Below are 120,100 nucleotides of genomic sequence, written 5' to 3'. Positions count from 1 at the left end.
CGATTCAGCTTAGTGGGAAGTGGTCCAGACTTGTAGGCTGTGCTCTGTTCTTGTTATTACATGTCAAACTGCTTCTATACTTCTTGTCCTTAAAGTCTTCCCTTCACGTGTCTTCTTGGCTTCAATTAAAGTTAAAAGCAGTACAATATTTCTTATAAGTGTTCTAATGCTAAATTTAAATTCTAGAGAATCTCTTAATATTCCTGTATCTTTCCATCTTCTTGTGTAATTAGCTCCACTTTCTACATTTTTTTAATAGTTTGTTGTAGTTTTTATGTTCTATATCCCATTCAGCTTAGTGAGTGTCTTCTTGGCCTCAAATTAAAGTTAAAAGCAGTACAATATTTCTTATAAGAATTCTAATGCTTAATTTAAATTCTACAGAATCTCTTAATATTACTGTAGCTGACTTTCTTCTTGTGTAATTAGCTCCACTTTCTACTTTTTTATAGTTAGTTGTAGTTTTTGTGTTCTGTGTCCCATGACGATTCAGCTTAGTGGGATTCACTCTATTGAACATGATGTTGCAACAAGACATTCTGAGCTTTGTCTTCCAGTGTTTCTTTAAGTGGTGTGTGAAAACAAATGTAAAGTGATTATTCGATTGTTCTCTTTGAGCTTGGAAACACCAAGAACTGTGGATTGGAGGTGCAACTGAGATTCACGTTCATGTGGGGATATTTTTTAGCTGCCAAAGGAGGTCTAAGGGCAAGAAGTTGATACGTAGTAGCCAGTTTGGCTTGGTGCATATACTCAGGTGTTTAATGAAACAGTCAGCTCAACTCTGTGAAAGAAGTAATCACACACATGACTTTCTGTTTTGTTGTAGATGAATTGAAGCTTCATCTATATAATATAAAGTGCATGAATGCATATAGGTTCCCTTGGAGACACTTTTGTCTATATTAATCGTTTAATCAACACACTTATAGTAATATATGTTTCTTACCCTTAATTTCTCAGTAACATTTGCTGATGTGTTATACAGGAATGGTGTTCCACAGCTTTGGAACACAAATTGTATAAATAACTTACTATGTTTTTTAGTGGAAATGAATCGCCATGGACCACAGTGAATCTGTGAATAACCCTTAAATCCCACACTGTAACAAGAGCCAAAAGTGCATCAGAAATTAAATATGTGTGGTATGCTTTCAGCATCTTTTTAATAAGTCATTTGACTATTTAGGCCACGTGCTGCTGTAGGGAGAATACGCTGGAATTTGAACTAATGTTATCTTTTGACTTATATCATGACTTAGTTCACATATGAAGGTTTGTTGGTTTGTAATTTTGATTTTTTTCCTATTTTTTGTTTGTTCGAATTTTAATTTAGAATTTAGAATTTTTAACTTTTTAAATTTAGAATAGTTGTATTTTGGGAAATTTCTGTTAGTTTTGTAACACTTCATCTTTCATTTTTCTGGTCAGGCTGTTGTCCATACCCTGTTCCATTCTTGAGGACAATGGTATTCTCTACAAATCTTGAGATATAAGAGATAGAGGGGGCTGAGATCCCATTTAAATCCTCTATTTTGAAGCAGTTTACTGAGCATTTGATCTTGAAATTGGTTTCTTTACTACATAGTCATGCAAATGTCCAATTTCAGAATATTTGGGGGTACAGTGACAGCGTAATTGCAGCCCTGATTTAGATAATGGCTATAACAACACTTATTAAAACCTTGAAGGTTTTTTGCCAGAGCAAAGTTGTAATCTACTTAGAGTCAGTGCTCATTTCTTGTAGGCTTTCTGCAGAATTTAGATAGTTATGTTCATGTTAAAAAATGGAAATGGACAATCTCACAATGTAGGTCAGAACTTGAAGGTTTTTCCCAAATCTTTATAGATGAAAGGTTTTGTACTTTGAAGGTATAATTTTTAAGATAGATACAAGAGACAAATTGAATTCTGGGAAGATTTCTGCTTAGGCAGTTGCCTTCTCTTAAACACCAGCAGCCTTAAAATGAGTGCAGAAGTATGTGCAATATAATGCAGCACAGACTGGCTTTCTTTGGCACATATGAAATGGTAATGTTTAAGGTCTATGTGGATGTTGGGGTCAGGGAAATTTACATTATTTTTCTGCTCTCTCCTGAGTCTGCAAGTATCCTCTGGTTTATAGTGTTTTTCTTTGGGAACCCTGTTCTGCAGAGGGAAAACCCACACCTCTGAAGCCTAGAAGGGAAAATTGATGAAGACACCCTCTAAAATAGTGCTGTGTAGATTAGCTGGTGATATAGTAGAGAGAAGTAAACTGAATAGTAGCAGTTTATGAATTTTAATTGGTTTTTATTCACATATTGTTTTAGTGTATTTTTAGTTTTCCATATATAATGTATGCAAAGGACTGATTCAATCAGAAAACTCATTCTTAAATGTAAATCCACAGAATGAAACCAAATCACATTGCAGCAAATATGGCTAAGAGAAATATTGTTTATTCACAGAGTTTGGATGTGGATATGAGAAACTATGCTTTGGTTTGAAGTAGGTGTGAGACAGAAAAGCATTCTGAATATGTGTGTACCAGTTAACATACAAAGCTCCACTTAATACCAGCATTCACTAAACTCTGATGCTCTCAGGGGCCACAAGCATTTGCTATTCCTGGCTATCTCTGCTGAGCAGCTGCATGCAACTCAAAAGGAATTTTAGTAATCCTTGTAACCAACCTATCTAGCAGGGAATCTGCTATTCTTTTCTCTCCAGCAATAGGATCCTGGAGACCAGGGTGTGAAGAAGCTTAACTCAGGTTGTGGTGTCATGAGAATTTTTTGAGCCAATCTAACAACTCACTGGCACTGGGAAGAAAGAGACTTCCTTTTCTACCCCTGCTCCCAGCTGTTTGGGTCTGACACCATCCATGGCCTCTGTAACCACTGGGAACTCAGCTCACTGATCTGAGGACATTCACCATCAACACCAATTAAAAAAAATTCCTGAAGCAAAAGCCCTAAATTTTCTGTTCCATTTCTGGGTAGTAGCTGGGAGCAGGCAAAAGGTGAGCAAGCCTACTGGTTTTGGTGCCTGATACAAAGATTGCCTTTGAAGGCAACTGGATTTAGGGATCCATGCCTGAACCAGAGAGACTTCAGAGGGATACTCTTACTGTTTGCTTCTCAAGTATGAACAGTGGGCTTTGGAGTGAGGAAGAGAAGGGTCTATATATCACTCTCCTGTGAAGTGGGAGTCTGTAATCTTGGAGTTGGAATGGGAATCAGTCCTTGGAGCATATTGCCTGAGAGCTGCAGGGAAGAGGAAAGGGAACGTGTTCAGGAGAAGGCAAGCAGAACAGGAATGGGGCTGAAAGTATGAGCAGAGCTGACAAGGCTGGTGAAAGGAGAGGCGGTGGCTACTGGAGCCACACTGTGTTCTTCACTTACCACCCAACACTGGACTCTAGAGGCAAGGGGGGAGTCTGTGATGGGGTCCCAGCTGCTGGGGAGTTCCTGTGCCTGTGTATCCAGAAGTTGCTGTTCTTTATCCAGAGTAAGCCAAGTCTGCTGCAGTGTGTCAAAACCCTTTTTTCACCTTACTGAGAGTAGCAGGGAAGCTGCTGATTAGTGCTTACATATGTATCTTGTTCTGGTGGTTATTCCATCTGTCCATGTTTTCAAGATCATTGGATTCCAGTTTTCATTTGTGTGTCTTCCAGATAAATTCTTGCTAATTTTCAGTCTCTAGGGTGTTGTCCTTTATTTTAGCATTTCATAGTTTCCTGCTTTGCAGCTGGTCATGTTTTGAGTTGGTTCCAACAATAATTTGCTCAGCAACCATAAAACTTTAGTTACTTTATTCTTTATTACATTACTTTATTCTTTAAAGAAAAGAAAGCTAAATGGCTTTGATTCCTTGTAGGTGATGATTGAAGGGACTAAGTTTTGCAAGTGACTTGTGTCTATTTGGTGTGCAAGCCTACTGTGAGTTGAACCCTACCATTAACTTCCATCTACCTTCTATGGTTATAACATAGCTCAGATTTGCAGCCCTTTGCTTTCTGTTTACATCTTCCTGTTTCACTCTTGGTTCCTTTGCAGCAGCATGTCTTCTGAAGGACCATGTTCCTTGTTTGAGGATTACTGCTGTAACTGAAGTCCTGCAGGAGTCTCACAGGGAAGTGATGATTTTGTATGATAGGGGAGTCACCTGAAATTGTGACTGTGATTCTGCTTTCTACGCTTCATGATTACTTGTGTAACATTAGTGCAAATGAGATCACAATGAGATTGTGAATTTAGTGCTGTGTTTGTATGTAAGTGCATTTAAAAATTCAGAAAAAAACCCTTGAAATTTAAAATTGTCACTAAGGCAAGCATTAGTCTAAAATTACCTAGTTTAGGTAAATTAGTCTATATATAAAGCATCTGTCTTAAAAGATATATGTCCTCTCTTCATATTGTGCTAGAACATATCCATTAAGTCTAGAAGTGGAATAAAAATTTTAATTTTTCATTGTTTGTAAGCTTACATAATTAGTATACTCTCTTCCCCCCATTTTATTTGGGGAATATATAAATGAGTTGAATGGAAAATTAAAAATATACAGTAAGATCTTTATACGGTATTTGTGATGTAAATCTATTATCTAGCTTTATTCTTTAATGTGCATTAGCAGATCTTCTTCTATGGAACAAAGGGTGACTAATATATGGAATGAGATTATGTAGAGGATCTATTTTGAAAGTAACATATTTAATATAATTTTATTTTATAATCTCATATTTTCATGTAACAGACTGGCCAAACATACACTATAAGAAATGGTAAAGCTCACTCTTGTGGTATGTTAAGAGAAGTGCAGAAGCAACAGCTTTTATTCTTCAGTGATTTTTGTTTGCGTGTAATTAGAATGACCCCCCCTTCCTGCTTTCTGTAGATCTGGCTGTGATATTTTCATTCTTCGTGTCGTGCTGGTCATAGTTTCTTTTGTTCTGTTTTTCTTTCAGTGGTCTAAGGAGCTTTTCAGAATCGATGCAGTGCACTATCAGGCTGCTGGACAGGTATTAATGCTTACAGCACCACTAACCAAAGCTGCTTTACTAAAGCTCACTGGCTTTTCATCAATCATGAAGTTACGAATGCAGCCAATGAAGGAATTGCGTGTAGTCAGGCTTGATGTTAGCAGAGACTCTGGAAAAAGAAAATAAAAATAAATAAATAAATAAAAGTTTCGAGCTCATGATGGGCAAAATAATCAGTTTGGTGGCAGAACCTTTTAACTTTGGTACTAAGTGCAGCTCTTCTGAATCTTCTTTATTTAAAATGCCTGGCCTACTGCCAGTGTCCTAGAGGCCATTAAAGTACAGTTATGTGAAACTCTTGGTACTATATTATCAATAGACACACAATTTTGCATTTTTTGACAACTACATTTTCTTTTAAGTAACAGAGTAGATGAGTCCCAGTATCTGTTTTTGTAATTTAACATCACATGTATTGTAATATGTGTCTGATTTGTGAGTTTGCCTTCAGTTGGCTGTATCTGCATGGCATTGTTTAGTATTGTATCTTATATGTTGTTGTGAAGTTCTGTGTAAGAGTTTCCTGTGCCAGGCTGATAATAGCATTAGAGAGCCAATGTATGGCATTGCTTTAGTATTCTATAATTAATGGAGAAATAGAAGGCTCTATTATGAAGCAGAACAGTATTTGCAATTACCCCTTTATATTACCTCTCTGGGAAGAGTTCTGTCCTAATAAAATTCCAGTTTGGATTTAAAGAGTGAGCAGGCATCTGTGCATAGATTTTATTATTCCCTTTAGGCTCATTTTACCTCCTGGTAGCGTGGGATGGATGTGAACACCAGGCGCTCAAGCCAGTAATCCAAGATAAGCATTATAATGAATTTTGTAGTTAGAGCTGTTAATGATTGACATGCAAGGCTCAGAGAAATAATGCTGCATGTTTTCACTGAGAAATGTACGGGAGTTGACTTAAAAATTGGATCACGTAGTGTTGATTACAGTTTGTGTATGAACCCCAACAGAGTAGCTCTGTCTGTTGAATAAGGGAAGGAAATGTAGTAATCTTGGCCCATGCTACACAGATGGTCTGTGAGTCACAAATACACAGGAGCAGAAATCTGTCTAACAGAAACCCCTAGTATGAAAAAGAATCTCCATGTTTTATCTTGTGTTCAAAGATGCCATTGCTTGAAGAAGAGGAAAGAAGCCTACCAGCAACTAAACCTTGGGACTCCAATTACAGTGACAGCGAGCTTCCAATCCCATAAATAAATAAATCACTTCTTAAAAACCAGTAAGCCAACATGCGAAGGAAAAATAGAAAAAAAAGGAATTTTGTTTGTAGTTGGCAGACTTCTCTAGTGAATCCATACCTTGCCCTCCAGCAGCTGTGAATGTTTTAATTTCAATGAAGCAGCACATCTTTTTTCTTGAGAACTCAAGGCAGAACATTTATGATCAGCTCTTGAGCCTTTGAATTTTACCAGCTTGTTCACATATTTTGTTCTTTTTTTGAGATGAAAACTTAGTCTTTATGCTTTCTCTGGAAAAAGGGCTGAATGTGGTACATAATGTACCACAAAGATACCAAAAACGTACCTGGCACACCTCCAATAAACACCGGCTCCCTGTGGTCCATTGCCTTTGGATTTAGCGGCCCTACCACGTGGTTGACTTCAGAGTCTACATCCAACTGCACCACATTCGCGTCTCTAATAACTAAAAGGAGAAGGAACAGGGATGAGCAAGAAGTGTGACACGAGTCTTTTACGACAGACAGGAGTTATGTGTGTGGTGTGAGTAGTTGATTTAACGTATGCTAAATTGGGTGTGAGCCATCAGAGACAATTTGTGAGTGCATTCTGGCATAGAGCAGGACCGATGGTAGATACACTGGGAGGAAGGGTGCTTTTGAGTGGGGCTCTTGGTCACTGGTGGCAGTGTTTAGGCACTACAGGTTATGAGCATACAGTGGCTTGTGGCTTAAAAAACTGTTGTCCAATCACTCCCAATTGGGGATATATTAGAATGCAGTGAGGCTTTTCCCTTGCTTGTGTGCCTGGGTTTCCTTCAGAAGGGAAACAGAATGCTTGTGGAAAGGGTGCAGACTCAGATTGCTTCTGCAGTAATAGTGGAAGACATTCTAAGTCAGCATCTAGATAGGAAGATCAGGTGGTTCAAAGTACCCAGGAAGTGCTTTTTGACTTTCAAAACCAGGAAAGAAGGATGACTGTCTGGCACTGAAGCAAAATCTCAGCTGTAGACATCTCTCTATTGTGAGCAAAATGTTCCCCACATCTGTCTTGTTATTTGACTTTTAAGGGCAGCATATACTTGTACCTACTGCATTATATCAATTTATTTAACCTCTAATTGGGAAAGGAAGACTATAATCTGGTATATGCATTAGGAAAGGTAGCCAGAATTTCAGATAGGCCGCTTTCTGTTCTTTGAACAGGGAGCTTCCATCTTTGTTTGGTTTTCCTATCTTTGTAGGAACTTCTGCTTGTCGTGCCAGGAAGCCCTACAGTTCTATGTCTGAGGGATGAATAAGACCGTGTTTTCCATACAGAATTGGGTCTTGGCAGGTGAAAAAGAAGAACTGAAAATACTTCCGCATTTCCAATGCTCTAGCCCATGGAGATGGATATCTGGGGAGTAAGAGACGGGCTTTATTACCTTTGTTAGGGGACAATCACCTTTTACTGACCTGCAATTCGATGCCACCTGCCGTCGCAGAGACTCTGTTTCAGTGTCACTGAAGTTGAAAAATCCCTGATTCCATTATTCAGTTTCACAGTTACCTGGGAAAATAATGTAATCATCACTGTAAATCCCCTCCTTTTCTCTTTTTACCTTCTGTTGTGATAATGTTGTATTCCCCACTCAAAACATGTCAAGTATCCAAGAGAAAGGAAAACATGGCTTCATTAAATTCTTCAAAATAAAGTACCTTTTAAATCCATATTTTGGAGCTTTTTTTCTTTTTTTTTTTTAACTGTTCAGATTCAATAGCTCTGAGACATTCCTAATTATCTCAAGGAAGAGTTCAAGAAAAGATTTAAAAATAAGAGCTAATTTCACTCATTTACTAGTACCTCTACTCTATAATTTCCGGTATGATAAATTAGTGTTTAGAGGCATCAAATGATGTTTTTGGCATCTTGCTAGCCACTTAATAAGGAAAACAGTAGTGAAAACCCAAGTACAAACAAGTGGAAAAGATATGAGAAAGGAATAGATAGCAAAATTAAGATTACTTTTAAGTTACTTGTTCAAGCTTACCAGTAAGTCTCTGGCAGAGCTAGAAGGTAAACATAATTCTGAATTTTGCATCTCTGTTTTAGTTAATGGATTAATATACCTTTTCATGGAAATGTTACAGCAGCAACAAAACAAAAAAAAGTGTTGTGCCCCTTTTGTGGGACATGAGATTCCTGGTGGTGATTGCCAGAGAACTCCAAACTGTGAGCCCAACCACTCAGGCTTTTCAAATGTTGAAGTTGTTCCTGATTATGCTGACACTCAGTTGACTGAAAATCACAGAATCATAGAATGGTTTGGATTGGAAGGGGCCTTAAAAATCATCTTGTTCCAACCCCCCCACCATGGACAGGAGCATCTCTCATAAAATTGGGTTGCTCAGTCATATCCAACCTAGCCTTCAACATTTAATGGGATGGGGCATCCACAGGTTTTCCAGGTAACCTGTTCCAGCCTCACCACCCTCACAGCAAAGAATTTTCTCCTAATATCTAATCTAAATTTACTGCCAGTTTGAAGCCATTCCCCCTTGTCCTGTCACTGCATGCCCTTGTAAATAGTCTCTCACAAGGAAACAACTTATATTTTATTCTAGAGGGTTTTGATACAGTTGTAACCAAAAATTATTATTTTTTTCCAGAAGGGCAGCAGGAAACACAATTAAAATGATCCTCATGTTCTATTTTATTCACCCCTACATTTTATCCAGAATGTATAGATTGAAGCAAATAAAGAATCACAGGAGAAGGTGACTCCTTAATAAATCACCCAGACAAGCTGTACTGATAGAAATGCATACATTTGAAAAATGAACTATAGTTGCTGATCTTATTTGTTCAGCAAAATGCTTTTCACAAAACAGGTCTTTTGTAACGCATTCAAAGAGAGCAGATAGTTAATGCCAAAGACACACAGATTGTTGCTAAGAAGGTACTGAACTGCTCCAGTGACAAGCAGGGAAAAGCTGCTTTTGAAGGGTGAATTTTGTTTATGAGTTGCATATGCATTATACAGGGAGTGAGGTGTGAAGCAGTAAGTGAAGCAGCACCTTTTGTTAGACCAGTTGGTACAGTTGGGAAAACCACACAAATTATTGAACATGCAGAACTTTGGTTAGAATTTGACATAAGAAGTGCTATACTGGACAGGTTCTATACAGATTCAAATTTTAGGTGTGGCATGATACACATCAGCACAATGTACTTAAGAATTTCTCTATTAGTTCACTAGATACAGGGGTAAGAATGGGCTTCATCTTACCTAATCAGCTGTCAAAAGTTAGGTGCCTTACTGAAGCACCTGTTCTCTCTATAGCCAACATAGAAAAAGAAATTCTTTGAATAACAGCTCATTTAGTCACCTATTTAGACACCTGCTTTAGGACAGGATGAATCATAATGTTAAACTGTTTACTCAGTCAATCTTCTGTAGGTGTCTACTTTTGGAGAAGAGGTGAGTTTCCTCAGGTGTTGCATTTCTAACTGAGGCACAGCCAGCCCCACTTAAACACCCTTCCATTTTGATTGACAGGTGCATAGCAGTGATTGAAGAATATCCACACTGCTTAGTCTCTTGACTGTGCCCTGAGTTTCTCCTCTTCAGGAAAGACTCAAAAACTGACAAGATTTCCTATGCTCTAAATCTTTGCTTGTGTTGTTCACTTAAGACTGAAATTTATTACTGCATATGTGCAGTGTGTAGCATGAAGAGTTCCAGATTCTCTCAATGAACACAATAAAAAATAGCAATAGCAACAACTGTCTGGTGAGTTAATTTCAAACCTCTCTCCTTCATTTGAAATCCAGAGCCTGTAGAAACCAGGGCAACAGACAATCAGAACTTTTCCTTTCCCTCACTCATTTCATCACACATATATACAATAAAGAAAGAAGAGACTGAGTGTAACTCAGACTTATCTTATAAAAAATAAGAAAAAAAATGTATTGATAGTTACTTTACTTGTAACCATGATATATTTTTTATGTGTGGGTGAAAGAGCAGTGCCAAAGAGTCAGTGCTTTTGCTTCTTTTCAGCGGATAACAAAATATGTATGGCTTGTATTAGTAAAGTGATCTGAACTTGTCACATGTTTTTTTTAGTGTTTTAAAATAAATATTTGGTTTGGCTAATCTAATCGAAGTTGTATTATATTTAGACGAGAAATAAGAATTGGTTAATGGTAAATTTGTCAGACAAAATCTGCATGTAGCAAAGCCCAAGTAGGTGGAAGAGAAGCCAGTCAAGACATTGGAGAAGATGTGACCTTGTTTATACCTGTCCATTCCTCATGTGCATATTCAGGTACTCTCCATTCACACTGTGACCATGCAGTAGGATTCCTGAGCTGCTTCGGGGACGTATTTCAAAAACAACTTCAAATTTCAGGCCTAAACTGAAGGATTCATCTGTGAAGTAAAAAGAATAACCATTCTTTTTGTACTGAGTTAGTGATGAAATTGGACATTTATTCAAAGTCAAAGTAGAACATCAAAGGGTGGATTTTATTTATTCTTAAAACTGTTGAAATGTGAGATGTGCTGTCAATGACCCATTTCAACTTTTGTTTTGATTACATTTGCTTGGAGTACCAATAAAGGTTTATTTACTTTTCTCATTATTTAGAAAATGTCTTTTGTTTAAAACTTCTTACCAATGAAATGGACAACAGAAAGTAAATGATCTGTATTTTTTGGCGGTTTCTTATTGTGCAATTTCCTAGACACTCAGCAGTCATTACTGCCTGAGTGAGTGGGAGTTCACTTGAGCTTTGATGATTCAGTAGGAGAAACTCCCTTTTTCAAACTGGTGACAAGCCAGGGGAGCAAATTAGAAACACTTGTCTGATTCTTCTTGGTGCTGCCAGTGAATAGGGTTTTGCAGTTTCCTTTCTTGTTCAAATCAGAGCCTATGTGACTGAAACACCCTCCTAAAACTCTTCCTGGAACACAGCAGGCCCAAATGACAGAAAATATGTGTTCTGTCATGCTGTTCTGTATCAAGACATGCCGAAAGCCTTTCTGCAGGATTTTTAAATTATGTGTTGTTTTATTAATTAAAGAAATAAGGGATGACCATTTGATGGTGTACTTGGTCTTGGCCATGTTGACTTCTATGCTAATTTTTAACATATTATGGTCTGTTCCCTCATTAAAATTATTCCCTTGTTAAAAAGGTTCTTATTATTTGAACCACATACATACATACAGATGTGTTTATTTAACAATGTGTTAAGTTTCACAGTGACATTGTGACCTGTCAATATCATCTGCTTAGCACAATAGTGATCTGTTTCTAATAATCCTTACAGCTCACAGCCTTGGAAATTACCACACTCTTTAGAGAAAAATGTCATTCTGAAGCACAGTCCTGAATACCACAGTCTTATTTTGGGATACATTTGGTTAGGAGTATATTACCAAGGACGACATAGCCTCCTTCAGATGAAAAGTATGTTCCTGCTTCTGATGGGCCTTCAAAGCAAGGTGTTACACTAAATGTCTGTGAAGCTGAAGTAAGTGATCTTCCATTGAGCTGTAAGTTGCTGAGACAACCACTAAAGCTGTAGACAGAGTTAATCTGGGGGGGGTAAAAAAAGCCTTGATTAGTAAATAAACTGCTTATGGAAGGAAATAGATTCTTCTGTCCTTATTTTTACTTTTTTATAAGGCTGTGAGTATCTGGTGCATCAGTTTTGAACTAAAAAACAATTTCTAGAGAAGGGAAGCAGGAAAAATTATTCTCATAGCCTCTCATGTCTTTTTGATGACTTCAAGGTAATTCCAGCTTGTGTTGTTTCTCAGTCCTTACTGAACTGTGAGAAACAAAGCACAAGTAGGGCAAGGCAGTGCTATACATATACCTCATAGCCTCAAGGCAAGACAGGGGTCTACTTTTTCATAGTAGTTTATCAATCTTGTTAGGCACATAACACTAAAGATTACCTTGAAAGAGAATATTATGTTCATTTTTGGTTTAATACTCCTTTCTGTATACTTCAGTACCAAGCTGTAGAAAAGAATCCTGACCTATAGATATTGTCTTAAAACAGAGGTACTAGGTAAAGATCAAAATGTCTCCAAAAGGCATTTTGTATCTCAGACCTCAGGGTGAAATTGATCTTGCCTAACATTACTTGTCTCATCGAATTTTGGATGTTACTAGGATTTTTCTGTTCCTCATGGACCGTTGGTTTCCCAGCTGCTGCTGCAAGGCTGTGGAAGGCTAACCCAGCTACCACCAGCCCAGCCCTGTGGAAGCTTTGCTCTGTACATGAACTGAGCTGTCTGCTCTTTAACAGGATGAGGGTCAAGATCTTAATCAGATTTTGTCTGATCTCATCCCGATAGTCAGCTTCTGTATTAACTTTACACAGAGGTGTGGGGTCTGTACGCAGAGGTCTGCTTTACCTGGATGTTTTTTACAGCTTTTCCAGGAGCTACCCCTCCAATATAGAGTGGTCCAGTGACTTGCCAACTGTTCGTACTCCCATCAAAAGATTCTTCTAGTACGCGGAGGCCATCGATTATCAAGCGACCAATATTTTTGCCTCTAATAAATATCACCTAGGAAGGGAAGAAGAAAATGTGGAAGATTACTTTCATCTGTTAAGGGTGCTGTGCAGTGGAAGAAGGTGAGACATTTGAGAAGAAAGGTGCATGAGCGATACTCTACAAGCCTGTTTTGCTAACTGCCAGTATTCTTTGTTGGACAACCCTCATTTTTCACATTCATATGAAGGCTAGATGGTAAAACTGCTGCCTTTCTTACATATTGGTGTACAAGGCAGAGGTAACTAAGGTGTTATAAGATCTACTGAGATCTGCCTATCACTGTTAGCATTTTCACAGTCACCATTCATTTTATGGTATGGATTCATCCAACCTGCTTTAAATACTTAAATGCCCGAGTCAGTAGTTTCATAGCTGTAGACTTCCTCTGTAATTAATGAAGAGAGAGAGATATCTACGGAGGGAAATTCACCTTGACTCCTAAAATTGTCTTTTTATTTTCATAGACTACTCAGGTAGCCTAAGACAGCTGTGCTCATTTCTTAGGCACTTCAAAGACATTTACTGAACAAAATTACTCTAGTCTTTCCTTTAATAACTCATTTAACTCTTAATTGCCTTACTACTCTGCTTGTTTCCTTCATTTCTGTTCAGCTGTTAGTGTTGGGAATTGCTGAATTTTTATAACTGACTCACTTTCCTGTCCCTAGTTAATGACTTAATAAAATGCTGCGTGGAAGATCTAAAAATATTGATGGAAGTTTCTCAGCATATAGGCGTGTTTATGAATACATGAATGAAAACTCCCTGAGCTGTCACATGAGCAGTGTCTTTACTGCAGCCTTGACAGCATATGCCATCATGATTTATTTCTTTTACTTACATTGTGCCACAGACCATCATTGTATTTCTCTTGGCTCTTAATCCTTATCTTCTGGTGACCAGCATTAAACATAAAAATGAGCCGGCCATGAGCAACGAAAAGGGCCATGAAGTTGGTCTCTTTTTGATCCGAAACGTAGCAAATCATTCCATGAGATGAGTGAGTTTTCAGACTGATAGAGAACTGAGCTCTGGCACATAAAAACACAATATTAATGTTAAAGCAGACACTTTTGGTTTAAATCAAACATCAAGCAGAGGAAGACTGAGATTTTCCTTTCATCCAAAAAAAAATGAAACTGCTTTATGGAAGTGGTGTTTCTGAGAAATCTTCTGTGATGGTTTTTTGAGCAGAAGTCAAAGCTGGAGAAAAAGCTGCCTGGCAAGGAACTTTTTTTCAAAAATTATAGTCTCTAGAGTGAATAAGTTCAATGCAGACCACCAAAATCTGACAGTATATTTCCTTTTATGTTAAACAGCAGGGCTGGGGGAATTTTTAAGTGGGCTGGCAGACGCCTGATGTTATTCTGGACTTGATCAAAGCTTCTCCTTCCTTCTAGTTCCTTAGTGAAGTCCAAGACAGCATAGGAAGTCATACCATTATTGGTTTGACACTGTCACAGTGAAAATCTTTTCAGTGATTGCTATTATTACGTATGGTCTAAAACATGGCAAAGCTGTATTGATGTAGGAAAGGGCCAGAACTGATTCCTCCTTCTTCTGGTGTCAGGTCTAACCTGGTTTCCATTCTTCATGTTATCTCAAGCCTCTAGACATTCCCAATGGCATGAGTGTGTACATTCCACAGACATTCAGCCCCTTGCCAATATCAGTTGTTTTAAAATAACACAACTCATTACTTTTTAAAAATGAACATTACAAAAATGAAGCTTTAGTAACATTTGGCAAATAATTATGTGTTATAGGAATGAAGGTGGGATGAAGATATTAGAGTTTGGGTTTTCCTTCATATGGGTGCCATCAGACCTGCCCTAAGTTAAATGCATTGCATTAAAATTAACATAATGACTTTCTAATTTAAATCAGGAAAGGACACTCTTTTTTTCTGAGTTAGTGGTCTGGTATGCTTCCAGGAAGTGCTGTGTTGTTGAATTTATAGTCTTTAATGGAAAGTATTAAACCAAGATCCTTATTGGATTTTGAATATTGCATGACATGTTTTGTGGGAGCATGAATATTAAATTTCAACAGTGTCTGGACTCATTATTACTTGGATTTCCATTATGGTTTGAATTGGACCAGGTTTTCATAGTTTTATGTCTTACTGCACTGTGCACATTAAACTACTGACAAGGTCCACTCAGCATGTTACTGCTTCCTTTCTGCTTTAATGCCTTTACTTCTTGTGTAAAGAGACTGATTATTGTGCAGTGCTTGTATAGAACTACCATCCTCAAAAGCTTCACACAAATAGGCAAGGAGACACATTTTGTTAATATGCAATGCAGATGAAGATTCCACCACAAGAGGGATGTAACTAGAAACACAATCTATGTTTTTATTTTACTGAACTGAAGCACCTTTTAATATAACCTAACAACAGGCTCCACACAAGATTTAGCCTAAGATATAAAGCAAAAAAGCCAAGGTAACAGCAGAAATGTGTCCCTTTAAGAAAGCAATTGAAATACATCTTTCTCCTTTCAGCATATTTCATTTTTATTTGTAATGTCACCTTACCTTTGACTGAAATCCTTTGGTATGTGATCAAATTCTTGCCGGCTGTTTGCTGTTCCTCCAAATTGATAGGCGTGTTCAGTTGCCCTGGGATTCATGGGCAATTGGCACTGAGGCTCTCTTTGCAAATTCACTTGATACAGTTTTTTGAGGCCAGATGAAGGCTGTGAAATATTGTCTTTATCTCTTCCCACCTTCATAGAAAAAAGAAGTATTAACCAGAATTTTTAGCTAAGATTGGACATAATAAAATAACAGTATCATTTATATTTGAACTAGTAATATAGTGTTTCCCTACATAAATACCAGGGTTGTTTCCAAGTCAAATTTTCCTTGAACAGTTCTACTGTAAATGCTGATTTAGGACAGAACAAGGGCTAAACAAAATACTTGTGTAGCTAACATAATTACAGTTAATTTATTTTGCAGTTTTCCTAATTAAATATTTTTCTCTCTTCTTTTGGTGATATCAGCTATATTATAGGTATGAGAGTATATGCTTAGACTAAAAATTCTCCATGCTGGAGGAAGATTTTTCCCCATTTATATTAATGTGTGCGAATTGTACCCAGTAGAGAGCCATACAAAAGCAGATGAGAACAGAAGCAAGCTTTTTGCCTTTAGAATATAGAAGAAATCAGAAAGGCTTGTTTCTGAAGTACTGTTTTGAAGAAGTTAGGTATTTTATTTTATAATTCTAGTAGGAGAGAATGATGCAAGTGTAGGCCAGATAGATTGTGTCAGGGCAATAATTTCCAGTGATGGAATATGTAAAGGAACAGGATCCTATTCATATATGTGACATTGTCTTTATACATTTTAGATCCATAATTTGCAGAATTTTGAAAAATTCTAGAGTTGTACTGGAGCAATTTGTAGCACACCTTTTTGTTGCGGTTTCCTTTGGCTTTTGATGAGTTTTTTCCTTTCTTATGGAGAAGAGCAACTGGAGGAGATTCAACAGGGCATCCATACAAAGATGCCTGGACTTTCTCAGAGTACTTCTGGAAATCTTCCACTTCAACCTCTTGATCCAACCTGTGTTTCAAACAGGAGATGACAAGAACAGCCTTTTTTCTCAAGTGTCAGAATTTTATGCATAAAAATCTCAGAATTTTACATGTATAATTTAAATTATATTTGAATAGGTTTAAAATATAGTTAAATTGTATTTAAATATTGTATTAAATTGTATTTAAATTATATTTGAATGGCTCATTCTTGGATCATGGATGAAAGTATATATTGATCAGTCAATGTATGGGTAATGAGGACAGCCTACATATATATAGTGTGTATATGACAGTGTATATATGCTGGCATAAACAGAGAGTGTCAATCTGCAGCATCAAATTCAACTTTAAAATCTATATAAGAACATTTCATAAAGCAATTAAGATCAACACATTCTAACCATTTTTACATGACCAAAGTCCTAACCTCCTCAGCTTCTGCAAGATGCCTTAATATAATTTTGTTTCAGATGCAGACCTGAGAGCTATATAATATAAATGCAAATTACAGCTATGCAAATTATTCGTTGCACCAGCAGCATTAGCAGGTGCAGTACTGAAAGCTTATTTCGTCAAGTTATTCCCACCTTAACAATATCTTAACCTAGCAGATCTGTGCCAACAGATTCCATGGTAAATAAGGTAAGAATCTTATTCACACATGCTGTCTTGCCTCACAAAATGAGAGAGGAATTTTTATTGTGACAATAAATCACTTCTCATGAGCAACTATTCAAGCTGTCAGGCAGGGCAGTGACTGCCTGTTAATGTGTTTGGGAGGATGTTACTCACCTAGTGAAGTAGGCATTGCTTATGCAGCCAGTGAAGTTGGCTTGCTGTGTTCTGAGGGGAGAGCCACCAAAATAAAACTTGTTGGTGCTGTCTGGGCTTTTCCCTGCTCTGTCCTTTGCTGGGATCTTCTTGGTCTGTTTCTTGTCATCAACAGTCAGCTCATACCTGCAAAGGCAAAGCATCCATTTTACAGACTAGCTTTGGAAACGTCCGTGCCAGTGGTCAGACAGCACAATACATGCACCCAAAATGCTCCTCTCAGTGCATACATCACTCAGTGGTGCTGCTCAAAGGCATGAGAGGACCTTTTTGCTCTCAGCTGTCCAACAAGTAGCAGTGCACTGGCAAAACTGTGTACACAGGCCCATGGATTTAATATTACCCTGCAGTTAATTGTTAAGTCCAGAATTGTACGGTGAAGAAAGACAAACTAGGGGGTTGCTGACGAAGGGATGGAGCCACCTTTTGGGTAAAATAAGATCCAAGCACAGGCTAATAGTTTATGGCCCCATCCCTTTTTCCTTCTCTTTCATCACAGTGCATTGGTGTTTGAGCTTATACAATGCTTTTTACCTAATCTGATTTTGCAACCCACTAATTATTGCAGAAGCCAGGAATGATTCCCTGGTTTTATAAAGAAACTGAGTATACTAAAACATCAGACATTGATTTTGTTTTGCAAACTCAGGGAAACATGACAATCCCCAAGATTATTCCAAGGCACCTTTTCACACCTTCAGCTTTTCAAATTGTGATTCTTGGGTGTCAGAAGTCACAGCTACAAACCTTCATTTTCATTAGGAAAGTAAGAATGCCTGTATCTCATAGGTAAGATTCTTAAAGAAAGTTGCTTTGATTATGTGATCTTCTAAAAAAAAATTAAACATAAAAACAATAGTAAAACATAAACCAAAGCTTTTAAGACTTTCAATGAGCACAGAGAGAGACTTATTCCCTACTGCTGTATTTAGTCACATTTGTGGTTGCCAGTGCTAAAAATATTTTTAACATGTTTCACTTTGTACATCCCAGATGAATGCTTTCTGTGAAGATGCCTCAATTACTTTAGGGTAAACTGGGAATTGTTTTAACAAATTAGAAGAATCAATCCTGTTAAAAAAAAATCTCATGCTAGCCTTAAATGTTATTAACATTTAAACTGTTTTCTTACCTGAGAACAAAAAAGGACTAAGCTTTCAGAAAAACTATTATTTGCATTTTAATAAAAATTTCTATCATCTTGAGCTCAGGCCCAAGTTGGTCAGTTCTCAATCAATTTTAAAATCAGTCACTTAAAAAAAGCCCCACTCAAATATCACTTTAAAAGTGAATGTTAAATCATAATGTGCTTTACAAGAAATATTTAAAGGTAGGGAATAAAAGATACTGTGCAGCTTTACCTTTCTGGGGTGACAGAAGTAATGATGAAGTGCGTTTTTCCATCATTGTAATTTCGGTCTGGTGACTGAATTTTGGTTCCACTTGCATTTAAAACCACAGCACCTCTCTCCATAGAGATGGATAATACCTCTGACTGAAATACAGACAAAAACATCTTCATAAGCAAGTATTACACAGAAAAATTAGCAGTTCTGTGATTTTTCCTGTTGTATTTATTTTTCTTCTGTGTTCCACATTTTTGCTTAATTTGCAAAAAGATATACTCTGAGAAGCAAAACAAGAGAGGACATCATTAGAATTTATATTCTTGCCAGTTTTAAAGCTTCAGTTCCGGGAATTTTGCTGCTGATTATGTCTCATGTACCTGTCACATGAGCTCCTTCCATGTAGCACAAATATATGATGTTTACATTTCATTTGTGTTTCTGGTACCTTATCGAGCAGCTGCTACTGTGAGATTCCTGCTGCCATAAGACCAAGACTTTTTTTTTTTTCTATTTCTAATTCCCTCTGATAGGAATCACCCAAAATTATCTCAGAGATAAGATGTGCCATCTGGGTCAGGTGTATGGGATCACTGTGCCACTAGCAGAATACTCTCAGTTCTATTAGAGCAAGCACTGCCGCTGTGCACTGGTAGGGATCGTTCTGTCTCATTCTGCCAAGTGCTAAATAGCTGAACTTCTGCTTGCTAAGTAGGGCACTTGGCACCTCATAGGATTAGAGCTGTTGAGTTAAAAACCTGAAGTGGTGTGTGCGAGGCCTCATTTATGCAAACGGTGAGGGGAACTGACACGGTTACTGATTCCAATTTAAGGTAATACTCCAGGCTGCAACACGGGGAAGTTTAGAAGTGGTTATCGGTGTCACGCAGCCTCCTCTGCTGCCCTGCTGATGATATTCTGCAAGCATAGCAGAACAGACATTTGGGGGTGGATGCAAATGTTCTGTCATCTGAGCTCATGCTCGCTGCAGATGTCAGTCTGAGCCTGCAGCATCTTGGGACCGCTTTGTCTCACACAACATTTTGTGAGTGCAAGTCCATATTTCTGCCCGGGTCACACTTCTGAGGGGGTATTTAGAGCAGCCTGGCTTCCCATAGCTGCAAGGAGCCATTCTCAAGTGCAGCTTTTCCCAGTCACACATGGATGTCTGAGTGCCATCTGGGAATATAGGCAGCTTTGTGACTGATTTCTGTCAGCTCAGTAATGCTCAAAATGCCGTGCCACTAATTCAAACAAACTTTGCTTCTTGGTGATTGTCTGGATGGCAAATGTCAGATCCCTAATATTATTTGTACTTTGGTAGCACCTGCAGGTCCAAATAGGGATTGCAGTGCTGCTGAGCACAGCAAGATGCTCTGTGCATTTCTGCCCTAAGGACTTCAGCAATCACAAGTGGATGCATGTTAATTCTAGGCATATGATCCAGTTCTCTTCTCAGCATCAAAATAAAGTCGAAGCATTACTGGTTTTCATCTGTAGATCAAATGCAGACTGTAAAAATGAGGTCACCAGTAAATGCTTCTATACTGAAGGTTGCTTTATCTTGAAACCATAAAGTGAGAAATTGTATTATTCCCCTAGTATTTTCCTGGAAAAAATGAAAAGGTAAAATAAAACAAACAGGAAAAAAAATAGATACTTACTCCTTCAGAATAGTAAAACAACAGCCCACTGGGCTGCAATGTTCGGAAATTAAAGCCTCCTTCAAATTCAGTAAAGAGGGACACTTTTTGGCTTGATGCAATGAAGCTCTCACCATTGAAATATGCATTGCGGGACATCTGTGTATTAAATAAAACAAAATTAGAAGTACAGCTCAAAAAACATTCCAGTAATACAAAGAATGAGGCTATTTCTTTCTTTCTTTCTTTCTTTCTTTCAACAGTTGCAGCCAGTTCATTTCTAAAAAACAATTTTTCCTGCATATCTTACCCTAATTTATATAGGCTTTCTCTCCCATCATGGGAAAATCTTGAGAAAGTGTTGCAATTTTAGACTAAGTCAAGTTATTCCCAGCTTCCTGGGATCTTGGCCCCATCATAAGTCTGCTGTTGTTAAAGAGCACGGCAAGTAGAAGCAGAGGTGCTCATGCCCCTGTCTGGGCTGTGTGGCACTGAGTCACAGTTCCAACATGTGACATATTACTTTGTATGCTGTGCTGGCTACTGGGGTAGGGTGGTCTACAACCCTGTGAGTCTCACGAGCAAAACTAGGTCCAAAGCAGGCCAAATTGCAGAGAGCTTCCATGCTGACAGAGGGTGGGGTTGTGTGATGAGTTCTACAAGCAATCCTTCCTCTTCATAGTTTTGCAATGTGACTTTTGATAGACGTGGCCACAGGATGAAGACCCCAAACACTATCTGGATTTGCCAGCCTTGCACAGTAATGGACAAATGGTGAATGATAGAAAGGACCAGAAGCTAAATGGCAATTTTCTCAGAGCTAATGCTGGGGCTGTTGGTGTATGTGTAGGAGAGGAAGAGCTGATCTGGCTTAAAGGGAGAACTCATTTGAAGGGTGAATATTTTGCTGTCTTTTCAATTTCACACATCTGTATTAGGATGCATGTTAGGATGATTTTCCTTGTGTCTTTAAAAAAAATGAATTATATTGGAATATTTCCATTCAGAATACACTACAAAACTTATTTCAGATTGAGCTTTCACATTGCAATTTCACATAAGAGAAGAATTTTAAGTGAAACACCTTGTGCTATGGTTCAGAGTGAAAATTGGGTATTTGTAGGAGTGTGCCCCCTAATGACAGCGTGGCAAAACTAGCCTTTGTCCCCCAAAAAAGGAAAGAAGCCCAGAAGTTTCTCTCAACGACTAGGTGAAAAGCCACCTCATAGGACCTCAAGGATTTCACCAAAAACTTGAAGACATCTAATTGGATAGAAGCCAAAAAATCCCGCCTAGCCGATCAGATAGAAAAGAAGAGAACAAAAGAGCTAAAAGGCTTTTGTGAGGTGTTTTTACCAGGAGCAGACCTCTGCACCTGGCTCGAGTTTTTCTGTTTGTTATTTTGCCTTTTATTAAATCTTTTTATTTCTAACACTGCAGCAGAAGCCATCCTGCTTATTTTATGCCCCCAAAGTAATAGCTGAGGCTATCCTTGGGTGTATTATATTTCTTTTGAGGGCTTATGAGACCTGGCCCAAGAAAAAGAAACGTAATAGGTATTATGTCAGCAGACTTAACAGACACACACACAAACCCCCCCACCTCTGCCAGTCAATGAGTGCACAGTCATTTCCTTGGTGGAAGACTGTCTTTCCATTGTTTGGAGGAAAACTCAAGCTCCCAACTATATCCATTGTCAAAATTTGCTGTTATGTCACAAATGGTGTTATGCTTACCAGTGAGTCCTCTGGGCACCCATAGCTGATTCCCAGGGTTCCTGGTTCTTCCAACAAGTTGAAATCCTTCTTTTGGAACTGGAAACCCTTCATGCAGCCTTTAAAGCCGATACTCCCTGCCAGATGTGAGCTAATGCTGTTGGAGAGCAATGCCAAACAAACTGCAGTTAGATAGCCCTTGTCTTTCTGAACAGGATGTTGTTGCCAAGGTGTTCTAAAGAAGTTCTGGAAGAACTTCAGTCATTTACCTCACTAACGCCCAATTCTTGCATCTTTGTGTAAAACAACTAATAAGCCACATTCTATGTTTTGAAAAATCAAGATGCACCAATTGTAGTAAATATTATGTATTTATAACAACTTATGGTAAAAATAAATGGATTTTTATCTCAATTTTTTTAGCTTTGAAGAGAAGTTCTGATTTAGGTTTTCTGTCTTGCTTTTACTAGCAAGCTCCATTCTTGCCTTTGCAAACAAATGGGTTTCTATTTCTTATGGAAAATACTAATAGAGTTCAGTGAAGTAAGAGTAAATTCTACTTGCTGATGTGTAGGTTTACATAATTTTAAATGAGAGCAGTGGGTGGGGTTACAGGGTGCTTTTTATGTCAGATTTGAGATAGACAGCACAGCAGTGTATCCCAACTGCTCCTACTCATTACTCTCAGTTTTTCAACTCCACACCTTACCAAGATACCACAACACTACAGCACAGGGTGATTATAATTGAATTTATCCTCACAATTCTCAAGGTGCATGAAGAAGTAATTTGCATAAAATCACAGTGAGTCTGTGACAGGGGCAACGCAATTACATGGGAGCTGCTGTGTACTGGTCCAGGAGATAACTAGGGAGCAAACACACTGAAGGAGTGGGTGTGAAATCCAGAGTTCTGACCTGGCTGCCTGGAAGCAGCCTTTGTCCTTTAAGCAAGATGTGCCTTAGCAGTGGGACTCTCTTCACTTCAACATGATACTGTTGACATCTGCTACCTGCACTTGTTGTCTGTGAGTTATCTCATTGTAAGGCAGATTTTGGGAACATGGCAGAAGAATCAAGATCTGGAAATGCCTAATTTAGCATTGGCAAAACCAGATCATCAGGTGAAGTAGTATAGTTGTACATGTACACGTCTGAAATGCGGTGAGAGAAGGAGTGCTGTAGGGGCTTAATTTGCTCTGCAGTGAAATCAGCAGGAAGGCAAAACCAACAGGAAGGCTTCTGTCATCCTTACTGGGATTTGGACCAAAGTGTGGGGTATCAATTAACCACTATAATCTTTACTTTGACTCACCCTGAGGCTGGCTGGATGAAACAAATATGCCTTTCTGTTAAATGCCACAACATTTTCTAGAAACAAGCTATAAAAGAAAGGTTTTCACTTAAAGAAAGGCTTCTGAGTTAATTTCTTAATTCAGTTAAGGGTTAAGTTCCCAGTGCTCCTACCTACACTTAGCTTTCTGCTTTATGCAGTCAGTGAGATGGGAGCAAAATAACGTATGGTGGTACTTCCAGATTCATTTATTTGGAGAAAAAAGGCAATTGACAGAGAAAACTGCATTTGAAGAGAGTGAAAATTACGCTGCTTTAGAAGAATATTAGACTACTCTAAGACTAGAGCTAGCTTCCCCATGCTGCTGCTGCCCTGCAAAGTTGGTTAAATGTGAGTCTGTCTGCAAAGAGGAAGCATAAATATCAGTAGTAGACAGCAGCAGCAGTAGAGAGAGAGTAGTACATCATCAGTACTAACTTATGCTCCGCTCTTGATGAAAATAGAATGATGCCACCATGTTTGACCCATACTTTTTGCTATCTACTCTTGTCAAGAGAATGAAAGCTGAGTTTAATATCTGAGACAAAGTTGCACCTCTGCTTAAATAATTTCTGTATATATTTTTAACATTAGAATTGATAATATTCTAATGCCTATGGTCTTTTTTTTCTGATACAGCTTGTTAATTGAGATGCTATTTTTCTCGTTTTGACAGTACCTTCCAGGTGTTTTCCAGAATAACCACAATCTGCTTGGAAAACTGCAGGCATAATTCATGTGATTCGTCTTTTATCCTGTATTTGTGAACAAGTGTCATCTGCCATTGAGCTGCTCAATTGCCTAGATTTCTAGGTCCTTCTGGGCTTTTTCAGTGTTCTTTAGGCTTGATTAATGAAAGTAATTTTCACCATCCTCATGTACTTTCTTTCTAGATCATTAATGTATGTAATACCAGCCCTGAGAGAGATCCTTTCAGCATGTGCTGTAGATTTTTTATACTGTGAAAATTGAAAAGTTACTATTATGCCCTATTTTCTCTTTCCCAGCTGCTTTCCAATCCACTGTAGCATTTTCTCTCTCCACTCCACTAGCAATCTTAATAGCCCCTTATGAAAAGCCTCTGTAAAGAACTATTTGAAAGGACAGGTAAGTTATAGTCTATTTCTCTGTTGCCCACCACTTTGCCTGAATGTTCAAATAACTACATAAGATTGAAAGGCATAATTTTTCTTTACATGAAGTTTGTCACTGTCTTAAAAGCTTAAAGATTAGGCATTTTGTATCTCAGATGTTATTTTTCACGTCAAGTTAATTCTGCCAACAAAATAAAGAATAAAACTTCACGAGATTTACCACTAAGTCCCAGAAGTTGTTGCTCAACATTTGCTTTTTTTTTTTTTTAACATGGAGGGAATTCCTGTTAGCAGTTATGACACTTGAAACAGCAGCTGGAGCCCTTTTGAAAATTCTGGCCTTGCTGTGTGACCCTGGGAATGAATACTGCCTATCAGAAGAGCATTCTCTTCTTCAAGCAGCCAGTCTGCTCTCAGGGCATGACCCTGGGGTCCGGCAGATTCCTGCGGCAGGAAATGAGAGTTACACAGTCTACTGAGATTAGACTGCATTTCTGTCAAATGGTACAATAGGAAAATGAGACCTTTTCTTCCCACGCCTACACAGAGCTAGCTGGCTTAGATTCAAAGAGAACCTGAGATGAATCAGAACTGAAATGCTTAGTGGGAAAAAGATAATCTTTAGATTGAAAATGCAATTGGTAGAGGGTCTTGGCCACTTTTTGCAGAGCAAGAAGCAATACCAATTTTATATGTTAGCGTGTTCTTTGAAAATGCCTTTTTGTTTGAAGAACACAACTGGTCTGTTACCCTTACTAAAACTGGGCCAGTTTCAGTAGAATTTAACTTTGCTGGATCAAGCCTAGACTTGAGTACTTAAGAGCTCTGAGACACACTTAGAAGAGTGTCTGAAGCATTCTTTTATATAAGATGGATGCCAAAGAAATTGTTTTATTGTTGCCCCTTAAGGACAGGCCATACAACTTAATTTACATATGGTGATTAATTGAAAATACTGATTGAATCCCATTTGTAAACTAACCTGGAGTGCAAGATATCAGCAGGTGCTCCTCCAATATAAATATCTGTGAATGGCATTGCTGTTCTTTCATTGTCCACACTTTTTATATGTCTTCTGTCTACTACCAAGATCATCTTCTTGGAATTGTGATAGATAATAGAAATCTGAAAAGAAAAGCATGTGCTTAAAAATGTCATCTTTTGTAAACTGTTCTGGTGAACTTGCAAAATTGATTGCATCTTTATACCTTCTGTTTGAAAAATTCCTCCCATTTAACAGAGAATTGTAAATTGGGAGAGGTTGACAATGATCACTAGTAGGAAGTTTGTTTTGATGTCACTATTTTTCCAAGGACTGAATCCTCAGGATATTTCAATTAAGAATAAAGAAAATGTATTAAATTCTGCACTGCGGCAAACAGATAAGCTCTGTAAACTTCAGAATGCTTTCTTGATTTATCCAAAGTTAGGGCATGCTTTTAAAAAGACTTATTTCATTGTCAAAGCATAAAAAGTTTAATTGTTCTCTGCTTGAACATGAACAGATCTATAGCTGTAGTTTTGTTCACAAATCAGATTTGAATTAACATCAAGTAAAAGGCAGGAGAAGCAACTCACTACAGGGGGGATTTACTACTATCACAGTTACATTGGCTCACAGCAAATTCCCTGAAACTAAATACAAGTAGATATTTTACATCTGCCAAAGTTCCTAAAATACTGTTCATATATAAAAAGTTGCTACCAAATCAACTCTCTTTTCAAATGAAATGGGAAACACCATAATTCTTGTAATGCAATGCATAACAACTCAGGTGTTCCAGTTAATATAATGATGTGGTTTTACTTGAGGAAACTTTTGTATTTGATATAGAGAATTGTCCTTGACATAATTTCATACAGAATTAATTCTGTATGAAACTTTCTTTATAAACTTTCTCTCATGTGAATGGTCCTGTCCTTGGCTTGTAATACACATGATCTGTATACAAACACTGATTTATGAGGAGGCAGGGACAGCCTTTCCTTTCCTCTGCTTGGTAGTGGTAGGATGCATTCACTCTACTCTTCCACCTGTTCTACCATATCACCACCTGCCCCTCATCCTTTTGCACTTTTCATGGGCATTGGAGCATTATTTCTGCTTGGAGCCTCTGGGATATTGGGTCAAATAGCTGTGAGAGTAACCACATCTGTACCTCATGAAATTTAGCATCATTAATCCTAGCCTTCTTCAAAGAGTCCTCGAGAAGCACGGGGCCGTTGCTGAAACCAAAGTCATAGCGGAGGTACAAGAAACCATTGTGCATCTCTAGGCTGAAGAACATGCTCTGTGTAAAACAAAACAGCAGTCAGAAAAGACTATGTGGTGGCAATTAAAAAAAGTTTATAAACAGCATTGTGAGACTGACATTGAGAAAAGCATGCTGGGAAATAAACTTTTATTTGCGAAATTGTAACACATTTTCTATATTTTTATATTTGTAATATATGTTTATATATGCTCATATAATTGTTTTATAAGTGTCACTTTTTGGAAGACTTGGGACTGTTTCCTTATAGAAAGAATATTCGGTAGCACAGTGATGTCACTATTCTTGACCAGCAAGGTATTCCTGATGTAAACACACCTATTCACTGCTGAAATAATACCACATACCCTAAATGAAATATATTATACTGGTGAAAGCAACGTTGTGCTCAAATGGCCATGCCTGCATTAGCAGGTTCTATCACAATGTTTGTAATTGCTCAGGATTTTGTCTTTTAACAGCCCTGATCAGCACTGATGTATTTACTGAAATGACAGCAATAGCTAGAGTGTATTTACTATGTGTTTGGTTTCTAGAACTCCTGACTGTTCCTACTTTATGATTCAGTTTTCTGTGGCTGGGTGACCTAAATTTTACAAACAGGAGCTGTACTTTAGAAAATCTTTAGGGTGTGCTTGAAATGAAGATCTGCACCCTAGAATTAGTCTTGTTCCAAAACTAAACATAAAGAAACAGACACAAAAGTTTACAGCGAATGTGCATCTGGGCTAATACTTTCAATGCTAACGTTTTGTCTTCTTTCCTAGTGTTCACGGCTAATGGAAACATGGGAACAATAATTCTCAAATCACTACTGCAGGCTAAGAACTGCTGTCTTTGACATAAATGAGTCCACCTTCAGAAGTCACTATTAAAGAAGTGAGAGTAGGTTTTAATCTAGCACTTTTAAATGAAACTTCAGCTTGGGTTTGTTCTGAACAGCATAAACTTGAAAACAAAACAAGGATTACATTAAGAATATTTATGAGCTGCCTTTGCAGAACTGAATAATGGACCACCTTACACAGACTTTCTAAAAGTGCTTGTGAGCAGGCAGCTGATATCCAACTTGATTGCAATTTTCATTGACAAATACAAAGTGCATACATCTCCAAGAAACATCTAGGTGCTTTTGCTTTGAAGAAAAATAAGTGCAGTGCAGTAAAGGCTCTGAAACTTTCAACAGCAGCTGCTTAGTCAAAACCTCCTAAGAGTGAAGTTTAGTGGTAGCACACTATGCTGCAGAGCAGTTTGCTTCCCACGACCCTCCTCTGGAAGTTACTCTGAAGGCCAACACTAGAGAGTAGCTCTTCTAATAAGAGTGGGTTTTTTTTTCCTAAATGCTTAAAGCGCTGTTACATGTAGGTGTTGACACAAGTGTCTGTCTGTGGACTGCATCTGCCTAGAAAAATGAGAAAAATAAGTGCAGTGCAGTAAAGGCTCTGAAACTTTCAACAGCAGCTGCTTAGTCAAAACCTCCTAAGAGTGAAGTTTAGTGGTAGCACACTATGCTGCAGAGCAGTTTGCTTCCCACGACCCTCCTCTGGAAGTTACTCTGAAGGCCAACACTAGAGAGTAGTTCTTCTAATAAGAGTGTTTTTTTTTTTTCCCTAAATGCTTAAAGCACTGTTACATGTAGGTGTTGACACAAGTGTTTGTCTGTGGGCTGCATCTGCCTAGAAAAATAGAAACATCTAGGTGCTTTTGCTTTGAAGAAAAATAAGTGCACTGCAGTAAAGGCTCTGAAACTTTTAACAGCAGCTGGTTAGTCAAAACCTCCTAAGAGTGAAGGTTAGTGGTAGCACCCTATGCTGCAGAGCAGTTTGCTTCCCACGACCCTCCTCTGGAAGTTACTCTGAAGGCCAACACTAGAGAGTAGCTCTTCTAATAAGAGTGGGTTTTTTTTTCCTAAATGCTTAAAGCGCTGTTACATGTAGGTGTTGACACAAGTGTCTGTCTGTGGACTGCATCTGCCTAGAAAAATGTTTTCTGTGGCTTTTCTAGGTTGTAATCCACACATAACTCTTGAGCTTGATGTGGAAATGCCCAAAGACCAAAAAAAAAAATAAAATCCATGTTTGTCCTCAGAAGATATTTTCATGTCTTCAAACTCTTACAGAGGTTGCATCACTCTCACACTTCAGAAAAGCTCCTGACATTTGAATCAAGCCTTTTTATTTGGACTGCTTTCTATTTTTAGTAACTGAAATATTTAACTCTAGTACACCCTCAAGCACAGTTATAAAGTGGCAGCTACCACAAAGTGGCTGCATTTGGGAGTTACTTCACAGAAATTTCCTAAAGCTTTGATTGAGCATTCACATTTAAATAAAGGTACAATAACTGGGCTTAACTGGAGTCCCTCTCAAAGTATCATCACAAGCATATGACCAGTTTGAAGTCCTGACTGTGTCTGGATGAAAGCAACGTCCATCTCAGGGCCTTGGCTCCCTGAGGCCTTTGGAGAGCAAGTTGAAGTTCCCTCCTGATGTATACATGCACCAGACAAACACAAAGTATTTCCTCTTCCCAGAAGTTAAATGTGAGGACATAAACATTTTGGATTTTCCAAGATATTCTAGGTACTGGGGAACTTGTGGTGCCAATGGATAAAGGGTACAAGCAGGACTTGGTACTCACCCCATTAATCATCAGCAGGATCAATCCATTTTCTGTAGGTGTTCGAACTTCGATGTCAAATCGAGTCACCTGGCTGAATTTTCCCCTTCTCTCAATGTTTCTGGCCAAGGCATAGCCAGAGCCATCAAAGAAATAGCTCACAGCCCGGCTCTGAGTGAAAGCCAACTTATCTCTGTGGAAAAAAACAAGCAGGGAAGAATTAGTTGGCATATACTCATTTTAATTTAGAGGAACGTAAATGCCTTTACATACTTTATTGAAAGAATTGTTCTGAACTTCTGGTTCTGCCTGGCAATGGTGAGACTGATGACTTCCTTTCAGTTTTTTTCTGGGAATTTTTTTCCTGAGAAATAATGTGTAGCTTTGAAGGTGCATCTAACTCCTTTATCATTATATTGGGTTTTTATCCTGTGCTATATGTAGAGGACAGGAAAATTCTTTGCTCATACTTGTAAAGTGATAGGCCCACAGCACTTCCTCGTTACAAGTATACACAGATATGTCTATTAAGAACTTTCCCAGTTTGTGCAAAAATCCATTTGAGTTCTCCAAGAACTTTAGCTGGCTCTGGTATGCTCTGTTCTGGAGAGCAGTAGCTTGCACTCCCTGTGGGAATGGTGTGGGAAGCTCATTTTCTCTATCCCAACATTTCCTGCATTTCTTCCCAGTGCATGCTGCAAATTACTCTCCTTTTCTTTCCAGAGAGAGGTTCTGCTGTAGCTGCCTGTAGTGTGAGCAAAATGCCTGCTGTGTCTGTGCTAAACAAATGCTGCAGCTGATGTTCACTTCTACTTTAGGAGCTGCATTTCCCACTTTGCAAATGGCTTATCTAAGGAATAGCTGTGGTGGCTTTAAGTGTATGGCAGGAGGAAAGTTTTGTATAAGCTTTTCTAGCTGGGGGTGGGACTACACTCAAGGTTATCTGGCCTAGTAGACCTGACTGGCTGTGGCTGTATCACTTGAAGCAACGTGATTCCAGTCAGGAGAAGCTCTGTCCTAGGCAAGCAGTGGGGTAAGGAAGGAGCATGGAAGAAGCCCCAACTAATGCGGTACTTTCCTTTACGAAGACATGAACAAGATTGTGAGATAGCTAGTGGAGACAGCAGGAAAATCATAAGGAGTCCAACTTCCATACCTACATATATTTATAAATATATATATATATATATATATATTTGTAAATTAAACTTGTCAATGCAATTAGGAGCTAAGAGCGACCAACTTCATTCTGGGACAGCTCAATACCACCTTCACTTTTTAAATCTGAAGCCATGAGGATCAGCACTTGTAAGAAACGGGAGCGGCAGAGTGAGGATGGGACTGTCCCCTACCTGGCACAAGGTGGCGATGTGGTGGTGTCGATGTTATAGACGTGCTTGAAGTTGTACAGGCTGATCACATCGTCGTTCAGGGTAGCCAGCTCCAGGCAGCCGATGAAGCCAGGTAGGTTTAGGCTAGGAGGGAGCTGTGCAGGGGACAAGGAAGAGTTAAAAGGAGAAAGGTGGCACTCTTTAGTTGGGTGTTGTTAGAGCCTTTATGCATGGGATCAGTTTTGTCTCTGTGCAATTTGTATTTTCAAAAGAAAAGGTTGATACTGCTGAGAATAGTCTTCACAGTCCTTACCATGATATTGCCTTTGGGCTGTAAGTAAAAAAAGAGCACATAAATGGTCTCACAGTGAAAGAATTAGGCCAGGCAGGGCAACTGCAAACAAAAACTTTTGAAGTTTTGGTGGGAGCATGCTTGGAAACAGGGAAAAAGGCTAAGACTTGACTAATAACAGAGCTTACTCAATATATTTGAGTAACTAGGTGGATATTTCATATCTAATGCATAGAGATCCTTCACAGCCAGAAAAATAACTCCATAGCATAATTAAAGAGAGAGAAATGAGAGAGCTCTTTAAACCCAGGAGACAGGGATTCAAAATCTGTGCCAGTGGGTAATCCTCAGTAGGTATTATTTTGAACAGCTAGCAGGATGTAGAGACTTCTTCTTTTAACAAAGGTCACTGCAAATGGAATTTAGACAGCCACACTAGTGAGGGGAAAAATACAAAAGAATAAAGCTAACAGACCTAGACCATTCTTTTTATATTAAAATATTTTGCCTTGTGGAACAGGTGTGATAATAATAATGCCTCTTGTACTTCAGAGTTTGATCACTGTGAGTAGCTTTTCTTCATCTTCTCATTATTTCCATTTTCTTATGATACAATAGTAATGGCAATACAGCAATACAGAATATAAGTAGCTGTGAAAGAAAATTACATTCTTATCTGCAGCACAGATACATTTGGTAAATGATCATGTTTTCTTTTTTTCCTTTGTTTCTTCTAGTCTTTGAAATTATGTTAAGCATGGGAGTTCTAGTGGTTAAGTGGCATTTCATATTTGCAAAGTATGTAACAGGGAAGCAAAAAACTTTTAACAAATCAGACTCTATGTTAATAAATAAAAATATGAGGTGTTCTTTTCTAAGGGGGAAGGGACCCATATGTCTATCAAATAATACCATAAATCCTTTTCTTCCTATTTCCCTTTCCACTTCCCTTCACTCTCCTCTTTTCTTTTTTCTCTGCTATGCTCTGGAACAGACTTGGAGGCTTCATTTGCTGGATGACTTTTTGTACGTGCATGTGTGTGTGAAACTGTTATTCAGTCTTCAGTCCTATTCCCAGGCAGTTTGCGCCCAGGGCTCAGTAATCCAAAATTCCTGTCATGGCACACATCTAGTGCCATAACAATGCCATGCTCAGGAATGCATAAGTGTACTGAGTTACTCTTTCTTTGTTTTTACGTTTTTAGGAGAGGTGCTTGTGGATCAGTGTTTGGATCTTTTTAGAACCTGCTACAGTTAGCTTAAAGAACTTAGGATTCTCTGAAGTCTTTCTAGGTGTGTTTTTATTCAGCCATGCAATTCTCACAGCCAAGATCATTCATAGCAATTTTTAAATCTCGAAAGAGGAACTGGTATGTTTACAGAAGCAGGAAGGTGAGGTGCTAGTTTATGCTGACTATTAGGAACTAGACTGATGCTACTGTCTCACACAGGTCTTCAAACATATTTTGCACAGGCAACTTTTCATGCTGTTATAAGTCTGGATTTAAACCAGTGATAATTTAAATTCAAACAAATGACTATATTGCTCATTTCCCACAAGATACTGATACTAACAATACATTACTTTTCATTTTTGTGACAGTTGTAAAAGAGAAATTCTAAGTACCAAGAACTCATTAACATTGAAAAATAGTGGTAGCCTGCAAGTTAGGTTGGACTAATAGGCCTTTGTTTATGCATGCTATTTAACAGTTAGCAAGCCTTCTGTTACTATTATATTTTCTGGGAAATCTCTTTGCTTAAGATTTTCTCCTGGGAAGCTGAGAAGCCTCAGAGAAGAAAGAAAACAATAATTACCAGATTTGCTTCTCCTTTGTTTTGCTGCTTTGGAATGTAGTTAGAGATTGTTTATCTAACATGTAAATTGTTTTAACTTAATGACTGATCAGAGTCAAGCTATGTCAGGACTCTGCAAGAAGTAATGAGTTTTTCATTATTATCTTTTAACCTTCTCTCTGTATCCTTTCGGTATTCTTTAGTAAAGTTTAGTATAGCATTCTGTAATATAATATAATATAATATAATATAATAATAAATTAGCCTTCTAAGAACATGGAGTCAAATGAATTAATTTCCTTCCTTCGACGAGGACCCCAGAAACTACCACAGCCTTCCTTTTAGTACTTTATAGGGAACTTGAACAGCAGCTCACAGACACCTGATCATCATACTTGTATGACAAAATATGCTAGGCAAAACTTCTTCATCATGGCTAAAAGATAGAGTTCTAAGATGATAAATGACTAAATAAGGGCTTTTTCTTTATCTACCATTTCTGTGTTTAAATGGAAGCTCAGCAAGGTTAGTTTGTACTATTTAATTTTGAATAGAGAATATTTATCAGACCAACCTTGAATCCTGGAGGCACTCCACCAACATAGAAAACAGCATTTTCAGGTTCCAAATTAAGAAGGGAGCCAGGACCAAGAACCTCTCCCTTTTTGATGAATTTTTCTTCAGCTGTGCTGCTAAGACTGGGCACAGTTAAAAACATTTTGCCGTGTCTTCCGATCCTGCAGAAAAGAATTGTAGGAGAAGAGAATTTCATGTTTGTCAGACTTACAAAAGAACAAACAAGCCTCCAACTCAGGAGGCAACTGAAACAGGAAGGGTTTTATTTCCTTAGAGAAGACTAGTGATCAGGAGGTAAAAAAAGGGAGGGACCACAGACACTATCTCTTCTTCCCTGTGGCCCCTTGGGTCTTGGCTCTTCAAAAGCAGGAAGAATTTCCATTTATTTCAGTAGGAGTAGAACCAGGCACTGAAAACTCCTGATCAGCAGTTCTGACATAGCCTTTTCTGCTTGATTTTTCCCATTAACTGTTTGATTTTGGGGAAATACACGTTATCACTTTACCTCTCAATTTTGATGATGCTGAAGTAAGAAGGCCAGGTGCTGACAGGCTTGGCATCCAGAGGTATCTCCACGTCTTGGTCCCCCAGATTATAAATGTACACAAGGTTGTCATTTTTAATTGCAAGACCAATGTAATGTTTTGCCTAAAACACCAATGCAGGGGGATATTAGAGATACAAAATTGGAAGAGATTTAGTGCAGGACATACGTAAAGGTAAGGTTTGATAAACTGGATGACACCTTCAAATATTACCGAAAGCTATTTAAATAGAAGCAAAACCTTTATTCTCTAATTGGTTGCTTTCACCGCATAAAACTGTACAGAAAGAAAGTCTCTGATATTTTACTTTATATTCATTTTGACTGAGGTAAATTCAAGGTTATGAGATCTCTGCTGGCCATGAATTAGTCATGTTCAATGGGAAGCTGTTCATCATTATTTAGTGTGCAGCGCCATGTGCAGGAAATAGTCTAAAGCCTAAGTATTATGCTGCAATTAAATATTCTGCCAAGAGGCGTTTCACTCGATTTATATTCAGTAGACATTCTTTTTAGGAAAGCTTAAAAATGCCTCTTTACCTCCCCAGGTAATATGTTGCCAGAATGATACCTGGCTTGTGAGTTGTGATTTTTTTTCTTTTCAGAACCACAGTTTAAAGAACAGTTTTTTCAAAGTAGTGATCAAGAGTGTACACAGTGTACAACAGCAGCACAAGCCACAGATAAAGAAGTCTGCTTATCTTGCAGGCCTGTGACCTCAGAGATTTGGAATTGACACTGTCAGAACCATAAACTGATTAAAGCATATCTCACAGAAGCCAGGCAGGTGACATTAACTGCTTCAGAGCACCTCGCCATTGGCAGAGGAGATAGCAAGTGTGGCTTGCAGCAGTGACAATCAAAGCAGTACACTGCCAGGCAGCCTAATTTGCTTTTTAGAGAGAATTCTTCATTGTTTGGGATGACAAGTCTCAAGGACAGGGGTCTCAGGAACCTTCGCTCTTTGCTTATCACAAAATCAATGGTGGTCACAGAATAGACACCTTTAGTTCTGAAACATGAAGAAACAGTAAGAGAAAAAACTGAGGGCAAATAAATTTCAAACTGATTTAATATTTTTTAAAATATATGCATAAAAATTAACTGGGTTATTGTCTTACATTTTTGTTTCCGAGGTACAAAATGAATCTGTCCGGAGAGGCTGCCAGTTGTGGGTTATCTTTGTGGAGCTTTATGTACAAGCTCATGGAAGTGAAAGATTTCAGTTTTTCCACGTCGATCTTTGGATTGACTTCAACAGCTGATTGGCCTTCAAACATCATAGAGACTTGGACCTGCAGTTGCAAATGGTCAAAGTGAGACACGTGTTGTTGCCTGGGGTCGTTACCTAAGGTAAGTGTTTGACAATACTGTGCCAGCAGCCTTGTTTACTGCAAGAGTGGAGTTGGCACCTATGCATTGGCATGTAAATTGTGTGTTTGTAACAATCTTTCCTGAAAGACATGGTAAAGATTATGGAGAAAATTATCCTAAAATTGATTAAAGGTCCTAATGAACTCTGCTGAAGCATATTCATAAAGTAAATTACATTTCAGTGGGAGATAGTTGTGTGCTTAGTTGAATCAGGGCTACATTACTATGTATGCCACATAATGAAATTCTTACATAGCTATAAAACTTCTGCCCATAATTTATTTCTTTGCTTTGGGAGTAGTATGACCATTTTCTGTTCATGATCAATCCTGTTATATCATTGAATCTACAGTGATATTTATGAGATGCTAAAAAAATTGTAAAACTGTTCATTTTAGTTCAAAATGCTTTCAACATAACTGAAATAATGTTTTCAAGTTTAAACACAGTATACCGGAATCACAAAATACATTTTAAAGAACAGTCAAGCACTACATACAAACTGATTTTTCCAAGTTATATTCCAGCACTCTGAACATACAATAATGCACTGAATTTTTTATTTCTCTGAATGAATTCAAATATACTTGACCTTGGTTTTCTTGTTAGAGAAAAACCCTCATTATTTATGTATGGTAATGAAAGTGGGTTTTTTTGCTATTAAATATGTGTGAGCCAAGGATTCTCTTACCCTGCAGAAAATTAATTCAAAAGAAAGGAAAAAAAATGCAGTAATCTCAGAAAAGCTTACATTAAATTGCTGTAATTATTACTCATGGTAATTAGCTTTGTAGGTAATTTGCCTACAAATTGTAGGTAATTAGGTTTTGTTGTTCTGGCCATCTTATACATTGTGCCCAAATCTTTATTGTCAAGTTGCTACTGCAGTAAAAATAGTCTACCATGAATACTATGATAATGTCAAAATCTTGCAAATAGTAACTGTAAAGATTTTAATGACTTCCAATGTGCTTTGTTCATCTGGTTTTGGGGAGGTGACAATGTACAGGTTTGGGTTTCTAGCATAGCCCAAGAAAATGGAGGTTATAGTAAGATTTGATTATTAGAACTATTAACCAAAAGTCCCAAAAATCAAAAAGTTTTACCTTGCTTGCTACACTCCTGGTCTGAGCAATTAACTCTCTGATCCGCTGAATGCTGGAAGAAATGTTGTTTGCTGGTGCCTTCTGTTCTACTCTGCGCATTTTGTCCAGGAGTTGAGGGAAAACTTCTGTAAGTTTCTTCACTGCAGTTAGAAAAGAAGAGACATATTTTTTTCCTCTTTGAAAGATGGGTTTTGCTTCAGGAATATTCCACCCTTTCCTCGTAGGTTATCTCACCTGCCTCCTTCTTCTTTCTGACCAAGTCATAATTGTGATGTGTGGGATGCAGTGATTTCAGAAAGGGTAATGATTTCTCAGAATCTGGTATTGTTAAAGTTTTTGGAAATAAATTTGCACAAATGACGCTGTTTTCTTAGGATTCATAGGTAATACTGTGGTGTGTTACCTCTGTAATACTTTCCTGAAGGAACTCTGCAAACATTAATAGTTTTAACCTTTTAATCTTCCTTCAAGACAAATGAATGTTAACCCTAATTTTACATCTACAGCAACTGAAGCAGAAAGATTATTTGTTCAGCATCTCAGTGGATATCTGTGGCTGACCTGGTAACTGCATCTGAGAGTTATGGTTCATTAACTCTTCAAATTCATTTTAGGGGAGATGTATAGGCTGTTTTCCTCAGCTTTCAGCTATGTGTGTCTCCAGAGGTCATCACCCAGACAGCAGCAGTGGCTGCACAGGAGATGCATTTTCTTGTAGCTCACAGTCCACTCTCATGAAAGAAACATAGCAAATTTCATGCTGTGGTGTACAGCAATAGAAGGCCTTAGATGATGATGATGATGCGTGTGCACCTAAACTGTGCTTAGCACCTGCCCCAGCCTTTGTGATTTGTAACCTTGTTAACCTTCCTGCCTGCATCTGCCAGGGGTCATGAATTAAAGTCCTGGACCTTTGGTCTTTCGCTGCTGTGTCCTCTGGTGGTACATGTGCAAATGTCATTGTTATCGAAGGGAAATTCAGGGGCTCTGTTCTGTGCAAAGGGAGAGAAGTCCTTTCCCAGGAAGATAAGCAGAAAAATTACCAAGAATTAAAAATAACTACCCTTAATTATAATCCAATTTTATCACATCAGATTCCAATGACATGGCTGCCCTTTGAAGGATATTTACACATCACATCATTTTTCATCTTTAATTAAATGTAGGTACAAGAAGCTGAGTATAATGAAATGTGATTTTAGCTGTGAGCTATGTGCATGTAAGAAAGATCCAGCATTCAGAGTTAATTTTAATGACATGGATTCACTGTAAAGGTTAAGACCAGATTTGTAGGGTTTAAAGTTATATTTTAGGGGTTGTCAACCTTATATCCACCTGCTCTTGTGTTCTTCCAGTTGTAATTTTACCTTTGTATGGGACTCATAGAAGGGCTTGTGTTGGAAGAGACCTTAGAGATCACCTAGTTCCAACCCCCCTGCTGTCCCTTAGAGACCTTAGAGACCACCTAGTTCCAACCCCCCTGCTATGGGCAGGGACACCTTGCACGGGACCACATTGCTGAGAGCCCCACCCAACCTGGCCTTGAACAACTCTGGATGAAGACTAGAGAGGCAGGTAAAGGGGCTAATCACCAGATATAGGAGAGTGTATAAAAAACAGGGGAGGAGGAGCAGACTCCGATCACTTACCCCATGGAGTCCTACAAGTCTACTTGTTTTTGGATAGAATGAAAAATCTGTATTTGTCAGTCCTGTCCTGTCTCTGCTTGGATGGTTTCATTTGTGTTTTACTCTCCAAGTTCAGTCTAGGAGTGGGCTATATAGAAATTTAGACCCTCAATTTTTTTTTCCATTTAGTTCTGAAATTCCTTATGTAGTAGGACTTAGTAATCATCTGTTCTATATAAAGCTTACTGTACATTAAAATATAATGATTTTAATGAATCCTCAAAGAATTACAGTAAATTTTGGTGATCCCAAAATGTGTAAAATTTTCTACTTAAAGCCCCCAACAAAATCCAAATCAACTTATATGAAATTTTCTTTACCTTTTTTTTCTATTTTTAAGGCAAAAACGGCAATCTCAGAAAATGATTTAGCAAATTGCAGCCACTTTTTTGTTTTTAATAATCTGCAACTAAATTGGAATTGTGTTTGATTCACTATCTTAAAACCTGGCTTTTCTGTTTGAAATTTGATGTATTAAACTTGAAATGCTACTACATGTAAACACAAAACTAACATCTGTAACTACTAGAACTATTGTGAAATCGCAGTATAAATCTCTTTTTGCCTTTATAATGACATTCTTCAACACAGAAGAACATTGAGTTTGATTTTTGTCTTTGAGATGAAGGTGAGAATGGAAAAGAAAACTAGTCTTACCCAGTGATAAAATATAAAAAAAGAATAGAAGGGAAATTGTCAAGGAGGAAATACCCTGACTGTAACCTTCCTGACATTTTCCCCTTTTCCGTTTTCCTTCCCACACTGTCTGCCACCCTCTCTGCTGAAGCCCACCAGTTCCCTGCACAATGGCAGCACAGACTATTCTCAGACAAACTGCACAGCCAAGACATGCTCTCACCCTTCCAAACCCAAGTGCAAGCTTTATTCAAGGGCAGTGCAGACATGCCAGCTTAGAGTCTTCAGCTGCTCTGCTACTGTTATTGGCATGAAGATCAGGTGTTTTGGTGTTCCACACATCTGTCTGAATGTTTGTGGTGACTTTCCTTTGGACTTGGATGGACATTCCTCCTGTCAGATCAACCTCTCCTGGCAGAATACACAGCTGGTCTGGGCACACTCCACCATGCCTGCCATGTCTGCATCTGTCTTCCTGGGCTGTGAATCACAATCACATCTGTCTGGAGCACTACCTGTGCCAGCCTCCTGTGCGGCACTGATCTCTCTTCTCCGCTATTTCCACCTGATCTTTCAGGCAAAAACATCTCATTGTACCTTTAAACAAACAAATCAAATGCCTTCAGAGCAAAAATGCCATGGGAAAGCTTCCTCCACAAATGTACTAGGGCACACTTTGCTGTAGGCTGGATGTTAGCATCTCTCCAACAGTTAGTTTGTGGTCAGCAGGCCCTCCAGGAGCTCAGATAGGAACAAATATTTTCAAGGTGACTCCCGACCTGCAAAACCACCATCACAGAGAAGACATTTTTTCCAGGCACATCACATAGGAGCTGTTCTTGTTTCTTTATGGGAACATAACCAAGGGAGAGGTCATTATTTTAACTCTGTTCACTCTTACAGAGCACCTCAAATGCTGCTGGAAATATTTCCTCCAGTACAAGAGCTAGTATGAGCAGATTTTTTTGAATCCTGTATGTCTGGTGGTATTTTGAGCATGAAGAGCCAAATGTGGTCTGTGTTGCTGCTCTACCCACTAAGCTGGCAAGGGAAAATGTTAAATGTAAATCAAGTGTAAAGGTGAATAAAACCAGCCTCGTGTAAGCTACAGCACACTGTTTCTCTTGGAAGTTCTTCATCATACCATTCCCTCCTGGGAGGCCAATCATATCCACATTTGCATTATTTTACATGGTAATTAGAGCCCATAGCCTAAACTACTCTGTGGTGATCAAAAACATTTTACAGCAATGCAATCCAATCCAAGTGCTGCTATATTAACTACACTCTGATGGAGCTCTGTGCAGTGACTATCAGTGAGCTTACCCATTCCCAGAGGGAGAGGTTCACTGTTCCCTTTTGATGAAAAGCTCAGAGAAATCTGAGTTTCCTCCAGTTCAGGAGGCAGAAACTGGGGGTATTGAATAGCACTACATTTCTTCTTGTAAAGGGAACCACTTCTATACCAGTTCTTGGGAGCACTCACTTAACCATAAATACTAGGTAGGGGTAAGGGTGTTATGGATCATGGAATTCTGAAAATAACATGACTCTTGGGATTCCCCAGCTGAGAGAAAAGACTGTGACTTTGGAACACTAGAAACAATGTTGGGTTTGGTGCGCATAACACCATTTGCAGTAAAATGACACTTGAGTTGCAAACTTCTTGACAGAAGGAGAAAACATTTAGGGCAGTAGATCTGAGATTCAGACTTTCTGGAGACAGAGTCAATGAAGTTATGGAATTTCTCTGGGGCACTTTTATGAGGCAAGACATCAATGAACAGATCTGCAGGTGATGATATAATCAAAAATGTGAAGGAAATGACTTGTTCTGGACTTCCAACCTCCCTAGTCATAAATATCTTAGGATTAGTGAACCTCCTGAGCAGAGTCAAGAATACATGGAGCAATAAATAGTGGTGCTGTAATCAATTTTTTATTCCAAATATTTTCATTTCTAGATTGGTTATTTTCATCCCCAATTATTCTTTTCCTTTTTTCTACAGTCACTTAATTTCAACTTCATCTTCATATCTCTTTTTCTGCTCTTGCCTATCATCTTCATTTTAATTTTGTAGTCTGCCTTAGCTTTTCTTTTGTCTTTTTATTTGCCTTAAATTTTTCATAAGTTTTCCAATGTTTCCAATAATAAAAGTGGAATTAATGTGATGTTTACAAGCTTCTCCAGAAATCACCCTGCTTAAATATTTTATTTTCTCCTTTATCCTCTTTGACCCCTTTGTTTAGACTCAAGTGAGGGACCATTTCTTCTCTATGTTTGCACACCTGAAGACAAAAGGGCTCTGTTTTCAGATGCTTCGCAATGTTAAAAAGCAAACAAACAAAAAACCCTAATCACCAACCATAATAGCAAGAAGTGTTTAAACAAGCTGTTTACCATTCAGTGTGTCCTTGGTACCCTGATAAAAATGAATTAGAATTCAGTAAGTCTTCAGCACTTAAGTATTTAAATAATTTTTGGAAGTCTCTGAGGATCCAATGTTTTTAAAATATAGTCAAGTGTTGGAATGTTGGGGGACACAAGATAGATGATGGACTTTGGACCTGGTTAACATAAGAGATTTGATAACAGGATGCCTTGGCCAAAGCAAACAGGAACTTTGAAAATTCGACCTAGATAACAAGAAGATTTAATCAGACAGGTTGACTCGAAAAAGAAAATCCTATTAAACTCTGCAAGCAAGAGATGTTGTTATATGCATAAGTTTGTGTATGCAATTTTAACCTTATCATTGTAGTACACATTACTAGTCTCCCTGAAATAGTATATAAGTGTTTGTATCCCACAATAAAATCGGATTCTGATCACTGAGTCAGTCTCCCTGTCTCTCTCTATTGCCGACAGTCAAGACCTAGACAGCTGCTAAGTTTGGAAAGTTTTCATGGAGGCAAAATGCTAGAAGATTATAGGGGATGAATATGCAATGTAAACAATTCTTACAAGATATTATTGTGATGATTTCCTGATTTTTTAGGACTGAGGAATGGCAAACTTCAGGTCACCCTACCTGCATCTCCAGCTGAATGCACAGCACTGTCATATGCCTCAGAATTTTGCTGGAAGTCTTGCAGGTTTTGGGACCACAGCCTCACGTTCTCACCCATGGGGGTCGTAGCCTGTGTTACTGTCGTGGTAGCACTCACAGCCTCTGCAGTCTTCAGCTGAGCTTGCTCCAAACGCTCTCTGGTCTCCACTACAGAACAAATAGGGAGTGATAGGAAATGAACTCTTTCAAATATTCAAGTGTGTTGTGTGTTTCATCCCTCCCCACTCTCTGTCTTCTTCCCTTTTCTCTTCTTCACTCCAGTTTATTTACAGTGAGCATGATGTCGTATGGAATGGAATGGAATGGAATGGAATGGAATGGAATGGAATGGAATGGAATGGAATATTCTTTTGGTCAGTTGAGGTCAGCTGTCCTGGCTGTGCTCTTTCTTAGCTTCCCATGCATTCCCAGTCTCCTCACCAGCATGAAAAGCAGAAAAGGCCTTGGCTCTGTGTAAGCCCTGCTCAGTAGCAACAAAAACATCTCTGTATTATCAACTCAGTGTTCAACAAAAATCCAAAACAGAGCTCCATGCTAGTCACTATGAAGAAAATTAACTCTACTGCAGCCAAGACCAGCACAAGGTTCAATAACACTGTTAATAATTTCAGTGACAAAACATTTAATTTCGTTCTAAAAGCTGGGTATTTGATATCTAGGTCTAGTAGTTTCAGCCAAACTCTTTTAAGTGCCTGCAGTGCTGAACTCTTAGTAGCAACTTCACATCCATATTCAAAGATAGAAATGTGCTCTTGAATGTATGAAGATAAAGCATCACAGAGATGAAGTTCCTCTCCCAACCTGTCTCTGCTGACTGCATTTTTGCGATGGCTCTCATCAGCTGGCTCCGCAGGGCATTCATCCTGGCAAAAGTGCCATTGACTTGCCAGCTGGTGTCTGCAATGGTGTAACTGCTGCCTGTGGGGACAAAAGGGAGGTACAACTGAGGGGTGTCCAAGTGGTGTCTGAAAAGGTAAATTCAATCCTGGGGAGGTATGTCCTTAGGCATTTATTATGCCATGGACAGTATACCATGGACTCTTTTCATTTAGATATACTTGCACTCACTCCTGACTTTACATAATCTAAAGGAAAACCAGCCCTGCATCACCCCTGCTTTCCACAGGGTGTCTTCCAAAAACCTGGAGAGCTGTGTTCCAGTCAGTACTCTGTCCTTGCTTTACCACAAGTGTTGAGAATAACTGCAACTGGTACACAGGAATAATTTTCAAGAGCTCAAATTGTCCTGATAAATGTAAAAAGTAATTCTGTAATTCTAGATCTTTCTTTCATTTACAGTGAAGAAAGGCCAAACTACTTTAACAATTATTATTACTCTCCACTGGTGAAATCCAGCTTTATGAACATTTAAGCCACTGTGAACTGTTGACTACTTAATTGAGCATATTTACCAGTGAACAATGGTTTTCAGGGTCACATATTAAAATGGTAGTTGCGTCTGAAATGGACTTTTCATGATTGAAATAAACTATCAGTATCTAGTAGGATGACAAAACATGAGCTACTCAAACTGTGCCCATGGCCATTTCAAGCACTTTGTGTGGTAAATTCAATCAATAACCTATTCTGTTGCAGCAGTTCTGCTTAGTGATATGCTTCTGAAATTTATTTTAATGTGCTTTTTTAAATTTTATTTTATGGCTATAAGCTGATTGGGAAAAGAGAAAGGATGTATATTTACTGTCATGTGCTGTCCGTTGTAGCTGCATGGCTCGGATGAGAAGTTCTTCACTTTTACCTTTATGGTAAATGACCTGAGTATCAATTCCAACTGCAGCCTACAAGCATGTTCCAAAAGAGAAAGTCAGAATAATCCTCATCAAATATTCCACTTTATTGTGATTAATTGTGGACAATATTTTACCTGCATATAAATACAACTGCAAAGTCACTGCAGTTTCATTTGGTTTGTTAAGATTTAAGATTAGCAGTTGGATTGGAAAAAAGTCTGAAAAGCAAAATTTTCTGTTTTAAGAAAGTTTAGAGAAGTGCATGGTTTTCCAAACAACAGTACTGAGTAAAAAAGATGGAGAAAATTTATCAGCTCCAGTTTAGTACATATGACTAAATGCTGCCTGTTATTTAGGTGTTGTGACTGTTCATTTCTACTGTCGTCTCAGAGAGGTGATGAATGCTTTCACTTCATGGTGAGCTGCCTTGCAGTCTGCAGCAGTATGCTGGACACAGAGGGCTGGACTTGAAATCCCTCAGCCCTCTGGGGTTCAGACTCCTTTAATCTACCCAAATCCTCTTGCTATCCCACTAATAAATTGCTGGTAAATAACATGTATACAGATTGATAACTACAGGCATACAAAAAATACATGTAAGGTATTTTTGAACAGCAAGGCCAGAGAAAAAATTAGCATCCTACTCCTCACACTGAGTGTATGAGTGGACTTTGTCCCATCTCAGCCTAATTTTCTATGAGACACAGTGATGTTTTGACCACATTTCCTGCCATATGGCACTGAGTGAAGCAGGAGGGCTCAAGCACTAAGTGCCAGCTCAGGTTCCTACAAGAGTAGGGAATGTCTGTAATTTCACAGAAATGTCTCAATGTGAGTGACAACACAGAGCAGCATCACCCTATGGGACAGGGACAGAAGAACCTCTTGTGTATTTTCAAATACCAGGGGACTTCAGACTGGAAGAATAATTAACTACATGGGATTTAATTCAGGAAATAATAAAGAAAAAATTGTGCAGTGAGAAGTTCAATACTGCCAGTTAAGGTAAATTTGTTTTTTCTTTACATTTAGGTGCCTGAAGTCTCTGAAGCATTGTAAAGTAAAAGCTGGGATTATGAAAATTACTTACATCCTTGACCCGGTTTGTTGTGTTCAGTGCCAACAGTGCAACTTCATTGGCTTCTTCGATATAACCAGCAATGTTTTCATACACATTTGAAGCATTGATTGCCCTTTGTACCAAGCCATTTGAATCAACACCATACAAATTCCTGTTAAAAAGAGAGCAAAAGGTGAAAGAAACCAAACTGAATCAAAGTAGTTTCTGACTACGTAATCACACAAATAAATGTACTTGGCCTAACTGGTATTCTCTTCATTGTGTTTGACCAATCTAAAGCAGGTGAAAACTGTGTGGATAGGAGAGTCTTCCCTGCCATTTAACTCTGAGAATTTTGCCCTTAATATTTATGTGAGCAGCAACAAATGACTACTCAGCTTTTGCTTTTTTTATTTTTTCTTCCTAGATTAGATATTCCTTAAATTCACAGAATAACAGGTCTATCAGTAATCCTTCTTTAAGAATAATTCCTATCCATGAATGGAAAGACCTATGTGTTTCAGTGACCAGGACAGCTGTGTCACTGTCCTGCCTATATTTTCCAAACATAAGTGGGAAAACAGGGAGAATCAGATGAAGAATTACCCCTACCCATGAGAATTTGCAGGAAATTAGACTGAAAGAAACCTTTAATGGCATGGTTTTGATCTGTGTATTAAGTGATAACTGGTCTTCAGGGGAGATTCCAAACAGAAAATAGTTGAGGGCTCAACATTCATCTGTTAACAATTTCAAATAAATATTATTTTTTAATTTTCTGGTGATAAGCAGATTTCAAAGTATATTTTAGAAATAGATTCTAAATGTAGATGTATTTGCACATGTGTGCATTCACTTCAAAATGTTTGCACACCAAGAGATTATTACATTTCCAGATTCAGCATTATTGCAAGAATTTTCTGCTAAATTCCCTTAAGGCAAAACAATAAACTCTATCAAATAAAAGCCTAACAGGCTAGTAAAGTAAACTTATAAATCCAAGATGTTTTGAAGACAGGGTAAATGTTTTAAAGGATTAAAGTTTCACTGCAGGACAATCTTCTCAACAAATAATAGAGTCAGCATTATTCCATCTGGGTATTTTGTAATTACTTTTGTTTACTTTTTGTGAAATTCCTAATGTGTTTGACTTGGTAAAAATTTTTAAATTATTTTGGAAAGGGAGGAAGGGTAGCTATATGGAGTATCTTCTTTCAAGTTAGTCTGCTGTCCCCAGTTAGCTGATCTCAAACTGAACATATTGTTTGGTTTTTTAATGTTTCTGTAGTTTGTGTGTCATTATAGAACAGTTTCAGATGTCAGCTTTATACAATTGCATAAAAGAAGACCATCTGTTATTTTTTTTCCCTCTATTTTAATCTCCTATCTAGGGCATATGAATATTAAGAAACAACTGGTATTTAGATAATATACTTGAAGAGAAGTTGTAAGCTTATCTTCCAAAAGCATATGCCTATGACATTACTTAAGGTAAAATTTGGTGGCGTATTTTATTTAAGAATTCATTTACAGCAGGGATTTTTTTTCATGGATAGTCCCAATTAAAAAAAAATTTTAAAAAAATTAATTTAATTTGAAGTAATTTTTTAGTAAATTGGTGCAATGTTGATGCATTTAGTATCTTCCAGCAAAATAGAAAGACTCACAATATGTTTTTGATGCTGTTGTGAGCCAGTTTCATTGGGACACAACCTACTGAGCATCAGAACTGCTCCATCTGTAAAACTGCTCTTGGAATAAAATTATCACAAAGCTCATTTTGTGCCCTGTAATGCTAAACATTTTTTTAATGTAAATGAACTTACTGACATGAGCAGTTTCTGCAGATCCTATTTAATCTTGCTTGTACTATTTTACTACCGCATTTAATCTTGCTTGTACTATTTTACTTTCACTAATCCACCTTTCCTATTTTGCTATAGGAAGAGGAGAACATGCCCAATTAGACTAGAGAGAATGTTATGTAAGATATACACTTGTTATTCAAAATGTTTCATAGATTTTGCCTTGCTCAACTTCAGCTGTTCTCTGTGGACCATGAACAGTCCTTCTACACAAGAATTAACACTGATTTGTTTAGTGCCTGTTTATTGTCACTGTGCTTCTGCTTGTCTTTTCAGCTGTTCAGTAAGTGGCACTTGTGTGAACAGACTCTGCTTAAATTTTACCCATCCAGCTCATCAGCAAGTCTTCTTAGGTTTTGTGCATGATGCATAGCCTTTTCTACCAGTTCATCATCAAACAGGGACAGGTTGGCTATTTTTTCTTGCAGTTCCTTTTTTGCTCCATCTATTTCTGCGTAGAACCCTGATGCATTCTGAACAAAACAGGGAAAGGAGGAAAGAAGATGAAAGTTGCAAAAAATCAAGTCTGTATTTTGATTATTATGTTTTTTTTTTACCCTTTATATTATAATAATGTTCCTTTATTTCTGTTGAAGTTGTTTTATTTTACGTCTTTAAGAGAAAAAGGGGAAAGATCTAATGGTGAATGCCAGTATGGAGACAAATGCAGGAAGATGAAAATCAACAAAAATTCTGGAAATCACTTAAGAAGGCATTGGAGAGAGATTTTAAAATACAAAAAGAAAGATGGTAAAAGTCTTTCTTTATGCCTTGTATGTTTGCTCCAGAATTGTGCCAATGACAAGTCTTTCAGAGTGAAGTCACCTTTCTGCCTCCTTGCACAGAGAGATTCCTCATGCTAAGACATCTTGGATTAGTCTAATTTGTAAATGAGTTCACCTAAATACTATCTATGCATGTATAGGCAAGGAGAAGTAGAATCCCCCTGCCTTAGCCATGTTTCTTCCTTTTATGAAATACTTGTGGAAAGACCAAATGGCTTGCTTGCTGATGTGTTTGAAGATTAGAAGTGTGGCAAAATATGATTCTAAGTGGGTTTCAAAATACATGAAAAAGTGTGAAACTGAGAGAGGGAAAAAGGATGAATGGGTGAAATGGGACGATACTTGTTGCTGATGAGGATGGACAATGTATGATTTTGTACTTTCTTCCTTGCAGTGTGAACATCCTCAATGTGGAACCCAAAATTATAAACTGCAGCAATTTGTTTTGCACAAAACACCTGAGAAAAACCCCAATGTACTGCTTGAACATGGGGATAGTTACAAAGTAAGCTGTCTTTCTGTTTACTCAAATTATTTTTTGAAAGAAAAATTAATGAACTTTGATAAATGCTTTTGTGTCAAGGAGTGGGCAACTGTGACCAAAATGAATGTTAATGGAATATTTTATTTTTTTCTTCAATTATTTCAAAATTTTAAAATAAGTCATGAAGAAAGAAAACTGCTTTGGTAAATATTTTAGTTAGCAAATTCCTAGTTTTATTTTCTTTATCTTCTTATGCAAAAGTCAACCCCAAAAATTTTCTACAAATTTCCTTCAGCACCACATCTGATTCAAAACACTGGATAGTAGTCTACAGTTCCAGAAAAGGATTTCTAGACAACAATCTAGTTATATATGTTTGGTACAGTGCCTGGTTCTAATGCTGATATCTGGCATCTTCAGTGTTCTTCCATGCTCACTCATAGGCACTAGGAAAGGAATTTAGCATATAATGCAGTCTTTTACCAGAGCACCTGTTGGCAGCTCCTTGTAATGAAATAATTGAGAGCTCTACAGTAGAATTTTTCATTAAGCTTTGCCTACAGTAATGGGTCCTTATACTAGAATTAGTTTTTAGGCAGTCAATTGTAATAACAGAGCTTTTCAGCCAAGAAAACCATCTACTTTTTCAAGGAATATTGACCAGCATTTCACTGAAGCAGTATAAAGAAACGGAGTTTTTCCATTAGTGATCTAAACATATGACTTTAAAAAATCTGGATGTATCATTTAAACAAGCCACTGAAGTACTTACCTTTATTACTTCACTTAACTCAGAATTGACCTTTTGCGGTCCTTCCAAAATAGTTGTGGCACTGAGCAGAATGCTGTCCACTTCATCCATTTGCTCTTTTGTCTTCTCATGTTGTTTCTAAAAAGAAAACTCAAAACATAAATCTCATCCAATACCAGTTGTGCTTTGATGTGTTAATTTTTGTTAAATGTGCTGGCGTTTATTAAAAGATCTTGGTGAGCTCAATAGATTTGAGACATATCGGAAGTCGGATTTTCCAAGACAGATCTAAGTGGTACATATCACAACGTGAATTACTTTTTTTTGTTTGTTTGTTTTTGTGAAAGAAATGTTGGATGATTAAAAAAAAAAAATTCATTTTATGTTACAGCCTAAGAAGTTATTGGAATGAAGCGCTATTCAGTGCACAGCAGAGACAAATTAAACCTGGATTTTTCATAGTCATCTGGAGACTGTATTTTTCTGGAGTTTTTTTTAAATCTACAGTACAGACATCTCCTTTCCTTGTCAGTAGTAAAGCCAATGTGAAAAATCTCTTTATTAGAGAATCTGCCTTCCTTGTGAGGAATAATGGAGATCCAAATGGTTAAGAACAGTGAACAAATACAACTACACACTCCAGGCTTTGCTTCATACCTGTGAGACAAGCTGCAGCTTGTCACTGTAATTATGGAACAATGGAACAACGGAAGAAGTTTTGTACTTAAGGATCTCAAACTCTTGTGAAAGGATTCACTAGAGGAGCACTCCTGATTTCTCTATTGAATTCTTAGACCTTCCATATCAGCATGAACTTCTAACACTGCAAATTTCAAGAACTCAAAACTCTGCCAGTGATGCTATGAAACATAGAGGTTGGCCTGAATTTGTGGGATCATTCTTCAAATCACAAAATTGCTCACTGACGCCCTCTCCTCCAGAATACAAACAGTTTCAGCCATTGAAATGAAAACAATTTGATTTGAATGGCCCCAAATTGATCTCTTTGTAATTTCCTTCTTTGCTGAAAAAAATAAATGAAAAGTTTTAGGGATATTCTGGTTTTGAATTCCTTAAAATAAATTTATGAAAACAGGAAAAGAATCACACAACTGCTCTGAAGAGAAGGGGACAGGTCATCTCTGAGCTTTCTTCCAGAGTGGAAGCTTTACTTTACTCAAAACCCTGAAACTGTTAATTTGGACACGACACAGGGGAAAACTGTTGTAGCCTTAGAGCTAAGCTAGCAAGTTCATCCAGCAAGTAGGAAACCCTATTTCAAGGTACCTATTGTGGAGCAGTTAGACAATGGATTTGGGCTTGAAGATTCAAGGACAACTGTCAACTCCTCTTGAAAAAGTGGGGATGCATTTCGTTTAAAGTGGTTCAGAGGAAATTTGGATCAGACAGTATGAATGCACTCAGCCCAGGGCACAAATGCAGTGCAGAGTCTTTATAAGTAATTGCTTTCTTAGAACAGAATTAGTTTTGTGAACATGAGGCCCTCCCACATAATAAGTCAGGACACAATTGGATGAAATAATCCCACCACAATATTTGTAGCAGCCGTGCTACTAGAAATTTCAAGCTTCTTGAGTTTTACTGTAACATGCCTTTCTAGCCTAGGCATAAATATCCATCTCTTCCTTGGTCTGATGAGGCATGACATGCAAAAACTTCTCATTTATTGTCACTCCACAAATAGATAATAGTACCTTGCATTTCCACAAGCTGTTTCTTAGAACTGAAGAGTCAAACTCATCCTGCTGAGTGCCCCAAGAAATTCTTTTTTTAGTGTGGTGATTCCTGAATCTAAATTGTATGCAATTTACTGTTTTAAGCAGTGGCAGAGATGGAGTGTTCACAGTCAACAGTTATGATAAATGTGGTGCACAGTACCTCCTGCCTTTGGAGCCTGGCTGTGTTTTCCCTGTTTATATCCTCTGTTTGTGTAACATAGTCAAGCGCCTCGCCTAATGCCTCCTCCAGGTCTGACAGCTTCACATCCTGCTCGCTGAGCTGCTCCAGCACATCAGTTACCAGGGATCTGGTGTCATTGTGCTTCTCGTGAAATGCTTCAATTTGCTGTAGCACTGGGACAAAAATAACAGGCAAATAAATCCAAAGCTTGCATTTCTGACAGAACTTACCTTTACAGCAATTTCTTTGCTGTTACTCAGGAGACAGTAAAACACATTTTGTAAAGCTCACTTGAGGGATTATATACCTAGATTTTAATTTTCCCTTCCCTTTTGAGAAGGAAAGATGCCTCTCATTTTACTATTTCATTTTAATCCTACTACTTCCCCCTCTGAAATATATTTTATTAAAAGAAACTAGGTCTGTCTTCACCTGCTTTTCATTTGTTTTTCATTGTTAAACCTAGGCAGTCTGTTCTGGAGAAGACAGTCTTGATGTCTCATGTTCTGACTCATGTTCACTAAGCTGTGAGAATTAGGCTGCCACTTTTTCTCATGCCAGCAGCTTTTCTCTCTCTGCTGCTGTTTGCTGTCCCACAGCAGAGCTGGCATGGAGGATGATGCTCACATGAGCAATGCCAGCCCTGCCATGAACCTTCCTAAGCAGCTGTTGTTGAGGTGCTGCAGTGCACAGGCACACACAGACACACAGACCTTTTCCTCCCCATTCTGCTGTGAGGAGCACCAAGCACCAGCAGGGACTTGGGGCAGGAATTTGGGAGCAGCAGCATCTCCAGCACACCAGCTGGTGCTTGCCAAGTGCCTGCTGGTCCTCCCCAGGGCTCAGCAGGACACCCAGAGCTGCCCAACAGCTGCCAGCTGAGCATCAGCACGTGGCTGAAAGGAAAGATGACTTAAAACTCACACTCCTCTGCTGCATTTTCCTCCTCATCTGCAAGTTGCTTCTGATTAGTGAAAGGCTTTCGACGTTTGATCTCCTTCAGCATCTCCTCAGCCACACTCCGCTTCTGGGCAATTTCTTCAGGGCTCAGCTCTTGTTGAATTGCATAGTATTTTGACTTGCTGCTGATTTCTAGGGGGAAAAGGGAGCAGATGGTTGATTCAGTTTGACTACAGAGAAATAAATACTGTGGACTACTTTTAGTTTTGTGAATTGTGATGATACTGATGGCAAAAAAATTTTTTAATTATCTTCAACCCCATAGTAGATAATTATTATGTTTAATCCAATCTTAATATTAAACCTGTAAATAGTTCACTCTTTTGTCACATGTGGAGGTCTCATCAGAAGAGGATGGGATTAAGCAGATGTGGGTTGTGTGCATTATTTGGCTTGACATTTCTTATAGGCTGGGATAATAATTTTACTTTGGATTCTGTGGCATGTAGCATGCTGGGGCTTTCATCTAGGATCATAGTTTTTAAGTGCTGCTGTTTATAAAATAATAACAATGCTAAGGAGACTGAAATAACCTCATTTTCCATCTGCAGAAGTTTGAGGCACCCTAAGGAGGTAACATATGGCTTCTGGTCTGATACTGCCTAGGTGGTTTGGAGATAGATACTATTTCAAGATTTTGGTCTCAGTTCAAGAAACATTGCTGTATCCCTGCAGGTGAAATTGAGTTTACCCATTCCCAGTGTAATCATTACAAAGTTTACTCATTCCTCACTCCCTGGCCTTGAACACCAATCTCCTCCTCTTTTATGTCCTGTGATGTGTGTGCCTTTGGCTAGTGCTTGCCACTAGCTTTGTGGGTAAACAAAGTTGGCAAAATAAGTGCTATTCTTATGGAAGATTTTTACAAAAAGTAGGTGTGTAATTGGGACACCACTGATTCTTTGGCAGAGTGACTGTATGCCTGCTCTTGCTGGGCCCTGAGCTCATTAGTGAAGCTTTAAAGGCTCATCCTGAGCAGAAACTGATGAAGACCATGGATTTTTTTTCCTTATGCTGGCACATGTGTGTGTGCACATGGGTGATGCCTCTGTAGAAGAACAGTTTTGAGCACGGTGGAAATAATTTTCACCTACTTGTTTCCAGCTGTTTTCATTCTATTCACAGCCATGGACATTGTTTCTTCTATAACAGCTTAACGTGATTGCACTATTTGTGTGCCAAATTAGATGCATATCTGCCTTATGTGGTTCCTGTGCTTCTCCGAACCAATTAATGATACAAAAAGGATGATCCACAGACATCAGCTATGATTGTTAGTGACGTACAGTGAGGCTCATGCTGACACTTTTTCTAAAAAATTCTAGAAATAAAATGTGATAGATGGCCAGACAGTCAATGGTTTTTCAGCATCAGAGGCGTAAAAAGAGAGTACAAATAAAACTTACTATATGGTCTTAGCCTGGCTCTTTTTTATGATAGGACATACTAACCATGTTTCCTGAGAGAAAGTAATGGAGCACGCCTGGAGGTAAGGATAAGCAAGGATAACAGTTGATATGTAACCCCTCTTCCTTACACAAGCTGCCAGATGGCTTTCAATAACTGGCAAGATAGAACTAATCAGGTCTATTAATCAAATATTTTCAATTGGAAAAGGGCTGTTTAACCTCAGCTACCAGTCAGCATTTCATTGTGGTGCCATAGACAGCTTTTGCCTACTGTTGGCTTTGCTGAAGAAAATCTGTTCTGCAGCAGGATGGAGGCTTTCATGTTGCTGCTGTACAGGGGACGGGGGTGTTTTTGAGTACATCGATTTCATTGTTTTCTGCAGGTACTGAAGAAGAGGCTGCAGTTGGTTTAATTTCATTTTTTTATTTCAGGATAATAATGGTATGCCATAGATATTCCAGATGAAGATGATTATCTCTGACTAGGAAATCTTTTTTGAGTGCAGTTGTGCTTGAGAGGGTGTTCACTGTTGCCATAAATTACATATTGTCCTATATATCAGAAGATTTTCCTTTGATATATAGGACAGTGAAAATTCTTGATGGTCCATTAAAATGAAGGTTTCATTAATACATTCTTGACACTGAGATGAACCAGAAATGAATCTATTTACCTTCAATGTTATCTCTAATATCATTGAGCTGCTGCACAAGCTGGGAAGCACGGTTGTTGATCTCTGTGGTTTCCTTCTGTACCAGTCGGCCTTTGCTGGATGCTTCATTTCCCTATGAATAAACCATGAGAAGTAAACATTGGATTTCTTTTCAGATGTGAGGATGAGCAGTATAAACATACATTTTGCTTTCTCCTGGTGAGCACATGGAAGTCCTTTTTATCATATAAAGTAGTATTTAAAGGTGTTCAAAGTAAAGATCTGTCTTGTCAGTGTTTTCAGAATTGCAGAGCGAGAGATTAAATCCTGTCTCATATTTATCCACCATGTGCTGCAATAAAATTTTCATAAATTATATACAGTTGTAAAACTCTATCTGCTGAGTCTCCTAGGCATTCAGGGGGGCTGATTTTGTTGCTGGGTATGGCATTTCCTGAGTAAGCAAATAGAATGAAGATAAAGGTGTCAAGCTCCCAACTCTTTTTAGATCTGTGTCTCCCTCAAGTGAGGTCCCCTGCTCTGCAACTTTTTAAAGAAAAGAAAAGGCCTGAGGATTGAAAATACTCTGAAGAGCACAGACACGGTTCTGTACTACCTTGTGTTGGGGGCTGCACTCTGCACTGTGTTCCTTACTTAGAATTCGTGGAGGCCCCAGGTGGCATTTGAAGGCAGGGCCAGCACCACTGAAAGGGATGGGAATAATGATAAAACAAATTGTAAGGGTTACAAGACAGATAAAATAAGTGTAAGAGTTAGTAGAAATGTTTCTGGTTCCCATCTTCCAAATATTCAGGATCAAGCTACATGCTGTTTTACTCAAAACTCATCCCATGTATACTTTGGGAGTTAGAGGTAGTTACAGGGGTTCTATTTAGCAGGAAGATTTACCTGCTGTTGGTGCATTTACCCTGCCTTTGTGGTTTAGATCAGAATCTGCAGCACCCCCTGAGATGTAGGGACATGCACATAAAATGCTCTGAATACAAAATGCTGTGTGTTTCTGCAAATCCCACTCAAGGCCCTAGCACCCATTTTCCATCAATGTACCCTGAAATAGCAAAGAGTTCAATATATTCAGAGCTGCTATTGTGGTCTTCCACTCTCAGACTCAGGGGTCATTGTTTCCCTGCCTTCCAAGCAACCACGAGTATTGATGTGGAACTAGCATTAGCAGTAACCAGGGAGAAAAGACCAGAGGAAATGCTGAATTTATTTGTTCAGGGACAGTAAAATTGAGGAATGAGGAAAGAAATCCCCAGATAGAACTGCAAATGAAATTATTATGCAAACTCACTAAATATTCATAGAAAACCTAATGCCTTAATCAGTCTGCCCACCAGCTCCAGAGAGGGACACTGAGGCATGTGAACTCTGAGATATTCACAGGTATGGAGCTGTGAGTGTGAGTTGGTTCAATAAAAGCTCTCTTGAACATAGACATAGTCTGTACAAATCATATGTGCCCTTTTGCTAAGTGTTGATTAAAAACACACAAACCTAAATTTTCTCTTTCACTTTCCTTTGTGTTGCTTTTTTGCCTCCCACCTGCTTTCATATTTGAGTTTTAGGTTAAGGTATAATTTTAATTTGTCTTGTGAAGGAATTGGTAACGTGAATATAAGGTCTGGCACTTTGCAATAAGCATGAAATATAATCTAGGTCTACGGCAGCTGTGGCTATATTTGATAATAACATAGAGTGATGTATTTTACTAGTGTATGTATATTGCAGCAACAAAAAGATGTTTAAGATTATCTTTTTAAAATAGAGGATAAACAATTTTGAACCCTATTTCTTCTCTTAACATATATCATAGCAGTATTCTTCTAGGACACAATGAAAGTGTTGTGGGAGATGAGAGCTGATAACCTTAATTTTATAGCCTGGCAGCTGGATTTATGATTATAACTCTATTAAAAATACTTGAGTGCTGATCAAGCTCCCATCTCATGGGTACATGAAAAATCTTTTAAACTGGTAATTTTGAAATGTGTTTTGAAATGTCCAGTCAGGACTAATTTAATTTTAAGAGAGCATACATGTAAAATAGATATAGTACAAATGCTCCCAAAGTCAATCTGCATCAGTTTAGTGTAGGTTACTTCACTTAATTAGAAATCAAAATGTGAATGAGAAAGGCAATGTGTCTATCCCAGATCAAACACGTTGTGTAGGGGGGAGGTGGGAACTTGGATCCTGAGGGGAAGATTTTTGTGACTGGTGACAAACCTCCAACCACACTCAACACACTTTTTACCTCCTTCCTTTTCTGTCAAGAAGACTTGATAATTCATTTATGCTTTTAATTAATATTTAAAGTAGAGAGTTATGAAATAGAAATAGAAATAGAAATAGAAATAGAAATAGAAATAGAAATAGAAATAGAAATAGAAATAGAAATAGAAATAGAAATAGAAATAGAAGGTTCTTCCAGCTGTCAGGGCACACGCACTCTTGTTTGGTGAATCTAAAGTGTCAGAGTAGATGTTAAGAAATGCTTTTTTATAAAGAGGGGTCAAACACTGGAACATGTTTTCTGGAGAGATGGTTGATGCCCCATGTCTGTCAGGATTTAAGAGGCATTTGAACAATGCCCTTAATAAGATGCTTTAACTTTTGGTGGGTCCTGTATTGCTCAGACAGTTGGACCAGATGATCATTTTATGTTCTTTCCAATTGGGACATTTCTGTACTCGCCTCTTATGCCAACAGGTGAATAAGACAAAGTGCAAACCCTTAGAGCTTTGGCAGAAGGCTGTAAACAAACCTGTTCATCAAGTGTTTCTGCTTCTCTGACGAGATCATTCATCTCATCTGCAGCATCATCAACCTGGATGGTCCAAAGCATAGCATGATTCTTCTTTTTGGACATTGCCTCCTGTGTGTGGGGAAAAAAGTCAGTGCATCTGAAAACAAACTCCTCTAGTGAGGGCAGGGATTGAAATTTACAGAAATTGAATGAAAATTCAAAGATTCAAACTACATGAAAAAATCAAAATATCATCAGTATTTTTACCTGGAGATGAGTGGTAGTGAGGTTCAGGTCATTCAAACGCCTTTGAGCTGCAACACCAGTAGAAATGCTCAGTAAAGTGGATTTGCTTTCGTCGATAGTCAGAACTGACAACCGGATGTCATCTGTCAAATCCCAAATGCATTTATCGCAGCCTGATAAGAAAATAAGACAGCATAATTTTTCTTTAGTGTTTGTGTCAGCTACAGCAAGTGTGTTAAATTCATGCAATAGTCCTCTTGACCCATGGTGTTCACTCTTTTTGTCACTGATGCTTGCTGGTGGATACCTGTTTTTCTTTCACTTTCATCCTCCCACTTCCAAGGTTACTTCCACAGTACAGTTATGACATTTCTAGCTGAACAGCACCAGATGGGACTGCTCAAAGAGGCTGACACAGGGATTCTGTAACCAGTTGGGAGCGAGGGAGAGGTATTTCCTGGCTATTCCCTAGGCGCTACATGTTTGTGGCCTGAAGGACAACAGATGAAGGTCAAAAAAACCCAACTGCATTTTGACAGAACCTCAAACTTGATATTTAAAATTTAGTGGTATGAGAGAAATAAGGATGTCAGCACGTGGGCTCTTGGCCACCTACTTGGTTACAAGGACAACTTCTAAAAACTTGGTTATAATGTGCTTGGAAAGTGCTTTTGCAGAACTACATCCTTGTTCCTGCTGAATGATTGCTGTGCCACCTTGTTTATAGTGACACTGGTGCCAACACTGAATGCAAGAGACTTAGGTGAATGTGAAACACAGGTTCCTACAGACACTTTTGCTTGATATTTTAGCAGGTCCCAAATGTTTTCCTTGTTGCTTTTCAGGCACATGACCCCTCTTCTTGGGAGGTGGTTCAGGCACCTATATGTGCTACATACTCTGCATTATATATAGGTATAAACACACTGACATTTAAAAAATACCTGTAGCTGCCAAGAGCTACAACACAGTACTCCTGGAAACTCCCCAGGGTTCCTATCATTAGGGTATGGGAGATAGTGGACAAGGAACTGGCTGATGGATATATGCCAAGGTGTCAACAGCAGCAATCTATATTAGGTGTTGTACTGGCTTTGAATGGGGTAATTTTTTACACAATGTTAATTTTAGTGGCTAGTATGGGGCCATGTTTTGGATTTGTGCTGAACACAGGGTTGATAATGTAGAGACATTTTTGTTGTTGCTGAGCAGGGTTTACACAGAGCCAAGAAGCTTTCTGCTTTTTGTACTGCCATGCTAGTGATGAGACTAGGGATGTGCTGGAAACTGGGAGGAGACACAGCCAGGACAGGTGACCCCAGCTGACCAAAGGGACATTGCAGACTATGTGACATCATGCTCAGTAAGTACAGTGGGGAGAAGAAGGAGGAATTTGGGGGAAACATTTGGAGTGATGGCATTTGTAAACGCCAAGTGAATATTATGGGGTGGTGGGGTCCTGCTCTCCTGGAAATGGCTGAATTCCTGCCTGCCCATGGGAAGCAGTGAAAGAATTAATTGTTTTGCTTTGTTTGCAGAAGTGTATGTGGCTTGTGTGTGCACATTTTTTTCTGGTTTTTACCTTTTTTATTCTCTCTCTGTTCCTGCTAGAGTGAGTGGCTGTGTTGTTGATGGAGTAAAACCACAACTAGGAAACCATAAATTATATGTGAGATGTCACAGGCAAAGTTGTGAGGACAGTTTTTAGGGCCAGAATATTATTTTTCAGGCAGTGTGTCTGGAGGTCTGTGGAGGTGGGTTTGTTGACACTTCCCTACTGCTCTGCAGTTAGGACCTGAATGCACAGTCTGCATCACAGTTGGAAATATGCCTGTACTCAGACAAGTGTGTGAGAACATGCTGAAGTACTCAATCAGCAGGACACTGTGTATATTCACACACTTAAGTGCCCTGTGGGACCACTGTCAAAATCCTGAGCCCACTGCAGTACCAAGCTCTTAAGTTATTCTTTGTAAGGTTCTAAATATAAGAGCAATATTAATTATTGGTGTTTTCATGATAATGTTCTTACTGATGGTCGGGCAGTCTGTGTCAGTAGAAGCTTCTGTGTCAGGACTGTCTGCAAGGCATTCTCCAGTCTGGCTGTCACACATTCTGCCTCCACAGTTACATGCTGGGGAAAAAGAAAGGACTTTTGAAAGAAGAATCTTCAAAATGTGCACCTCCCCCTCCCAAGACTAGTGAAATTATTATACTTAAGATTGTGTGTGGATATTCAAACCAATATGAAGAACTTATTGGACTGATTTTCCTTTCAGCACTTGGAAAAGGTGTTTCTTGCACTGATGAAATTTGAACAAATGAAATATGAAGTAGAAACACCTCTGTTTCCAGAGAAGAGTGAGAACACCTCTGCTGAAATTACTTGTTCAAAGCTTGGCCATGAGTCAGCGAGGCCAGAGCTGCCCAGAAGGGCCATTGTACATCAATGTCTAGAGAGGGTAACACTCAGGAGATGTATTAAGAAAAGCGGGGAAACGAAAGTTAATTATTAGTTACAAATCTCTCCACAGCCCTGTGGAATTTATCAGCACTCTGTCAGGCTGTCACTAAAAAGGCTTTGCAGCTATCAGGGATTGATAGCGGACTCCAGTTACACTGTCAGCTTGAACATATCAAAAAGTAAATATCTCCTACCACTTGCAGTGAAGAATAAATGACGTTTTATGTTTTTTCAAACTTGAGAAAGCAACATTTTTTCTGCCAGCACGAGTGGCTTTTTAAAAAGCCCAATTTTTAATCTAACATCTCTAGACCTCTTTCAAGGTTTAATTGGCCTTTTCAAATATATTATTTTAAAGATTAAAATATTCTTGGAACACTTTAATATGATAACAAAAACTCAAGCAGAACATAAGAACAGCAGCAATCTACTTGGAATTTATTTTGGTCTTGCAATTTATGGTTTCAGCAGAACCTCATATAACAAAATATTTCACTGCCTTTTTATTGCAGCCCATTAAATTTATCTATGAATTGCCCTTGTATTTACATTTCCCATTGCACATTCAAGGATTTGTCAAATGAAAATACATAAAACAACTTCAAAGACAACATCCTGCACTAATGTCAGAAAAATTCTGTGTGAGTGGACCAGTGTTAGCAAAACTAAGCAGTTTTTGTATTAATGTAAGAACAGAAATTGGTTATGAATTCTCTGATGCAGTCAGCATTTTGACCTTATTACAATCTGTGCCTCCCAGCTTTTGGATCTATGATTACTTTTATTTCTTTTTTTTAAGAAGTGAAAGTCAGTTGAAAGTAGATATTTCTCTTTACCTATATCATGGGGACTGGGCTATTGCCAGGTAGCAATATTTAACTTTAAAGGTTAAAATTTCGATGAGATTGGTGCTCAAAAAATAAAATTGTGTCTTATTTAAATGAATACCTGTGAGTCTGCTACTCAAAATCTTATAACAAATTAATGTCAAAGGTGGTCCGAATCATTTTTCAACTACCACATTAATTAGTAGGGAATTAAGACTTTCAGTGATACTGTAGTTTGCTGGTGGGGAAAGCTTCTAAACTTACCTTTATTTCTGCAGGCCATTTGTGGAGAGTTTTGAACTATGGCTAAAGATATGTGGTTAAACAAAAAATTAAAAGCACTCTAAAACTACCATTCACAACTACCCAGGTTTTATCTTCCTCTCAAAAGGAAAAAAAAAAAAGATTTTAGATTGATAGAGCTGTTTGTTCATGTATTTGTCTTGCCTTTTTTTGTTTTATATACCCTTTGAGATGCTCTATGGAAACCATGTATACAGACTGGCTGGATTCTTAAAATAATTTTGTTTCTCTATTTTTTGTTTAAAGAAGATATTTGACTTATTTCAGAATCAATTCTAAACAATAGTTCCTAACTGTCCCACAAAGACAAACACAGGATAAGCTTTCCCTGGGAACTACACAAATAGTTGAATATCCTGGATGTATTGATGCACTGCAATCTGCACAGTACTGTCAAGTACAGCACATTGTGGCGCTCAGCAGAAATGAAGATGAAAGAAGAAGTGTGTAATTCTCTGAAATACAATACTGCAAAATCAGGATTTGCTAGAGTGAACTTCAAGATTAAATTCACTTCTGCAAAGAGAAAATCTGTACCTCTCACAATATATTCAAGCGCCCAAGCACTTTTTATTTTTAGCAAAGATGAAACACTGCAAGGAAATCTGCTAACCAAGAGAATTACCACACTGATTTGAAGACTGTGTGAACAGCCTAAAGGCCTGTGTAGAGAAATCCTGTGTACCTCCTTTAGGGTGCAAATAAAAAAACCCAAGTGTACTGAGGCAATGAGAGTTTGATTTGAGTTTCGAAACTGTACTTTCAGAGACACCTTCCAAAATCACTTATTGCATAACCTGCTCACACTCTTGGAATGCCCTGTAACTCTCAGACTTCTGGCAAAGTTACTCTTAGGTGCGTGAAGCTATTGGACATGGACAGGGCACAGTTGCTGTGGTTTGCAGAGTTGAAGGGCTGGGTGTGTTCCTCCTGCCTCATGGAATTCATGACCCACAGATTGGATCCTATCATTCCTTCCTGGACTGCTGCAGTGAAGTCATCTCAGGTGAAGTGAATTAGGCAGTGAATTTTATAAATAAGATTATTTTTTGCCACCTCAAAATCACAGACATGCTGTATTTCATTAATTTCTTGGCTACCTAAATCCAGGCAGGAGGTGAGTTTTGGGGCATGCTGTTCCTCACAGCTGATGCCTTTTTAGCTGGTTGGGATACATGGCTTTGGCTTTTGGGATCACTGTGCATGAGCACCATCTCTTCCTGTTCAGCATAAATGGAATTCATCCGTGTGACTTTGTGATGTGAGTTACATCCTGGAGATGGACACTCCAATTCCAGCTGTCACTGGAATATAAAACCAGATAGGATCATCATGGCCTCATATATGGTCCCCTTCAAGTGAAGATAGCAGCACAAAACACAGCATGGGACACATCCTGTGTGTCCCAAAACACTCTATAATAAGGAAGTAAAAAACAAAGTCCAAATACACAGTTGCAAGAAGGATCAAGACATTGCTAAGATCCTGAGGCCTGTAGCTCTGTACCTGGAGGCCCTGGAGCATTTCTGAGGCCCAAGCTGAGTGTGTGCTTCAACTGTCTTACCTTTGAGTCAGGCTGAGGAAGGAATACTTTGTCTCCCTCCTTTGTGTTCTGGTCCTTGAGGGAGCTCTGCACAAGAGTTTGGGAGGGAGCCCCAAGGTCCTTGCTCTGAGCACCTGCATTTTGCCTTTAGCAATGGCTGCTCCTAAGTGCTTTGAAAGAGGATGTAAACTTCACTTCCAGAGCCAAAGCAAGGATAAAAGGTATGAGGTCAAAGCCCTGTTTGGATTGAACTCCATGTAAATTAGGATAATATTAGAGGAGACAAAACTTTGTGACCCCCTCTGGGCATGTATGTTTTGCTGAGGTGCTCTGACCAGACCCTGGAAGTACCTCTTGTGTGAAAATACAGCAACCAGCAAGATTACACAGACTTGTAGGAAATGCAGAATATGTCACCAATGTGGAAAATAGCAGAAAGTAAGTGGGTATTGGGTCAGGACAGGAAGGATGATCCTGTTCTCATAAAAATACTTTCAAGTCTTTAAACACCATCAGCCTGAGTGGACAAACACAAAAGTGAGGACTTTGCCCAAAGAACTCTTAGAGAGTCTTATTTAAAACAAGATTCAGGATAACACAACAGTGCCTCCAGTAAACCTGACCAGGCACTAGAGATGTTGGAGTCTGGGGTCTGAGACTTGGTCATGGGAGATGGAAAGAGGTATTTCTCTGGTGCCTGGGACGATTCAACTGAACAGGCATCCAAATTATCCCATCACCTGCCTCCCAGAGCCCCAGGTATCTGACAACTGGTTCAGGCATCCCTGATTTCTGGGAGATCATCCACAGACCGTGCTGTGCTGCTCAGCTCTGCTGTACCAGGCTTCAGACAATACCTGTGCAGTTTTTGGCCGATCTGGCGTCCCCGTAGTAGCCCGGAGCGCATCGTTCGCAGTTGAACCCGCTGGTGTGGTGCAGGCAGTTGCGGCACCGGCCGGTCACTTCGTCACAGTCTTCAAAAATCAGATTTGGGTCTGAGTTGCCATTGCAGTCACATTTTTTACAAGTGCTTCCAATTAGCAAAGGGTTCCCATAGTAACCAGGGGCACACCTGAAAGGAAGAGCAGCACTGGCAATGACGATCAATGACATTCCTATCTGTGACACCTTTTTGTCTCTGACCTTATTTGTGTTACCAGGAACTGATCATTGTCTGCAGCTGCTAATGGACAGAGAGCTAATTAGGAGCTTTTCTCCTACAGAGGCTATTTTGTGCTCTAATCTCAATCTGTACTGTTATATATTTTCCCCTTCTGGAACACCCCCGGTATCTCAAGCGTACCAGTCTGCATTAATTTATTTTTTCTGCATATCTTTAGCAGTGAAATTAATTTCTCCCCATTGTTTTAAAATCTGTGACAGAATTGCTTTGACAGCAAGGCAGCTCTACAGTGTTTGTTTTGGTCTCTTTCATCTCTGTATCTCAGCAACTATATTGTCTTTTATAGGAAACTGGGGTAAGAGGCTGCATTTCAGGATGCTGAAATTCAGAGGAAGTTCAGACCTTATTTCTATTATAAATGTACAAATGACCAGGAAAGGTTTACAGAAATACTTCTATGGTGAGGTATTGGGGTGGCCTCTGGTTTTTGCAAAACAGAATAGGCCTTGAACCAGACTCTGTTTTTCAGATCTGTTTGATGTTATCCTGTTGGATGAGGGTAAAAGGCTGAGAGCAGTCACCAGGGAGAATTCCTCTCTTGGTCTGCAGAGGAAGAGAGGGAGGTGGGTACCAGGCACCCCAGTGAAGGCCTGAAATAGGTCCAAATTTCTTATCATGTCTTGTTATGTTTGGGAATCATTTCAGTTGAGAATCTTAAAATGGGAGACATGTCAATATTATGGTGGTTTTTCAGAGTATAGACACACCAGTGATGTAACACTCCTGGATGATCAGTGGCCCTAAGTAAGGAGGTAGCACCAGATTTGGTTATTTGGAAAGGAAGTGCCTCAAAGATGTTTCTGTACATAGGGGAATGTGCTTAATCCTACAAGCAAGGGGAGATTTTGCAAAACAGCATTGACACAAAGGGAACTAGTAGTGGGGTGGGCATGGAGTGCTAATGTCCATGATGCAGAAGCCTGGAGCTCAGAGGTCAGGGACTCATACCCCAAAACTGGAAATGCAGAATTCTTGCCAGGAGGGGAATAACTAGCTAGTGTGAAAATTGCTGGCTGAAGGAATCAGAGGATTGAATAGTTGCTCCAATGATTTAGGTAAGGAGTATTTATTGTAGTTCATTCTGTTTTATCACCATGTTGTCCTTGTCTCCCATCCAAAGTCCAGTTTAAGATGCTGTTTTTTCTGTCTGCTGTTGGTAAGCAGGGAGGGTGAGCACTTCAGGCAGTTCAGATTAGTTTTCTCAGATTAGGCTGGGTACCTAAATCGAGGTCAGTTGTCTTCTAAAATCTGAACACAGTCAGAATCAGGTTCTGCCATGTCTGAACCCTGAAAATGTGGGAGATCTGGTAAAAGCTTTGAGTTTTGATTTTTTTTTTGTTTGTTTTGTTTTGTTTGGTTGGTTGGTTTGGTTTGGTTTTTTTTGATAAAGAGAGTAATTTCCTCAACACTGCTTTGTTCATGTTCCAGTCCTGAATCCTCACAGTAGAAACACATAAAATTTTAAGCATCTTAATATAAACCACTTGGCTGCCTCAAACATTGCTTTTGTCAATGACAAAGGCTCTTTCTGTCTCTTTGCAACACTGCCAGAATCTTTGGTACAGATTTTATCATTTGGGTGACCCAGATGTAAAGAATTAAAGTGTGGCCGGGAGTTCTGTGCACCCCATGAAGAACTGTGAATACAACACTGAGTGCAGAGTGTCATTTATGATTATGATTTGGTTGACTCATTCCCCATTCCCGTGGGAGTTAGAGCAGGCAGTGTTGGGGTGGAACTACTAGTCAGTCATGCCACAAGTCTTGCTACGATTGTCTAAAATTTCAGTGTTTTTCTGTAGTGAGGTGTTTTCCAAATGATAGTGTCATTTATGATTATGATTTGGTTGACTCATTCCCCATTCCCGTGGGAGTTAAGAGCAGGCAGTGTTGGGGTGGAACTACTAGTCAGTCATGCCAGAAGTCTTGCTATGATTGTCTAAAATTTCAGTTTTTTGTTTTTCTGTAGTCAGGTGTTTTCCAAATGACCATCTGTGGCCACCAGGTTCACAGAGGGCACTGAGCAGGGCTGGGGTCAGACCAGCCTTTTGCTCACTGCTGCCCACACCTACCAACAACAGGGTGCTATCCCCACCAGGCCTGCCGTGTCTGCCCTCTCATCAGGACAAGGCCATTTCCCCCCTTCTTTTCTGAAATAAACTGTTCAGTTCACTTGCCAGGAATGTAGAGCACATTTCCTCACATCCCCACAGATACATTTTACAAGTGCTGCTTTTTATGACCACCTGAGGCACTGGCACGGGTTGTCCAGAGAAGCTATGGATGTCCCATCCCTGGCAGTGTTCAAGGCCAGGCTGGATGGGGCTCTGAGCAACCTGATCTAGTGGAGGGTGTCACCAGCCATGGCAGGGGGTTGGAACCAGATGACCTTTAAGGTCCCTCTCAACCTGAACTCTTTTATGACTCACTTTTATTAGCCATAACTTCTCATCTGGAGCAGCTTTTTTAAAGCTTTCAGAGCTGAAAATAAATGTACTACCTTCACTCTTCCCTTTGCCACTCAGTACATCTCATAGTACTGAGGCATTTAACCTCTTTTGCATTGTGGGTAGGATGTGAGAAGAGCAGAGGCCACTGACTGGAAATGTTCTGCTCCATCTCTGCACTTTATGGCCTGAAAAAGTTAAGAGGCCTGGGGTAAATGTCCTTTCCTAGACTGTATCAATAAATGAATATTTTTTGCTGAAAAAGAATATTTCCTCTCCCATAATAAAACTGCAAAATTGTCTTTGTTTCATTCTGCAGCCATAGCTGCAGAATGAAAAAATTAATTTCCTCTTCTCTGGCAATGCCAAAAGAACCTTTTTCATATATTTGCTTTGGATGGTGAATTGTAATTTGTTCAGTTGTTCTTTTTAACATTTGTGCATTAACAAAACCTGCATGGCATCAGTTATCACCCTGATGCCTTACTGCTGAAGTCCAGGAGAAAAATGATTAATTCCTAAATTTCAATTTGGGAAGCTGGTTTACTCAGTTCCTAGCTAGGGTGCCTGTGAATTCACACCACCTTTTTCTGGCAGTGTCCAGCAGCAGTGTGTGCCAAGCAGGGTGGGCAGGGGCAAGCAGTGCATCATCCAGCTTTGAAACACTTTTGGACATTTCTGATACAAATGGGAGTAGGACCAGAAGGCAAGTCCTCTCTGCCACTGCTTGCACCTTACCCCAGCCATTAGCCAAGCTCTTAACATAGTGACCAGGACAGGCTGATTTCTTTCTGTAGCTTTTTGTACACAGCTTTGCCTTCCTTGAGACAGATGCCCTGTGTCAGGCTGGGGAGTGGCTATTAGAAAACAAAGCTGATGTTATTTTCTGCTGTTTCTGTGTTACTGCTACTCATTTCATAGGATTTGTATTGCTTGTAGTCTGGGTTGACATTTTAATAACCATTAAGGAACCTCAATGACCTTTTAATTGTCTGCATTATCCTTTGTGTATAAACCTGACATTTTGAAGGAACAAAAGAATACAGCTGTAGGCCTGTAAACAAGGGTGGGCTTTTTATTTTTGTGCCATCTGCTTTCACTGTTGCTGTCATGATGTTAGTGATGCGGAGGTAATTGACTGATGTTTTTGCATCATCTATAAAGATGGTATTTATTGTTCATCTTATCTTCTTAATTTTGATTTGTCTTTGCATCTTAAGCATCCCTTTTCTCCCTTCTCTGACAGTTACATTAAGTATCATTTGAATTCCAGGCTTGCCCATTATTGACAGTTGAATAAAGACTTAAATACTTCAGGGGCTTTAAGGGAAAACAAAATGAGATGTTCAGGAAGCCATTGTCTGAGCCATCCTATATCCCTCAGTCTTTGTTTTAATTTATTGGCTGCTCAAGGACAATTTCTGAATTCTAATCAGGCCCCTGACATTAATTGAAACATCATCCATATATGTTCATAACAAGTAAGATAGCCTCTTACAGCACATGAAGTTATATTTCTGTTGCATACTTCAATTTATTTGTGTCCTTTTCTAATTTAAGGAATTTTACTGGAAATTGTTTATGGACACAAAGGAAAATTGAAAAGCAACACTGGTCTATAATTGTTTGCTTGACTTTATTGAATTATGCCTGTGAAGTGCATTTAAAATGTAACAGAAAAGAGCTACATCTGCTTTAAGAATTTGACTTGATAGTGGATTTTCTCCTTTGCTTTTTAAAAAGTTAGTTGACAGAAACCTGCTACATGTTTTAGGGGATGAATTGCAAGAGGCGTCGATGTGGTGGATATTTTTCCCTTCAGCTGCTGTTTCTGATTTGTATTTTGTACTTTTAAATTGCCTTCCTTTTAGGAAGATCACCACATGAAGGTACACAAAGTGCAAGAACTAGATCAAAATACCTCATATGTAAATGTCTGTCTTATGCTGATACTTCTACAGCAAATTTTAGTGCTTTTTAGTAGGAAATTAACAAGATCATTTAACAGACACAATTCTATCTGAATGAAAACAAGTGCATAAGATTCATCCCCAGTATGGCAAGATTCTCTGAAAAAATTCTGGACTTCTGTATTGCTGACCAGCAAATCATCCTGTGACTTCCTTACCTTTCACAGTTGGGTCCTGCATAGCTTTCCTTGCAGACACAACGCACACTTCCACTTTTTCTGTAACAGGAGACTGCAAAGCTGGAATTTCATTAGGATGAATAGTTAGAATACCAGGCAATGACACACACTTGGGAATGTTTCTTTGTTACAGTATGGACATTTGTTAATGTGAACTCTGGCTCTTGGTTGTTCATTGCTGAATGAGTGTTAAGCCCTTTATATAATTTATATTACACCCCTTGTTTAGGCTTTAAATTAGTTTAGGAAGCATGAATTAGTGTACAGAACCATGGAGCTATATAAATACAGATGTATAGGTATGAAAGTTGTTGTCTTGCAGTGCAGATCAGACACATCTGCAGGTTTTGATACACACACTTTAGACAAGGAACTTACGATAAATGTGTGTCATGTGAATCTAATTGTTTCCTGTCTGTTATCCCAACAGGTAAAATATTGTTTGTGGAAGACACTGCAGTGAGCACTTCAAGAACTGAGATTTTGGAACGGTGCAGAAGTTTCCTATGCAAATCCTACAGTTTTTGTCGAATTAAAACCTGCAAGTTCTTAGTGATGAAGACTGACCTCAGTAATGGTGTCCTCATTCAGAGTAACTGAGTTTACAGTAACCAGAGCTGCTCTACCATCTTCTCAAGTAAGCTGGAAAGAGTCTGTGGCCTCTTCTGAGAGCGACATACCAAATAGTGATGCTGACTGCAGTAATGGCTTGGGCTGTAATTTCTACTGCCGTGATTCTAAATCCTGGATTCCTTTGTTTTCTTCAGTTTTTGGGATTTAACAAGAATTTAAATAGATATGAGACCCAAGAAACAGCAGTAGCCAGATTTGAAAAGTGCAAATTTTATGTGTATTTCAAACACGATGATGGACATGGCTTAAATACATTTACAGGAAAAAAGAGATACAGTCCTAAGATGTTTCTAGTTAGTTTGCAATATGTGTGAATAGATTTCTGCCAGCACTAGAAGGCAACCAGAGCAGTGAGTGGCAGCAGTTTCCAGCTGCAGGCCCATGGTTGCTAAAACACAATTCCTCAGTCACATGGTGCTGGGCAGCTGTGGCTGGGTTGTATCCATTTCACACAGGACAAAAGACTCAGAGCAATGGGAAAGTGCACGATCCACACACTGCTTGTTCCAGGAACAAACAGCATTGAAAGCTGATGAGAATTCCCGCATAATTTCAGTTCCTGACAGTGTTTCTCAACTGGTTGGACAACCAGAGGCAAAAAATCTGTCTGGACCTCTGCTGTCTCAAAATATTTGGAATAACCAGAGAGAACATAAAATGAGAGTCTTCTCACAGAATTTACAAATTAACTGCTGTGTGGCTTTTACGAGAACATGTTGAGAAAGTCACAATAGTTTGGCAGGCTTCCTCTTCTTTAACAAAGTCTAATTCCTTCATGTAGTTGAAAAAACCACATGGTGGATCTAAGTTCTGAAGTAGGACTGAGTTCTTCCTCAAGTTTTATACTTTTTGTGAACTTTTAGGGGAGAAAAAGGCTTTGTAATTCCCTTGGGTTTGAAAAGAAGTAACATCTGCTGGACTGTGAAACAACCTCCATCCTCCTTTTTTTGTTCCAAAGAGATGACATTACACTTCATGTATAGTGTCCAAAAGTTACTCCAAAAGTTCCCAGGATAGAACATATGAAGACAGCCTGGTCAGAAAATCTAGAAACACTGCTGAATTCCTGGAAAAAATACCTATCTGATGAGTCTGTCAGTTTACAGATTTGGTATTCTATTTCCAAAGTAAAACAGGCTAAAAAACAACATCCTTTGGACATTTTTTAAGCCATTTAATGCTTCTTTAATGCTTCTGGTAGAGTTATTATTTTGCCTTACTCTTTATATGTAGTAGGATTAATGAAGAAAAGTTGAAAAAAAACTGACTAATAAAGAACATATTTTCTTTGAATTTAGTTAAGCTTTAGTAAAGCCTAATGTTGCTCAGTATTTTTTGCCTGTTCCAGCCCCAGCTGAAGACTATTTCTGTGGTCAGGTCTTTCTCATGCAAGAAGCTGAACAGGCAGTTTCTGCACTTTATTTAAATAGGGGTATGAGGTAACTTGGGATGGAGTGTTCCTTTGATTGCTACCTTCAGGACTTTTCTGTGGGAAAACCAAGGAGGCAAAGTGGATTTTTACTGATGTAGTTTCAAAGGGGAGACAATGTCATAGAACACAGAATATTCTGAGATGAAGGGATCCTTGAGGCTCATCAAGTCCAAGCAATGTATTGCTGATAATATTGAGGCATCTGCATTCAGGTTTCTTGCAAAATTTGTTCTCCTTTCCCAACCCCATGCTGCTGAGTTTTGGGTTTGGTGGTTTCCTTCTCCCTAGTGGTCTGGAACAGGAGAGGCATAATGTCCCGAGCTAAGGAGCCTGTTGAAACTGGGAATGCTCCTTGGCCTCTGCTTCCACCTCCCACAGCATTGGCACAGAAAGGCTATAGCCATAGTCCCTGCTGGCCCCACTGCACTGAGCCCTTCTCAGTGGCCTGGTGGATCATCCAACTCCCAAAGGCTCTCAGGGAGCACCTCTGCAGAGCCTTTGGGCTGCAGGATGGGGCAGGGTCTGGGTGAATGCAGACCTAGTCACGCTGGATTTGACACAGCAGCCCAGATTGTGGCTCAGAGAACAGCTTCTTACACCAAAGTGGCTTCTCTGTGCCCAACAGGTTACAGAAACCACTTTGCCAAGGAAAAAAGCACTGCTCCTGACTATTGTATTACTAATTTTTCAGCAGGCATTACAGCTGCTACTGAAACTGGAAGGAATAGTTTGCTTCATCTGTGAGCTTTCTCGCTCCTAAGCCTTTCTATATGTGAGCAAAGCCAGGTTCTTCCACTGTCTCTGGAGGATTTTCTCCGTAATCCAGGCAAAGCTGAAGTTTTTCAACAATAGCTCTTCTTCACCCCATGGCCCTTCTCACATGTCTGCAGCTCACTGCAAAAGCCAAGAAGGGATCTGCAGGAATTTGGCCAGAGTGACTTTGCTCCTTTGCCAGTTTGAGCCCTGAGAAGCTGAGCAAAATGGAGCTCATCCCACCTTAAGGTTGTGTGAGTAATGCTATAGCAACAGCAAACAAATACAGTAAGGATGAAATTCCCTTTGCTGTGACGTCCTGCTGAAAGCAGGATGGGAAACAACAGAAGAGGAATAGCTAGCTCCCTGAAAACCAGCATGAGCCTGTTGGCAACTATTTACTAGCATCTCCCTGTGGTGGGATTTGCATAGATACCTCTCTCCCAGAGCATGAATCTGAGCAAGAGGAAGCTGATAATTTCTTTCAGCTGCATTACTGACATGCCACTAATTGTTTCTAATGGCTGGTTGTGGCTTGTAGTTTTGTGTTTTTTTTTTTTTTGTTTGTTTTTTTTTTTTTTTTTTTTTTTTGTGTTTTTTTTTTTTTTTTTTTTTTTTGTGTTTTTTTTTTTTTTTTTTTTTTTTTCTGAAGACACAAAGCACACAGCATCTGGAGTTCTTTGAATTGGTCTTGGTTCTCTGTCAGGCTTCAGTTTCTTACCCAAAAGTAGCGGGGCATCAGCTGAAGGGGCACTGTAACTGCCACAGATGCTCCAGCACTTTTCTTTGAACTGTTACTGTGCTAACAAGATCCAGCTGCTGTAGACTCAGAGGACTGCAAACTCATGCTTTTTTGTGTTTGGTTTTATCCTTCAGGTGACATGGATTGAACTTTCTGTCTTTTTTTTTTTCTGTCTCAACGACATAAATCTCTGATGCCACCTTTCTTGAGAATTGTACTTTAAGGGATTTTAAAAAGCAACCAGACAGCTGAATAGTCTCTTCTACATAAAAGGGTGAACTTGAACTTTGTCACTCTCCTCTCTCTTGGTAATAATTGGTATGGACATTTAAAGATATTTTACACGTTCTAAATGAAATGTTGTTTCCCGTGTTTGTAAACATGAGCAGCTGGTAGTCCTCTTATTTACCCCTGTGTTTGCCAAGGGCAGCAGCCTTTGTCTCCTGCGTTCAGGAAGGGATGCTGGCCCCACCTTTGAAAGGGGCAAATACAAGCCAAATCAAAGAGGAGCAAAGACTCTTTACATACTTGGCAAGTGCTGGCAGGGGGCAGGGACAGGGCTGGCAGAAGGAGGGCACTCCCGTGACAACGTCGCCAATGAAGCCATCCGGACACTGCTCGCAGTGCTGTCCTGTTGTGTTCCTCTGGCAGTCCTGCAGTGGAAAGAGACAGAACAGTGAAAGTTAAATGGAGGTGCTGCCTAATTCGGAAAAAGATCACTTAGCTGAAGACCTGGCCCAGCAGAAGAATGGCTGATGCCATACCTTGACCTTGCAAGGTATTGACAGATTTGGGCAAACAAGGTAACACAGCTGCAAATAAAAATACTATAAATGATCACAGTGCCCAGCAGCAAGGTGCTGTACAGGACAAAACAGACATATGAGGCTGGAAGGTGCTGGAGCAGAAGTGTCAGAGCTATTCAGGTATAGCTGCCAGCCCTGTTTGGAACCGCATGTGCCAAAAGGGAAAAATCCCCTTTAATGACTGCAAAACTAAAGAAAAGGTATCTGCTGGTAAATATTGTCAACAGACTTGAGCCAAGACACAGGCTTCAGCAAGACTGCTTCTGGAAAAGAGCACAGGGAGCTGTCTCTACAGCTACTTTAGAAGAGTAGGAAGGATACAGAGAGGGTTTCCACTCTTGCAACTGTGCAAGGAGTTTTGTAGTATCCCTGAATCAGAACTCTCCCATTACAGAAATTTGTATGGGCACAGTACAGATGTGAGCAGCTATGCCAGGCTTGAGACAGAAAGGAAATAGATCCATGGCAGACCTATGTGGAGAACTGTATCAGTGCATGTTTGCTGTAGGTTTGGGCTAGCTTCTTTGATCCTTTCCTCTTCTGAGCTAATATCAAGGAAGATGGAAACTGCATACTGACAGATGCGATTTTCATCCCTGGGAAGATGATAATGCCTATAATAAAGAAGAAGACCTCTGAGTATATGAATAAGCATCAACTAATTCAGGAATCCCTCCTTCACTATCTGCTGAATAATGATGCAAATAAGCAAGGGGAATCAGAGGATGTAATCTATCACCACTTCCACAAAAAACCAAGTAAGTTGACAGGATACTTGAAAAAAAGTTTCTTTTGCCAACTGAAAGCTGACAGAGGGTAGGAATTCAGTGTAGAATATAACAGTAACTTTTCAGCATGGGAAGAGTCACTGGTCAAATCACCACCTAAGCCTTGGAACTGAGTTTTGTTCAGTATTCACCAGTGTCATGCAGAGACAAAAAATGTAGGTCTGCTCAGCTGGGACAGAAAGGCAGGAGGGTGTGTTTGGGTTATGTATAATTCAAAAGTTTGTAAATAAGCTGAATGCAATACAATAGTTCACCCAAATTATGCAATACAAAAACTGAGGGGCAATGATTTGAAGAGGTACTTCCCTACACAGAACATACTTTGCTACTTTTTGCCAGGAGGCGAGAGTACTTGCAGGGACAAAAAAGGGTTTCCTTAGACAAATTAATGGGCAACGGATTTAAAAATGGATATTCCAAGAACTCAAGAGGTATGTACCCTGTGACACACTCTAATAGAGCAGTTGTGGCTGATGGTGGAGTATGAAACAGAGACTAGAAATGGGAACCAGTCTAGGTTCTCTCCTAGCCTAGACCTCCCATTGCCTCTGCTCGAGATCACACATGGGCTGCAGAGAAATCCAGTGGGGCCCTGCATGGGACCTCTTGTGCTACCTGGCCCAGGAGATAGGAACTGACAGGGAAGATGTGTGTGGGGTTTAGGAGTGCTCCAAATGGGAGGGAACTCCTTAGCCTGAGACAAGGGGCACCTTGGTGTCTCTGTGGCTGGAATATCTTCAACAGCCCTGGAGTGGGGTGAGGGAGATCAGCTAACCAACTGTTCACCTGTGGCAGCCCCTGCAGATTTGAACCTCACTTTCTTCTCCAAACATGGTGTGTTCTTTGAAGAGAGAGTATGAGAAGAGAGGAATGTGATTAGGGAAGACATTTAATGAAAATAAATAATCAAGCTTCACTTGCACAGGCATTCCTAAATTAGTTTTGTATCCTCATGCTGTGACTTTGATTTAGTGGCAGAATTTTGTCCTGGCAACATGGATGTTTTTGGTTTTTCTTGTGAAAACACATCTGGTTTTTTTTTTAAATTTTTTTTTAATTTTTTTTTTTTTACCCAATATTCCTTATTTGAATTCCATAAAGGATCCCCAATTAGGACTCATTATTTATAGGCTCAGAACCATTTTGATTCTAAAGGACTTTGCTTGTCTTGCTTCCTGCATACTTTATAGTCATAGAGAACCCAGTGCCCAGAAATTATTCTTTGTGCAAGGCTGTCATTTGGCCAGAGAACTCTACAGCAAGTAGAATGTGATGAGAAAAGGAAAAAAAAATAATCAATATTTATTCCACAGATCTTTAACCAGATTAGCCATTAGTGGTTTTAGAGATAGAGGTGGTTTTACTTAGTCATATTTGCTGTCAGGAATAAAATATTTAGTCTATGGAAAACCAGAAGGTTATTTTAATTAAGACCCTCTAAAATGAGAGAATACTAGGAGAAAGTTTGCACAGGAGGAAGGGGAGGAGGAGGAGGAAAGAAGTGCATTAACCACGGGGCATGTGGTGAGAGCCAGAAGGCTAAAGGAAGGCGAATAGAGTTTTAAAGATATTTTGCATTTGTTATTATCCAATGTAAACATGATGTTAATGTACCCCCAGAGAGACAGGAGAGTGTGGGCACTGAGCACTTGTAGTGCTTGAGCCACCCTGTGTCTGAAGCACTGGCAGAGGCCTTGGGTGTGTTTGATTGTAGCCTTCACTCTGTTTGATCAAGTCACTTCACCTTGTTTGTACTCAGCTCACAACACATGGATATTAACAAAGTAAATCTGCTACTGGTTTCCAAAGCTCAAATACGACTGCAATGAACATAGCAGGACAGCAAATGCTGCTCCTCAAATCTGCACTTTTGTATCTAAACTGAAGGGAAGCAAAAAAGGGCTCTCTTACCACAAATACCCCATTATCTGAGTGCACATTTGTGGTTTTTCTCTGGTTAGTGATTACGTAAAAATGGCTTTTTCTTATTTAGCAAGACAGAACTTCTCTGTGTGTTTAGAGCCATATTTTTACAGTGATAGAAAAGGTGTCCTTATATTTTATATTCCATTATTTTGCATCTACAACTAAACTATTGAGTGCATTAAGCCCAAGAAATCTATCTGAAGGTAGGGAGAACACCCTCCCTGCGGCTCATGAATGATTCTCAGCATTGGGCGTGGTAGTTTGCAAAAAGTGCTTTGCTTCTCCGTGGATCATTCTGAGTGGATGATCAGTAGCAGTCTGGCTTCTAAAGGCTTCTAGATGAGTCTACAGCATGGAATCACTCATCCTTCAGTACACCAGCAGCTTGTCTGATGACAGAGTAGCTGGATTGTATTTGCCTGCCTAAGAAAATGTCTTAGCTGGTCCTACTCCTCCTCTCTGGCACTCTCACTGGGTGCCAACAATCAGTGTGAGCATTTTGACCTGGCTCTTACTGTAATTACTAGTGCACACATGAAAAGAACATGGAATGGTGCTATGAGTGGGTGTGGGGGGTGTGCATTGTTACTTGGAAATGATTGTCAGCGCTGAGCTCCTAGACCCATTTGATTGGAAGTAAAACTGGAATTACTGTTCTGAGAAGACAGAACACTTCATGTGATGCAGTTCTTCTCAGTACATACATTTGTGCAGAAAAAATAATGAAAAGTTTGTTGATTCTTTTCAGGTAATAGTACCAGGAGAAGTTCCCCAGCACAAGACAGACATGTTTGTGAAAATTAACACAACTGAAAAACCGAGGCATGAATCTGCCCCAGCTTAATTTAGGAACCTGGACTTGCAAGAAAAGAGTTCATTCTGGTGGTCTTCAAAGGCACCAGCTTCATTAAATCTGCCATGTATGCAGTTTTAGGGAAATTACTTCAGCTGAGGGATAACAAAGTGCAATTTAGGCAGTCTGGATGCTCTCCATAGGAAATAGGTAGCAAGTTGGTTTTCTTTGTACCCTCTAAAATTGAAGAAAGGCAGGACCGGCCACAGAGTGGTGCAGAGCACCAGTTACACACCTAATGCTTGATAGCATGGAGACACTCCAGGGGCAATCAAAAGTTAATACTCAGCCCTGCCTCTCATAAGTTAGTACAACAACAACCCCCACCTCTCCAAAACCACAAATGAAATCCCCCAAAATAACAAGGTCTTAAATATTGTCTGTGAAATCTGGAAGGGTCCTCCAACTTTGACAATCCTACTACTTTGGAGATGAAAATGGTTATTGTTGCAATGTATTAGGAATTGTCTGTTTGTTTAGCTTTTTTCTCCCTTATTACTTGTCCTTCTGAGAAATAGTCTTTTAACAACTGTTAATGCAGTTGAGTCATATATGCTCTCATATCTGAGCTTACAGAACTGCATATCATGGCCTATCATGATATGCACATCAGAATTCATTGCCATCCCAAAATAATAATAATAAAAAACAGAGTGCATCAAAATTACTTGAAAGCCAAGAGTTGTACATGTTTTATCTTTTCCATCTATGAGGTTTAGGGTTTCAAGCTTTCTCTCTCCAGCCATTGTGGGTGAGATGCAGTACTAGTTTTCAGAATTTCATATGGGAGAAGGAGCTGAGGCACTTAAAGTAAACATAAAATATTGTGCAATTTTTCACTAAAGACACCTGTCTAAGTAAAAAAAAAAAAAAAGAAAAGAAAAAGAGAATAGCTGCATAACTAATTTCCTGATGTGGTTTGGGTCAAAATACCCCCTATATGTGAAAGTTTTGATTTATAGACCTTGTCCTGTATTAGTGAAGTGGGAGCTGATGCCTTGCCAAATGCACCTGGCCCACTGCTTTCTCAACCCATCACTTGGTGTAGCTAACTGTGACAAATGTGGCTGAGCAGGTGGGAGAGGAGCAGCAGCCCCTCCTTGCAGTCCTGGCCTGATTTCCTTCATGGAACTGGCTGTGCAGGAGAGGAAATGAAATGCTCACACATTGGGAATCACTGTTGCATGTTTTCAATTGTAAACTGGGTAGGACAACAAATACTAAGTTTAAACATTGCTAAGAGGGAGGGAAATACCTGAGAAAATGTGTTGACTGACGCTAATGTTTTTGAAAATTACTGCATACTAATACTGCATTCTGGTTAGATTTGCAAACAAATGTCACCAATGCTGTATAGATACCTGCAGCCCATCTTTGCAGAAAGAAGCAGTGAGCTATAAGCAGCAAGGCTCTTTGTGAAGGCAGAAGCTGGGGAGTTTTGCTAGCTCCCTACTGCTTTTTGCTCATACTTGATGGATGATTGTAGATCCACTGGCAGTTCTCCAGACCAGCCTTGGCAACCATGTGGAACATATTATCCTCTTGGGCAGAACTGCCAAATCTGTTCCAACCTTTCCACTCAGCTGTAAACCCAAATGCTTAAACACAAATCACTTACATGACAATATGCTCTATTGTAAAAAAATTCCATAAAAGGCTGGAAAGGATACCGGTGGATTTATCCTCTCCACTGTTAGGATCATTTGGTCTTTCTTGTTCCAAAATGGCCACACTTATTTATTTATCTATTTATTTGTTTATGTATTTCCTTATGAGTATTTGAATGACTTATATAAAGACCAATCAAATATATGGAATGAAATGATAACAAATTGCTTAGAAATTTCTAGGGAGATAACAAGAAATTTACCTTCACTTTCTGCTGTAATGCTTTCTTCAGACTTCCTTTGTTCTGTGTTTTCATGCATCAAGGAAGATCTAGTCTCCATTAACAGTAGACACCTCATGTAAGACACTGATAACTCAGTTTAACAAAAATTTTGCCTGGGTAAACAGCATGGTATTTTTAAAGAACTTTCAACCCTACAATCCATTTTGTTGTGTTCTTTTGGAGTCATTGCCATAATATATTGCAGGTACTTCAAGCAACTTGCTTCCCTAGACTGCAATCAAATTTTTAAGTACGGTAGAGCCCTGTGAGTTGCTACTACTTGCACAACCCTATGCAAGTGTGACAGTTTATGGCTTTAGAAAAGCTGTTTCACTTCCATATGCCACTCTTTTCAGAGGTGACCATCACAGCCCCTCTGATGATCGGTCATTTGAAGACCACTCCCACGTCTGAATTTTGAAATTTTGAGCCCTCAGTGGAGGTGCTCTAAAGAAATAGTTCAGCTGTAGGTTGTTGTGGGGTGTGGTCTGGGGGATGGTGCAGGAGGTAAAGTGTTCCCTTCAGACTTCCTATCTTACTAGCAGCAAGACATGATGGGCTTTATGCAAGGGAAGTGCACATCCCTGGGTCTCCATATGCCACTCTTTTCAGAGGTGACCATCACAGCCCCTCTGATGATCGGTCATTTGAAGACCACTCCCACGTCTGAATTTTGAAATGTTGAGCCCTCAGTGGAGGTGCTCTAAAGAAATAGTTCAGATGTAGGTTGTTGTGGGGTGTGGTCTGGGGGATGGTGCAGGAGGTAAAGTGTTCCCTTCATACTTCCTATCTTACTAGCAGCAAGGTATGATGCAAGGGAAGCACACATCCCTGGGTACGCAGATGGCCACTTGAATCTCTTGCAGTTTCACCCTGTTAACATCACACATATGCATGTTTCTAAAATCAAAATCTAAAGCCTAAAAAGAGACCTAATTTTCTTCTCATAGCCAGGATTGAGAAAATTGTGTTAAAATCCACAGTTCAAGATCAGCACAATGAGTTGATGTTTCTTCCCCTACTGGCCTGCATGCATCACCAGATAGTGTATTTTAAATGAAGCATTATTTGACATCTTTCTTTGAATATATCATTAGTAGAGCTTCTCATAGCCAGGATTGAGAAAATTGTGTTAAAATCCACAGTTCAAGATCAGCACAATGAGTTGATGTTTCTTCCCCTACTGGCCTTGCATGCATCACCAGATAATGTATTTGAAATGAAGCATTATTTGACATCTGTCTTTGCATATATCATTAGTAGACCTTACGCTGTGCTGGCTATTCTTCTTCTAACACTTGGGTGATTTTCTATCTTAACAAAATGGACTATGTGTCTCTCCAGTTTTAGTCACAGGATCATGTGACTGATTTCTGTACTGGTTTTATGTGGACATCTATGCAAGGAAGGCCCTGTCTGCAATAATTTCTTGTGTCTGGTTACCTAAGGAGATTGTTGATTCATTGACTGTGTCATTCAATAAGCTTTTAATGACTCGTGGATTTGATTTGCACTCTATGAATAAGCTGAGAGAAGTTTTGAAACAGAACCCCAAGATATATATGTCAGCAGAAATTACAGATATGAGCACTCTACCTTAAGGCATCATTAAAAAGAGTTTAATTTTATTTGATTTTGAATTCAGGGCACAGGCCAGTAAAAATTTAATTAATTTTTATGCTGTGGGAACTACATTTGCCAAATTGATTTGAGGGATTTGCATAATATGATGGCCTCAGAGCATCATATGGGGCCCAACCCTTTTTTTTCATCCCTTTTGAAGCAGAGTACTTTTTCCTTTTCATACTGTCTTGTCTATTTATTCAGGTCTTACAGCTTAGTTATAAAACAATATCTACCAACCAAACACAGTGTTATTGTTGGTTTCACCTTATTACAGCTTCCAGAATTGTTAGTAGAGTTAACTTTACAAAGTGATGGATTTTTTAATGTTTAAATCATTCCATTATGTTGATAAATATGGAGATATAGAAAAATTTAACTTTGGGGAAGATCAGTTCTTCTAAAGATTTGCTCCTAAAGATGGTTTGTATATATGGCTCAAGGTTAATGTAATATGTGGTTATGGTGGAGAGTCCATAAATGATAAAATTTTAGAATGCTGTTGCATCTTGGAAGCAGGGAGATAAGTTCATAATCATGGAAATAGAGGATGACAACATAATAATGTATGTATGATAAATACAGATTTAATTTTTAGCTGCTGCATTAAAAACTGACTGAATGCAGAAAATCATTCTAACTGTCAAGTGTGGTGGTTTCTACTGCAAGATTTATTGTAGTAGATGACCTAAAAATTTGAGAATAGGGAGAATGGTGAGCCCCCATTCTCCCACTGAACACCCAAAAATAGAGATATTGACTCATTTCTTCTCCAGCAGGCTTTGGTCAGATCCGTATGTGTTCTTCTCCAGGAAAGGCTGCTTTGTCCACTGATTCTAATACAAGTCACATTACCAACCATCAAGTCACCTTTTCCTAAATTCAATTAATTTATTCATCTAAAGTGCTTCTTCCTGATGTGATTCAAATTACATTTTTCTCTCTCCAAGCTTTTCTTCTCCCAGGCTCTCAGTCACATTTTTTGCTGTTTTACCAATTTCATTAGTCTTCCAAACTTCTCCAGAAATTTCTTAATCTCCAGGAAGGTCCTGTTACTGCAGTCCTCATGAGCATCTCTGTTCCTGATTTCTGCTACCAAACCTTTAAACCTCCTTTTCATTCTGCACTTTTCCTCTATCTTTCACTTTTATTTCACTTAAGCCTTTTCACTGTTCCTTTTATTCAGAAGTAAATGACCTGAGCTTAATGGCTTTTAAAATCCTTCAGATAAGCTATCAAAGGGGTATTGGAACTCAAACAGTAATCTAGGGTTTAGCTTTTAGTTTTATTCCTTACTACCTTGTTGGTTCCAAGAGAAGAAACACCAATTAGGAACGTACATTTATTTTCAGATAATTTCTTCCTGATACTGTGAAATTTCTGGTTTTGTTTGTTTGTTTGTCCGGAACTCTTGACTTCAGCCATATTTTTGTAGAAGACAGGAAACAGGTCTTCTGTTGTGTTTGTAACCTGAGGATATAATAATTTCCTACCTCATATATTCTACTCCAGAAGATCTCTGGTGACCAGAGTCATCAGAAGCAGATATGTGACAAGCTCTCTATCTTGTTCCCAAGTCTTCCATCAGAAGTTTCCCCTTGGCATCACTGTCACTTGATACTAAGGGGACAATGATCCCATGAGCCAAAAGCCTTGTGCATGCAAAAGAGAATAGCTGGGAATGCCTGGCAGTCTAAAACCACTTTTGAAAATTTAATATTAAAAAGTAAGCAAATATGTGTTCTGCAGAAACCAGCCAATTCTAAGCACATTACAATGGCCAAGCCATAGTAATTTTTCCTGTGCTGAACAGCTGCACAGTCTTCTTCCCACAGAAATAAAAGTGGTAGGAAATATGCCATGGAACTTGATTTGATGTATTTGTATAACTGAAAACTTGATAGTGGTTGCAACAAAACAAAGTATGTGAATATTATGAGTCCATTTTATGAAGAGATAAACTGAGGGCAAAGGTTTATGACTTGTCAAAAGTAACACATGGCAGAGCAAGGGGTTCTGGGCTCTTACAAGCTATACTCTTTACCAGCCTGCAAAGAGTATAATAATGCCTGGCTCTTGCTATGTGGTTTAAACACAATTAGCTTCCATCATTTTTTTAGTGTATTAGTGCCCTAATTGCCTGCTAGTATTTGGGATTAGTTTTACTGGGCTGATTTTTGCTCTGGAGCTACAAATGTTTGACTACTATTACTAACACACAGCTTTCTGTATGAGGTGATTCTGAGTCAGATTGAGCATATGGGAAATTGTAACAGTACCTTGGAATTCAACACACTCTTCCCCTGGTGTTTTGTTTCAACCTTCTCATGTTGTTCCTTGGCAGCAGGAGACTGCCATGCAGCTGAATTGCTCTGGGTAACACATGTATATACACTCACAGGGGTCACTCACCATTGTAAATTGTTTATATTATATACAGCACTGTATTCATAAAGGGGAGAAAGAAATGTGTTTGAATTTATACATTTTTTTTTCTCCAGAGGTATACAAAACTCTTTCCATATTTCTGATGGACTAAAACTTTTCCACATGTTAACTGTCACAAATACTGCATGAGGGAACTGTTTTGAATCTGCAGAGATAATTTAAGTGAGAATTAATTTTGGCCAGGATAATTTATTACTGTATTGATCTTGGCCCTACTTATGATCCTTCTTCAGCAAAAAGCTGCTGTGGTACAGACACTGCTTTTGCATTATATTGAAACTGAGCATTGGTATTAAAAGTCAGACAATCAGAGAACAGAGGAATTCCTTACCACACAGATTCCAGATCCATCAAGGCATCTGTTTGCATTACCATTACAGTTGCAAGGAGAGCATTTTCCTGAGCTGGTACGATAAAATCCTTCTTGGCATCCCTACAATGAGAAAAAAAAAAAATATTGTATTCATATGTAGCTGGAGAGTTAGGTTTGGTGAGAGGAGAGGAAAGCAAGGCTACAGCCATCAGGTCTCCCCAGAGCACACTGCACAACCCCATCATAGCAGACCACACACACTCTGCTGAACTTGAGTCTGTTCTTTCACTCTGTCCTGGTGCTTGGTTTTTTGCCTTGGAGTGTTAAAGCTGTCAGCATTCCTGCCTGTGTCCTGTCCCTGACAAGCTATGGGTGTGGAGCTGGCAGATTCTTACTGCATGTTGTACTAGAGGATGAGTTATAACACAAACCATAATCCTTATTTGGTAAAGAAGGTGTATTTATAGGAAAGGAATAGCATTCACTGAAGAAAAGAAAAGAAGAGAAGAGAAAAGAAAAGAAAAGAAAAGAAAAGAAAAGAAAAGAAAAGAAAAGAAAAGAAAAGAAAAGAAAAGAAAAGAAAAGAAAAGAAAAGAAAAAAGAAAAGAAAAGAGAAAAGCTTTAGAAAATTTACATCAAAGCTTTGATGCGATTTGAATGAATAACCTATGGGAAACAGAAACATACCTACAAAGATCAATGCCTTTTTGAATAAATGTGTGGCTTTGCCTGTTTATGTAATTTAGTAATTTTGATAATTTGCCAGAGCTTACCAAAATGGAAGAGAAATTGCAAAGATCTGGATCACCTTCTTTTGAATAATAATTACAGCAATAATATAAGGAATCACAAACAAAGCTATTAAGGTGCCCTTCAAAGACTGAAAAATAAGAAGAAAATGAAAGTTTTTGTTGTGTATAAATTCTTGTTCTTCACTGAGGAACTTTTCCCTCATTATGCAAAGCTGGTGAGACGTACACAGGCTGACCTCATCAGCAAACTGTTAGCTCAGGTACCCTGTGTCACCCTGCTTATCCTGTCCAGTCTCCCTGTGTTGCATGTATTATGCTAGATTCATGAATTTTTGGATCCTAAATATCTCACTCTTGTCTAAGTCCTGCAATATTGTTGCAGAGCTGATATAAAGACACTGGCATGTAAGTTAGTGCTCCAAAAATTATTTGCCACACTAGTGATTTGCCAGTAGTGATGTTTCTGCTATCACTTACAAACAGCATCCCTGAGGTGGCTGTCAGAGTTTATGGTATGCCAGACTGAAATATTTTTTGTGGCTCTCTGTACAGAACTTTTTGTATTCTGTATTACACTGATCAAATCAGGATTAGGTTTTCTTTGTATCTTCCTATTCCTTATTTTCCTGGGTTGCCCTCAAATCAAGGATGAGGTATTTTTCTGCACTGTGCAGAAAAATATCTTAGCACCTGTAGCTTCTCATGCCCAGCTAAGCTATGTCAGAACAGCAGGTATGCAGTACAAAATGCAGACCCACAGAGTGACACCTCCCTACCTGCAGAAACTGGCCTGTGAGCAGTAGTGCCAAATGTCCCTGCTGGTGGCTGGGGCTAGCCAGCCCTGGCCATGCTGTGGCCATGTCACTCCTGGGACCTGCACTCACATGTCTGCATTGGGCTGTAGTTGCAGCTGGGGGGCTCTGGGTAGCAAGAGCCAGCAATCCTTGGCTGCGTGTTAACTTCCATTCCCAAGTGTGGCTAGGTCCAGCCAGACAAGCTGCTTGCTTGGAAAACAACATCTTAGGAGATGACTAACAGCAGGCTTTAAAAATGAGGTTTAGAGATTAATCATTAGTCCCATCTTATCCCAGAGAGCTCTGAGAAGTGGAGATGAACATAAATGGAAAACTCAGTTGCCTTTACCATTCTTGTGCACAGAATTTTATCTGGTTTGTTTTGGAAACGCTTTCTTTGATAATAGCTCCTAGGAGGCAAAGTCTTCAGACCACAGACTCTTTGGGACAGCAGAAATACTGTCTATTTCTACTGCTTGTTTCTTTCAGTTGTTTAGTCTTTACACAGCGGTAGGACTGGCTCCCACCAGACTAAGGATTGCAGCTCAATGATTACACCACACACTGTGGAAGGGAGACAGTTAGTTTCTAAATTGAAAACAGATTCTTGTCCCAATGTCTGCCTTTGCAATATTTCTTTCCACCCATACAGATCTAAAGCTTGTTATATTCTCTGATGAACAGAGCTGGTAGTGGGTGGTCCTAGCTGTGTTCCTCTAGTGTCAGTCCAAAATCTTTCTTGGTTTTACAGGTCTAAGCAGAATGATTTTTTACTTATGATAGTGACTATGGACAATGGAAATGTAGGAATGCTTGTAAAGGTGTCTATGAAAATCCTTTAGTCAGCCATAAGGATAAACTCATTTATGCTTCAACTGATGGTGTGCCTGCACTGCAGCCATGAGAGAGCTTCCATCTAGTCCACACACCCAGCAGTAAGAAGTTAGTGCAGGTCAGATCATGTTGGTTTTAGTGTTAAGGGCAAGGGCTGCACAGACTTTGCTAAGGTCCACTGGGAACGAGTTTACCTCCTCTTATTAGTGGACACACTTCTGAGTTCCTTAAGACATCTGCCCCTCTTCAAAATGAGACATGGGGAAGTCATCTGGGTGTTTTTTTTCACAGCCTTTCCCCCCCATGTTATTCAATTAATCATAAAAAACTTGGGAGGTGCTGATGCTCACTATTTTGAAACAGTACTTTAAACCATGAGTTGCATCAATGTAAACCAGAAATGAGATATTGACAATAAATGGTATGAGGAATAAGGGAATGAAGGGAAAATGGGATCCAGATTTCCTTTGGGCTCTGAAGTTTACTCAGGCATTCTCAATTATTCTGATATATTTTTGTTGCTCCTTGCCCTACTAGTGATAATGGAGTGATTGGTTGGTTGTTCCAGAGTTTGAGCCAACATAATATTTATAAAAATAAGTGTCAGCGTTGAGCTAATTGAGGGATTCAAATTGCTGAATGTTCTGGGAGCACAAAATTATTGCTCACAAAGCAGAAATAGGACTGGAACAAAATGGAAATACCCTTCCTGCAAAATAGTTATGTAGGCAATTGAGTGAGGAACATTTCCGTCCACGGTCTGTTTTTGAATGCTGAAGACAATTAGAAGGCCAAAATGTTAGGTCTGCATTAGCAATTATGTCTTCACAATTATTAGATATTTTATTTCCCTGAGGGACAAAGTTTGTTCCAGTTCAAGTTGAAAAGCCCAGTCCAATCTTGGCCTTGCTGATCTCCTGAAAATCTCTGCACCCGTGGGGCATTTATTCCCCTGCTCCCGCCCTGCATCTGGATTTAATGATTGCATTACTTAAAAACAAGAACCAGCTGCATGCTGAAAGTGCTGGGGAGTCTGTCATAATTTTCTGCTTCTTCAGACCTTTCTGCTGGTCTGGGTGCAAGATGGGACTGAAGATAGAAGACAATTCACATACACAGAGTATGAATTTACTCCCATGTTATATTCAAGCAGTTCCATCATTTTCATCGTAGTTGTTCCTGATCTGCACCTGCAAACTGAGGGCAGAACCAGGTCCCCCATTCCTTTCCTGCTGCCAGCTCCCAGGAGTGGTGCAGCTGTGATGGGGTGGGTGTATGCTCTTCTGGTTTGCTTTCCCCAAAAGAACAGTGCTGTGCTGGTAACACACACTGAGCATTCTCTGTGGTCACATCTGCACTGGCCAGCTGAAGAAAGGCAAGGTGTGGTTTCAGGCCTTGATCTTGCTCCTTGACAGACTGTGGTTTTCCTCCCAGTGACCAGGCTCGGCTCAGAGAATGGCATCTGTTAGGATGTGCTCCCACGGGGCAGTTTTTATAGGGCTACCCTTCTCTGGGCAAGCGCGGGGGGGTGTTTCAGCACATGGACACAGGCTGTGTTATCCTGTTTGACTAGGAGATCCCAACACTGCTTTATTCTGTACTTCAGGTGTAGCTATTGACTTTCTCATCTAATGGTAACAAAATATGGCATGTATCTTTAGTTAGTACTGGAACTTGTGACTTGTGAGTGTATAAACACACAAAGGCTCTCTTCCACTATAAAAGACTCTGTTGGATCCACACCAGTGCTTGTTATTTCCAGAGTTTCCTCCCAAGTGCTGAGGTACACAAAAGCATGTGTATTCAGGGTTAAATGATCTGCATTTATAGACATTTAATGGACATTTCAGCTTGTGTTACATCCATGATACTATTTTCAGTCTTGGACCAGGAATCCCATCACATCTGGTCCAAAACAAGCCCAGAAGAAAAAGATGGTGCTGTCCTCTAGGACCATTGTAAAAGAGGAAACAGCTGGTGCACGTGGGGAACTGAATTTAAGGAACAGCACTCAAAGTAGCTGCCATTGCACATCAGCTGCCAAGTCACTTCTAAGTTTAGTGCCAGAAGAGCCTTGTTTGTAGCTCCCAGCAGTGTTATGGTCTTTGCTGCTAGAGAGACAGTCTAAAGGTGTGCTTCCTTCCAGGTCTGAGAAGGATCCTTAGGGACCTACATGGATGTTCAGGCATGAGGCAAAGGTCAAACATTATGATATTACTTGGTAGAGTCTCACTACTAGAGAGAAAGGTCTGGTCAGGATAGTAAAAGTGAACACAATCTGGGCACAGCTGAGACTGATGAACTCACGGGCTCATGATGAAATGAAAATTAACTGAACTAACATGATGTCCCAGATCTATCTGCAAAAATACAAATAAGTTCTATCCTGTATTGCAAACACCATGTTTTGTGTAGAAGGGTGATTTTTGATGGCAAGAGGAAAAAATGCACATTTTCTTAGTTTCTGGCAGCCTCCATAGGTTACTTCTTCATATGCCAAGAGGTTAGATAAATCACTCTAGAATAATTTATGATATGCTATTCAAGTCTTAGAAACTGGTCCTGATCATGTTCTTTTAGCCTTCAGTGGAAAAGAATATAATTCATTCTCATTATCTGTCATGTGGTTTTGCCCAAGTACATACACAGCTATCTCTGGTTAAGCTGACATACCACACTTTGTTTACTTTCTTTATATTGATGAAATTTAATTTGCCATATAGTTTAATCTTGAAAATATATTTGTGCATTCCAGTTTTCATTTTTTGCAGTCTGATCTCTTCTGTAAAGGTGGTATAAATATTATAAAAAGACATAAACCAAAGGAACTCATAGTTTGAGGAGTGTGAAATCTGGCCTGAGAGGCTATCTCTCAATCAAAACATTTATGGAGAACTGTCACACATATTGTAAATTATTTGAATAATAATGTTGATCACTTGACATTTATTGATTAATAGCTTTGGAATTGTAGGACCCTTAGAAAAGTCCCCATTGTCTCTTATGAAATGAAAGAAAAGAAAGAAGAAGAAAAGAAAACAAATTCTACTTGAACATTATGAAGCTCTGCTTCAGAACACAGGGAAAAGAAAAGTGTTGCTCCTCTGATATAACAGGCATCATATCAGCCATAGATACCTATAAAAGTAGGACACATGGATAATTTAAGTCCATGTTTTCAATGCATTGATGAAAACAATCAGACAAATTGAGTGGAGCAATGTCTCTTCTTGGCAGCTTGACATGAATGTGTAATGTTCACCCATCTGGAAGGAACAGTTTAGAAAAACAGAGGTTTTGGACTCAAAGTTATATCAAGTCTCTGAAACTCTGTATCTTTTACCATACAGAGATGAGTGAATACTCAAAACCACCTCCATTCATTTTAAAGTCTTTGTCCCTAAAGCAGAGACCAGTCTGCTGGAAGTACATGGCATTACCATGGAAACATCAGCACTCTGCTCCTTGAGGACATTTCCAAACTCAACCAAAGCATGCTTGCTTTTGTTTATTTGTCTTTATAGGCAGTATTTGAAACTGGCAGCTACAGTTCTGAGGCCTTTTTGAAGTTTGTTTGCTTAGGCCAACTTGAGATAAATAGCCTATTGCCCTTCCTAAAAATAAAGATGTTTTCCTGCTTGAATATCTCCAGTACTTTCATTTATGCAATTGTTTATTAGAAATAGGAACATAAGAGAAACAAGTCTGAGAAAGCAGTCCTCTACTGTACATTTGATGTTATTTCAGTTTCTCTGGCTTCCTCAGAACAGGCAGGACTCTTTTCCAAAGAGATTGCTGGTTTTGATCACCTATAATAGGGACTTCACTTTCAATCCCCAGCCAAGAGCTCACAGAAATCTTGCCAAACATTCAGCACTCAGCAGGTCTCACCCAGCACGTCTGTGTGAGCCCTGAAGGCAGTCCCAGGCTGAAGCCCCGAGGAGCTCTGTGCCCCAGGTGCTGTGCTGAGCTAACACAGCTGTGGCCGTGCTGGTGCGAGGGTGTGCTGGCCTTGGCAGCTGCGTGCCTGTGTAGGGAGACTAAACCACAGCAAGCTGGGAGTCATCCACATGGAGACTTCCACAAGGGATGCCATGTGGCCAGAAGCCAGCTGGACACCCGCTGTATGGTTTGATTTCTTGTATACGGAAACATATCTAAATTTGGTCAGCTGTGCCTGCTGCTCTCTCCTAACAGCACAGAGGGGTGTGGAGGGCAGTTTGTGTGTAGATGCCAGCTCTGTATACAAAGTCTGTGAGATGAAGCCTATTGCACATGTCAGATGTGCTGTGCCTTGTAGAAGTGCCCAGGCTGCAACAGCTATGCCACAGATCTGGCCAATATCGTTTAAACAGTCTTACAGTAAATGCCAACCAGAAGTATAAAGTCTCCTTAGAGTCTGTTCCACAAGTCAGTATATTCAGGTAGAGAAAGTGGATGGATATAAAGGAAATCTTGATGTCTGACAGACCCAACCAATTCTCTACATATGTTGCAGGGAAGATCTAGCCTAGAAAGAAGAATGACCCCATTTTAAGGACACTTTCTGGGTCCTTCCAAACGGCACACAAAAAATACTGCTTTGCCAAATTGGGATGTAAATATACAAAGTGTTTGAATCCGTGGACATCCTGTCTTAAAACCACTCTGGGCAGGCACAAAATCTATGGCTTATCGTGCTTGGAAATCATTAACTACAAAACTGTCTTCTTTACCTTGGACAGATATACAAATATGCTTCTGGTATTTCATTCATCAAAAGATACTGAGGACAGCAATGTGACTTTCACATCTGCTTTTCAGCTTGGGATATAATTGACTTCCAGTGCATTTAAACATGGATTTTTAAAATCCAGTCTTCCAGTTGTAGACTGATAGTAATTTGACTGCTTCTTGCTCTCTGGGAGCAAACTAATAGACATTTCAAATTCCTCAGGTCAAAGACGTTATTCATAAGCATAGACACAAGGATTTCGTTCTTTTTCAGCCTGCTGAGAAACTTTATGCAAACAAAAAGAGCTGTGATAACACTGCATCCCACTCTCCTGACCCTCCTGCCTTTGGTGACCTGCAGAAAAAGCCTCTCTCCCTTTGTTGCCGAAATATAAAATCCAGCAGATGGACAGAATGCACTGTGTGCAACTCCAGCTCGGTGTCAGCCTCTGTACTGGTGTGCAGCACACTCAGGAGCCCTGACTGTCTTATGCAGCCAACATGCATTTTATTGATCACAGAAAAGGTGCTTAACTGCTGGAGGATAAATTTTGGGCTGAGAATTCAGTATGTGTAGTTTTTATGAGTATATTTTCACTGCATGGGGTTCCAGAAGAGTGTGGGTACAAGAGGACGGACAAGAGTTAAGTGGGGGAAAAGGATATACTTATATTTGCTCTACAGGGCCCTGCTGCTGGCTGAGACATGCTGGTTTTTGCTGTGGTCCCAGAGGACTGGATGGACTTGCATTTTCACTAGAAAACCAGTGAGCTGCACTTGCTGCATAGGGTCAGCAGGCAGGAAAACCTGAGCCCATCAGGGGTTGAGTTTACCAGACTGATAAGGTGTTTATTAATTAATGTGCTTTGGTGCTCTTCACACCTAGACTTTTCCACATTTTTGGATGAAGATCTCAGTGGTGCCAGCTCACTAGTTCTTACTGAAAATGCTTTGGGACAAAATATTGACTATAGTGGAGAAACACTACTGAGAAAATTTTGGGATGCATTTAAAGTTAGAACTATGCTGGTTTTATGTGTGCCCAGGAGACAGTACATATTTTACAGGTACATGTTCGATATCTGAGCAGTGTGCCTCAGCAGGTAATCCATCTTATTAATTTGGCCTCGCTAACCATGAAAGGCTGACTCATCACATTTCTTAATTAGGAGATAAACAATTCACTGAACACCAGACGCTTCCAGATGCCTCTGGATGGTTCCTGATTCCCATTTTCCAAAAGAGTAGGCCCATGAGAGATAACTGCATGAAAACAGTGCCCATAATATTATTTTTCTATTTTGAATATTATTTTTCTATTTTGAATATTGTTTGGCATTGCTCCTCTTCTTCACAGTTTTTGCTCTCATCTCTTTAACACGTGAACACCAAACTGTTCACAAGATTATCAGCAAATGCCATCAAAAAAAGCAAAGTAAAGCTATGCATTTTTTCACATAATACCCTGTAAGAAAGAAGTTTGAGACAGTGATCTTTGCCTCTCAACAGCTGAAATGGTTGAGATAGCAGATGGCTGTATTGAAACACTGATTTTTATTGCTTCTCCAACAATGCCAACCATGGCAGGGGGGTTGGGATTACATGAACTTTAAGGTCCCTTCAAACTCTTAACATTCCATGACTCTATGATCTGGGGGATCCTGAAGTATATAACTCAGGGTAGAATTTGTCTAATTAAATTTTCTCTGCTTTGTTGTGTTCTGGTTTTTTGAGACACAAGGGAGAAATAATTTCTAGAAGGTGTCCTTGGCCTCTTTATATACGAGTACTTGATGACAGCTCTGATATGGTTCTGACTGTCATTCATACTGCTGCCACATTTTTACAATAATAACTATGCAGATGTTCATAACTTGTTTAATTTCTTCTAGATGTTGTGTTCCCAAACTTTGTATGGACTTGAATTTGCCAAAGTATATTTGTGCAGTTATAATTTCCTCAGAAGCACAGCGAGTACTTGTATCAATGAGGGGTTTGCTGCAGAGAGTATTTTTCAATAAGGCTGTTGAGGCATTGATCAAATCCATGGCTCCTCAGTTTGTATTTATAGCTCACCCTAGCTTTTATTTATAGGTTACCTTTTAGTCTTGTCTATATTATATGTCTCTCTTGTTGGCAACGAAGCTTGAATATCGTTTAAACAGTCTTACAGTAAATGCCAACCAGATGAGATGATTGTTCATTGGCCCTTCTTGGGGGAGGCCTCGGTGCTTCTCCTGGGCTGTATCTATTAATGGAGCAACTGAACATTACACTGAAGGGTTTGGATCTCCACCTGCCCCCACTGGCTCTCACAGCCATTCTGTTGTTGCCCTGTTCTATATTCACGCTTGTGTCCTCCCTGTTCTGCTTTCCATTTGTCCTCCTACTTCTCCTATTTTTCTATCCCTGCCTATCCCTGCACCTGGTCCCAGCCACTCACCCACTTTATTACATATGATTCACCTCTAATCTACAAGCACCTCCACAGCAATAGTTTCATTAAACTGTTCAAATATTCCTTCTCACTGAACATCAAAGAAACTCATCACCTTGTTACCGTGCACGAGCTGCTCTCTTTCTCTAATTATGTTCATAAGAATACTGGGACTCAAGAAAATGCATTCTTCTGCTCATGTCTTGTGTGACAATGAACATTACTCTTTCATTCAGTTCCTCAGTCAGTAAGATAGAATAATGACCACAGCCATGCAGAATCACAGAACAGCTGAGGCTGGAAGGGACCTCTGGAGGTCAACTGGTCCAAGCAGGGCTGCCTAGAGCCAATTATCTGGGACTGTATCCAGATGTACCCAGTGTAACCCATGGCAGAGCACACAATGTAATCCCAGTGTCCCAAAAGTACCCACTGTACCCAGCAGTGACACTCCTCCACAGCTTCATGTCCTTTGAGAGAACTGGTCAGAACCACCAGGAACACTGAACATTCTGATGTGACCAGACATTTCCTGTAGTTGTGTTTTCCTTGTTCCAGATGTCTGCAGTGAATGTAAAGCAGTTTCTGGACCCAAGACTTTTCTTAATGCAGTGCTGAAAGAATGTTTTTGGCCTTCAGCTAAACAGTCATAGTTTGAAGACATTTTGATATGTACACAGCACTGCTTGGCATTGTGCTGCCTTCCCCTTTTTCCCACAATTCTTTCTTAGGGCTAGACCTCACTCTTCTATTTGAGGGTGACTTTTATGAGTGATTTACTGCCAGAGCATACCAGATATATGAAAAGGATTAGTCAAAGACTATAGAGAGAAAGATCTACAGTTCAGTGATAAAATTTCCCATGAAAGCTTCAAAGTAACTTTGTATGGGAACTTTTCAGATATTTGAGGAAAATCTGTTTTTTTCATACAAGGAAGGAAACATGAATATGGAAAAATCTATTTGATATAGTTGTTTATTTAAAATATCACCTGTGGCATTTGTTTCTGTTAGATACAATGATTAAAGCATTTTTCTCTTATAAAAAAAAATAAAATATTAAGAACAGGAGCTCTTACTCAAGGTACAAAGACCATTAATTCTGCTGGTAACTTCCCTTTATCTGTCCTATTATTTTCTCTTAATTTATTCCATGCATCTTCCTAGATCAGGTCTTGGCTAAGGAGGAAATTTCTGTAAGTTTTTCCAAGACTGAGGTAAACTATAACTAATTTTAAAAATAAAATGCCCTGGTGGTGCCCTTTCACAGCATTGTCATGGCTCACTCTAAGTTATCATTTAAAGAAATAAATGGACTTTAAATTCCCAGACTGTGAGTAATAAATTCAAGATTGCCTTTGTACTTGGACATATAAATCCCTACGGAGTGACATTTCAGAAGGATCTTTGTCTTCCTCTGGAGAATGAGGCCCTCAGAAGTTAATAACTGACCTGTTGGCCAGACAAGTTCTACCATCAAAGTAATCATGGAGACAGATAGAAGTTCTGCTATCCAACATGAGGTACCCCAAAATGTGCAGGCAAAAGTGGACATCTGCTCTGCAATTTTATTTATTCTCTGTTGATTTTTTGCTAAATTTATCTGAGCTTTGAAGCCTTGCAAACTAGAGAATTAAAAACAAACAAGTTTGTTCCCCAGCTTCCCCTAGGCCTCCAAGCTCTATTTATAATTTCTATAAGCCTTCATTACCTCTGGTCTACAGTATCAAATTCTTCTGAACAAGAAAGGTCACATTCTAACTATTATTACTGAAGAAATGAATTCAGTGTGTGACATCACAGCTAGACAGTTAATTACTGCATTTAATAGGACACTACAGCTGTTAGGGAACTGTCTGCATGCAAAAAGCCACTCTGTATATTTACCATTTCAAAGGCAGAAACCTCATGCAAATTAGCCATTTGCAATTTCAAATTTATTTTTAAAACTGTAAACAATCCTGAGAGGAACACATTTTTTAGCTTAGTCTCCAAATCAATGTTTATGATAGTTTTATAATAAGCACCCTGGTGTACTCCATTGAATCCCTATATTGTTCTTTTAAATTTGTGACATTGTTAACTGTGAAATATTTATTACTTCCAGTGTTCCATTGATGTTGTAAATTAGAAATTAACCAGAAGTTGGTGAAGAGATTTGGGCACAATGCTGGTAATCTTTTTTTATCCACTTATCTTGACAGGTATCTCAGTTCTAATTGCATGTAATGAGACTGCAAACTAAAGCAATTGTTGCACACTAACAAGGTTTCTGTTTCATTATTTAAATTACAAATATAAAAGCAAATTCTTTCCTGCTTAAATTGTCATTCAGTAGAGCCCTCAAATATTTTTGCATATTGTTATTTTTAAATGAAATTCTCACATGAGGTAGGTTTGATAAAAAAAACCCACGATGAGTGCATTTGCTATAGATCTGGGCAAATTAATGGAGTGTTCTGGATAAGTGATGTGAAAGGCTGATTAAATCTGCAGCAGTGTATTTTTGCGAATCTGAATAATTAGAATCTTCAGACACCAAAACAACAAAAAATAAAGCAGTGATGCTGGTTGTGAACATATAATATTTTTCAGTAAATGAACTGCTTAATAAGTGGCGAAACAAATGAAGCATTATTTTCTGTTCCCAGTGTCCTTTCTGTCATCCCCTGTGCATGGATCTCAAGATTGTTCCTTTTGGCCTGCATTCCCAGTGATGCTCCCACCTGAGAACACAGAGCTGGTCTGGAGCCAGGCAGACCCTGTCTGGCCAGTTTGCAGCTGCTAAAGAGTGTTTCTGATGATTTGAGTTTAGTCTGGTTTTCCAACTGTTGCTGTGTTAAGCAGCAACTAAACACTAGAAGTTCTCCATCGTTTATATATACAGAGGGGTTGAGCTCTGCTCAGAATTTACTGGAAAAGTTGTGATTGCCTTAAGGGACACAGGACAAGACACCAACTTCATAACTTTTTAACTTGAAAACTCCACTTGCTGACTTATCCATGACAATTTGGATTATTTATGTATTACCTGATGAGTTACCAACTCATCAGCCTCCAAAAGAGAAGTTTATTTCGGATGATAATAAAGGACATGTTATGAAGCTGGTGGAAACCTTCTTCTCAAAGCTTTAGGTGCAAAGATCAGAGATCACTAAAATTAAAACTAGTAAGACTGAAAATAGTTACTACAATTCTTGATAAAATCCAGCTAGCAGGAAGACACAGAAAAAATGTTACCTCCATTTCTCCCTATGGCATGGTAGAGCTGGCAGTCAGAGAGAGAGTGGATAGGGCTAATTGCACACGGGTAACCTCCAAACCAATAAGCAAAGCAGAGAATGGTGTGCAGCAAAAAATGGCAAGGAACCCTTTCCCCAGCCCACTGTCACTCTGTATTCTGGTTCCTTGGGTGGGCTTGTGTGTGCCTCCACTGCAGCAGTGACAGATTGATGGGGACTCCCGAAAACAAGAAACAGCTGAAAGCCAGATGGCTTTATGCAGAACAACAACATTGTCTATTACCTTGACTAAGTAACCGTATTAAATTTTTTTAAAAATTTCCTGTGTTGAAAAAGTTTCCAGACTGTTATCCCTTCCCCAGTTCAAGTGGAAAACAAACTGCCATTCAGCAACAGAGATGGGGTTGGATCCAACATAAACATATCTCAGCTAGGCATTCTCCATAGAACTGCACAGTCATTTTTTCCATATACAGTGGGAAAGACAAAGCCTCTGCTTAAAAGGCATTCTCTGAAAAGGGGGAGGGCTAAAGTGTTTTAGCTGTCTGGAAGCTGGCTAAGAATCAGATATTAATACCAGTCTCTAATTTACTTATTAGTACTGCCACTGAGTAAAAAACGTACTCTTACAAGATGCTTGCTGTTGGAAATAGAAAATCTGCACTTGAAAGGGTATCTGGTTGATTTTCCTCTTTCAAAAAAAAAAAGTTATTCATTTCACAGGAAAAGGGATAAACCTGTGTTGTTTCCTCATTAACCACCCTCCACCCAGTCCCCACTTACATGAAATGTACATTCTGAGTCATCGAGCCTCCCAGATAAGTGAGACATAATCAGTTGACAAACCACAGTACTCCCTGAGAGATTTACAGATAGAGACAAAAATTTTCAAGGGATGAAAAAGAAAAGTGGGCTTTAAAGCAAGTACTAATGTGTTTGTGGGACACTAATACTGAGAGGGTAAATTTCAAGCTTCAATTTCCTCCCTTACAGATTTCTAGTATTTCCTGGTTTGATTTTACATCTCTTTGAAATGTTGGAATCACAGCAGAGAGGAACATTGATCTGCTTGACCAATAGCCATAGCATCAATTAAAAGCCTGTTAGAAACCCAAGCCAATGTGAAAATCTTGAAAGATGAAGAGAAATAGCTTTCATCCTTCTCTGCCTCCCAAGGGTAGCCCAGCTATTGACAAGACAGCTGCTGGGGATGGCTGATGGGAACATCCCATGTTTCTGGTCAGTTCTCAGGCTTTCCCCCTGGATCATCTTAGCACTTTGCAAATGTGTGGGAAGAGAGTAAGACAGCTCAGCATGGTTAATTATGCATGCCATACATTCAGGATGAAGCTGGGCAGAGGCTGTGCTCTGAAAGGAGAGAGGAAAAGCCAGGGCTGGGGAGAAGGGGTAACCTGCCTCTATCTCTCAATGCTTGTTTCATCATAGACACTGTCTGATAATGAAGAAATAAATTTTCTGTTAGCTCCAAGTGAGGAAAGAATCAATGTATCAAGAGAAAAGCAATTTCTTTTCCTATCCATCACAGAAATCCATCACCAAACACCCTGAATTAGCTGCTGCCTTAGATACCCTGTTGAACCTCTGCAGACTATCCTTGCCATTGACTGGAAATAGAGAGCCACAGAAAACCACAAACTTGCAAAAGGCTGAGCAGAGTACCAAATTCCCTGACCTTACACCAAGTCTAGACCTCCAATACCTGCCCACATCCCCCTGAATGAATCTGAGCCAGGTGCTGATGCTCTGGAGACCTTGCCAACCCTCAAAGGGCCAGGCTGTGTTAGCCTTTCTGGGGCATGAAGGATTCTAATAGTCAGGGTAGGGAGGGTTATGTTATATTTTGTACCAGATTTTGTTTTTATTATTTTCTTTTTTTGGGTTCTGGATCTGGATAAATGCTTCCTTTCACAAAGTGCTTTTGAGGAAGAGTCCCTGGAGCCAGGAGTGGGGAGCACAGCATAAGGGTGAATGAATGGCAGGCTCTCTGTGGCTCTCCATGGGCTGTGATCCAGGCTCAGAGGTGGAAAACCACAGTAGGAAACCCTAGGACATACTGGCCTTGCATTAGCCTTGGCAGAAAAGTCTGCTAATCTCTTGCCACTTGGAAGGTCTTTCATAAAAGATGCATTGTAGGGTAGTAACAGGGTACCACAGAGCTCAGAAACTATCTGGTTTAGGTGCTGGTTCTATGTAGCTGCTTTTCCTGCTGTTACACTGGCAGCAATGGTCAAAGATTGAATGAACTAATTTTTATTCATTTTGTTGGGTAGGCAGAGTCAAACAGCGGTTCTGAGTATTACAGTTTTAGCTAAAAAGTCTACTTTTACAGAAGGTATTGAGAGTTGTTCATCCAGTTAGAGTATTTTTTTCTTTTTGTAATTATTAAATTATGTTTCAAATTAATTAAGCTGTGCCAATTGCTCTCATACTCCCTGGCTTCCATATGTTATGACCTAAACATTAACATCATAGTTGTTCTTACAGTCTTGTAATCTTGGAATAGTAATTTCTAAAATATTTTTCACAGCCCTCTCTCATTATTTGACTCTTGGATGCTGTGGGATTTCTTGTTGTTTTCTCAGAAGAGAAAAAAAAGGAGTTCTAGTATCCACAAAGTATTTATTTCAGGAAGATAACTATATAAAGAATTGCAAAATACAACCAAAAAAGAATGACAAAGCCAGATCATATTTACTGTATTTTAGTGAATCTATTTTCCTTGTCAAATACACACTTTTTGTATCCTGACTGACAGTTAGGAAAATCTCTTTGAGATTTTAATGACAAAGAATTAAATTTCGAAAACTTTGGAGCTCTAACAGCTTTGTGTATAATCCTGTTCAGCAGTTGTTGAATCTTGCATTAGGATGCATAACCCAAACATCCCCAGCTCATGGTGGTGTGTGAAAATGGACTGGGATGAGATCCAAACATTCAAGAGTACCAATTAAAATATAAAACCTGAAGGGTTTATATTTTGGTGTTTGAAATTGAAGTTCAGAAGTAAGCTGTAAATTATCAGTGCCTGCTTATATGTTACTCAGCAACTAGACTTCTTTTACACAGCTCTTGAACACTAGAAGCTCTAATTGTTATCAGTTTAAATCGGGCCAAATTTTCCTTCAGAAAGCAATTCTTTCATTTCTTCTCATGCCCTCTGGAAAAACTGGACTTTTAATTCCTTCCTTGCTTCCCATGTTGTGAATAAGAGTGGGCATAAAATGCCTTTTATTGGTTTTCACAGCCCAGAATAAGCTTTAGGGCACTTTGCTGGTACTTGCCCAAAACTTTGTGGGAATACACTGCAGTGGAGTTTAAATTTTGTTTTCTGGTGGGTGTTTTATACGTCTTCTTGAAATGGAGAAAACTTCCAGCTATGCATCTGCTCTGTCTTGTGCTTCCATTTGCTTCAGCCTCTTATGATTCAAAAGGTTTGGAGACTGGTGGCACAACTCCAAGCAGCTGATATTCATTAAAGTTTTGATGAGAAACTTAAGTTGGAATCACAAACATCTGCAGTAAAACTTCCTCCCCACTAATAGATGTTTCTCAGAACATAACCTTGTTGTATCAGAAAAAAACAGCAGCTAGAATTCCAAATTTCCCATTATAGGAGTTAACCCAACATAACCTCAAGGGTCTGAAGTGAATTAATTTAAAGATCTGCTTTTTTAAAGTATATGCAGTTCACATTAGCTTTAAAGAATATAAAGGTTCTTGTCAAGCTAAAACCCTTTTTGGCTCACGCCTCAGGATTAGGTCTTCTGCTGCTTCTTGTAGTACTAGCTTGTTTTGAACAGATGAATTCTAAGTAAGAAAGGATCAAATTGTGCTTTCTCTCAACAGTTTGCAAGATTTTCTGTTCCAACCATTTTGGGGGAAAGGAGTGAAGACAATTTGGTGATATTTTGAGTCTTTATTCACAAGTGGCTGAGACTTATGGTTCCTGTCAGTTTATATATTTAATGTGAGCCATTTTAGAGAGGTGAGTTTGTCACAAGTCCCATGTTAATCACTGCTTATCACTTTAGAGAACCAGAAAGCAAGCATCTCAATGCTTTCTGTGTTTTATCAGCAGCTGCTGGTAAAAGTCAGGTGGGAGAAAAGGCTTGTCAAACATGTCCTTTTAACACACAAGCTCCATCAGATAACTTCTGCCTCTTACTTTCTCTTCTAGTAAATGGCTAATTTTGACTTGACCGTGATAATTGTTTCCTTTAAAGGACTTTTGCATCTCTGTCTTTCCCCTGAGCCAAAAACACTGATGCTGGAAACAGTTTTCCTCTTCCATCTGTCCAACAACATCATGCCTTCCTTCAGTCTGGGAACTGGCTTCCTTCCCTGTCCCAACTTCTTTTTTTTCTTTACTCTTAAGACTCTTGATTATCTCATTCTTGCTCTAATTTTTTCCTCTTCTTTGTCTTCCTTCTTTAATTTACTTCCTTTCCCACTATTTACTTCACTTCTTTCCATGGAGGACATTTGATATTATCTTTTTTTTTTGGCTTGGCAGATGTCTCCACGGAATGTCTCTCTTCCCTTTCTTCCTCTAATCCTTCCCACACTCATCTCCTATACTGGTCTCTGGCCTCTTGTAGTCATTTACATCAGAATGAAATGAATATTTTACTGGATGTCACCTTACATTCATTTTACATTAAGAAGATTGACAACAAAGTGTGGATCATGGAGAATAATTTGTGATACTCTCTAGTATTTGAAGTCTTGTACCATGTTTTACTCTCACCTTAGATGCTGTAAGAACTTTCTTCCTAATGGGAACAAAATCTACGCCTAGATAATTAAAACCATTATATCAGTGGAATTTACAAACACAAATGTTGACAGTAGCAGGCTTCAGACCCAAATGGTAATGTATGACTTGCCTCTTAGTTTAGAGGCATGTGTTTGACAGTGGGACATAACTGCTCTCAGAACTTACTTCTGGTAAGTTTTCAGTTTTACTGCTGTGCCTCACCAAACCTGGAAGTGTCTCACCATTCCCTTTCTTTCTGCTGTGTCCAAGCTAGTGAGTGGAACACTAAAACAAACAGCTCTGATATTTGCTACTTGCTTATCTGCTTTCATTTGATATCTGCATGTTTTAAGTACTCTTCTTCCATCTCTCACAAGTCTTCCTTATAAAATATTTTAATCTATCCTTTTCCTTGTTTGGAAAAACCAGTCTCCGACTTCACGTCACCAACTGCTGTTGGGTTGCACTGATGAGCTGGATCCAATACTCTGCACTCTTTTTCTCTCTGTCTCCCCATAGATATTAAGATTCAGCACTGTAATGTCTCCCCACCTCCCCTTATTATCTTTGTGAGCCAAGGAACTTATTTTCCTTAATAGCACACAAGTATTCTGAGTACTTAAGAGTGCTTTCCATATTGATCTGCCTCTTCATGGACAAACCAACACAACTGAATAAAATCTCCAGTGCTTAGTCACTTCTTAAAATAAAATTTTTAACTAACTTGTAGTTCCAACATAGTCATCTTCAGTTTCCAATTTTGCATATACCAATACCTTAATTTATTAGACTAACAGGCCTATTTTTTTTCTTGTGTATGTACTTACACAGTAACTTCAAATTTTTTTCTTAACCTCTCTCTGAGTTGGCAAATTGGATTGCAGAATCTCCCAGCTATCTTCAAACTCCTAACACTGTAATCCTTGTCATGATACTTTTCTGAATCATTTAAATCAATTTATAAGCTTTTTTTTTTTAAAAATAGAAAGCAGATATCTTATTTCATAGTGGTCACTAACAATGCCTCTTGTGTAGGGGACACAACGTTTCATTGTGTGGAATCTAGTCTGGCTTATTTAAACATCTACTTTAGCTGCTTCATAAAGCTGTCCTGAAACCAGAATCCAACAAAGTCTTTAAAGAGGAAGAGACTCCTTTGAGTGTTTCCAGGGACCACTGCTAGGAATTAGAGGCTTAAAAAATCTGCTGTCTCCACTGCTGTATGAGGAATTTGGATTTCTACCTGAAGACAGTCCATGATTCTGATTGAAACATCTAGGAACAATTTATGTGCCTAATTTAGGTGTTCTGGATCACATAATGATTAACAATGAGGGTACCAAGGTAGCTGACATTGCCTGAAGTCCAACTCAGACCCATGGTACTCTCTGTGCATGGATAGCACATCAGCATAGCATTAAGAATGCAGTTAGTTCTCTTCTCTTGAGAGGTTTTCATCCAAATCCCAGATGAAAAAAAAAAGAAAAAGGCAAAGCTCCTCATTAACTTTAATTCTGATTTTTTAAACCATTTCTCCCAGTTCCTCCCAGTTTAGGGTTGCCACACATGGAAAAGGAAGAGGATTGGAAAGCTGAGAAACATTCACTAATACATATTTACACTAATTGAGATATCCTGTTCTTCAACAGGTTCATAATATCAAACTTTTACTGGGATTTAAGAGCATCCCACCAGTTACATCTTGGAAACTCCCACTGGCGCGTTCCATGTTGCAGCTGACTGTCACCACAGACCACAATGAAGCTCCATCTGTGGCTTTGTAACTCTGCCCTGTGAAACTGCCCCCTTTGTATAATTTGGCACTATTTGACATGACTAACAGCCTCTGTGTGCTCGGGGGAGCTGTAGGCCTGAGTCAATATTTAGACGAAGGAGCTGAATCAAACCGCGCTGTGTAAGGGAGTTTACTCTGTGGTTCACTGTGAGCTGTGGGTTAAGCACTCGTGCTTCAAAAGAGGCTATTTCAAATTCAAACCTGCTGGGATAACCCTGTTCCTGAGGCTGAGGAAGGGGAGGTGAGCTGTGGGATGGAGAAGCTCTTTGAGGACCAAAAGTAACATTCTTCTTCCTTGGATGACAGACTACCAAACTGTCATTCTCTGGCCCCTACACCAACCTCCGGCTTAAAGCCTGTTCCTCAAATCGTGTTACCAATCATACATGTGGATCAATGAGTAAGTGGGCTCTCACTGTTACAGAGCCATCTGTCCTATCCCGAAAAAGGCATCCTACTGGGCCTGGTCTCCTTGGAAGTTGCCATGGAGGTGAGGCCTGAAATATGCAGCAAGGGGTCCTGGAGTCCCTGCTTCTTCCTCATGAAACTATAGCGTTCTGCAGGCAAGAGCCTTGGTGTGATGATACCAGGCACAGTCATCCAGTTATAAAGTGGGATCCAGAGTGTAAGTGCTTCGTGGGCTGAAGTAAACTACCAGAGCAAGCACCAGTTATTGAGTCTATTATGTTGTCCTGAGCAAAACTTTAGAAAGGATTGAAATGGTTGAAGAAAATTAAAGTGTCATTCCCCTGCAAATGTCCAATAGATCTCACAGTGCTTTCCCAAGATAAAATCTAATAGATGTACATGAAAAAATGTGAACTGTGTCTTTGGGAAAACCATATTATACTATCATAACAAGAAAGACTAACAATCACTTATGCTCATTATCCCATGAAAAGCAGCTACAAAACCCATCCAGCTCTTAAGTCAGGCATTTCATTGAGGGACTTTCCATGTTGTAAGCAACAGGTGGCAATGCAGCTTCTCGGGGCTGATCTGAGGCCAGAGGAGAAAATCTGCACATCCCACACCATGAAGCCTGTCCAAAAACTGGGATGGCTCCTGAGAGTCCTTATGCTCAGCAAAGCAGGGTTTAACCTTCAGTTTTCTCACACAGGTCATGTTTCATGAGGACTCTCTGGCAGGGTGGGCAGGCGTTTCCTGAGGCTGTCCAGCTGCTTGGAGCAGGGGAATGAGCTCTGCCCTGCCCTGCAGCAGCAACCCTGTCTGTCTGAGGGCTTTATGCACTTTTTTCCATGGCTGTTAATTCTGGCAAGTGGAGGATAGGTGGAAAATCAGCCGTGTGATATTGGAGATTGCGATCTTGATATTGTCACAGTGACACAGCTGTGTTAATCTCACCTCATTTTTGGAAGTTATGCTAGAAGAACTACTCTTTCCCTTCCCATGACCTTATGGAACTCAATTAGCCTCCAACTTTGCATCTACCACGCATGAGATATTACTGTGTTGTGTCCACCGTTCCACTTCCAACCTTACCCCACCCCCCCATGTATGCTGGAGTAATTTATTATTTCCTCAAGATGTATTTTTGAGTAACCCATTCCCTGTGCAATGTTGCTAAAATAAAGAATATAAATCAACCCCAAAATAACAGCGGAAAATTTTCCATTGTGAAATTGCTTCTCAGATAACTCTAATTTCATTTGTCACTAATCCCAAGCACATAATTTTTGTAACTTGAAATCTCTGCAGGTGTGTTCTCTGCAGGCAGTTTCCTAGACGCATTTGATTTATCATCCCCTGCTTTCACTGTGAAAACAAACTTCAGATTTTGGAGGTGAATGCCATTCAGAGGCAAAAGCACAAACTTCTACAGGACAGCATTTGCCATCAAAAGACAGACTCTTTCGGGAAATTTCAGTGAATTACAATTGCAGGAATTACAAGGCAAGCAGAAAATTGTTGTGACAATTAACTCTTGTAAAATAGCTCTGTTTGGACAGGCCTGTTTAGTTATGTTGGCAGGAAAGTCAGAGACATGCTAAGCCAGCTTCACTGCAAAGTACAGCAGCTGTCTGCTCACAGCAGGCAGGGCATGTGTACATTTTGAAGTCTGAACTGTATCTCTCCAGTCCCGAAACGCAGAATCTCAGACTACCTCCCCCCTCACCCCCAAATCCTCCTGTATCCCTTTAAGGCTCAAATGATTAAGCTAACGTTTACCAGATGGGAGCTTTGACACAGACAGGTGAAAACAGAAAATTGCAGACGCTAGAGAGAGAAGGGAATTACTGTACCTCAGCAAAAGGCACCCAACTTCCAGTAGCTACTGCCTGCTGCTGCCCTCTGATAACAGTGGCTTCTTGCGTGCTGACCGCTGAGCTACCTTCAATGTCAAACTGAAAAACGCTTCCCTCACTCGAGGCTGTGCTGGAGGAGAAGCATCTCAAAAAGAAAAATACAGGAGAAATGAGGGACCAGGCGGAGATCAAAGCCATTTCCTCCCCTTACATCCAGCAGTGGTCTTCTAGCGTCTCAGTAATTGTTTACCCTCTTCTGCAATCAGCCCCCCTTGGCTTAGTGGTGCCTCAGTTATTTTAACTTTCTTTCAGCATTCAGTTTCCAGATGTGGCACTTCAAGGCAGTCTAACCGGATCCCGATTTAAAAGAGGGGGAAAAAAAAGAAAGAAAAAAAAGGAAAAAAAAAGGAAAAAAAAAGGAAAAGAAGGGAAGAAAAATGCTTTTGCTGCCTCCCTCGTTCTCTCTCCGTGCCTGTGGCTCCTCTTTTTCCCCAGAGGCTCCAGCACAATAACATACAGATGGGCAGTGCTTAAGCAGAGTGTCAAACAGAGATTGTATTCCAGGAAAGCACCGCTAGCTCTCCAGCCACCTTATCTCCCTCTGTCAGGATACAGACTGACGCTCCGTTCAGTGCTCTGGCTTCCTTCACATGTTCACATCATTCCCTCTTTTACCTTTCGTGTGGAGACCCTCCCACTCAAACTTTACTGTTCAGAAAGTGAGGTCACCCTTTCCTCCCTCGCCACGCCAACCCCCCACAACTCCATCTGACTGCTCCAAACAAATCACTGACTCCCCTGACTGTTTATTTTTTAACATCTCCAGTTTATTCAGCAGAAGGCAGAAAGGTGCCAAATTTATTAAATAAAAACCCGCTAGACTAGCCATTCCTTATGTCATGGGGGAGGGGAGGCTGTGGGCTGGAGGAGGAGGAGGAGGAAGAGGAGGAGGGAGACAGCCTGGCTGTGCCATGGGCTAATAGGGCTAAGTGGTTTCTCTAACGTGCTTCATTCAGTTCCTTTCCCTCAAGCCCAGTTCTCAGCTTCTTGCTGGCTCGTGAAAAAGAATATCGTTCACTGCGATTTTGGAAAATGACTTCATTCCTCAGACTCATGAACTTTTATTTACAAAGAGCATCTTGTATTCCGTTTTCAAGACATGCTTTGTGAGGCCCTGGTAACAAGGCTTGCAGTGTGTAATGTGAAAGTGAACTGAATATGTTGCCCACAGCTCACTTCATTTTGTGACTACGATCTCAAAAAGACAAGACAGTAATCCTTGCTAGGTTTTGGGGTGAAGTCAGGGTATAATTATACTAATGTGCACTGCTCCAGACGAGGTCAGCACCCTGTCCATCAGTGGTCCTGAATGCAGGGAGTGTGGAATGACTGGCACCATTGGCCAGTCAGGCTTCTTTCTTAAATCTTGGCAGAAATTGGCTTACCAGGCTTCATTTTGAGAGTGGATTCCTTCTTTTTCCCTCCCTATACCCTTTCCTTTCTGGTTGAAGGTATTATCAACCAAGGAAGCAGCTAGTAGAGATTTAAGGCTAAAATGAAGACTTTTGGTGATCTTCCATACAGCTGTAGGCACAGTTTCGGACCCATAAATGCTGTACAGAGGGATAAGGAAGTTCACGGTGGAGAAACTCTGCCTGATTCAGAAATGGTGCAGCTGAGCAGGCAAGGCCACTCAAGCTTGTGGGCAAAGTATTCCCCCAGCAGAAAAGCAAATGCTATGTGACACGGGGGTATGAGGTTCAGGAGCAAGGTTAGGAGAAGGAAATAAAATATATAAATGGCAGCTGAGGGTTATTCCATCCTGAGAGGAATAGAAGCATTTCTCTGTTAGCTGAACCTGATCTGGTGGCAAGCACACAGTCCTTCCAGAACCTGAGGGTGAGATGTCATGGCCAGGACTTTTCTAATTCTTTCTGGTAATGGCAGTCCTGGAAATGGCCTGTAGCAGGTCTGAAGCAGGAAGCAGGAGACCAGGGAGTCTTCAGGCAAGGACTCCATGAGCATACCATTAGGCCTCCTGCTACAGGGGCAGCCTTGAAGGGTAAAGAAAGAGAACAAAACATCTTGACAATAAATGATAGAATGACAATTCTCATGGTGGCAATGGAGATTTTTAACTACCCAGTGAATTGTGCAGCAAATTGCCACAAAATGTGTGAGGAAAATTTTTTTGATGTTTTTTGTTTTTTGAAAAATCTGCCACCAACCAATCTTCTGTGTCTGCTCCCAGGCATTTGGCAGCAGGCTGGGCAGCTTGATAAGGCAGGTTTTAAACTGAAAGACCTGGGGGGTGATGTCCAAAGTGCAGTGCTCACAGTATTGAATCCAGGTGGGAATAAGCAGGCCAGCCACAGCAGAAGCAAATGCTCCTTAGCTGCCTCTCAAGCTGAGAAGCAGAAGGCCAACCACCTGAAGTGTGTGCATACCTCCTGCACTCCTCCTGGGAAACTGGCATGCTCCATTACCCCTCTGAAATGCCTGTGCACCAAGGCACGCAGCATGGGAGTAAACAGGAGGAGTTAGAGGTCTGTGAGCACTCGCAGGGCCATGACTTGGGTGCAGTTAGAGATGTGGTGGGATAGCTCGCATGACTGGGGTGCTGTCATGGCTGAACATGTGTTTTAATGAAAGACAGGCCTGCAAGGTGAGGTGGTGGAGTTGCTGTTTATGTGACAGACCAGATCAAATGGATGGAGCTCTGCCTGGGAGTGGAGTAAGAATGAATCAAGAGCTTATGAGAAGGAATTTACTTGGGTGGCACTGTTGTGGGTGTTTTCTAGAGGCCACCTGGTCAGGAGGAGGCAGCATCCTGGGCCTTGCTCAGTGCAGACAACTGACCGTCTGCACCCTGCACATTCCATTGAGGGACTTCCTTCAAGTGCTCATCTGCTTCACCAGAGCAAGAAATACCACTAGAAATGCCATTAAGGATGCTAAGATTACAAGTTCTTCAAGTAAAGTCTGTTTTTCTTGCACATACATAACAAGCAACCAAATGAACTTCAGAGTCTGATGAAGGTGTCTCACCTAGCAGGTTAATAATATTGCAAAATGCCTGAAACACATTTAGAGAAAAGAGCAAATATATTCTTAAAATGGGAAAAAGTTACAAAGTGAAAAAAAAGTGTTGCACATTGTATTTCTTTATGTAAAATTAGAAAAAAAATATTTGTATCCCTGTAGAAGAGTTCACCATGAAAATTTACAGCAGTTTGAGAGAGAAAATGCTGTAAATATTCTCAGGATCAAAATCCTAAAAGGAGGAAGGTGTCTGCTTAATATCTTTGTAAAATCCCAGACTGGCCTAAGGTGATAAAGATTTGAAAAATTTCATGTTGTGATTCTATATAACAAAAGAAATACAGATAACTTCAAATGGTGGAATTATTAAGTAGTGAATAATTTATTCTAAAGAAATACAAATAATAGAACACAGCTCACAAGATCTGTCTCCCCAAATATATTAGTCCCATACAATAAAAAATATGACCAAAGTCTTTTGAGCAGAAAATATTACATATTCCGCTAAATATCACTATACAGTGGAATAACTTGCTAAAAAACAACTGCTTAAAAAGCTGTTTTCTGCATTTAATTTTAAATACTTTAAAAGACTGTATTCATTTTTAAATAAATGCAGATTTGTGTAAAAAAATTTAAAAAAAATATGCATAGAGTGCTTATGAAATATAAAACTTTAAATAGAAATTTATACTGTGATAGACTTCCAGTTTCTTAATCTTTGGCTGAGATGATGCGGCTGTGTAAGCAGCCTGAGATTTGGAACAGGACTTCTTCAATATGGCAGGGTGCAGAAACAGGAGTTTCTCCTTCTGTTTTCACTGTATCATCTTCTGTTCTTTTTATGAGTTCTCTCTCCCATCTTTAACATTTGGTTTTGATTCACTGCGATAGACAGTAGAACTTGTGAAAGACAATAGGAAGAATCCAGCAGAAGGCTTATTACAAATAACATATTCCAAATTAACCAATCTCGAGCTTTTGTGTGTGGGCCACTGGTGGTTTGTCAGTTCCCAGTGGGACATCTGCAAACAGCCTGTTGAGCTCTAGTGCCAAATGTTACCAGTTGAACATTTGAGAATGTTGCATGGTGGTTCAATGGAAATGTTGACAGTTGATTGATGTTTGTCATGCAACATATTTCAGAACCACTGTTCAAAGTACCTTTCTAAAGGTTAGAAGACATTGGCAGCATGTCTTTGTATCATCAAATGAATTATCTACAGTCAGAAACCTGTGGCAATTAAGGGGCATCAAACAAAAATTTCTCTTTGACAATTTTTGCCAGAGAGAGATGCTAATATAATTATAGCTATGCAAATAAAACATCACTTTTTAAAACTTATTTCATTTGTTTTGGATTATGTCATTCTAGGAGAAGCCTCTGTTTGCAGGTGGAAGGTAGAATTTATGCTGTAGGGCTCAAAGATGTCATACCGTCAGACTTCAAGTGGTTTCATATCAGGTTGGCAATTTGCTCTATGAATTAAGGTCAAATTTCCAGGTATATTTGGCTTCCTGCGAGGGTCTCCGAGCCCCTGCCAGGGCTTTGAGACATCCAGGGCATCCAGAGATGTCCTGGGTCCCGACAGTACACCTGGTGCAGGGAGATGTAAACATGTTCTTTGTTTCTTTGCCATACTATTTAAGGGCATCAACTAATTATTTTCCCACATGAAGACATTTTACAGCCAACAGTTCTTATCCCTCATGCTATTAGTTACTGGCAACACCGGGATTTGGTTCATTCTACGTTGCTTACAACCAATCTCATAGTGTTTCTGAGCCACAATGCTTGTCACTGCCCAATTTCTCCACTATAAATCTTCAATTAAGCATGCCAAAATGTTGCTAATCTGATGGAAATGTAGTACTAAATTCCTTAGTATTACAGTATTAAAGACAACATTGTTTACCAAGAAAGATATCTGAAGGTTTCCATTTCCAGAGTGTAACAGGGAAAGAGCTGCCTCTCTCTCTTGCTAAAAGCCTTCTCCTTGGCAACTGTATGAACTTTACAAGATTAGGAATGAACCACAATACATGCAATACTGCAGATAACTGGAAAAACCCAAGCTACACTGGTTGACAGAAACCAGTCAGATTTAGAGTAATGCTTTCCCAATCCAGTGTCCTCTCCCCAGAGGTAACTAATAAGTAATAACAACATTTTCACAGTTTTTCAATATGAAAGTCTTTCAGTACTTCTGGTAATTTTAACAGTCTTATCTGAACCTCCAGGTACTCTTGCTATACCATTATTCCTGTTGAATGGCTTGAACTATAGATGTGCTATGCTACCATTCATGATAATATCTACTTAATTCCTTATGAATTCTAATATTCTGTATACTTCTGAGACAGCTTTTCTAGCAAATTGCTTAGAGGTGAGTAAGAGGTGTTAGCCTAACTTCAATTATAGAAGGGTGCATGAGAAAAGAAACCACCATCATATGTAGTGTTGCATAAATAGCAAAGACACTCAGGTGTTAAACAGTGAACTAGAAGAGGTGAGATGAAGGTGGTATTTGCAGGGATGGAAGCCATGCTTCTTGTCTTTTGAGGATAAACAGTTGAATCTTTTAATTTCCTGTTACAATTCCCATCCCATCTTGCTGTGGCAAGAGAACCAAGATTCCTGACCCAGTGTTTTGTTCTGACATTTTGTCTTGCACATCCAGAACCTAATATTTCCAAATGGTCTCATATAAGTTCTGGGCTTGTCTACTTATCTGTTAAGATAAAATTAGCCAAGACAAATCAATTCAGTCTGTTATAGCCAGCAAAGTGACAACTTTGGTAGAACAAACCAAAATGTTATGTGAGAGTTTTTTTTTTTTAAAAACTATTTTTTACAATGGAATTTGCCCTAGTTTTATCAAACTTGTTTGTAGGTTTGTATGAGTCTGGAAGGAATTTGATTAGGAGGAATAGGATGAGTATGTTTTGCCTGTAGATGAGGACAGTGCTTAGTATCAGTATAAATATCAGTATCAGTATCATTGATGGAGAAAGAGGTGGCATTTTAGCATAGCTTGTAGTTTATTTGAGTTGTTGACAGATTTTATAGATAAAAGCAACACACAGAAGAGAATAGGTGGCCCTGACTAACAATTATCCTGCTAAGATAAATCCTTCTATTAAAGTGAAGACCTGTCCCAAACTTTCTTTATGTTTTTTCTTTTTGCTCTTCTCCTTGTAAATATTCTCCAAATCTTCAAAAAGGTACTTAACTTGGTAGTTCTTCATAATGCCACTCGTGTCCTTACTGCCCCTGAGAATTTATTGGCAAGTCCCCAAACCTACAGCAGTTCCTTTGTGAGGCTGCTCTTAGTTGAACGGCTCCTCCTGTTGACTGTATCTTGACTCCTTCACTGAAATCTTGGACACAAGGGGCTAGCTGCTCTTCCTGGTCAAGACAGGAAGGGTTTACTCTAACAACAACAAGACCAAAGAAGATTAAAGCAAAAAAATCCCAAAACTACTTACTTTATATACTATTACTTACAAGCAGATATTCTCAACTTGTTTGTGGTACTCATACTCTGATTAACTGACATAGTGCACTCCTCCACAGTGTAGCATTTCCCCATGCATTATGCTTTGACCTAAGCTGGCCTCTTTCCTCTCTGTCTGGAGTCTTTAGACATTTCCCTTTCTCTCCCAAATTGTTTGTTTAATTCAAGCTGCATATCACTACTTTTTTTTTAAAATTCATTCTCCCTCCTGGGAATCTTCCCCACCCTTCCTCATCAGTTGTTTGATCATAATAATGGAACATTGGCAAAAGAAAATAGTTGCATAAAAATCCACACTGAACTTTACAACCCTTGTAGAAGTGCCCATAAAACAGCTTTTCAAAACTGAAAAAAAAAAAAAGTCACGCCCAAAAGACCAGATCCTGGAAAACTGGCTAACAACTTTCCCAAATCCAACACTGCTTAACTTAGCCTTGGATATAAAGTCATACAAAAGTACATATTCTGGCTCACTGCCAAAATACTTCCCATGGATCCTCCTAGGTCAGCACAAAGAAGAAATTGTCTCAGATCCCTTCAAGTTTGTCCTCTTTACTCCAAGGAATATGCTGGTGGCTAAAAAGGAGCATGTTACCTGCAGCTGACAGCAAAAATGTGATCTAACAGAGAGCTGAAGCAATACTGAGATCATTAACATTTTAACTAAGCCAGCAAAGCTCTTGGTGTAACTTGTTTTCTGGCAAGTTTGGTGGGTTTTAAAGCCTCCTCAAAACTCTGAACTTCCCCTGGCATGTCCCTTTGTGCTAGATGGAGCAGAGAGATAGCGGACTTGCAAGAACATTCTCTTCCAACCTAGCATGTCCCATAGGAGGGCATCCCAACACCAGCCAGCTCTGTGCTCAGTCATTCCCTTTTTAAGCATTGCACCAGTTTTAAAATTGCTCTGTGACAGCAGTGCTTGAAAGTCAGCCTTAGTTACTTGCATAGCAAGCCTAAAATGCAGTCAACAACTTTTCTACTCTTATGGGAAAATGAAATGTTTCCCTATAACACAAACAGTTCAGCAAGTCAGATCCAGACTTACATGTCTTGATTGATGTATCACACCTATTACCTGTCACTATAATCTGATGGGGATATTTTAAAATCCTTGGTTTCTCTAGTTCTGTGGTGTTTTTGTTTTTTTTTTTTTTTAAGTGGAGAGACCTGTGAAGGTGCTTTGTCTGAGATTATTGGTTTTAGATGCTAAAATTACTTCCCCTGAATGGCCCAGTAAGCAAGGAGGAGGAATAAATTTTGATTGCACTCTGCCACCTGTATTCCTGACAGCTTAATTTGTTAATGTCAAGTCTGCAGGCACTAAATGAATGCTCATGAAAATCTTGACTATCTGATGAAGGGCACTGGCTAGTATGATGCAATTAGCTGAGCTCACTGATTATGATGGACAGCTGGAGCTCTCTGAGTTTTTCTGAAAGAGCTTAATCAATGGCATCAGAATAATAGAAGCTCTCTACATGAGAAAGGCGATGAACTAAGGCATTAAATCAGATTTTTTTAAAATGGCTGTGTTTCTTATACTTCCCATTTGGCCTTGACATTTAAGTCTCAACCACAAGTGAACATAACTGTACTGCTGATTTCACTGCAATCAAAACCAGTTTTAATTTGCATAATAAGCTGAAAGTTTTTGTTTAAAACTAAGACCTACATTAAAACCTCCCAAAAATTCTCACGCTCTATTGCAGGAATTTCATATTTTCTTTTAAAAGCAAGGGTGATGAAAATTACTTTCATGTACAGTAAACACTGTTTTTCAGAATTTTTAAAAAAAACTTTTTTTGTACTTTTTTGTTATTTTCACCCTGGCCAGCTGATGAATTCGTTAGAACAGCAAAACAATTTCCTTTGACAGGAGGCACAATACCGGCTCCCCCTACTTGTCTATTAGCAACAGAGCTGGCTGAGCAGCTGTCCCTTGTCCCACTGCCAGGGAATGCTGACAGCAACAGCTACACCATTTCAGCTGCTAGCTGGCTCCATAGCAAGTTTTGATGGCTAATGAATTGTGTAAGTGCTATCCAGATCTGTCCAGATCTGAGGAAAAAGAACAGCAGCTTTGGGGTGTCGGCTGTTTTGAGAGACCCAGCACCACAGAAAGTTTCTTTTAAATGTGTGGGTCACACTCTGCCTGTAGTGACTTGGTGCCATAACACAAATCTGCGAAAACCAAAGCTGCATTTTCCGGTAAAGCAGAATGAAAAAGGGTTTAGGAGACACCAACATCTTTCAGCTGGCACAGAGTGTTTTGCTATGACAGCAGCCAGCCACGATGGAGCCAACAGACAGAGCAGTGTGCATGCATGTTGAAAATTGGCTGATTTAGTTGCTTACCCACACGTACAAACGAATCCTGGTAGCTCTTTAATTGCCAAGCTATTAGCTATGCAGTCAGGCAGCTCCAAGATTAAGCAAGTCCCTTCAGTTTTAGACACTTGCTTTCATAGCTGTGAGGAAATCCATGTTGCTTTGTCCACTTTTATTAAGCTATCGGAGCTCTGAATGCGTATGTATGTGGACAGGCATTGTGTAAACCTCCAAGCAGATCAGTGCTGCGAGGGAACTGCCCTTAGGTACACAGGCTGTGTGTATGACCAGGGGCAGCTGATTCTCCTCTGGTGTCTTTAGGCAGACAGGAAAAGTCATTTGCCTTTCACAAAACTCCCACTTTACTTGGTGGTTTTTTCTATGCAGAAAGCTATTAACATAAGCCAGGATGATCACAAATGTGAAGTGGTGAGTTTTAAAGGCAAATCTGCTACACACTGATGAAGGCACAAGCTATTGTTTTTGGGGAAAACATACCTGTTTATGTCTTCTCAATTGTGCATTGGAAGTTTAGGCCTGCTGGGAAGGTCTCACAGCTACATACCTGACATTTTGAGAAACACTGGACTGTTTAGATACCTTTGAAAATATTTCTTTTGGTTTCTCTAAGCTTTGCACTGAGCTCAGGTGATTCTCCTGGCCTGGGCTGATAACATCTTTTTGAGAAATTTCTCTTCATAATTAAGGTGAAGGATGTGATAACACCTGATTTCTGAGCTGAAAGTGTTTTAACAACCCTTATAAATGGGTCATCCTTGTTTGTATTGGGTCTGTACTGTAAAACAGTCTGTAACTGCAGGCTATCAGGCCAGCTGGAATAACAGCCTTTAACCTATGATGAGTGTAGATGGATGCCACTTGCATTCCAGTTTCAGTGCTCCCCTTCTGCTCCCCACAGAGCTCTTTGCCATGTGCTGTGTGAACAGAGCAATCCAGTCAAGCTGCCATCTGCAGTGCACAGCAGAAGACTCACCCACATGGAATGAAGTAACTTCACCTGTGATTCAATTCTACACTGCGAGGTATAGCCAGATTTTCAGGTTCTATATTGATTTTAGAAGCAACACCAGTAGTTGTTGCTAGTCCTCCTGATTCAGAGTCTACTGGATCATTCCCTCACACATTCTGTGTCTCCTTAACATCAGCCATTATCCTCATAATTGATCGGAAGTTCAAATGAGGCTTGTGTAACCAGCATCATTCTGAGAGCTCCTGACAAAGTTACAGAATACAAAACAATATATATTTTTGCTTACGATAAATCTAATACACTTGTCAAAATTCCTGGTATGGAGACAACAGTAAATCCACTAGCACTTTGATGCCATTCCCATTGTGGTTTTCACAGAAACCAACACTTTCTTTAGTGACTATCACTAGTTTATATAGCTGAGAAAGGACTTCTAGCTGCCAAAAAAGTTTTCTTCATTATTATTTAGGTTTTATTCTTGCAGGTGCAAAAAGCTGTCTTTAAACTTCTATTTCCTGTTCTCTGTTATTTTTTAGAGCACAGATAGAGCTTTAGATTGCTTTCTGTTTCTGTGACAGTCTCTCTCAACATCTAGCTCTAGCTTCAGATCTTTTCAGGGTTTGCAAGTGCTTGAACCAGATAATAGAGTGGTTTCTTAAATTTTACTGGTGTGACAGGCATATTCATGGCTGCTTCAGTGGCTGCAGTTATTGTATCCATAGCAGCCAACATCACACTTGGCTACTTTGGAAACGGACTCTGTGTTTTCACGCAAATCCTATTATTTGCATGAAAGACTGGATTGTTCATACAGGCCATCAAATTAAACAAGGGAAACTTCCCTTTTTGACTGTATTTGCAGAAAGGCAAAAATAATTGCTGTGGGCCTCATACTGTGATTTCTCATTGCTTGCTGGGACGGAACAGGTTTTCCTCTGGATGAAATCAAGATATCTAAAAGTCTTTTGTTTCCCAGTTTCCCTGAGACACTCCAGACTGAGTCCTCTCTTAGACCAGTTGATTTTAACATTGTTCATCATACAAGATATCCTTTCCTTTTTGATTATTTTACCTTCTTATTATATCAGTGGTTCACACCCTCTCCTGGATCACCATGTGACTGCTTTGATCTGAGGATGTTATTCTGTGCTTAGATGCTCCCTTTTAGTTAGCTTCCTTTGATGCAGCAAAACCAGAAATTTTAAATAAAGATTTTATGAGCAGGAAGTTTTGACTGCCATTATGTGGCATGAGATGTCGAATTTTTGGGGTTAAATTTTGAGGCTATATGTTTTAGGCTAGATTTCACAGTTCTTGGACTTGTGCATTAGCATTGAAAGTTTAGCTCTGCCTTGTTGCCCACCTGTTGTTGGTTAATGGTGAATTTAGGCTAACCTGGGTTTGCTTGTGGCAACCTAAAGTTATTGCTCTTGGCAGAGGAGAAAAAAATCAAGCAAAATACAAACAACTGGGTTTTAAACTTTCATTACATATTTGCCATGCAGCTTTAATAGTGCTATCAGGAATAGAAAATTGTGTCATGAAAGAAAAGAAGAGCCTTTCCATAAGTTTCCTTAGAACCTCTTCAAAATAATTTATAGAACTGCTCCTCTTTTTTAGAATTATATGGGATAATAAAAGCCCCAAAACTTGAAAATAAAAGGAAGTTGCTCTTTCAGGTATTTTCACGAGTAGTTTCTGAACAAACTTGCTACATATTTACACAGATCTACTGACAACTTCATGGTGTTTTAGTCCAATAGAGCTGTTCAACATGATGAATGTGATAAGCAGAATGCACTGAATGCAGTCATCAAATGCCAATTTAGTCAGATTTTTACTGTGCTGCTCTCACTCTTCTACCAAACTGCCTTTAAGCCTTATTTTCAAACTCCTGAGGATTTATGCTGTGTTAGCACTGGCCTTATTTGATGTTGTAGTGAGCTGGTTCAGGGAGCTGAAGAAGAAAGAAGACTAACCCTGCATGGCAAATTGTTTTCAGTCCATGTGGCTCCCTGAACTTGGTTGCTAAGAGATCAGCAAGCACTACTGCTAGTGCAAGTTTAATGAATAGTTTAGGAAAAAAAGCTATATTTCAGGAGCAGGGTATCTTAAATCTTACATGATCCCTGGCTTCTAAATGAAGGGGTCATTCGGAAACATTGGTCAGGATGCATCAATTTCTTTACTCAAACAATTTGCTTTTCTTTTTCCCAAATGCAGAGTTTGTTGGGCACCACTAAGACACACTTTGATGAAACAAAATGCAAACCAAATAGCTGAACTGACTTAATGGATAACTACATGTTGGTAAAAAAATATGAGTAAATTTTTTTAAAATATAAAGAGACTGCAATCTTTTAACCAGGTCATGTGAATCATTTAATAGTTCTGCCAATTGAACAGAGAAGATGATATCTTGATCCTTCTGGAATCCACAGGAATTTTTTGATGTACTTGAACCAGGATTTGATAAAAAGATTTTTTCTTACCACATAAAGCAGAAGAACAGAATTTACTCTCTCTGCACTTACAGTGGCCACATAGTTCAATATACAAATATATCTGTATAAAAGGGGCTCAAAATGCAGAAAAAAAGTGGATAAAAAAAGCCTATAAACTTCTAGAATCAAATGAGAAGACATTAAATATATACACGTTGATCATTACTACATGTAGTCCAAGAAAACAGTTGATGTTTAGGAGGAAAGGAATGCTTTTAGAAACACTCATTTAACCTTAATAAATCTTAATAAATTCATTTTAATGAATGTTACTCCTTACCTGCTATAAGAATTGTCTGTATGAGTGAAACACTTTACCAGATTACTTGCTGGGATATGATACAATACAGATGACTAAGCCCAGTATTTGCATTCCAGTACTCTTACATTTATTTGAAAAAAAAATCACTGAAAGATTCAAAAATGCGTAAGGAGATTACAAGACAGCAGACAATATCTACTGTCTGACAGAGACAGCTCAGATATTGTGGCTGATCCCTTTCTCTGATAGAACATTGTGAAGGTCAGGCTATTAGTTTGACACAGGACTGATTTTTTGGGCAGAGGAAAAACAACCTTTTCAACACAACTATGTCAATTTGAATATGAGTAATGTTTCTCAGCACTTAATCTGGGAAAAATTCTCAAAGGTCAAAGCTTCAACGTGGAATAAAAGAGGAAGATTCAGAGCAGCTTGGCAGTCAAGACTGAAAGCCAGAGCACAACTGAGCCTCAGCAAATGTGATTGACTCTATTAAAAAGAAGAACAACAAAAAGAAAAGAAAAAGATGGTTTTAAACACTGGCTGTATTTAGCAGAGTGTATTGTTGGTGTTCACCCTGTATTAATCCACTCCAGAGACTGTGCCAATACACAACACTGCTGTTTTAAAAAGCTTAGTGTTTGGCAGCTGTTTTTCTTGTACAGAATAATGGAGAATTGTGATTGCATCTTTTGGACCTCACCCACCCCCTCCCCTTGAATGCATTTTTTTCCTTTCATCATTATTGCAACTTAATTCTCTTACAAAAGAAAGAAGTGGAAATGAGGAGGAGGAAGAAGAAGACGAAGAAGAAGAGGAAAATGTTAACATGTAAAAATGTTATAGGTTTAATTTGGTCTAGAAAGAGACTTCACGTGTCTGGAAGCACAATAGCTCTTTCAAGGCCAAAATTATCCTTGTATGATGACCTTAGAAACAATTGAAAACATTTTTTAAGAGGGATCATGTCATGACTTAGAACTGGAATGCATTTTTAAGGAAGTGACAGCTTCATTGCTAGCTTTTTCCTGCTACTTCTCTCTGGTTCCTGATGAATTTGGAGAAAGTAGGTATGGCAAGAAACTGGAATTTTCCACTGTTTAGTGATGGTCTCCTCCTCAATGACCTTCATCGAGTGTACATGGGATCTTGGGGTATGGGACATCACTGCAGTCATGGGAGCTGCAGTACTTTTCAGTAGTAATGGGTAGCAGTAACTGACTGGAAACATCTTTTCTACATCTCTCAAACAGAAATAATTCCATCACACACCCTGAATCATGGGAAAGACACAGAGATACCGGCATGTTAAAATAATCTGTAAGTGATTGTATTGTAGGTAATGTAAATATTTTTGACCTCCAAGAAGATGCAATTCCAAATTGACTTTTAGATACCGAGTGTGGTTTGCCTCTTTCTTGTCTCTCCTCATCAAATGTCTCAATACCATTTATAAGAGTTTCCTTTCAAATGGTCTGAAGTAAGTAGAGCAAAATGAGGAAAGTGTTGACAACTATTTTCTTAATTATTAACTTTGCATTCTGAGGGAGAGAAAAACCAGTATAAACTTATAGTATTCTCTAATATGTTTGTTTATATATCCTAATAAAGGATACAAAAAGGGGATGGTTTGCCATGTAAGAAGCCAACTTTGGAATCTTTGGACCCAGATATACTGACTGTAGACATCTTTTGACTAAATGTTTGCGAGAATACTTTGTTTCATTCCTGAGGTAAACAGGCAGGGAAGGAAAGAAGCTCACACACATACAAAGGTAGCATGGACTCACAAGTTTATTTCCTTGTGTAATACAAGTGACATTGCTTTATTATCAGCATTAGACATTGCAAGTCTAATGCTGATAGTAAAAAGTGCTAGCAGCATCATGAGTTTGGTATAAGATATTTTGAGTTTATTCTTAAAATTTTAGACTTTATCCAGAATGGACCCATGGCTACTGATTACCTTTAACATGCAAATTTCTCTGATTTTATGCACTGAGTCTGCCTAAAACACAAAACTGGGCTGTATATATATTAAAAAAAATAAATTATTTGTAGACAGAAGAAGCACAGCATTACCTGTGGGAAAAAATCCTGTCACAAATGAAGTCTGTATAAAGTTCTTTCCCTTAGTTTCCTTGGCTAAAGACTACTTCCTGCCTGGCCATGAAATATTTGGAGGCTGAATCATTTTCTTAACCAGCACACTGCTGCCTCTTTAACACTTTCTCAATTGGAGAAATGCATGAAGACGAACTCTAAGCATCTGCACTTTCCCTTGTTCCCCCAAAAGCAGTGACAAAGTTATTCTCACACCAAATGTATTCTCCCTTTTTTAGGTGAGAAGACTTCTAGTCTCTTCCCTTCTCTTTCTATGTTAGTATTAAGCTCCTTGCTCATTTGGCAGATATTCAGACCCCAAAGATTACGTGCACAGAGACTTCATTAGCTTCGCATGACAGGGAGACTTCAGCACTGAGATGCCTTTCTGCTCCCAGAGGAAGGGCTGCCTGCCTCTGCAGGGCGTGGGGAAGAGCCATGAAGGGGATGGGCAGAGGTCACACCCAGACAGGCAAAGGGTACATTCCTTTTCTGGATGTGATGTGCTCTTAGTTAAAGGGCAAATACTTTCCAATAAGCTGAAAGCTTCCACTTTGTGGTTTTGCTTGTGTTTTGACTACCAAGGAATACATTACAATATTCAAAGGTTACACTGGTCTTGCAGGCATGCTTGCAGGTAGCTGCTAGGAGGTGCCCAAGGTGCTCAGGTGAGATGTTGGTGCTGCAAAGGTCATTTGGAAGTGGAACAGCCAGGTTGATTCACTGGCCAAGGATGCTGCTGCTGCTTGGGTCACAGCACTGTGCAGCAGCCTCTGAAACACCCTGCTGTGTCCCTATGACAAACATACTTCTGTGAATGATGACCAGGACACCTTCCCTTCATTACTGATGAGTGTATGCAGGCAAGCTGACCCTGCCAGCACACCAGGCAGCCTGAGAGGACTTCAGCCACAGCACCAAGGGCTCAGTCCTGGCTGTGTGGCGCGTTAGACATCCTGGTCTCTGACACTGAGGAGTGTGTATGCACAGATATGGAACCAAATAGGTTCTGTTCTTGATTGTCTTAAAAACTGTCTATGTAGTACTTGGAAAGAAATTTAGTACATTGTTCTTTAGCAATTTATTTATTACTTGGGAAACTCTCTGGAAAGTACAAACTAAGCTTAAGTACAATGACACTACTGAGGAATAGCCCTTACTTTGTATATGAGCATTCTGAAGCAGTTGGAAGCAGTTGATTCTGAACTCGTGGTGTTATTGTCATAATTGGTCAGCATTTCTGGTCTACTGATCTTCAAGGGGAATTCAAGACTTAGAAAAGCTCTAAGAGATACTCTAGCTGACTTGTTTGTTGTTCTGACTTCCCCCCTTCATTATTTATTTTGTTATAAAGTCTAGAAATGAGCTTTGGGAACTTTATGTATTACCATTCTGTTGAGGAAAGCAAGTGCTCGATGGATCAGACAATTCCAAAGCAGCAATGAAATGAATACTGTGAAGCATTTTGTGTGCCTTTCAACTTTCAACTCTAAAATTTGCAGTAGTCGGTTAGTGATGATAATTCAAGTTGCACAGAAGTCAAAAGCTATAAAGATATTGATTTTGTATAGAAAAAGAGGAATGGAACTAGGATCTGCATTAAGCTGTGAACATTACAAGTTGCAGTTCGAGTTCACCTTGTCCAGGTTTGGAGGTAGATATGAGAGGAGACTTTTAGTTTTATTATTTCTGAAGTAAAAGATCAAAGAATGTCAGTGAGAGGGAAAAAAAAAAAAAAGAAAAAGCATAATCTCCTTGACTTTTCTATCAGCTTATACAACCATTTTGCCTGAGAAACAACAGTGATGAAACAGAGAAGCGGAAATTTGGTGGAAGAGAAGTGAAAGGATTTGAGAGGAAAGATGGTGCTGTTGTTAGTGCCTGAGGTTGTACTGGTTCTGGTTTTGTCCTTTCTGGTTTTGTGTAACTTCAGGTGAGTTATATCAGTTGTGTTTTTTGTCTTTTTTGGTGCAGTAATATTTCTTTGATTATTACAAGTAAAAGCAGATTGAAATGAGTTATGCCTTTGGCTGGGAAAGCTGTATGGCTCTTACCTTGGGGAAAGTAGGGTTCTTCCCTGGCAGAACTGATAACTCAGTAAAATCCTTCTCAGTTTTATTCCTTTTTGTGCTTAGCATGGCTAGTACACATGCAAGCAGCAAATCCACAGGCCCACAAACTGGATTTTCCTGTCTATTCCCAAGCTTGCACAGATGGCCAGGTGGCAGCTTGAGCTCCCAAAGGAAGTATCAGGGTAAGTTTTAAGTCACAGAATTCACAGAATGACTAGGTTGGAAGAGATCTTAAAGATCATCGAGTGCAACCCATGGCCTAACACCTCAACTAAACCATGGCACCGAG

General features: G+C 39.3%; 1 protein-coding gene across 2 annotated transcripts; it reads right to left on the bottom strand.

The window, feature by feature from the left end:
* Positions 1 to 2,271: 2,271 nt before the first annotated feature.
* Positions 2,272 to 103,609, bottom strand: LAMA4 (laminin subunit alpha 4). 2 transcript variants are annotated; one of them, XR_005629816.1, is made up of 39 exons: positions 102,989 to 103,609; positions 81,399 to 81,500; positions 71,261 to 71,385; positions 67,152 to 67,232; positions 62,251 to 62,465; positions 58,289 to 58,390; positions 56,278 to 56,429; positions 56,029 to 56,139; positions 53,262 to 53,373; positions 51,143 to 51,310; positions 50,198 to 50,391; positions 48,320 to 48,436; positions 46,603 to 46,751; positions 44,444 to 44,585; positions 43,305 to 43,401; positions 42,404 to 42,520; positions 41,564 to 41,749; positions 36,208 to 36,347; positions 34,849 to 35,022; positions 33,689 to 33,831; positions 33,182 to 33,344; positions 30,540 to 30,673; positions 29,209 to 29,380; positions 26,455 to 26,586; positions 25,278 to 25,420; positions 21,891 to 22,026; positions 20,176 to 20,313; positions 18,527 to 18,660; positions 17,127 to 17,291; positions 16,206 to 16,359; positions 15,325 to 15,515; positions 13,625 to 13,814; positions 12,640 to 12,795; positions 11,650 to 11,809; positions 10,508 to 10,638; positions 7,679 to 7,772; positions 6,568 to 6,687; positions 3,387 to 5,133; positions 2,272 to 3,248 (listed from the first exon to the last, which is right to left on the bottom strand). XR_005629816.1 is itself a non-coding variant. In XM_039729224.1 (38 exons), exons 1-38 carry the CDS (start codon positions 103,187 to 103,189, stop codon positions 4,988 to 4,990), a joined length of 5,487 nt encoding a protein of 1,828 aa, XP_039585158.1. In that variant the 5' UTR covers positions 103,190 to 103,609; the 3' UTR covers positions 2,272 to 4,987. The 2 variants fall into 2 exon arrangements, 1 of the variants encoding a protein (XP_039585158.1); XM_039729224.1 differs by having other exon boundaries at positions 2,272 to 5,133.
* Between the last annotated feature and the right edge of the window lie 16,491 nt (positions 103,610 to 120,100).

The sequence above is a fragment of the Passer montanus genome, unplaced genomic scaffold, assembly GCF_014805655.1.
Source record: "Passer montanus isolate IOZ18808 unplaced genomic scaffold, ASM1480565v1 scaffold11, whole genome shotgun sequence".
Classification (NCBI taxonomy): Eukaryota; Metazoa; Chordata; class Aves; order Passeriformes; family Passeridae; genus Passer; species Passer montanus.
The sequence above is the reverse complement of the archived record's forward strand: the minus strand, read 5'-3'. Positions and strand labels throughout refer to the sequence as shown.

Excerpts from the sequence above, each read along its gene's own strand:
- LAMA4 (XM_039729224.1), bottom strand. The coding sequence starts at position 103,189 with ATGGCTTTGATCTCCGCCTGGTCCCTCATTTCTCCTGTATTTTTCTTT. Across the intron at positions 62,466-67,151 it reads GCAGGACCCAACTGTGAAAG|GTGTGCCCCTGGTTACTATG; the intron begins GTAAGGAAGTCA and ends TCTTCCTTTCAG. Across the intron at positions 26,587-29,208 it reads TCCTGCTGATGATTAATGGG|AGCATGTTCTTCAGCCTAGA; the intron begins GTGAGTACCAAG and ends TGTTTTACACAG.